The sequence below is a fragment of the Leptopilina heterotoma genome, unplaced genomic scaffold (genome assembly GCF_015476425.1).
Source record: "Leptopilina heterotoma isolate Lh14 unplaced genomic scaffold, ASM1547642v1 Lhet_93, whole genome shotgun sequence".
Classification (NCBI taxonomy): Eukaryota; Metazoa; Arthropoda; class Insecta; order Hymenoptera; family Figitidae; genus Leptopilina; species Leptopilina heterotoma.
In genome coordinates, this window is record NW_025111200.1 from 302,871 (window position 1) to 447,049 (window position 144,179).

General features: G+C 25.6%; 1 protein-coding gene across 1 annotated transcript; it reads left to right on the forward strand.

Annotated features, from left to right (window-relative positions):
- Nucleotides 1-7,984: 7,984 nt before the first annotated feature.
- Nucleotides 7,985-64,093, forward strand: LOC122512043. The gene is made up of 3 exons (XM_043627659.1): nucleotides 7,985-8,377; nucleotides 63,596-63,891; nucleotides 63,983-64,093. Exons 1-3 carry the CDS (start codon nucleotides 8,326-8,328, stop codon nucleotides 64,091-64,093), a joined length of 459 nt encoding a protein of 152 aa, XP_043483594.1. The 5' UTR covers nucleotides 7,985-8,325.
- Nucleotides 64,094-144,179: the final 80,086 nt, after the last annotated feature.

The window sequence follows — 144,179 nt, forward strand, 5'->3', positions numbered from 1 at the left end:
GCTGCGAGACTTGGGAATATTAATTATTAGTAACGTATTTAATTGATCGAATTGACTTAGCCTCAAAGTATTAATAGCGGGCCATCGAGTCTGCCTAGTCTAGTTTATTAAGAGAATGCTTCTTAAGTGGCTTTAATTGGCGGAAGATGTAATTATAAGCTTATTATTACAACTCCTTCGCTTTCTCGCTGTCTCAGTTTATTCATAGATGTTTCGCAAAATTTGATGAGATTTTCCTCTAAATTTTCTAAAAACTTTTCCCTCTCTTTCGCCTTAAAAATTTTCCTTAAAACTAAAATAATAATTATTTCCATCAAGTAAATAAGTTTATTTATTATTTAACTATTCATGTGTTTGAAATAAAAATTCTTAATTATTTGATTAAAAAACAAATTTTTTTCTCTTTTTTTCTGAAGTATTCACAAAACTGAATTTTAGTTATTTTAACAGACATTTGATATTTTATTTTTTTTTCGAGCTTTTTGCACTTCCTTCATTTTGTTTGCAGTTGTGTAGTGGAATAGAATCAGATTTCGAAAATAACATATGGAGTATCGAGTATTAAGCAAATATTGATGGGTAACAATTCGATGTGTGTTTGTGTGTATAATATGTATGTATAAGGGAGAAAAGGTATACGTCGTGACCGTAAACTAGAAATTTTATTGGAAGTCCAAAAAACCACGAAAGAAAAATTTATTAACTGTAAATCCCGCACCTATACCACTAATACAGTATATGGAAGCGGTGATTTTATTTTCGTGAAGATTTTTATTATGCGTTCGCAAAATCAGCAATAACTAAACCTTTAGCTATTGCTCGAACTCTGACACACATTCTCACGTATACACATTGAGGCAGCGTCGGGGGGTGGTTGGAAGTGTGCCGTAAAGTAAAAGGGGTACACTTTTTATGCGGCTCTCGAGAAGTGAGACGTTGTAAATTCTGCCATAAGACCGATAAGCGAGCGTAAAAAGTGAAATATCGATATTTTGTTTTACTCGGTTTACTCTACAATTTTATTAATCAGCTCCACTCTCCCTCTCTCTCTCAGCTCAACTCTCAAACATTCATAATTTATGAAACAAAAAATAATTTCAAACACATTTTAAATAATTTTTAAATATACCTAATAACTAAATTAAATACACTCTTTACTTAAATTTTTTCTATTTTTATAATTTTTTATCAAAATCAGATTTGCCACAGGTTAGAGAAGTCAGGGAATTTAGGGAAAAGTCAGGAAAATTGGAATTGGTCAGGAAAATCAGGAAAAAGTCAGGAATTTTTATTAAAAGTACTGGAAAAAATTAATGTATAAAAAAATTCTGAATTTTGGAGTCTTTTTTGTTTGCCTCATAAACTATGAAATTGCCAAGAATTATAATACAAAACCTTCAATTTTTTTCATTTCTATGACAATTATTTCTTTTTAAATAGCTTAATTAAATATTAAATAACTTAATTCTTTAACAACTATTATAATATTATTATTTATGAATTATTTAATCAATGCTTTTACTTAAAAGTTTCAAAATTAATTGGATTTCAAAAGAGTTGCGTTTACAAACTTCATAAATAGATAAACTTCAAAGTTTTCAATTTGAAATTTTAAGAACAACTGATTCCAGAAATTTAATTATTTTCAAAAGTTATAAACTACTTCGCATAAATTCAATTATGTTCAAAATTTTTTTAAAATTCTCGTCAAAATTTTAATTATCTTTATAAATAATAAAATTCTTCTCCAAAATTCAATTATTTTAAAAAAATTTAATAAAATTCTTGTCAAAATTTCAATTATTTTCAAAAATTTTCCTCATTTCAATTATTCTTAATATTTACTATTTTAATATAATTTTCCAAAAGAATTCAATTATTTTAACAAAATTTAAATAAAAATTTTATAGGAATTCAATTACATACCAATTTTTTTATAAATTTCTTTAAACTAATTCAATTATTTTTAATTTCCTAATGAACTTTCCCGATATTCAGAGAATTGAAAAAAATACTCCTGAGAAATTGAATTATTTCAAAAAATTTAAATAAAATTCTTTTTTAAATAATATTACTTAAAAAAATTTGGACAAAATTCTTTACAAGATTTAGTTCAAAAAAATTTCAATTTAATTCTTAAAAATTCAATTATTTTCACAAATAACACATTTTTAATGGGATTTAAATTATTAAAAAAATTTTGAATACAATTCTTCGTAAGAAATCAATTATTTTCATAAATAATAAAATTTTTCTCGAGAATTCAATTATCTTGATAAACAACAGAATTCTTTCCATAAAATCAATTATTTTAAGGAATTTTAATAAAATTCTTTTCCAAAATTCAAATATTTTGATTAATATCAAAATTTATCACAAGAATTAAATTCTATTGAAAAGTTATAAAATACTTTGAAGAAATAAAATTATTTTTGAAACTTTTGAAGAATTCTTGCCAAGAATTAAGTTATTTCTCTAATTAGGTAGCGAAATTCTTTTCAACAAGTATAAATTATTTTTAAAAATTTTAATAAAATTCCTCGAAAAATTCGAACTATTTAAACAATTTAATAAAATTCTTCGCATGAATGCAAATTTTTTCCTAAATTATTATTTTAATTCTTTTCATGAATTCAATTATTTTTAAAAATTCTAATAAAATTCTTCAAAAGTTTTCATATTAAAAATTGTCAGAATTTTTTAATGAAGTTTCACGAAAAAATTCAAATATATTCAGAGAATTGAAAAAAAATAGTTCCGAGAAATTCAATTATTTTAAAAAATTTTGATAAAATTCTTTATAAATTTCAAAAATTATAATAAAAATGATTATAGAATACAATTATATAACATATAATATAAATATAACATTCTTCCTTAGAATACAAATATTGTCAAAATTGTTTGTAAGAATCTTCGAAACATTTCAATTATTTTCGTAAAAAATAAAATTCTTCGAAGCAATTCAATTATTTAAGAAATTTCAATAATATTCTTTTCAAGAATTTAATTCCTTTCAAAAATAAACATTCTGACAGAAATTCAATTATTTACAAAAAAATTTAATAAAATTCTTTGTGAGATTTCAATTATTTTCAATTTTTTAATGAAATGTCTCGATAGAATTAAATTTTTTTTTTTAATTTTTTAAAAATTCTGAGAAATTTAATTATTATTTTAAAAAATTTGAATAAAATTCTTCACAAGAAATCAATTATTTTCATAAATAATTTCTCTGGAATTCAATTGTTTTCACGAATAAAATTCTTCACAGAAATTCAATTCTGGAAAAAATTTTTTAATTAAATTCGTTGCAAAAATTCAATTATTGTCATAAATAATATAATTCTTTGCAGGATTTCAATTATTTTTTATTTTTAAATAAAATAATAGAAAATTGCATTTATTCTTAAAAGTTTGTTTTAAATTAAAACATTTAAATTCGCCGAAAGAATTCAATTATTTTTAAAAATTTTGATGAAATTCTTCATAAAAATTCAATTTTAAGAAATATTCAATTATTTAATAAATTATTTATCTTTGTATTTAAATAATTGAATTCTCGAAAAATTTTCTAATAAAACTTGACTAAATAATGAATTTTACTTAAAATTTTAAATTATAATTTGAATATTAAATGATTATAGCGTGAATTTTTAGAAATAATTAAATTTTGAAAATGGTTCAAAATTAAAATCTTTAAAAATTTGAATTTATAGTTACAATATTCTTATGATATCAAAATAATGATTTTATCACTCTGTCATCTTAAATTTATCATAAGTTATTGAATTTCAGAAGATTTGTATTTGAGAAACTTAATTCCTATAGAAAAATAATAATGATTAAATATTTATTTAAAAAAGAAGTTATTGATGTTTTCAAAGAATTTTACATTTAAAGAAATTCATAAATAAATGTATAATAGAACATTTTTTTTGAGTATCCAATAATTTTTAGAGTAAATTAAAATATTCTTTTGGGTCAGGGAAAAAGTCAAAATCAGTCAGGAGAAAGTCTGGAAATCAGGGAAAAACAAAATTAAATTTTTGTGGCAACTCTGAATATACTTTTCGTTAAAAATCACTAATTGAAAATTCGTAAAAATGTTTCAAATCCCATTTTCCTTACAGTTTCCACATTGAATTCCGGTTTGATTTTTTAATTTCAACAACCAAAAAAAAATTCACAATCTTCCAGAGTAGTTATATTGTCATTGCTCGTAAAAAAGGTTCTGAGTGAAATTTTTGTCCCTAAAAGCAAAACGAAAAAAAAAATTTCCTATTTGACTTTCGATTGTATCACTCATAGAATAACAGTACAGTTAAAAATTTCCGACTGGTGTTACGATGGGGGTTTTAGATTCAAGATTGAAATTTTCGATTTCCTAGGACAGAGGGTAAAGTACAAACTCGCACTTGTAATCGGAAGGTAGCATAACCATATGGAGTTATCAAATTGATCAAGCCAAAATAATCTGTGCGCCAGTTATGTGCCATAAACGCAGTGTATGAGCAATACTCCGAAATGTATGTATATATATATATATATGTATGTGTATATAGATATATATCCATGGAGTTGCCCATCCTGAAGAACATAACATAACCCAGTGTCACGCGCAGAGCTTTACAGTTACCATCTCATTCCATCTCTTCCCTCCTCCCTCTAACCTTTCATCTATAACCCTACCCCGCATCTTTCTCTGACACTACACCCCCTTTAGCACGTATGACCTATGCAATTTATATACACGTGTGTATGTGTGTGTGTAAAATCATAAACATTAATTTTCATTACTGAAATGTAAACTAAATGTTGAACCAATAATTGAACGATTATTAGGAAAAATAATTGTAGTTGTCAAATTTTTATTTTATTTATTTACTTTAATATTTTTAGTATATTTTAATATTTAGTTAATCAGGGTTGCCACAAGTCAGGAAAAATTAGAAAAAAGGCAGGGATTTTTATTAAAAGTTCTGGAAAAAATTCAATTTTTAGAATTTATAAGAATATTCTGAATTTTGGAGTCTTTTTTGTTTGCCTCATAAACTATGAAATTGCCAAGAATTATAATACAATACCTTAAATTTTTTTTTTCTATGACAATAATTTCTTTTTAAATAACTTAATTCTTGAAGAACTACCATAAAATTATTATTTATAAATTATTTAATGAATAATTTTAGTTAAAAATTTCAAAATTAATTTCATTTCAAAAGAGTTGCGTTTACAATCTTCATGAATAGATAAACTTCAAAGGTTACAATTTGAAATTTTAAGAACAACTGATTCCAGAAATTTAATTATTTTCAAAAGTGATAAACTGCTTCGCATAAATTCAATTATGTTCAAAACTTAAAAAACATTCTCGTCAAAATTTCAATTATCTTTATAAATAAGAAAATTCTTCTCCAAAATTCAATTATTTTCAAAAAATTTAATAAAATTCTTGTCAAAAATTTCAATTATTTTCAAAAATGTTCCTCATTCCAATTATTTTTAATATCTACTATTTTAATATAATTTTCCAAATGAATTCAATTATTTAAACAAAATCTTAATAAAAGTTTCACAGGAATTCAATTATTTACGAATTTTTTGTAAATTTATTCGAACCAATTCAATTATTTTTAATTTTTTAATAAAGTTTCTCGAAATAATTAAAATATATTCAGAGAATTGAAAAAAATAGTTCTGAGAAATTCAATTATTTTGAAAAATTTAAATAACATTCTTTTAAAAATTCTATTATTTAAAAAAATGGTGACAAAATTCTTTACAAGATTTAGTTAATAAAATTGCAATTTTAATAAAATTTTCCTATACAATTCAGTTATTTTTAATACAATTCTTCTTAAGAATTCAATTATTTAAAAAATTCAAAATAAAGTGCTTCGCAAGAAATCAATTATCTTCATAAATAATAAAATTTTTCTTGAGAATTCAATTATTTAATAAAATTTTGATAATACACTTTATACACGGAGAGAGAATATATATTAAATTTTGTAAAAATATTTTCAAATTGGGGGAAAAAATGCAACAAAGCGAAATTTTGATATAGAAAATACTAAACTTTAAAAAAAGTTTTGTGAAATTTATTAAAGTTATATTAGAATTTAATTAATATTCTTGATATTTGATATAATTATACTAAATTTCACATAAGTTTTTTTAAAGTTTAGTATTTTTTATATCAAAATTTCGCTTTGTCGCACTTTTTCCCCAATTTGAAAATATTTTTACAAAATTAAATATATATTCTTTCTCCGTGTATAAATTTGAAAAATTATAATAAAGTTGATTATAGAATAGATACAATTATTTACGTAAAATATAAAATTCTTCCTAGGAATACAATTATTGTCAAAAATGTTTGTAAAATTCTTCCCAAGAATTAAATTCTTTTCAAATATAAACATTTTCAAAGGAATTTAATTATTAAAAAAATTTTTTTTAATTCTTTGTCAGATTTCTATTATTTTAAAATTTTTAATTATTATATTATTATTATTATTATTATTATTATTATTTTCAAAAAGTTTTTAAAAAAATCTGAGAAATTTAATTATTTGGAATAAAATTCTTCACAAGAAATTAATTCTTGTCTTTGATTCGGAATGATCGATTTCTTCATGTTTTATAATAATATTTCCATAAGTTATTGAATTTCAAAAGGTTTGAATTTGAAAATCTTAATTCCTATAGAAAAGTAATAATGATTATATTTTTTTTTAAAAGAAGACATTAATATTTTTGAATAATTTTACAATTAAAGAAATTCGTAAATAAATGTAATAGAACATTTTTTTCAGTATCTAATAATTTTTGGAGTGAATCAGAATTTTCTTCCGGGTCAGGAAAAAAATTAAAATTTTGTCTGAAAATCAAGGAAAAGTTAGGAACCTTGTAGATACAAAAAACATATTTTCGAAAAAATTGCGAATGGATTTTAGAACCTACCAATTTTGAAGAAAAATAAAAATCCAAAAATATTCAGAATATTTTCTGACCGATTTTACTTTCAGACCATTGATTTTTTCTACAAAAATTACTATAAAAATAATTTAATGGAAGATTTAAATCATTTTCTTGATAGAGTTAAAAATATAGTCCGATGCTTCATTTAATTTGTGAAAAATTGTGACACTCTCTAAAGCAAAGTATACTCAAGAAATAAGAAATATAATTATAATTTTTCAAATGAAAGAACATAAATGGGATCAACTCTAAATATAAACTACAGGTGTTTAAGTTTTTATTACACCTGGAATAATTAATAAAAACTGATTTTAATTTAAAAATAAACACGGAAACTTTTAACTAAGATAAAAATAACAAAAACATAACCTTAAAATTATTTGCTGTTTTGGTACCTTTTCTTAGAACGCGTCACATTTTAATTCGTAATGTTAATTATTTATTTTAAATTAGTATAATTTTTTTTTACTTTCCACTTTGTTAATTTGGAAATGTAATTTTTTTATTTACTTTTTCATATAGTAACGCCATTATTGTAGAGGCGCTGCTGTTGCTGAAATTAAAGATTTGGCGCGAATTTAAAAAAAATTAAATTAAAAATACATTGTAAAATTAGGTAAGACTATAAAAAGTTTCCTAAAAATGTGGTTTCTTTTATGTAGTCACACTTTTAACACAAATGGTGAAAAATTACAAATTTTGCGTTAATATTGCCTAGCAATTATTTTTTTTGATAAATATTTATTTGTGTATTTAAAAAAATTATCTTAATAATAAATAATCTTTATCCAAATTTTTTGATAATAAATATTTATTTTTTTGATTTCAGGTTCGCAGCCTCCGAATATAGTGATTGCCCTCGGTAGTGTCGTGTCGGTTGTGCAGTGATTAAAAGTGCTTAGCTCCGGTAGTGTTCACCTCTTTTTTTCACTAATTCCCTAATCGAATGTTAGGATTTTTTCTCACGTTTTCCGAAAAAAATTTTTTGGCAATCCTATTCGTGTCGCGCCGCGTCGGTTTTCGGAAATTAGCTCCGGGCAGGTTTCGAATTTTTTAAAAATCGCGTTCGAAGTTCTTATAGGGTAGTTCGAAACGTTTTTTCGTTCTTTGTCTTCGTTCAAATGGACAAATCGTTTCGCGCGCGTACGAGTCTCTTAAAATCGCGATCGTTTCATTTTTCAAAAAAAAAATAGTTTATTCAAAATGAGGGAAAAGGGGGAAGGGGGTTTCTTTTGAGGCTGATTAGACCTGCCTATATCCGGACATATAACCAGGAAAATCAGTTCTCTTTCCTGACTAGTGGCATAAGGACTGCACATCATTTGTGAATTTGTGACAATGGGATTCCCAAGATTCGGAAGACTGAGAGGGTTTGTTTCTACAGTAAAAGGCAAGAATTTAAATTTAAATTTTTGTTTTTATAATTTAAGGGTATTGAAAACGAACCGAAGTTCTATTTTGTATTTATTATTAGTTCAACTATCTTTTAGTAAACAAAAATAAGAAAAATTAGAAAAAATAATAAGAATTTTTAGGTTATTAGGTACATTTGGAAAATCAAAACTACCTATGATAAAAGAGCATAAATATAAATTTAATATAAATATTAAATTTGGAAAGACATTTTTTCAAATTGAGACATTCAAATCAAATTGAGACAAAAAAACAAAAAGTGTTGCGACGCAACACTTTTCGTTTTTTCGTCTCACTTTGATATCCTTAGAAAAAATATTAAATTAAAACTTGAAAAAAAAATAAATAAAAGAATAGTAAATAAATGAGAAAATAATAAAAAAATTTTTTTAAAAATAAATAATTTTATGGTAATAATAATAGTATTAATAATAATTGACAAATGTTAACGATTGTATTTGGAAAAGATTCTAATGGTTTAGATGCTCACATCAGTGCAGAAGAGACACTACATCCGCAGGGTTCTGTCAGGTTACAGTATAATGCAACTCGGGACATAAACGCGTTTATGTGTTGTCATTGCGAGACCCCAGCCTAGTGGGTTTAACTTTATCGACACCACTACCCGCAAATACTAGAAATGCCACTGTCACCAACACCATCAACATCACCCATAACACTCACCATCTTCTTCCTTTGCGCTAAGCACGAAAAATTTTACCTAAATCAAACGCGCAGCACATACACAAACACGCATATCGTAAAATTAATTATCCTTCTGCTCGAGGAAAAAAAATCACTCTCATGATGGTGAATCTCTTTCGAACTCTTCTGCGGTAAGACTCTTGGTCTTTCTCTTTTTTGTGTAGTTTTTCTTTTTTTTTTTTTTTTTTGCGGTCGAAAGAAAATAATGTCGAATTTTTTTTAATAATAATGGAAATTAATGTCTTCAGTATTTATTTGATTTTAAAGTGAATAAGAATATTCCTTCTGGAATATTCAGGGAAAAAGTGAAAGTTCTTATTTTTAGAGTAAATCTTACTATTTTTGAAATAAATTTTTGTAATTTTTATTAAAAAAATTGGCTTTGAAAATAGTAAAAATTATTCTGGAAACAACAATTTTTTATATTTTTTTTTACTATTTTTGAGGGAATTTTCTTCCAAGTCCCAAGTTAATTTTAATAATTTTTTTCTTAAATTCGTATATCGTTAAATTCATGTAATTTTAAAACAAAAATAGTGTTGTAATAAAAATTTTGATTAAAAATTACAAGACAGTCGCGAACTACAAAAATAGATGAAAAAACAATACTTATAATTAACAGAAAGAATTTAAAAAAAAATTAATATTTAATTATCTTTAGAAATAATTAACTTCTTCTCCGAAATTCAATTATTTTCAAAAATTTTCCTCAATTTAATGATTTTCATTATCTACTATTTTCATAAAATTTTCCAAAAGAATTCAATTATTTAAAAAAAAAAATTTAATAAAATTCTACACAAACTTTTAATTATTTTCAAAAAATAATAAAAATTTCACAGGAATTTCATTAATTACAATTTTTTTTTATAAATTTCTTCTCAATCATTCAATTATTTTCATAAAATATGAAAATTTTTACGGGGATTCAATTATTTTCGAAAATAATAAAAGTATTTTTAGGAATTCAATTATTTTCATAACTCATTGCAGAATTTAAATTATTTTTAATAAAATTTTAATCGTATTCCTCGAAAAAATTCTTAAAATTTTTTTTAAAATTCGTCAAAAGAATTCAGTTATTTGAAAATTTATAGATAAAATTCTTTATCAGAATTCAATTTTAAGAAACATTCAATTATATTCAATAAATTGTTATTTTTGTATTTAAAAAATTGAATTCTAGTAGAATTTTGTCATAAACATTGATTTAAAAATGGATTTCAGTTAAAATTTTAGATTATAAATGAATTTTAAAATCATTAGAGCGTATATTTTTAAAAATAATTGAATTTTAAAAAAGTTTCAGATTAAAATTTATGAAAATTTGAATTTTTCATATTTTTAACTAACAATTCTTTGGAATTATTTTTTTTTGAGAAACTTTAAATGCGAATTTCTTTTTAAATTATTTAAAGTTTTTATTTTCTAATATATAGGTATATTAAGTTGAAGAATTTACGAATAATTGAAATTTTGTAAAATTGAATTGTAAACAAATGAATTTGAAAATTCTTGAAGAACTTTTTAAAAAGTTATTAAAAATAATGGATTTATAGGGAGATATTTAGTTAAAAACATGAAAAAAAAATTCAATTTTGGAAAAGTTACAAATTATTGCAAAAATTTAATTATTTTCAAGAGTAATAATACTTTTCGCAAAAATTAAATATTGTTTAAAAAGTAATAAAATTTTTTTTAGGGATTCAATTATTTTTTACAAATAATAAAACTCATTGCAGAATTTCAATTATTTTTAAAACAATTTTAATTGAATTTCTCGAAAAATGTAATTATTCTTAAAAATTTTATTAAAATTCGATGATAGAATTCAATTATTTTCATTAATAATAAAAAGTTTACAGGAATTCAATTATTTACAAATTTTATATAAATTTCTTCGCAATAAAAAATTCAATTATTTTCATGAATAATATCATTTATACAGGGAATCAATTATTTTCACAAATAATGAAACTCATCGCAGAATTTTAATTATTTTTAATCCAATTTTAATCGAATTTCTCGAAAAATGTAATTGTTCTTAAAATTGTTATTAAAATTCGTTGATAGAATTCAATTATTTGAAAATTTTTTGATTACGATTCTTTATGGGAATTCAATTTTAAGAAGCATTCAATTATTCAATAAATTATTTATTTGCATTTTACGGCATTTTATTTGTATTTAAATAATTGAATTCTAGTAGAATTTTCTCATAAACATTGATTTAAAAATGGATTTCAGTTGAAATTTTAGATTATAATTGAATTTTAAAAGCATTAGAGCGTAAATTTTTAGAAATAATTGAATTTTGAAATTAATTTTTTTTGGAAAAGTTTAATTGAATTTTTTTATATTATTTTAAGTTTTTATTTTCTAATATTTATTTAATTGAAGAATTTACGAATAATTGAAATTTCATAAAATTGAATATTGTAAAAAAATGGATTTGAAAATTGTCAAAAAACTTTTTCGAAAATTATTGAAAAACAATTGATTTAAAGAAGAATTTTAGTTAAAAATTCTAGTAAATAGTAATTGAATTGTTCTCTTATTTGACAGACCAATTGGTCTGTGAATGGTCCGTAATTTTTCATTTTTGGTTCGTAAAGTCCGTATTTTTAAATACTTTCACTGGTTCGAACCCTGTACCAGGAATTTTTTTCAGTGTAGTATCAATAGTCGCGTGAGTCTTAGACCTGAAAATATCAATTAATAGAGACTTTCACTAATTAAGATGGGCAAAAGGCAACCCAGATAATATGAGAATAAGAATTTCCACTAATTTCGTCCCTCGAAATATATATACACTAGCTGTCGTACCCGTCTTCGACGGGTTGTAGTTTCTGATAATGCACTTAACAGTGTATCTACCAACCTAGAAAACCGAAAAATAGCCGGGAATTTGATTTGACAGGGAAAAAATAATAATTAGTTACTATTGTCTATTTCATTAGGAAAATAATACCATTTGAAACAGTGACCGACTTTTTATTATCAAATTAGTTATTTTAAACTAATTCAAATGCAGAAAACAATATTTCTCAATTTGTAGTACTTCAATCAATATAATGTAATAAAATAAATCTAAAATTTCCTCCAGTTTTTTGAGTTATAGTACAGTCTAATTCGAACTAATTGTATAGCAAGTAGATCCAGTTTTTCTCGGTTACATTAAATTCCCTGATATTTTACGTCTTTTCTGGTTGGTAAGCACCCTGTTAAATGTATTATTAAAAAAAACCCGTCCAGTAAACCAGGAAAAATTTGGACAAAGCCGGAAATTGTTTTAAACCAAAATAAACACCGTGTTTAACTTTTGTCTTTACATTGATCAAGATATCTCTAAAAGTTAAATCAGAGAGCCCACAAATACTACTGAATTAAGCTTCTTAGTAATTGGTATCAATTATAATTTTTTCAATTTTTTGATATTCAAAACATTTTTATACTTACATCTTCGTTATAAGAAAGTATTTTTGAAAAATTATGCTAAAATGTGACTAAATAACATGTAATACTCAACTATAGAAAGTTTAGAAGCAATCCATGAAAAAATATAAAATTTAGAAATTATTTGTGTTAAATAAATTCATTTATTAGAGTCAAGTATTTATTTAATTAATCCAATTAAGATTTATTTGATTCAACTAAATAAAATTATTTAAACGAAATAAATTCTTATTAGATCGAAATAAAAACTTTTTAAATAAGATATTATTTTTCAAATAATTATAATTACTTGAATCATATAACTTTTTTTAGTGTAGCTATAGTAAACTAAAAGTTATTAATGTGAACGAACATTATCTATATTAATAAAATCAGATTACTATCTGTACATTGCTTCAAACTTAAAAATTTTTATATATTTTTTCGTTTTGAGACATTAGAATTCTAAAAATGTAAAAAAAATTTCTGTCTGTCTGTCTCTGTCTGTATGCAAAACTTTGTTCGCGCATCAATTGAAAACGGTTCAACCAATTAAAGTGAAATTTGGCAGTCTATTAGGTATTAAAGTAACTTACAATCATAGCCTTATCCGATTAAAAAATATTAACTTGAACAAAAGTTATGACATTTTTCCAAAAAATTCAAAAAAAAAAATGCAAATTTTTTATCTTTTGTAAAATGAATGAAAAAACTATCCTTAGCTAACTTTTTCAGATAAATACAACCCATTTCTACGATAAAATTTTTAAAAAAGATGTATTTTGAAATTTTTTTTCGTTTTTTTAGATCAACTTTTTTCTAAGAAAATAGTGATTTTTAATCTTTAAGCAAGCTTTTCAGGAAAAGTTATTAAAGTTTTTTATTTAAAGATCAGTATGTAAAGTAAAAAATTTGCTACATTAAACAAAAATAATTAGCTAAATGCCATAAAAAAGAAGGAAAAATGTTGAATTTTAAGAAATTCGGTTTTTTGAATTTTTGATAATTTTCCATAATTTTAGATTTTTTACCGAAGGGTGGAGACTATTGAATAAGTAAAGTATTTTTTAAGAGCACAAAAATAATAAAGCTAAATGCCATAAAAAGAAGGAAAAATGTTTAATTTTAAGAAATTCATTTTTTTGCATTTTTGCTATTTTTCCATAATTTTAGATTTTTTACCAAAGGGTGGAGATAACAAATTAGGTAAAGTATTTTTGAAGAGCCCAAAAATAATGAAGCCAAAAGCCATAAAAGAGAAGAAAAAATGTTGAATTTTAATAAATTCGGTTTTATGAATTTTTGCTAATTTTCCATAATTTTAGATTTTTTACCAAAGGGTGGAGACTATTAAATATAAGTAAAGTATTTTTTAAGAGTACAAAAATAATGAAGCTTAATGATATAAAAGAGAAGAAAAAAATGTTAAATTTTAAGAAATTCGGTTTCTCGAATTTTTGATAATTTTTGATTTTTTGCTAAAGGGTGGAGACTATTCAAATAGTATAATTATACTACCGAAATAGCTAATGGTAACTAATTATTAATTAATTAATTATTAACTAATTATTAATTATTATTAATTAACTAATTATTAATTATTAATTATTAATTATTAATTATTAATTATTAATTATTAATTATTAATTATTAATTATTAATTAATTTATCCCGGGTATTTTTGATTTTCCAGATTGGTAGAAACATTGTTAAATGTATTGGTAGAAACTAAAACCCGTCGAAGACGGGTACGACATGACAGCTAGTGCTATATATTTTCAAAATTTTTAAAATTCAAAATATATCTTTTGAAATAATTATTGTCATTAATTTTACTTAAATTTTATACAGGGTTAATTTTAGTATTTTTTATTACAATTTAGTCATCAGAATGAAATTTGAGTTTTTCATTTTTTGATCATTAATTAATAAAATATAATAGCAATTTTGAATTCTGTGCAACATACTGACAAAAGTCTCATATTAATTATATGGATATTGTTAATATTCTGACCTAATAGAATTCTTTTAAGAAAGTAAACTTATGATTTCAACAACAAATTTTTATTGTTGACCTAAGAAATACAACCGTATAAAAATTAATTACAAAAAAATTTCAATTTTTAAACTTTTTAATTTTTCAATATTTAAATCTAACACTTTTTATTTGTTATTCAAAATTTTATTATTCTGACGATTAAATCTTCATAAGAAACACTAAAATTAACCCTGTACCAAGTTTAAGTACAATTCACTAAAGTATATGAAAAAACTAAAAATTTCGAATTTTCGAATTTTTGAAAAAATGGCATAACTTTCGTCCATATTAATATTTTTTAATCTACTATCTCTAGGATTTTAAGTTAGGCTAATGCCTAAAAAACTGCCAAGTTTCACTTCAAACGATCGAACCGTTTTTCCGTGATACGCGGTCGAAAATTTGCGGACATACATACACACATACACACATACACACATACACACATATACACATACACACATAATTTTCTTAATAGTATTTTCGCATTCCTTAGAGTGTAAAAAGAAGGAATATAATAGAAATTTTGAATTCTATGCAATGTACAGACAAAAGTCTGATTTTATTAATAAGGATATGGAAAAGTGTCCATAGATTGCCAACATAGAAGAGGTGTTGATCGACGTTGAATGATTGGATTTTATACTTTGAGAACCTGCAAACCATTATGCACCTCACGTTCTCTCGAAGGCTGCATAACATGTATGCCTATATACATACGGCCATAGACCAAAATGTCGTAATTTCGCTTTGAGTTCAGTTTTACTCTGGTCTTCGTACATGCTCATAGCAATATAGATATATGTTTTGAGCTTGGTAGGATGGCGAACGCTATGCTTGTGCATAGCGAGAGCAGGCCTGACCTAATTTACATACATATAAAGCGCATTCGATGTGTTTTAGGGGTCGTAAATCGACGCAGCTACGCGAATCGTTAAACCCTTCCTTGCCACAACACCCTGACGATGCGTGTGGGAGAGAAATGTCCCATAGATTTGTATATAGGTATGCATGTCCTCACTCTCATCAATGTATGAACCCGCTCTCTGTATATATATATATTTCACATTGTATAGTCTTATTCGAGGATCTCTCAATTTCTCTTTTCTCATTGGTCGTTCAGTTTCGAGAGGATAGTTATATATCCCCCTTTTCTACGTTAATAATTACAATTTTCTCAAGTATACCTTTATACCCCTTAATAGTGTGGGATATTTTATTCACATTCCTGGAATGTTCGATTCATATTTTAGGGATATTCCTCATTTTTACTCTCTAAATTTTGAATCAGTTAAAACTCACAGTCAGTGACTTAGTAATCAGTAATCCTGATTTCTAATTTTCTTTTTGAAAATAATACAATAATAATTACTGGATGCAATCACTAAGTTTTGTTAATTAATTGAATCAGTTGACGATGATGATGATCTTTCTTATCCTCAATCGGCTTCAAAGATAAGTTACAATTAAATGTTCAGACATGTTATATCTTGAGAGCAAACGAAAAAATGAAAGCAAATTCAAAAATTATCCCCCCATATAAGGTCGTCTATTTTGGCTTTTATATTTAAAGGCAATTTAAAGGCAAAGTTTTACTCCAAGAAAATGAAGTTATAGTGCAATTGGCAAATTATCTTAAGAGTTGCGTTTTAGATTTATATATATATAAGGATGTTACAAAAGTATCGTCATGAATTTTTGTGCGCGAAATCATATGAATCGTTGCAGTGAAGGCGCGAACGTTTGCCTTTAAAAGAATAAGAAAACACTGTGAATTTTGATTTGCGAGCGTCGAATTGTCGGTAATTTTCAGTAATGGCTCGAACGAACCGTAAAGAAGATACCTCTGACGCACAAAGTAACCACTTTCCAAGCCACCGCACCTTCCCAGTAACTTCATAAAAGCCCCTTTCCCTTCTTCTTCTTCTGCAGCTTCTTCGTCTTCTTCTTCGTCTTCTTCTTCCTTCCCCCTTCTGACACATTCAGAATGATTCCCTATAAAACAGTATATCTCAATTCTCCCAGGCGTTGCACTTGCTCTTAACGCAAACGGTGTTCTTCGAATATCTTACCAAAAAATTTCAATCTTGATTCTTTCGATTCATTTTTTCTTCTTCTTCTTCTTACTCTCAAATAGTTATTCAATTTACTCGATTCAATATAAATCTGTTTTTTTTTTCGTTTTACCAAGAATCGTAAAGTTTTATAGTAAGGGGTAAAAATTAGAATCAGGGGGAAGATTTCAATCGAGAAGAATGGGATAGAATTGCAATAAAATTTGTCCTTAGATGCAGAAAAAAATTGTAACTGAAAACAATTTCTGATTTAGAGATTAATATGGTTAAAACCAAATTATTTATAAATAAATATTTTTGAATATATTTTAAATAATTATCATTATTTAAAATTTACGAAATGATACTGATTACCTATACAATTCAGATTCAATTTTAAACAGTAATAAATTTGTTACAATTGTTCTAAAATCAAGTTGTAGATGATGGAAAATAGATTTTACCATTTGTCCTAATTTTAGATCGTACTAAATAGAGGGAACCATTTAAAATTTTAATAGATCATACTGACAGGATTGAATCACTTAAATTTTGATTTTGAACGACTTGTGACCTAAATACACCATCAAATCGTTGGTGATGAGTAACAGATTGTACCCAAATTGTACTTGAAATTTTAGATGATATACGAAGTAAAGTGTATCATTAATAATCGTAATTTTTTTTTTTTTGATAATACGAAACTGATTTTTATTTTTTTAAATTTTAGTTCAATTTTTAAGTGATCCAATTCTTATTGAATCAATTAATTTTTTCAAAATTTCTTGTACATTTCGAATTTTGAATAATAATAATAATAGTTTAAGACAGTAATAAATTTAAATCAACGAAAATCTCAATAAATTGTAATTTTGATATAATTTATTGGAATTGTAAAATTATTCAAATTTGGATAAATTTTAATTAAGATAGAATTGGAAATTGGAAAAATTTTATCTCGGATAGAATTCAAATTGGGATAAACTTTATTTAGGATAGAATGGAAATTTGGAAAAATTTTAACTCGGATAGAGTTGAAATTTGAATAAATTTCAATTATCGTTCAGTTCATTGTTTTTAAATTTCAATTAATTAGGATAGAATTAAAATTTGGATAAATTTTAATTCGAATAGAACTGAAATCAAATAAATATTTAAATTAAACATATTAATTAAATATATTATTTTAATTAAATATATTAAATTATTTAAATTAGGGGCCGTTCAAAAAATACGTAACGCTATTTTTCTGAAATTTGGACCCCCCCCCCCTCCCCCCATGTAACGCAATGTTGTATACATTAGCGCCATTTTTTCTGTTGACCGTAACAAATAGCTTGACCCCCCCCCTCCCCTCTAAAACGTTACGTATTTTTTTAACGGCCCCTTAAATATAATATTTAAATATAAATATTTAAAATATATTTTATTTATATTTAAATAAATATTTACTTGAATCAAATTATTTTTATTGAAAAGAATTATGTGGTATCTGGACAAATTATTTCTGTATTTGAAGCAAATACCATTTAATTCACTTAAATAAAAATCAATTGATACAAATAAATACTTATTTGATAATGGACAAGTAATAGTTCATTAGAATTAATTAAATTTTTTTCAATGCAGGTTAATTGAAGTAAAAACAAATTAGAATTGGAATAAATTAAATTTTTAACAGAGCAATTTAAATTAAAATTCATTGAAATTTGAACTGAGTAAATTTTAAATGGATAACAAATTTTGATAAATTGATTGATTGATAAAAAGTTGGATCACTTTAAACTTGAATTAAAATTAAAATAAAATAAAATTGAATTAAAACTTGAAAAAAATTGAATTGAACTGGAATTTGTTTAAATTCAAATTTTGATATAATTGAAATTCTAAAATAATTAAAATTCAAATAGGTATTTTAATTTGAATCCTAATTGAAATCTGGTCAAATTTAATTTTATGTTGACTGTAAATGAAGACTAATTAGAATTAGAATAAATTTTATTCTCCATCAAGAAAATAAAATGAAAATTCATTGCAAATTCGGACTGAGTAAATTTTAAATGATTAACAAATTTTTATTAGTTGATTCGTTAAAAATTAAATCATTTGAAAACTGAATTAAAATTTGAATAAAATTGAAATTCAGATTATATTGGAAATTCGGTGGAATTGAAATTGGAATAAATTGTAATTGAGATTGAATTGAAATTTAGATAAAATAAATGTTGGCTATTATTGAATATTGAGGACTTTTGGAAAAAGAATATTATTTTAGAATTAGAATAAATAAAATCTAAATTTTTGGTATTAATTTGTTTTGTACTTTAGTATCAACTTGATACTTTCAAGAAAACTGTGATTTTCTATTTAGTATAATTATGAATTTTTTTTAATAAAAATAAAATATTCTTAACATTTTAAATGCATAGTTTTTTTAAGGATATCAAATTTAGACAAAAACACGTATCGAAAATGTTGCGACGCAACACTTTTTATTCGTTTTTTGTCTTAATTTGATATCCTTGGAAAAACTGTGTCTAAATCAGTGGAAATTTTACTGATTTCAATTCCACTGATACGTGAAAGAGAACATGGAATTTTCACCGATTCAAATTTTGAAGTCTAGGAGGTCAGAAAAAAAATTAAAAATCCGCCTAAAAATTAGGAAAAACACAATTTTTTCTGTCAGACACATTTTTGCATTAAATTATCATAAAATTAGAAAAAAGCAAAGAAAAGAGAAAAGTAAAGAAAAGAAAGAATAGTGAAGAAGAGTTAAAGAAGAGAAAACTGTCACAACTGGAAATTTAGGAGAAAATTTTCGTTTGTAATAAAACAAATAATTTTATATATACACGAAGACTATTAAAATTGAAATAGTTGATTTGTAGTGTATCTAAAAATTTTTGGGATCATTCCTGCAAATCTTGTTGTAGTTATACGACCGGTTTGGTCAATAGTTCCCAAAGGTTATACACGATAGAATATAGGGTTCCTCTGCATTTTCGGACAATATTTCAACGCGCGTCCTGCCCGGTAGCTTCGATCATTAAACGTGCGAATATAGCCTCATAATATTGCAATCCGCGGCCATAATTTTCGTCGTTTTATAGTTCAAACTGCAACCTACGTTGCGGCAGCGGCGCTCAAGCTTTCAACTTGAACGCGCCATTCCGTTCAAGTTGTACCGGGTGATCATAAAGCTTCCTCACTTATTCAACGATAGGGGAATGTATATGCATCCTCCTCTCTCAAAATAGGCGCTGGTTTCAAACACCTCGTACTGGATCATTAACCAACTGCAATTCGCACGATAACATCTTACGATGCCTCCTAGACGATTTCAAATTATATCCCACCCTTTTGACCTTTATCTATAAATACTATTCAAATATTATATTTACTGTCACTATTCTTTTTTTCAAAATTACTACATTTAATTTTTAAAAAAAAATTATTCATTTTATAGTGTGGGATTTATAGAATTAAGCTCTAAATTTTAATTTAGTCTAAATAATTTCTAATTAGTTTACTAGGTTTAATTAGTCCACTAACACACGTTGGAAAAGTACATGGAAGTATCCTCTATAGAAATTCCATGGAATTTCCATTGAGATTTCGATGAAATTCTGCAAGGTTTAAGTTTTAATATTATTTTTAACATTTCTATTATAATTAGAGTCTAATTATTTTTGTTACAATTTATTTGCAAAACTCAAAAAACAGTTTTATTACATTTACGAATTTTTATATATTACGAATTTATTTAATTGTAAAACTATTCAATTATTTTGCCAAATAATAAAATTTTTCACAAGATTTCAATTAGAAAATTCTACGAGAATTCAATTATTTAAATACAAAAATAAATAATTTATTGAGTAATTCAATGTTTCTCAAACTTGAATTCTCATAAAGAACTTTATCAACAAATTTTTAAATAATTAAATTTTTGCGACGAATTTTAATAAAATTTTTACAATTAAATACATTTTTCGAGAAATTCGATTAAAATTGTATTAAAAATAATTAAAATTCTTCGACGAGTTTAATTATTTATAAAAATAATTAAATGTTTACGTAGAATTTTATTAAATATTTTTAAATAACTGAATTCTTTTGAAAAATTTTATTAAAATAGTAGATATGTATTGAAAAATCATTGCATTGAAGAAAATTTTTGAAAATAATTGAAATTTTACAGTTTTATTAAAATTTTTGAAAATAATTAAATTTTGGAGCAGAATCTTATAACCTTTGAAAATAATTGAAATTTTTTTTAATACAAAAATAAATAATTGTTCGAGTGATTGATTATTTCTTTTAAAACTTAATTCTTTTAAAGAATTTTATTAAAAATTATATAAATAATTGAATTCATTTGAAGAATTTTATAATAAAATTTTTCATAAGATTTTAATTAGAAAATTCTACAAGAATTCAATTATTTAAATACAAAAATAAATAATAAATCATAAATAATCATAAATAAATTTGCTCCGAAATTCAATTATTTTCAAAAATTTTAATAAAACTGTAAAATTTCAATTATTTTCAAAAAGTTTCTTCAATTCAATGATTTTTCAATACATATTTACTATTTTATTAAAAATTTCCAAAAGAATTCAGTTAATTTAAAAAATTTAATAAAATTCTACGTAAACATTTAATTATTTTTATAAATAATAAAAATTTCACGGGAATTCAATTATTTTCATAAATAATAAAACTAATCCCAGTATTTCAATTGTTTTAAAATTTTTAATACAATTTTGATAGAATTCTTCGAAAAATGTATTTATTCTTAAAATTTTTATTAAAATTCGTCGCAAAAATTTATTTATTTAGAAATTTGTTGATAAAGTTCTTTATGAGAATTCAAGTTTGAGAAACATTGAATTACTTAATAAATTATTAATTTTTGCACTTAAATAATTGAATTCTCGTAGAATTTTCTAATTCTTGCAACAAAATTTAATTAATTTTTTTTAAATAATTAAAATCCTCTGAAGAATTTCATTATTAATGAAAATAATTAAACGAATTTTTTTAATTTTTCTTTGAATAATTAAAATCCTCTGAAGAATTTTATTATTTATGATAATAATTGAATTCATGCAACGTATTTTATTATACATTTTTTTAAATAATTGAATTCTTTTGAGAGATTTTATTAAAATAGTCGATTTTCAAAGTATTTAAAATTTCAGCGAAAAATTTCTTTATGTGTGAAATTTAATTTTGAAAATAATTACATTTTCGAGAAATTTATTTAAAATTATATCACTCCAAGTCGATGACTATATATTTTCTTGTTTTCTAATAATATTCCTATAAAATATAAGATTAAATATTTATTTAAAAAAGAATTTAAGTATTGATTTTTTCGAATGATTTTACAATTATAGAATTCGTAAATAAATGTAATAGAACATTTTTTTGAGTATCTAATAATTTTTAGAGTAGAAAAAAGTTAAAAGTGGAAAAAATTAGGGAAAAAGTCAAAAATTTTTTCTGCAAATCAAGGAAAAGTCAGGGAAAAACAAAATTAATTTTTTGTGGCAACCCTGAAGTAATAAATACTAAAAAAAAGTTTTTTCGAGGAGCATTGACGGTTTTATTTCAAAGAAGGAAAGAACAAATAATGTTTTATACACAAAAGGAGAATATTTGAAAAGAATGTCATTTCTCCCTCGACGAGTCGACTGATTTGTGCTTGATGCATAATCGCTTGAAACAATAGAATTGTATAGGTTTATTTAAGTACTGGTGCACTGTTTCGACAAGGCTTATAACGATCGGGATCATAATATAATACTTTCCGCACCAGGATGCGGGAAGAATATCAAATTTCTTCCCTGCGGAGAACTTTTCTTTTTTTTCATTTTATATATGCAAACTCTTGTCATTCTGTGTAGTTGAAATTCAAATTTAACTTGTTAGTTCCGAAAAAAATACTTAGATATTTAGAAAACGTTTTTCAATTTTTAATCATTAAACGTTTATTTCAAAAAAGTTTTAAAAAAAGGTTTTATTTAAATTTATTTGGTTTAGGGTTATTATTGTAAAGTAATAAATAAAATCTCAGATGAAAGTATAAAATATTCAGAAGACGCTATCATCGCATCATTTTATCCATAAGAAAACTTTAAAATAAAATGATGAATTTAATTCTGGCAAATTAGAATGATAGAATGATTTCTTCTTGAGATTAAAATGTCAACGAAAATAAATGTCAACGAAAATACTTTAAGGAACTCCATTTATATAATTGAGTAATAATTCAAAATCAGATGTTCGGTTTATTTTTTGATACTAATGAAAAATTTACTGCTCTATCGATACTTTTACAAGTGATGTTTCTTTAACAAAATTTCGATTATGTTCAATAATTCATATGTCAGAACTTAAAATATTTCTTCCTATTCTCCTTTTGTTTTGTAAAATTAATTTCCCCTTTTTTGGTGTTTAATTTAAACTATATTGGAAATAATAAATTGATTAATTATCGAGTTTTCGAAAAACATGTTTCTGTGAATAGATTTTAAAATTATACGAAATCATTTTTAATTTCTAAATGACAAAGTAAGAAAAGGAAATAATAAAGAGAAAAAAGCTTTTGAATTAAAAATTTTGTTTCTTTGTTTAATTTTCAATATCTTCTTTTTCTACTATCTTTTCTTCTGATTAATTCACTACTATTTAGCTCTAAATTTAAAAACTTTATTCTCTATTATTTTTAAAAGTTATTTCGTTAAAAAATTCCAGAAATTCAATAATTTTCAAAAGTAATAAAATTCTTCGCAGAAATTCAATTATGTTAAAAAATTTAGAAGAATTCTCATCAAAATTTCAATTATTCTTAGAAATAATAAAATTCTTCTCCGAAATTCAATTATTTTCAAAAATTTTAATAAAATTCTTGTCAAACATTTAATTATTTTCTTAAAATAATACAAAAATTTCACAGGAATTCAATTATTTACAAATGTTATATAAATTTTTTTAGCAATAATTCAATTATTTTTATGAATAATAACATTTATACAGGGATTCAATTATTTTCATAAATAATGAAACTCGTCGCAGAATTTCAATTATTTTTAATAAAACTTTAATCAAATTTCTCGAAAAACGTAATTATTCTTAAAAATTTTATTAAAATTCGTCGAAAGAATTTAATTATTTGAAAATTTGTTGATAAAATTCTTTATGAGAATTTAATTTTAAGAAAAAATTCAATTATTGAATAAATTATTTATTTTTGTAATTAAATAATTTGAATTTCAGTTAAAATTTTAGATAATAATTGAATATTGAAAGCAATATAGCGTGAATTTTTAGAAATAATTGAATCAGAAAAGGTTTAGTTTTAAAAATTGGTTAACTTTGAACTATTTTAAAAAATTTTCCACAATTTAATGATTTTTAATATCTACTGTTTTAATAAAATTTTCTAAAAAAAAATTCAATTATTTAAAATAAATTTAATTATTTTCAATTTTTAAGAAATTTTTAAATAATTGAATAATTGAATTGCTGTGCAATTTTTTTATTTATGAAAATAATTACTTAACCCTTTAACGCCCAGTGGTACATACGCTGTACCACAAATGCATTAAAGTCATCATAACTTTGAAACTAATACATATTACTAAAAATTTTAAATTCTTAGCTCTAGTAAAACTCTTCTAGCAGATAATTTAAAAAAACAAAAGTAAAAAAATAATAATAAATAATAAAAATAATAATAAATAAAAAAAGTGTCAAGATACATTTTCTCCTATGACGGACGAAAAAATTTTAAAAAATTAATCAGATTCTTTTAAAACTTGTTAATCGGGGGTTTTTGGGGTCGCTGATTACGAATATGAAGTTAAAATTGCAAAATTCAAAATGGCGGATCCAATATGGCGGACGAAAAAATAAAAATTAATGGGATTTATATGAAACTTGTCACTTGGGGGTTTTTGGTGTCGCTGATTACGAATATGAAGTCAAAATTGCAAAATTCAAAATGGCGGATCCAATATGGAGGACAAAAAAAATAAAAAATAATGGGAGATATATGAAACTTGTCACTCGGGGGTTTTTGGGGTCGCTGATTACGAATATGAAGTCAAAATTGCATAATTCAAAATGGCGGATCCAATATGGAGGACAAAAAAATAAAAAATAATGGGAGATATATGAAACTTGTCACTCGGGGGTTTTTGGGGTCGCTGATTACGAATATGAAGTCAAAATTGCAAAATTCAAAATAGCGGATACAATATGAAAAACAAAAAAATAACAAATTAATGGGACTTACATTAAATTTGATGCTTTGGGTTTTTCGGGTTTCTGAGGTTAAAATGTTAAGAATCATAATGGTGGATTTAATAGGGCGAATTATGTTTAATAAAAGTAAGAAATTTAATCCATTTGTGAAAGGAAACCTGGAACGCTTGACTCAAACGAAAAAGAACAAATGATAATCAGCTGGCCAATCAATAAAAACAATTGACAACCCTGGAGCGCATGACTTGAATGAAAAAGAATAAATTATAGTCAGCTGGTAACAATATTCAAGTAAATCCTATTTAATTTTTAATTCTTGTCCGCCATTTTGGATCCGCCATTTTGAATTTTGCAATTTTGACTTCATATTCGCAATCAGCGACCCAAAAAACCCCCGAGTGACAAGTTTCATATAAATCCCATTATTTTTTATTTTTTTGTCCGCCATATTAGATCCGCCATTTTAAATTTTGCAATTTCGACTTCATATTCGTAATCAGCGACCCCAAAAACCCCCGAGTGACAAGTTTTATATAAATCCCATTATTTTTTATTTTTTCGTCCGCCATATTGGATCCGCCATTTTGAATTTTGCAATTTTGACTTCAGATTCGTAATCAGCGACCTCAAAAACCATTATATACCAAGTGTGGTTGAAATCGAATCGGTGGAAATAATTCGGGCTTTAAAGAGTTAAATGTTCGAGTAGAATTTAAAATTTAAAAATTTTAATTTAATTCAAAAAATTAAACTGTTTTTAAATAATTGAATTCTTTTGAAAATAGTAGATATTGAAAATCACTGAATTGAGGATAATTTTTGAAATTAATTGAAATTTCGCCAAGAATTTTAAAAGTTTTTTTTTGAAAATAATTGAATTTTTGTAATCTTTTGTAACTTTTCCAAAACTCAATTTCTTTTTTCAGTATTTTTAATTAACATTCTTCTATAAATTTATTATTTTTAATAATAAATTTAAAATATATTAAAAAATGTAACTAATTTCGGAAGAATTTGAATTATTATAATTTTTTAAAAATCTAAGTTCTGTAACATTTCTAAATTAATTTATTTAATTTTTACAAAATTTTTGAAAACAATTGAACTTCGAAAAAAATTTATTTTTTATAAAGGTAATTGAAATTTTGAAGAGAATTTAAAAAAATTTTTAAACATAATTGAATTTCTACGAAGAATTTTATTACTTTTGAAAATAATGGAATTATTGCGAAGAAATTTATACAAAGTTTGTAAATAATTGAATTCTAGTGCAATTTTTTTTAAATAATTGAATTTTTTGGGAAAATGTTATTAAAATAGTAAATAAAAATCATTGAATTGAGAAAAATTTCTGAAAATAATTGACATTTTGACAAGAATTTTATTCAAATTTTTGAAAATAATTGAATTTTAGAGAAGAATTCTATTATTCATAAAGATAATTGAAATTTTTACTAGAATCTTTTTTAATTTTTGAAATGATTTCTAACCTCTCGAAAATTCAATTATTCTTAATGTTTTTTTTAAAGTAAAATTCCTCTAAAATCGTAAACGCAACTTTTTTAAAATTCAACTAATTTTGAAATATTTAAGTAAAACTATTTACTAAATAATTTTTAAGTAAATAATTTTATGATAGTTCTTTAAGAATTAAGTTATTTAAAACGAAATTCTTGTAAAAAATAGAAACAAAATTGAAGGTTTCGTATTAGAATTCGTAGTAATTTCACAACACCGAAATTCAGAATTTTCTCATGAATTCTAAAAATTTAATTTTTTTCAGTACTTTTAATAAAAATTCCTGACTTTTCCCTAATTTCTCTGACTAATTTAACTTTCGCTGACTTTTGCCTGACTTTTCCTGACCAGTAGCAACCCTGAAATATACAGAAACAACCAAATGTTACAACTCACCCCATAAAAAAGAAATAAAAGAGAAAGAAAATAAATTCCAGGTGTACAATTTCTATCACAATGTATACGACTAATCATTATACATTTGCATTTAAAGACCAATAAAATCCACCGTAGTATTTGAAGACCCTAAAAAACCATCTAATGTCATAATTCAAGTCTCATCCTATTTTTCAAATGGGGAGAGTGAGAGAGAGAGAGAGAGAGAGAGAGAGAGAGAGGGAGAAAGATGATCCTAAAACAACGTAAACATAAAAAGAAATATAAGCGTCGCGTAAAAGTCAAAAATATGCGCCCTGCTCAGCATCGAACACACACTCTCGACTTTCGAGTTGAAAGATTAGTGGGATCGGGTAAAAGAGACTGAAAAGGCAATGGTTGCACGATTATAACTCTGGTTCGGAACGTCGCTTCTGGGCCTTGCCCCGTTTTAAGTCGCGCTTCTGCGCGGATAATAACAGACCCAGTGGTAGCATGCGTCTTTACGACCATCTTCTCAGAAGTATAAACCCAAACTCTTTCCTTCTCCCTTGAATTCTTAAACCATAATATTTGCCATCTCTTTTCATCCCATCATCATATATGTATGCGGTACCTTAAAACGTTGTTGTTCGAATTTCGCTGCTAATTAATGTGACTACACGGTTCCTACAAAGTTGTGCTGTTGCGTTGCGTGCTTCACTCAAAAATAAAAAATCAACGATATTTAGCAATTTGTCGATAATCTTTACTATATTTATCCTTTGTACTTAATTTTTTTCCATATTCTTTTCTCTTCTATCTCTTTTCTTTTTCTTTTCTGTTTTACTTTTTTCTTTCTTTCACTCTTGTTCTTTTCCTACTTATTACTTAAAATTATTTTTTTTACTAGATAAATTATGGTGCTTAAAATCTCGGTTAAAATAATAGTACTATGACATTTCCTGGCTCGAACCAAGTATTTAAAAATATGGACTTTACGGACCAAAAATAAAAAATTACGGACCATTTACGGACCAACTGACAAAAATATAACGAGTCAAATAAAAGAATATTTTACTTAAAACTATAAATTCAATTTTATCATAACTATAAAACATGAAGAAACCGAACACTTCGAGTCTTCGACTCGGAGCTATCAATTTCTTCATGTTTTATAATAAATAAAGATGAAAAATTGATAAAATTATTATTTTATATTATAAGAATATTGTAATAATTCAATTATTTTCATAAATAAAAAATGTTATTAATCTTAAAAATTTGTTAATAAAATTCTGTATAAGAATTCACTTTAAGGAACATTGAATAATTTAACAAATTATTTATTTTTGTATTTTAATAATTGATTTCTCATAGAATTTTCAAATAAAAATTGATTTAAAAATGAATTTCAGTTAAAATTTTAGATTATATTTTTCCAAAACATTTAATTACTTTCATAAATAATAAAAAATTTTAGAAATTCAATTATTTACAAATTTTTTATAAATTTCTTCTCAACAATTCAATTGTTTCCTTAAATAGTAAAATTCTTTTTAAGAATTCAATTATTTCCAATTTTCCACAAATAAAAAAATTCATCGTAGAATTTCAATTATTTTTAATACAATTCTAATCGAATTCCTCGAAAATTATTTATGAGAATTCAATTTCAATTCAAGTTGTTCAATAAATTATTTATTTTTGTATTTAAATAATTGAATTCTCGTAGAATTTTTCAACAAAAAAATTCATTTAAAATTGAATTTTGGTTAAATTTTAGATAACAATTGAATATTAAGAGCATTACAGCATGAATTTTTCGAAATAATTGAATTTTAAAAAGGTTTCAAATTAAAATCCATAAAAAATTTTATCCTTCTTAGGTATAAATAACAATTCTATAGAAATAATATTTTTTTGAAAAAGTTTAAATGAATAAAAGTTAGATTTCAATATTTCCAAACTTTATATAATTTTCGATAGTGACCAAAAATTACTGTGAGAAAAACTTTAATTATTTTAATCATTTTTAGTGTAAATCAGAATATTTTTTAGGGTGAGGAAAAAAGAATAAACTTTTTCTGGAAATCAGGAAAAAGCAAAATTAAATATTTCTGACAACTCTATTTTTATTTCAATCTTTTGCTTTTCAGCTATGATTTTTCAAATTTTCTAATTCAGTTGTGTTTCTAACATACGAATGGACAGTTCTTTTTCTTATTTTCGATTTTGTTTTTTGTCTCTGTTTAATAATTTAAGTTTCCCTGAAAAAATTTTGTGACAACTCAAAAACTTGTTCATTTTGAAGTAAATTAATTCAATTAATAAATAAATTTCTTTAAATAGCAAAGAACTGCTAAAAGATCAGAGATAAAAAAATAAAAAAAAGTAAAGAAAGAAGGAAGGCAAAGAAAGAAAAAGTAAAGAATTCCAAATAAAAATTTATCTATTAAATCTTGTCGATTAGTTCTTATTACATAATTCATATCGCAGATATTAGAGAACACGTCTTTTCATCGACTTATTTTTCCGGAAGGAAAGAGAAAGAGAGAGAGAGAGAGAGTAAAAAAATGAATTGGCCGTGAAAAGAAATCCAATGAAAATCAGTGCGTAGGATAATAGGTTAAGTGGGATCGCTAACTGTGGTAAGCAAAAAAGAAAGAAAATAAAAAAAAGAGAAGGAGAGCGAGAGAGAAGGAAAGGAAAAAAAAGTGACGGGAGTCCCGTGCGAAGGCAATCCCGAGGGGACGGAAAATTTTTACGCAGAGATTATCAGGAAGCGAAGCGAGCCGTCCATGAATACGAAGATCCTCCGATAAAAGGATAAAAAGTACCGTCGGTGCTAGAGGAAGGTGGTGTGGAGAAAGAGAGCGCTTAAGAGAAAGCGAAAGAGTTGGTAACCTAGTGTACAGTCGACCACGGATGAGGTACCAACGGATGGAGAGGCAACACTTTGTAGTTTTAATCGATCCAGTGGAATGGGGAGAAAGACGAAGAGCTTCCCTCAATAGAGTGCTTTCTCTTTCTCTCTATTGAGAAAAGTGGAGGAAGGAGAGAGAGTTCTTTTTCTCTTTCTCTCCACTGAGAAAAGAGAGATTTCTCTCTCTATTGAAAAGTAAAGGAAAGAGAGAATTTTCTCTCTCTCTATTGAAAAGTGAAGGAAAGAGAGACTTTTCTCTCTCTCTCTCTATTGAAAAGTGGAGGAAAGAGAAAGAGAGACAGATAGAGAAAAATATAGTAAAAAGAAGAGAGTGTAAGAGAGATGGGGGAGAATGTCGACGAGGGAACCACCAAGCGAACAAGTGCGATAGGAGAAAGGTTCAGAAATGAATGGGGTATGAGAGGTTTGAAATGTTGAAGGAGAAAGAGAGTGAGCTTGATTTGAGAATAACTCGGGAAAAAGTGAGAAAGAAAGATCGAAGGGAATTTCAGTATAGAGAGAGAACCATATCTAGTCGACTCCTACAACTTCAACTACCAGCTGGCTACACTCCTGCGCTCAACGAACTCGAGAGGGGTTGAGAGAGAGTTTATATGTGAGAAAGCTCATGGACCTTCGAAAGAGCAAGAAGGACAAGTGATTCCATTCATTCGTTCGTTTCTATGTTTCGAATGAAAGGCTTTTCACACCATAATCCGATCGTTTACACCCGATTTCCCACTCTTCTTTACTCTGCACTTGAACTTTCTGTTTCTGATTCTTCCTGTCAGTTTCTGATACTGCAATTCTGTTATAAGTCAACCTCTATACAGAATGTCACTATTGACTTATTGGGAATCTCGTCAGGGTCCTCTTATTCTCTTTTTTTCTAAAATTTGCTAAATCAATTTTTGTTCCTCTTTTTAAATTCAAGCATCACTTATGACTATTTCATTATTTAATTCAATTAAAAATGAATTAAATAATGAAATAATAAGTGATGCTCTTCGAAGAAAGAGTTATGTTTGTGTCACTTTTTATTTAATTGTGCATAGAACCTAAAATTGGTATTAACTATTAATTGAAGAAACTATATTTTGATCCAATGTTTTGATAATTGAATCAAGATGGCAAATGCTTTATGATTAATTTGTCGATTTCATAACATATAGATCGTATAATATGATAAAACATGAGGGAGCGGTGAAAAACAAAATTCTACAAATCGGAGAGTTACTTAAACTAACTTGGCTGGCAACGACCACCCGAAACTCAACAGGGGATGCAAAATTGTAAGGGTCGAGCTTGGCGTTAGGGAAATTGAAGGGGGTGTATTAAAACACAAAGGGTGCTGACAGTATCAATGGCGTCGCGACATGGGGATCAAGCGAAACGACTCAAATTATTCAAAGGCGCAATCTTTCTTGTCGCCAATGTATTTAATTGCTCCTGTGATTTCAAATCAAAAGACATGTTTTCAAATTTATCTTCTGCTCTCTCTCTCTTTCTCTCTATATGCTATCTTTGCTAATTCTTCGTTGAAAATTTCTGGACTCGTTTCGGAATTTATTGGGGGTAACTGTTCAGTGATTGGTGCATCTGATGATTGTTAAAGATTGTTAATCATTGACTGTTAATTAGTGATTAATTATGGACTAATTATTGACTCATTGTTCACTAATTGTTAACTAATTCTTAACTTGTTGTTAACTTGTTGTTAGCTTGTTGTTAACTAGTTGTTAACTGGTTGTTAATTAATTATTAACTACTATGGATCATTAGACATACGATAATTTAGTATGCTTAATTTTAAAGTATTAACATTATTTACTAGATTTTTTACTTGTGTGATTAATAGTAAGCAATTGCTTCTTAGTAATTCTATCTATTTGTCATAATCTCTTGTGGTGCAGAAATAAATTTACCAGCTTGATTATTTGCTTGATTTTTTGACTTGATTTATTTACAAATGGTACCCTCAACTTGGAACCAATATTTGACTTCTTTTTTCCTCATCTAGAAAACGAATTGTCAATGAAGCATCGTAATGTTTAGCAGCATAATCTTAATTCGAGATCAATTCTTAATTTCCAGGATTTTTGGTTTTTATTGTACTTGTAACTTTTGTTATTCTTGATGTTCCTGATTCTTGATTCTTTCCTGTATCGTCTAGAAAACGAATTTTTATGGTCAAAATCTTTTCTCCTTCTTGATTCTTTTTTGCAGCGCGTGGAAAATAAATTTTCAATGATTGAATTTAGCTGTTTAGCATTTTTAGCAGTTCATCTGTTTAGCAGTTTCTTAATGGTACAATACTTTAGGTAGCATTTAAAGACAAAGTGATCATGATGCTACAATCTTTTTGATACCATCATGTGCTTTGTGTTCAAAGTAATACCAACCGGCGGATTCTTCGTTATTCCTTCTTTCCAAATTTTAGAGCAGATTCAATCAAATGTGGAAGATAGGTTACAAATAGTGTACTCTGATTATCATTATCAATGGTTTTTATTTAATATCGTACAACATACTTCTGAGTAATATTTACATAAGTGGTATCTCTTTCGATATCATTTTTTTTATTTGTTTTATGATATGGTACAATCCAGTGGTATTTTCATTATTCTTCATTTCTAAATAGTAACAAACAATTAATCGAATCTTGGAAAATAGACGTCGAATAAAGTACATCGGTTATTGTTATCATCAATGCAATCTTTATTTAATGTGGTACATGATGATGGTACAATATAGGAAGCATTTATAAGCAGTATTTCGGTTAAGTTGGTTGGTTATCAATATTTATCTTTATTTAATATGGTTCAACCTGATGATGGTACAACAAAAATATTCACAAGTAGAATTTAGTTTGATTCAATTTTTCCTTTCTTAATATATGGTACAATCTGATGGTTTTCTTTAATTTTTCTTTTTAAATGCGGATGTAATAGCTACTTGACCTGTGGAGACAACAGGCCAATAACCAAAACCAACCAATTTTCTAAATGGTACACAAAAATTAACCGAATTTTGATACCATTTTTGGTTTATGTACGGTTTGGTATGGTACAATTTCGGTTTTATTTTATGATACAATCTAAAAATCTTCTTTATTCATTATTCTTGTACGATAAAACATTTAGCAGCATCTAGAAACGGACTATAAATCTAGTATAACCAGTTTATCATCATTAGAAAACTTGGTTCAAGATGGTACATCCAGAAACAATCCTAATGCACTTTTTACAATATCATCTGTTAGCTGATGTCAGTATCTTAATAATGTTTTTTGACGAGAAGGAACGTTAAATAAATAAGCTGGTTTCTTGAACCAAAATGATACAAAGTATAATGGTATCCTTCTTCTTCAGTTTTAAGCGGTTAAGAACTTTTAGCAGTATCCTGAAAGCGGACGTTACCATCTGTCCAGAATTATCAATTTGGTTTCTGCTACCATTTGAATTCCAAGGTTTCAAATAAATTTCCGGAAGGCTTTTTTTTAGAAGCTAATAATATAAGTAATTATTTCGAACTAATAGGATGATGATTCAGAGAGGTTGCTAACTTCTTCCACTTTTAATAGTATATGATGACTATGAATAATATACAATAACTATTGTTAAATCATAGAATAGCTGATATAGAATCATGTAAATAACTAATATACAATCATCTAGTGAGTAATGTACAGTCATATACAATAACTAATAATACAAAGTAAATAAAAATAATACACAGAAATGGAAAATATGGATGAAATAATTTAGAGAAAACTGGAACAAAACCATCGAAACAGAGTTCTGCCTTTTGAAGAAACTGCTCTATAGCTTATTTAGACTATTCCTACGGAGAATTTAAACAAATACCTTCTGTAAACATCTTTCTTGTTTCGTGAGTTTGTGTGTACGAGTGTAGTCATGAAAGAAGAGGAAAAAGCAACATCTCGAAGCCACATCTCTCTGAAATATTCTCCATCAATAAAATTGAATATCATCAACCAACATTGATTCTTCGGTTTTATTTCCTGAAGAAGAAGAAGGAAATACCTCAAACAAGATTCCTCGGTTCGTTTGATTCATATTTTTTGGTTTAAGAAGAAGTAGAACGGGGATGGTCTAAAGACTCTAAAGTGTACTTTCTTCATATCAGAAAAATTAGGAGGAACAAATTATAACCAATTATAATCTTAGAAGGGAACTGTTATAAAAAATCAGTTTCAACAAAAATTAGGATCAAAAATATAAGAATAATTTTTTGTATTCAAGTATCAAAAAAAGCGGTTTTCTTATATAGAACATCACTGAGGAAACTTGGAGAAAGATCTTGTTTGAAAGTGACTTTTAAAGAGTTTTTCCAAGACCCTTATAAGAATGACCTCTTTGGGAACATTTTTCCATAAGGGTATATAAAGCTCTCTCTCTCTCTCTCTCTTCTCTGCAGTTGGCGACCCAATCGCTCCTGATCCCCACCCAGTTTCTGCCTCAACCCCTATCTGATTTGCATCACGGTTACGAGCTCGTTCGGTCTCGTTGGGGGGTTGGGTAGGTATATTACAGCGGGGGTTCCCCGCGTACCACCCCCAGCACACGGAGGCAGCTCGGACACTCATAACAATCATAACAACGGGATCTCGCGACTGACTCGCGGCCCACCTCCGCGCATTGGTACCGCCCCAGTAACGCCTCTGATCCCCCACTGCGTTAACACAGGCGCGGCGTGTGTTAAATCAAAGGGTTCACCAGCTTCCCGCCGCGCAACTTTCAGCCACTACGCAGCCAGCCTGCGGATCGCGAGGTGTTCAGGACACTCAGTTTATCGCGTGCTCCATTTGGAAATAAAAAGACCCGGTACAACGTGGCATCCATGCCGGCTTTACATCATCTCGATTCAATAACAGAATAAAAATAAATCCAAAATAAATTCACAATTCTTATTCACTGGAATAGTGACAATAGTGTTGATTATTTAGTGATTCTCGATAAAGATTGAAAGTGACATTGACAAGTGAAGAGGATAACAATTTTGATCCCCAATTTTGTGTTATAATCTAAAAAGCAAACAGTGAAACAAGTGCTAGTGACAATATTCTAATTTCTAGAAGAGAATAAAAAAAATTAGAACTGAAAAAGTAGACTCGAAAATAAAAAGTTTCCCAAAGCAAATGATTGTCAGTGAAGAAAAAGAAGTTACAAGACTGGCACTAATAAACTGCTAATTATCTCTGTGGAGCGTGGTAATTGTCGAGTCGTGTGTCCACGTGATCCATAAGGGATACGTCACGAGTGCTTCAGTTAAAATTACGTTTCAACAAGACAAATAGAATAATTAAAAGTCCCGCGAATCCGTCAAGGAGGACGATTTTGCATCGTATATACAAAACAAAAGACTTGATTATCTTTCAGTGTAATAGTGTTTTAGAAAAAAAAGAAGAAGAATTTTAACTCTCTTGATATCCTCAATTTTCTTTATCAATTGCAATTAACCGTTTGCTTCTTAATCACCCTTAATTACTTGTAATTATCCCGTTGTTGTTAATTAAGTAGGCTGATGTCATTTCGCTGAGACATTTCATTTGATCTTGAGTTAACAATAAGAGAAAGAAAAAAAAATCTATAGATTCGTTTTAAAAGAAGTTGATTCTAAATATTTGAAAAAGTGAAAAAGAGACAAAAATAGATGACTGCGTGTTGAGAGTGCTGTGTTCTTTAAATAGAAACGACATTTCGCGAAAGGACGTGATTTCATTGGCAGATTTGTTTTTTCATTCCTCTAAGCTGATAAATTATTCCCAAGAGTGTTACAACGTCAGAAAAACGTCGCTCTATATACATCAATCACGGATACCCTCAGGTGAGTTTTGTCGATTATTATTCTCTCTCTCACACACACAACACACCCTCTGTATTCGTTTTGCAATTTTGAATTCCACTGTTTGATAACTTTATTGCTTATTGTGTTCGATCAACCGAATCTTATCGTTTACAACACTTTTGCAATAATCCAATATTGAGCTAAATTTAATTTCTTTATTTCAACTCGAAAAATTTCGGAATTATTCCCAAAAGAACATTTTTTGAAATTATTGAAAATAATTCGAGTTTGGAATAGTTGAAATCTGAAACATTTCAAAATTAATATACAATTCGAATTTGAAACAGTTTTGAATGTAAAAGTCAGGATTCGTAATTATTGACTGTTGAGAAAAAATATCGAATTTCAATTTCCGCAAAATGGGGGAAACATTGTAAAATACTAACGACATGGAAAGATAAATTAATTGGAGGTTCGTTTTGTTTTACAATGAAAAATTGATTTCTACATTGTCGAGAGGGGAATTCTGGAGAAGACATTGATTGTCTTTGTCCAAGAATAATTGTTATAACCAACAAACCTATATTATATGAAAATGTCACGATACTATTTTTGAATTGGGGCTAATTCCTTATCGTGTATTTTCACTTGTAACGCATATTGATCACTTTTGTATTACTTTGACTTTTAAATAGATTTCAACTTGTTCCCGAAATGAATTTTATATTCAATTTATAAGTGGGAAATTTTTTTCTAATTATTAATCGTTGTTAACTCGGTAAAAGAATATAATTAAACTTGTGCATTGTCGAATGGGATTGAAATTTTTCAGAAATATAATTAGAATTTTAGTTGTTAAGAATTACGATCAAAATTATCAAGAGGATATAATTATGATCATAATTGGCAAAGAATATTTTTAGGATCATAATTGTTAGGAATAAAATTGCAATCATAAAAATGTAATTAGAATCAAAGTTATCGAGAATAAAATTATGATTCTATTTTTCAAGAATGTAATTACAATTTTAATTTTGTGAACAAAATAATTCAGGAGAATTTTAAATTTCGGTGACATAAAAATTGTATTAATCGAAAAATTTCAGTGACTAACATTGTAGTAAACGACAAATTTCAGTGACAAAAATTGCACTAAAAGAATAATTTTAGTAAGATAAAAATTGCACTAAACGAAAAATTCCAGAGACAAAAATTGCAGTATAAACGAATAGTTTCTGTAAAGTAGAAATTTTACAAAAAAAAAAAAAAAATGTCAGTGAGATAAAAATTCCCCTAAAGTAATAACATTATCGAGATAAAAATTGCACAAAAATAAAAATATCAGTGAGATAAACATTTGCAGAAAGGGAAAAATTTTAGTGATGGTAAAAATTGAAGTAAAGGATTTTTTATTTTTTTCGAAAAAATTTGTTGAATTGATGAAGAGAATATTTTTTTTTGGGGGGTAAAAAAAAGTTCATAAATGGGGAATCGTCTCACGCGAAATCCCAGCGGCTCGATGAGACCAGGTTCACCCGGTGATTATCGCCGGCTGGGTACGATTAAGTTAATCTTGGTAATTAAGAAAGTTACTTCGTTGTGGCCATGCGGGAATAAGGAGAGAAAACGAAGCCCTCTGCGTATAGTATACAGCGCACCAAAGTCAGTGATAATTCCCTCCAGCTACTTAGCTGCGTTCTAATAATTACCGCGATAATTATGCACGCCCTCGCGAATAGTTATATATTGCGATGCAAACATGCGAAGCAAAGTCAATGTGACCTGAAAATGCTAATTGAAAAATCAGTCCAACTACCTGTATATTTATGTATACAAAAAAAATATATATATATTTTATATGCTAAAGGAAAATTGCAGTGAGGAAAAAAATTTTGTTTGGTTTGAATAATTGATTTTTGACTTGACCAATTTGTGTATTAACCAATTTTTTTTATTAAACAAATTGTTTATTAACCGATTTGTGTATTAACCAATTTTTTTATTAAACAAATTGTTTATTAATTTATTTGGGTATTAATCAATTTGTGTATTAACCGATTTGTTCATTAATCGACTTGTCAATTTTTAAATAAACATTTACTTGAATCAGGTAATTTTTGTTCAAATCAAATAAATGTTTACTAGACTCAAATATTTTTTAGGTTCTAATATTCGTTTTGTCTATTAACATTAACCGATTTGTCTATTATCAAATAAATGTTTACTTGAATTAAGCAAACTTTATTTAAGAGAAATGAATATTTACTAGAATAAAATAATTTTTTATTCGAATCGAATAATTTTTTAAAAATGATTATTTTTATTCTAATTAAAAATTTTTACTGTAATAAAATATTTATTTAATTCAAATTAGTGATTTTGTTATTTACCGACTTGTCTGTTATCAAATAAATATTTACTTGCATTAAAGAAACTTTATACAATTGAAATAAATGTCTTTTTTAATCAAATATTTTTTATTCGAATCAAATAAATTTTTACTTGAATCGAATGATTTTTATTAAAATCGAGTAAATTTACTTGAATCAAATAATTTTATTTAATAAAAATAAATATTTACTTGAATCAAATAATTTTTATTTGATAAAAATAAATATTTACTTGAATCCAAAAATTTTTATTTTGCAATAAGTAAACAGTTACTTGACTTAAATAATATTTATTCGATTAAAATTTTAAATAATATTATCTCAAATCAAATAAATTGAATTTGAATCAATAATTTCGGTATTTGAAGCAATTTTGAATTTTTTGAGAAAATATAATTTAATTGGTGTAAGTAAAAAAATATTTGGTACATGTAAATATTTCTTTCATAATAGACAAGTAATCCTTTATTTGAATCAAATAATTTTTTTTTTACTGTGTATACAAGGAAAAAATTATAAAAAAAAATTGTGCGCAGAAAAAATAATGAATAATAATAAAAATAATAATAGAGAATATAAATTTTGCAAGAAAAAAAATTGTACGTATAAGGAAATTAAACAAAAATAATTATATCGAATAATAAATTGTAGGGGAATGTAGTCAAGGTTGGTCTACTGTCTAGGTAGGCCATCGCGATTTTTTGGACAAGTTCACTAGCGCCACCTACGCGCATGCTTGTCGAAGCTTGTCTTAGTGTAACCTAACTTTTTGTTCAATTACATTTTCGGAAAATCGAAAATTGTGTTTTCTGTGACGTCGGTACAAAAAAAGCTCAAAAAAAGTTTTGTGCATAATGTGAAAAACCATTAATAAAAGATAAAAAACAAATTGAATCGTCAAGGCAAGTATGCAGAAAATTTGTGGGACTCATGGTTGAAAGAAAAACAAAGTAAAAAATCGAATCCCGAAACGTATTTCTTTATGGTTACAACAATTCGGTAATGTTACTTACTGTCAAGGTCGGCCACTATGTGTTTAAAATGCGCAAAGATGAGGACGAGCTACTTCATTTGTAAAAACTGCAATTCTGTATAACTCACAATATAATTGATCATCTTATTAATATTTTTATTTAATTTTATTAATATTTTAGTGCAAAATTTTTTTTTATTTATATTTATTTTTTTATATTGTTTATTGTTATTATTTTGTTATTTCATTAAGTTACAAGCTGTAAACAATAAAGAATCAATTTTCCGTAACTCCAAACATGTTATTTTATTTTTTAACGATTAATGCCTTTTGAATTTTAAACATGGCCGACCTTGACTGTAATGGCCAACCTGGACTACAAATTTTTTTTTTTTTAAATCTTTATAACTTTTTCATTTTTAAACCAATCAATTTACTTTGTACAGAAAAGATGTTCCTATTAAACAGGACTTTCCAACCATATACTTCAATTGTCCAAATTCATTTTTAAAAAAAAGTTATAAACAAAAGTCAAAAAAGTGGCCGACCTAGACTATGTTCCCCTACGTTAGAAAATTCTTATTTGGATCGAAGTTTCTAGTAGAAATTATCATAAATTTCCACTGTAATCAATTTTCCTTTTCATTGACAACTTTATTTGTCTCAATTTTAATTAATTAGGAAATCATTCCATTTTCGGTTAATCTTCTTTTCTGTATTTTATGCACTTTCGCATCTGTTTTAAGTGAATAGAAAATAAATCTAAATGAAAATCTGTAAAATGAAACCAATCTTTATAGTTGTGGCACTGATTCTAATCAGCATTCATTCAATGATGATTCATCATTCACAAGGTATTTTTACTAAAAATTGAGATACTCTTGTCGATGATTCACATTTAGAGTAGGAAATTTTTTTCTTTTTGGTTTTATTTTATTTCTACAATTTTTATTCTTATGTTTTTTTGTACTTATTATCTGAAAGTTCAACGAATTATAAAATTTAAAATTCAGCTAATTATATAATTTAAAATTAAGCTAATTATAGAATTTAAAATTCAGCTAATTATAGAATTTAAAATTCAGCTAATTATAGAATTTAAAATTCAACTAATTATGGAATTTAAAATTCAGCTAATTATAGAATTCAAAAGTCAGCTAATCATTGAATACAAAATTCATCTAATTACAGGGGAAAAAAGGTTTTGTCCAGAACAGCGATAAGTTTCTCTAAAATAGTGAAAGTTTTAACTAAAAGAAGTAAAAATTTCGCTCAGAAAGTAAAATTTGTAACTGTTCTAAGTGAATTATTTTTTCGTTTATTGAATACAAAATTTAACTAAATAAAAAATTCAGCTAAGCTTAGACTCTAAAATTCTTCTAATTATAGAATCAAAAATTCAGTTAAATTTAAAATAAAAAATTCAGTTAAGCATAGAAATCGAAATTTAGCTAAATAACAGTATCAAAAATTCAGTTACTTTTAGAATAAAAAATTCAGCAAAGCATATACGGAGAAAAAATATACATTAAATTTTGTAAAAGTATTTTACAATTTAGCGAAAAAGTGCAACAAACAAAAATTTTGACATAAAAAATACTAAACAGTGAAAAAAATAATATAAAATTTATTAAAGTTATATTTTAATAGTTAACTAAAATTCTTATATTTTATATAATATACTAAGTTTCACATAATTTTTTTTAAAGTTTGTAATTTTTTATATTAAAAATTTTGCTTTCTCGCATTTTTTTCCTAAATTGTGAAATACTTTTACAAAATTTAATATAATTTTTTCTCCGTGTGGAATTCAAAATTTATTTATTTAGTAACAGAATCAAAAATTTAGCCAATCATGTAATCAAAAATTCATCGAATCATAGAATTCGAAATTTAGTTAGATAACAGAATTAATAGAATCGAAAATTTAATTAATTTAAGAATGAAAAATTCAGCTAATTACTTAGTCAAAAATTTAGTTAATTACACCATCAGTAATGATTGAATAAATATTTACCGCTCTTGATTTTATTATCAAAATCGAAAAAAAAAAAAATACGGGGAAAAATAATTTTTCGCCCGTGCCATGTGACTCAGTAGATTGGAGAGGTAAACAGGAGCACGTGTTGCCGGCGTGACTGTCGAGCGTATGGACCGGGAAAGAAGGGTTGAGGAAAGAGGGGGAGGAGAAGGGTGGCCGCGGAGTAGCGATACGAGCTGGAAAATCAGTGCGAACAACCAGAGGGACCGGAGGGAGTGAAATTCTTTGCTTTGCCGCCTCGAGGGGTTGGTTTTTTTGAAGGAGCGAGAAAAAAAAGAGTGTTTGGTAGTATAGGAAAAGAGAGATGGGGAAATTGAGTGCAGAAAGAGGGGGAGAATAACGAACACGCGCGATATATAAAGAGAGAAGAAAAAGACGTCGACGACGACGACGATGACGAAGAAAAAGTTAGCAGAAAAAAAAGAATGTGCGATCGAAGGGACGACACGTCTAGTGGTGGTGTGAAGGCTTGTTCGCTTGGGGGCGAAAAAATCCCCAAAGGAGCTCTCGACTCGCGATATTGTTGGGGTAGGCACTTGCTCTTGTCACAAAAGAACAAGGCGAACATAGAGAAAGAGACATATTTCATCTTCTCTCGAGCCATATACAGCGAGAAGGTGTGAAACCTACTCACTTGCATCTTCAAAGAATATCTTAAATAACCTCCGTGTCACCCTTAACCGCCTTTTTTTTATCGGTATAGAAAAGATGAGTGGGAGGGAGTTCCCCCCTCTTGCGGAGGGGACGCAGGAAATTCATGTGCGTAACCCACTTTACGAGCTCTATATAACTTGTCTTGGAGTGTTACTTTGAACATAACTTACATAATGGGTTATTTATGTCTTGCTTTTGAAAAATTCACAGAGTTTGACAAATTGTAAATGCTAACGACAGATAGTGTAGGGTCTATAGCTATATTGTTTGTGAAAATTCGCAAAATTCTCGTAACATTGCTCATCGTAATAATGTTGAGCTTTGTTTATCCTCTATTTTATTGAACAACACTTATTCTTAGTTACTTGCGAATGTTGCTCTTACTTATTTCATACTTATCCATATACTTTATCATAATCTTGTAATATTCGGCAGAATAATAATAGTAGTTGAAATTATCGATAATATTTTTTATTAACCTGACTGGAGGTGATCGATAATTTCAACTACTGTTATTAAAATTTTGCCAAGTGATAGTTTTAATCATTAATTATTTGGCAAAATAGTTGAAAATGATTTTTTTTTAGATAAGAAAAGAATTTTATTTATTTTTATTCATTTTCATTTAGTTTTATTTACAGGATTGAAAAGGATTTTTTTAGATAAGAAAAGAATTTTATTATTTTTATTTGGTTTAATTGGTCAGGGTAATCAGGGAGTTTACAATTTTCATAAATAAATGAACTTCAAAAGGTTTTAATTTGAAATTTTAGAAAATTGCCATTTTCAATGAATTTAATAAAATAAATTTAAAGAACTTAGATTTTTGACATATTTTAATAATCCAAATACTTATGAAATTCGTTTTATTTAACTTTTTAAAATATATTTTATTAATTATTAAAAAATAACTATGAATTTATAGAAGAATTTTAGTTAAAAGCACTAAAAAAAATTTAATTTTAGAGAAGCAAAAATTTCAATTATCTTTAAAAATAGTACAATTCTTCTACAAAATTCAATTATTTTTAAAAAATTTTTATTAAATTCTAAGCAAACATTAAATTATTTTTAAAAAATAATAAAAATTTCAAAGAAATTCAATTATTTACAAATTTTTTATTAATTTCTTCGCAATATTTTAATTATTTTTATAAATAATAGATTTTATGAATAATAACAATTATTGAAATAGAATTTCAATTATTTTAAATATAAATTTAACTAAATTCCTCGAAAAATGTAATTATTCTTAAAAATTTTATTAAAATTCGTCGAAAAAATTCAATTATTTTAAAGTTTGTTAATAAAATTCTTTATGAGAATTCAATTTTGAGAAACATTCAATTATTCAATAAATTATTTATTTAAATAATCGAATTCTTCTAGGATTATTTTAATAAAACTTGAATTAAAAATGAATTTCAGTTAAAATTTTAAATAATAATTGAATTTTGAAAAGGTTTAATTCAATTTTTTTTTTAATCTCGTGAAGAATTTTATTACTTAGGAAAATAATTGAAGTCTTACAACAAATGTTTATTACATTTTTTTTATATTTTAAATCATGTGAAGAATATTATTATTTATGAAAATAATTAAATTCTTGTAACGAATTTTATTACATTTCTTTTAAATATTTGAAATCCTTTGAAGAATTTAATGATTTATGAAAATAATTGAATTTTTGCAACAAATTTTATTACATTTTTTTTTTAAATAATTGAATTCTGTTGAGAAATTTTATTAAAATAGTAGATTTTGAAAATATTTGAATTTTCGCGAAGAATTTAATTTTTTGTTCTATTTGTAATTGAATTCTTGCAAAAAATTCTTGCATTTAAAATTTCTTTATTAAAAATAATTTAAATTATACCAAAAATTTTATTATTTATGATAATAATTGAATTCTTACAATGAATTTTATTACATTTTTTTAAATAATTGGATTGATGTGAAAAATTGTATTACTTGTAAAAATAATTGAATTCTTGAGAAGGATTTTATCAAACTTTTTGAAAATAATTCAAATTTTTTTGATTATCTAATAATTTTTTGAGTGAATCAGAATATTCTTTAGGGCCAGGGAAAAAGTCAAAATTTTGTCTGGAAATCAGGAAAAAGCAAAATTAATTTTTTATGGCAACTCTAATTTAGTTTAGTATTTATTTTAAAATTTATGTAATACACGAAAAAAAATATAAAGCAAGTTTTACTAATTACAAAGTAAATCCTAAATTGTCTCGAACTTTTTCGCATTTGTATGTCAACTTTTACTATTTTCAAAGTAGAAGTTGTTACGCTTGAAGTAGTTTTTTTTTATAAAAATTAGTAAAATGTACTTCAAATGTAACAAAATTTACTCCGAAAATAGTAAAAGTTGATAGAAAATAGAAATACGCAGAAATTTCTGTCAGAAAAGAGTGAAAGAAAGAAAAAGAGAAAAAGAAAAGAAAAGAGAAAAAGAAAGAGAAAAAGAAAGAGAAAAAGAAAGAGTATAAGGAAGAGAAAGAGAGATAGTAAAGAAAAGAGAAAAAGAAAGAGAAAGAGAAAAAGGAAAGAGAAAGAGTAAAAGAAAGAAAGAGAGAAAAAGAAAAGAGAAAAAGAAGGAGAAAAGAAAAAAGAAAAATAAAAGGAAAGAGAAAGAGTAAAAGAAAGAAAATATTCTTTTTCCGTTTTCAAGAAATGTTCACTGAATCGAGAAACGGATATTGCCGAGGTCAAGAAAATGAATCGATGCCGCTATTTTCTCTCCCCCAATTCCTCACTCACTCACTCACTCACTCTCTTCTCTTTTAAATCCTATTCCCAAACCTTTCGCGTGTCCCTCCTTCTCGTTTCACTCTCTTTTTCGGCTCGTCAACCCTCGTTCTCTTGCCCATTCAATTCCCCCGTTTACTCCAATTCATCTCTTCGCTGATCCTACACCCGATAACTTTTTTTTTCTCCCTCAAAAAACAATCTCTGCCCTTATACCCTTTTCTTTCGTTTTCGCATAAATTACACTAACACACACACATACACACGTTTTTTTTATATCCATAAATGCATTGATTGAAAAATTTCACTCTTAATTAGAAATTATACCTATAATATAATCATAATGTGAAAAAGTCGTTTCGAATAAAATGGAAATTACAAATTAATGCTTTATTAAAATGAATGCTGTTCAATTTTCATGAAAGGTCGGACTATTTATTTTTGAATTTATTATTACTATTGTTATATTTAAATATAAAGGATCGTAAATATTCTTTCTGATCGGCCTAATGGCTTTTATTATTATTTAAATAGACGTTAAATTTTTTCAGTTTGACCAAAAAAATAATTTGATTTTTGACTCTTATTATTATTGTAAAAAATAATAAATATTATTGGAATTTTTCCAGAATTTTTCAAACAATTGTCAATTAATTAAATATTTTTGATTTAAAATAATTAAGCGAGGGTAAAAAATATTTTTGATTAACTTTTGAAAGATAATTAACATAGAGAGAAAATTATTTTTGATTTAATTTTTCAACATAAGCTAATTAGGCGAGGGTAAAAAAATATTTTTGATTTATTTTCTCAGGAGAGGGTAAAAAATACATATTTTATAATTAATGTATAATTAATTAATGATAGAAAACATAATTATTACAAAATTAAAAAAAATTGGGAGGAAATTTCTTTTTTTTTTTTTTTGGTGGAATCCTGCAAGGTTAGAGACAATTGGAGATTGTGACACCCCACAGGGTGAGGCTATGCGTGCGGTGTCATTAATTCTAATAATTTATAAAGAGGCACGCACGTGCGTGTCGCGCGAGAAGGGTTACGCGCGTCACGAGGGTTCTGTCACTGACGACTCTTCCACGAGTGTTTTTTTTTGTTGTACGCTCTATGCTTCTAATAGAACTAATTTGCGTATAAAAAGCTGTGTTGAGATTTTCGAAACTTCCTTCTTTGAGAGAAGAATATCCTCTTGGAGTCTTGACAAACACACGCGATATTTAAATAACGACAATTGAAACGTACATTATGGTCGCATTAATAATACATGGAGACTTTTTTTCCCTGACAAAATAGACTTTTTTTGTTGTTGTTTGACAAATTTGTTTCAAATGAATGTTTAATGTGAATTTGATCGGAAATGTGATAAATTATTTTTGTTATTTTTTCTCATTTTTTTTAATCGGGGATTTATTTTTTAATCATAATTATCATTAGTAATTAGGGCGATAAAGAAAAAATAGAAGAGTGATTTTTTTATAGCTAAAAGTATATCTAATGTTGACGGAAAATTTGAGCCAAAGATTCTGAACGTTGAGAAAGTTTACAAAATAAAAATTTGCAAACTTATACAGAGTTCCCACAAAAAATTAATTTTGTTTTTTCCTGACTTTTTGACAAAAAAAAATTGCCAAAAATAAGAAAATTTTGAATTTTCCCTGACCCTGAAGATCATTCTGATTCAATCAAAAAATTATTAGATTTTCGAAAAAAATGTTGTATTACATTTATTTACGAATTTCTTTAATTATTGTAAAATTATTCAAAAACATCACTAATTTTTTTTAACGAAATATTTAATCATTATCTATTATTTTTCTATAGGAATTCAGATTTTTAAATTCAAACCTTCTGAAATTCAATAAATTTTGAGAATAATATTATAAAACATAAAGAATTCGATCACTCCGAGTCTTCGACTCGGAGTCATCGATTCCTTCCTGTTTTATAACAAATTTATGATGACAGAGTGATAAAATCATTATTTTACATCTTTAGAATATTGTAACTATAAATTCAGATTTTCAAAGATAAAGGTTTTAATATTCATTTATAATTTGAAATTTTAAGTGAAATTCATTTTTTAATCAATTTTTATTAATAAATTATTTAAGAATTCAATTATTAAAATTCAAAAATAAACTATTTATTAAATAATTGAATTTTTATGAAGAATTTTATCAAAATTTTTTTAAAATAATTGAATTCTTTCGGCAAATTTAAAAAAAAAATTTAAGAATAAATGCAATTTTCTATCATTTTATTTCAAATTGTATAAAAAATAATTGAAATTCTGCGATAAGCTTTTATTATTTATAAAAATAATTAAATTCTTACAACGAATTTTATTAAAAAAATTTTTATTGAATTTAATTCTTGTGAAGAATTTTATTTGTGAAAATAATTGAATTCCGGAGAAAAATATTATTATTTATAAAAATAATTGGATTTTGGCGAAGAATTTTATTACATTTTTTTTAAATAATTTAATTTTGTTCAAAGATTTTATTAAAATAGATGATTTTGAAAATATTTGAATTTTAGCGAAGAATTTCATTATTTGTTAAATGTAATTGAATTCTTGCGTATATTAAAAATAATTGAAATTATACCAAAAATTTTATTATTTATGATAATAATTGAATTCTTACAACGAAATTCATTACATTTTATTTAAATAATTGAATTGATGTGAAAAATTGTATTACTTGTAAAAATAATTGATTTCTTGAGAAGAATAAATTTTATTTGTGAAAATAATTGAATTCTTACAACGTTGTCAAAAGTTTTTTTAAATAATTGAATTTCGGTGCAGTATTTCAATATTTATGAAAATAATTGAAATCTTGCAAAGAATTTTTAAACATTTTTCCAAAGAATTTAATTACAATTACATGAAAAATATAGTAATTCTTATAAACAAATTTTATTAAAATCCTTAAAAATAATTGACTTCTTTCGGAGCATTTTACAAATTTTTTTTTTTTCGAATAAGTGAATTCTTTTATAAAACCTTATTAAAATACTAGATATTAAAAATAATTGCATTCTTGAAAAAGAAAAAATTTTCTTTTTTTTTAAATAATTGAATTTTTTCAAAAGATTTTATTAAAATTTTTATTTTTAATAATTGAATTTCTGTGAGGAATTATATTATTTATGAAAATAATTGAATTCTTGTAACGAATGTTATTCACCTTTTTTTAAAATACTTAAATTTTTATGAAAAATTTTATCATTTCTGAAAATAAATGAATCCTTGCAAAGAATTTTATTAAAATTTTTTCAAGGATTCAATTACAATTACATTAAAAATAATTGACTTCTTGAGAAAAATGTGTTTCAAATTTTAGAAAGTAATCAAATTGTTTCAAAGGATTTTATTAAATTTTTTTTAAATAATTGAATTTCTCTGAAGAATTTTATTATTTGAGAAAATAATTGAACTTTTGAAAAGATTTTTATTTAATTTTCTTTTTAAATAATTGAACTCTATTGTTATATTTTAATAAAATCTGATTAAAATATAGTAGATAACGAAAATAATTGAATTGTTCAGTACAATTTCTTTCAAATATTAAAAAATATTTTTTTTTTGAATTTTCTGAATATATTTGAATTTTTTTCAGAAATTTCATTAAAAAATTAAAAATAATTGAATTTGTGCGAAGAAATTTATAAAAAATTGATATGTAATTGAATTCCTGTGGAATTTTTATTAATATTTTATTTAAATAATTGAATTCTTTTGGAAAATTTTATTAAAATAGTAGATTTTATAATAAATTGAAATGAGGAAAATTTATGAAAATAATTGAAATTTTGACAATAATTTTATTAAATTTTTTGAAAATAATTGAATTTTGGAGAAGAATTTTATTATTTATAAAGATAATTGGAATTTTGTAGAGAATTTTTTGAAAATAATTAAATTTCTGAATTTTATCATAAATTTTAAAAATTTAATTTTTTTCAGTACTTTTAATAAAAATTCCTAACTTTACCCTGACTTCCCTGACCAATTATAATTTCCCTGACTTTTCCCTGACTTGTGGCGACCCTGTTATAAAAGAAATTAAATTTTTAAAATAACTGCAATATTATTTCAATAAAATTTTAATTTAAAGAACCTGAGCGTCATCAAAAAATAGAAACGATTATAAATAAAATTTTTTGATAATTAATTTCCCTGAGACCTATTATAAAATCATTAGTTTGAAAAATTTAAACTATCAAAACAAATTGCGCTGTGAATTTTGTTTAAAAATAAATTCTTTATCTCTTTGGAAATTGTTAATTAAATTGTCCATATAGTGTGATCAATTAAATAATTTGATTTTGAAATGAAGATGAAATATAGCTACATAAATTTTCTGTAATAAAATATTTTTAGATATTCGACGATCGACGATAACGACGACGACGACGACGTTGTCGATTGGAGAATATTTCTTTAAATAATAATTTTTGTGGAGAAAAATTGTAAAATATTCTCCGAAGCTATTATTTTAAATAAAAAATTGAGGGAATAGTTTCCATCAGTCGCTTTGATCGCAAAACCTTCAATAAATTATTTGTATTTTATAACCGCTATATAAAGTAAATATAGCAGACTATCAAATTATTTCAGTCTTCGAAGTATATAAAATGTTTTTAAAACATTAATTAGAAATCGTTCAAGCACGTCATGTTTTTTTTCCACCACAATTCGCATATACTTTAATTGACATTGTCTATATTAAAATAAATTTCCCATCGTCAACTGTACACAGTTGCAATACAATTGTGATTATTTTGCGAATATAATCTCTAATTTAAAAATATTGTCGCGTTGTAGTCTTTCCGATTTTTTTCCTTTTTGATTTTTTTGTTTTTGTTTTTGCTTTTTTTTTTGCTTTGCATTATTTTGTTTTGTTTTTCGAGGGGATTATTTAAAAACATTTTATGAGTCGTTAAAAATTGAAAAGAATTTGGGTTCGAAAATTTTTTGAACAGATGTTTGAGGGCTCAGCGTGAGTCGCGAAGGCGGTTTTAGTATACTAAAATACGTCCTCAGTAGGGGGTTCCATTATGATGGTCATGTGCGGTTTAAGTTCTATTTGTGGTAATTCGGGGTTTAATGTACTCCAAAGTACGATTTGGTTCAGTGTGCGGTTTTTTTCCCGCGTGCGCAATTTCTTAAACGCTATAACGGAAGTTGTAAAAGATAAAATATTCTTCCTCCTGCCAATCCGTAAGAAATCTGTATTAAACGCAAAGGAAGTTTGATTCATGAAAAATTATTATTTATTCCAAATACATTATTCAATGTTAAAAAAAAATTACTGCTATTAGGTGTAATTCTCACATCAAAGAGATTATATCCTTAATGGCAAAGAGATTAATTCATTGCTAATAGTTCTAATAATAACCATGTGTTCAGTAATATTCAGACTATACTGATTACTAAGCACTTGAAATGCGGATTTTATATCGAAATTCATAATTAGTATGTTGTGCAATTTTTAAATAATTTGCACATAATTAGGGGAATGTAGTCAAGGTTGGCCTACTGTCTAGGTAGGCCACTCGCGTTTTTTTGTCAAGTTCACTAGCGCCACCTACGCGCATTTTTGTCGAAGCTTGTCTTAGTGAAACCTAACTTTTTGTTCAATTACATTTTCGGAAAATCGAAAATTGTGTTTTCTGTGACGTCGGTACAAAAAAAGCTCAAAAAAAGTTTTGTGCATAATGTGAAAAACCATTAATAAAAGATAAAAAACAAATTGAATCGTCAAGGCAAGTATGCAGAAAATTTGTGGGACTCATGGTTGAAAGGAAAACAAAGTAAAAAATCGAATCCCGAAACGTATTTCTTTATGGTTACAACAATTCGGTAATGTTACTTACTGTCAAGGTCGGCCACTATGTGTTTAAAATGCGCAAAGATGAGGACGAGCTACTTCATTTGCAAATACTGCAATTCTGTATAACTCATAATATAATTGATCATCTTATTAATATTTTTATTTAATTTTATTAATATTTTAGTGCAAAATTTTTTTTTATTTATATTTATTTTTTTATATTGTTTATTTTTATTATTTTGTTATTTCATTAAGTTACAAACTGTAAACAATAAAGAATCAGTTTTCCGTAACTCCAAACATGTTATTTTATTTTTTAACGATTAATGCCCTTTGAATTTTAAACATGGCCGACCTTGACTGTAATGGCCAACCTGGACTACAAATTTTTTTTTTTTTAAATCTTTATAACTTTTTCATTTTTAAACCTGTCAATTTACTTTGTACAGAAAAAATGTTCCTATTAAACAGGACTTTCCAACCATATACTTCAATTGTCCAAATTCATTTTTAAAAAAAAGTTATAAACAAAAGTCAAAAAGGTGGCCGACCTAGACTATGTTCCCCTATAATTATTTGCACATGTATTTTTTTGTAAAATACAAAGTTTATAAAGTATAAAGTTTATAAAGTATAAATTTTATAAAGTATAAAGTTTATAAAGAAGTATAAAGTTTATAAAGTATAAAGTTTATAAACAGAGTTGCCTTCGAAATAGTTAAATTATTTTCATGAAGAATAACATTTTTTACCAAAAATTCAATTATTTTCATAAATAATAAAATTCTATATAGATTTTCAATTATTTTCATAAATAATAAAGCTTATTGCAGAATTTCAGTTATTTTTAATACAATTTTAATAGAATTTATCGAAAAATATAATTATTCCTCAAAATTTTATTAAAATTCATCAAAGAAATTTAATTATTTTAAAAAACCTTTCTATAATTTCTTTATTAGAATTTAAATATTATTGTCAATACATTTTTAATTAAATTTCTTAAAAGAATCAAATTATTTTTAAAAATTTTAATAAAATTCTTAACAATTCAATTTTTTTTAAAAATAATTTTAATGAAATTCTTCATAGAAATTTAATTAATTTCAATAATTTATCAAAATTCAATTATTTTTAATATCTACTATTTCAATAAAGTTTGAGAAAAAAATGCAATCATTTAAAATGAAATGTATCATTAAAATTTGTCTCAAGAATTCAATTATTTTTAAAAGTAATAATATTCTTCCATCAAATTCAATTATAGTCAAAAGTTTAAAGAAATTCTCGTTAAAATTGCAATTATCTTTATAAATAATAAAATTCTTCTTCAAAATTTAATTATTTAAAAAAATTTTAATAAAATTCTTGTCAAACTTTCAATTATTTTCAAAAACTTTTCTCAATTCAATCAAATTTTCCACACAGATTCAATTATTTTTAATACAATTTTAATCCAATTTCTCGATAAATGAAATTATTCTTCAAGATTTTATTAAGATCATTTAGAAACTTTTATTGATAAAATTTTTTCCGAAAATATAATTATTTTTTTTAAACAATAAAATTCTTTTTAGGAATTCAATTATTTTCATAAATAATAAAACTCATCTCAAAATTTTAATTAATTTTAATAAAATTTTGTATTTTTTTGTACAAATATTATTATTCAAATAATTATGTAATTATTCTTATAATTCATAATTATTCTTAAAAATTTCAGTAAAATTCGTCAAAAGAATTTGAATTTTGAACAACATTCAATTATTCAATAAATTATTGATTTTTGTTTTTAAATCATTGAATTCTTGTAGAATTTTCTAATAAAAATTGATTTAAATATGAATTTCAGTTAAAATTTTAAATAATAATTGAATATTAAAAGCATTATAGCATGAATTTTTAGAAGTAATTGAATTTTGAAAAGTTTAATTGAATTTTTTTTTGAAATTATGTCAATTTTTTATTTTTTAAATATTTTATTGAAGAATTTCCAAATAATCAAAATTTTTTTAAATTGAATTATAAACAAATGGATTTGGAAATTCTCTAGGAAATTTTGCAAAAAATATTAAAAATAATTGATAATTGTTAATTTATTTCTTTCAAAAAATTTGTGAAATTAATTATATTTTTCGAAGAATTTATTTTAAATTGTATTGAAAATAATTAAAATCCTGTGAAGAATTTTATTATTTAGAAAAGTAATTGAAGTCTTGCAACGAATTTTTATTACCTTTTTTTATAATTGAAATCCTGTAAATAATATTATTATTTATGAAATAATTTATGAAATAATTTAAAATAATTGAAATACTGTGAAGAATTTTATTATTTATGAAAATAATTGAATTTTGCAATGAATTCTATTAAATTTTTTAAAAATAATTCAATTCTATTGAGAAATTTAATTAAAATAGTAGATTTTGAAAATATTTGAATTTTAGCGAAGAATTTCATTATTTGTATTTTTTTTAACCAAATTTAAAGGAACTTTTTTAAAATTTATTGAAGTTTTTATTTTCTGATATATATTTGATTAAAGAATTTTGATCGATTTCTTTATGTTTTATAACTATTTTTTTTAAATTGTTTAATTTCAAAAAGGTTTGAATTTGAAATTTTTGAAAATCTTAATTTTTTGGGAAAAATAATAATGATTACAAATTTTTTTAAAAAAGAAGCAATAGAATAATTTTATAAAGTTTATAAAGTATAAATTTAATGAAGTATAAAGCTTGTAAAGTATAAAGTTTATAAAGTATACAAGTTTTAAAGTCTAAAGTTCTAAAGTCTAAAGTTGATGAACTTCATGAAGGACTTGTTAAAGAATTTCAAGTTCCAACCTACTTTACATTCTAGTTAGGTATAATTCGAAATGAAGTTCATTTTTCGCAAAAAAAAGGGTAAAACACAAAGTTTTCATCATATCTCGAAAATTGGCCATTGTTTGTCACCACTGTGAGTGGAATATATAAATAAATTGAAAGTTATATAGAGGATGAATTTTAAAAAAAATTGTACAAGTCTCCAGTGACATAAAGCGCATTTTTCAGTTAAAAGTGATATTATTAATTTTTTTTCCAGTAATTAATTGCTCGTGTACTTTTATATATGAAAGTCCTGAGTTTCATACAATTACAATTTTTCGCTCTACAATTCAGTTCTGAATATTAATGGAATCTCTTTTATGTTTTTTTTTTATTGCCATTTTTAAACGGAAATAACTTTTATCAATATTGAATATTGTATATAGCATTGTGTATATTTTCAGATGGGGATAAATTTTCATTGTTATTAATTATACATTATCTTAAAATGCATCCACAACGTCTAACATGAAAATCATTTAATATATTGCTGATATAATAATTTAATATGAAAACGTTTTCCGAGCTATTTTGCAAGTTGAATAATTCAGCTTTATTATTCTATAAATGAAAGCTTATTTTGGTAATGATAATCCAGTTTCTTTGGAGGTAAATCACGTTTCTTACAAATTGGTATTAAATCTTCTATAATTAACTACAGCCAGACAATAATTAATTTTCTTTCGGGATTTACATACAAATGTCCTTGATGTTGTGGATGTGTGTGTGTGTGTGTATACAAATTTAGTAAACTGCGCAAATTGTTCTTAATTGTTTTTCGAAAAAAAGAGAGATAAAGTTTGTAAAACTTTTACAGAAAATATCCGTTTTATTATCGATTCTTTTCTTTTTTTAAAAAACTTTATGGCGAAATAATTTTTATTTGAAACTTTGTGGCAGAATAATTTTTATCTAAAACTATAGCAAAAACAATTTGTATTTAAAATTCTATAGCAAAACAATATTTAAAATTCTTTAGCAAAACAATCTTTATTTAAAGTCTTTAAAATCCTTAAAATCTTTATTTAAAAGAATATTCTGTTGGAAAGTAAGAATCGTATTAAATTAATAGGAGCGGATTTTTATTTCGGAAGCGAGAGGAGTAAAATTTATGAAAGAAGAAGCAAAAGAGTTGAAAAGTGAAAAAGACTAGTGGACCTTTATGTAATATATATTAAAAACAAGAGAAAGGTTTGGAGAGAAAAAAAATGATCGCAGCAGGGCCAGTTGGCAACCGCCTATTGGGATATTGTGTGAACGAGTTCTTTCACTATTCTGTAATCAATTGAGCGGATTAATATAGTAGACATAATCGCGCTTTTTGTCGACGAGTCATAATGCTAGTTGGAGAGAAACTGACACGGAGAGAAGGAATGAGAGAAAGAGAAACAAATAAAAGAAACTCGTCTCTAGGATGTGTGTGCGTGTGTGTATTTTAAAGAGTCATGGTTACCTTGTCCGTACGGGAATATAGATATACATATAGAAAGTCGAGTAAGTGCGAAGGTAATAGTCGTTACGTGCGATACCATTCTGTCAGAAATCCACGGGGCTTTGTCCCGAGTCACGAAACGTAAGGATTAAACTAAACGCGGGCGCGGCGCGTTAGTTTCAATGTGTATGTGTGTGTGTAAATGCCTCATATGATTTTCGTTTCGTGTATAGTGATATTTCTCATATGTGTATACTGATATTTCTCATTTATTTTCTATTTCTCTTATACAAAGTTCTTTTCTTCTCTTTCTCTTATTTTTCAGTGTATAGTCTCTAAATTTGTAATCTCTAATCAGTTAAAAATCGTATACAGTTTTTTTGAAAGCATCAAATTGATACTAAAGTGGATCAAATTAATGCCAAAAATTTGAATCATTTTTTGATTTGATTGTAGTCTTAGGTCAAAGTTTATAAACAGTATTTGACAAAAATTGAGGACCTTGAAAAATACAAAAATTAAAAGTATATAAAATAACTGAAATAAGGCTATCTTTAAGAGGAAGCAATTAAACTTGAGTAATTGAATCAGTTAAGAAAGATCTACTGAGACATCAGTTACTTTTAACTGACAATCTGTTATTTTTAACTAAATGATCAGTAAAAATATTACTATTTGAATTAGTGACTGATCCAAATTGTTGGCACCAATTTGATCCATTTTAGTATCAATTTGATGCTTTCAAAAAAACTGCGAATCATTTGTTTTTAACTGACTCAAATTTAGAGAGCATATATATTTACAGTTTTCCCAAGGATTTAAAATTGAGACAAAAAATAAATCAAAATTGTTGTCATGCAACTTCAAATTGAGACAAAAAACGTATCATAATTGTTGATACAACTTAAAATTGAGACAAAAAACGTATCATAATTGTTGTGATACAACTTCAAATTAAGACAAAAAAACGTAGCAAAATTGTTGCGTTGCAACAATTTTGATACGTTTTTTTGTCTCAATTTGAAATCCTTAGGAAAACTATTCTCGCAGTGTATATATAATATGTAGGCTTGAACATATATTTGAGTGCGTGTGAGCTCTCAACACGCACGTTCCGCATATAGAGGGTCTCCATAAATCGGAAGGGGGCTCGATTTAGCGGAAATCGTTTCCAACACGACCAACTGATAAGGGTGATACTGCCCTTCGTTGAACAACGATTAGAACATGAACACGTTTCCTCAACGCTCCTTAATATTTTATTAGCGCCATGTTTTGACATATTTTTCCTTATTGCTGATTGTGTCAGAATAATTGTAATTTATGCAACAGAGAACGGCAATTTTTTTTTCATAGAATTATTCGGTTTTTATTGAAAAGTTTTTTTTACGCGTCGCAAAGAAAAGGACGTGAGACGCAAAAGTTTGTAGGTTATGTTTGTTGTATTTTTACGTGAAGTAAAGGATTCTTTTTCAATTTATGTAAAATGAAAGGTTTTTTTATTGAATGCTTTAAATGTAATTAAGATTTAGACAATTATTTTTAATTGGGAGTTCAACCACTTTATACATTTACGCTTAAAGCGTGAAAAACATAACCTATAAAAAATTTTGCTCCTTAAGTCTTTTTTTTAGCGTCAGTCACATTTGCGTAGATTACAATTTAAAATTAGAAAAAATTTTCCAGTTGAATACAGTTTTATTATTTATCACTTACAGTAAGAATAATGTATAAATAATAATATATAAATTATTAAATAATAATACTTACTTTAAGTGATAACTACTGAAAAAAAATTTAACTACCGTTCACGGAAAAATATTTTACTTGGAACAGCGATACTTTTCTCTAGAATAGCGAAAGTCTTAACGGAAACAACTGGAAATTTCGCTAGTATAATAAAATTTTATAGTGGTTCCAGATAAAATATTTTTTGTGTATTGTATATTTAAATAAAAAGTTTATATTTAATAGTTATATTTAATAATTTTTTTTTGTTAATCTAACTCAGTTTTTGTAGTTAATTTTATTATTTTTTATGCAGTTGAGAAATAGTAATTCAATTGACTTAAATAATTTTTAAATATTATAATTATTATTATTATTATTATTGAAATTAATTTTCTTAAATATTTTTTTTTTGCAAGAAATTGCGAAACAAAAAACAAAAATATTGCAGTTCATTCAAGTATAAATTATAATTATTCTAATGCTAGAAAGAAAAAATCAGTTAAATCAAAGTGAAAATGAAAGGGAAAATAAAAATCTAACAAAGTGAAAATGAAGAAAAATTAATCCTACTATATTGAATTTAAAGTGAATGTAAAAATAATAATCTATGTAAGTGAAAATAAAAGTGAGTAAACAATTTTTTTTGTAGTAAAAATAAAAACTTAATCTGTTGAGTGGAAACGAAAGGGAAAATAAAAAAGAAAATAAATCTATAAAAATCAAAGGGAAAATAAAATTGAAAATAAAAATTTTTTATAATAAAAATTAAATGCAGAATAATATTTTACAGAAGTGAAAAAGAGTAGTGAAAGTGAAAATCTATCAAAATGAAAGTGAAAGTGAAAATAAAAAATTATAGTGAAAGTGAAAGTCAGTTCTCTAAGTTTGAATTAGTAAAAATATTTACCAACATGAATTAGGGACTGACTTTTGCTTTTGAATTAGTAAATTTTACTGATAAATAGTAAAAATTACCATTTATTAGTAAAATTTACTAGTTTTATTGATTTTCATTAAAATTTTACTTATAAATAGTAGAATTTACTATTTATTAATAAAATTTACCAATTTTATTGATTTTTATTAAAATTTTACTTATAAATAGTAGAATTTACTATTTATTAGTAAAATTTACTTATTATATTGATTTTTTAAAAATTTTACTTATAAATATAGTAGAATTTACTATTTATTAGTAAAATTTACTAATTTAAAAGCAAAAAGTCAGTCACTAATTCACATTATTAAATATTTCCATTTTTTACAATTCTAAATCAGTGAAATCAAATTCATTCATTCTAATTATTAAAAATGTTTACTAATTTTTTATATAGAATTAAACTATACTTTATTTAGTAGTTAAAAAATTTTTCAAATATATAAAAAAAACAAAAATGACTAAAATTTCAAAAACTGAAAGAAATTGTTCGGTTTTCATGACGCTTAGCCTATTTCACTTCTCTGTAATTTTTCCCCGAACCGTTTGTGTATTTAGATTCATGATCCCAAAACGGATGTATATATTAGAGGGAGAATTCTTCATCCATTCCTCATTTGATAGTTTTTTCTTTTAAGTGGGTACAATATCCAATTACATTTTAATCTATTAAATTATTATATATAGCTAATTTTTTGCTGCAAATTTTTTTGATTTGTAGATTTCATTACTTCTCAACTAGTCTAATAACTAGTTATTAATAATAATTATATAATAATTATATTTAATTTAATTTATTAAATTTTCTTTAGCTTCTAGTTAAGAAGCTTAAATTAAAAAAATTGTATTAACAACCAAACAGTTTCTAAAAAAATGTATCTATTTTAAAAAATGGAAAAAATTTTTATGTCCAAAGTAAAAATCTAGTTAACCACATGTTCCGTAGGGTCGCGAAGTTCACTTGGATTATAAACAAATCACAACCTTATGGAAAATACATTTTCTAGGTTTTTACTTTGGAGAGGAAAATTTTTTCCATTTGTAAAATATGGGTGAATTTTTTTGAACAGCAGAATTGGAGAAATGAAAAATAAAACGATTGAAATAAAAGTGAAAGTGAGCTCTCTAAGTTTGAATTAGTAAAAATAATTATGAATTAGTGACAGACTTTTGCTTTTAAATTAGTAAATTTTACTACTTTAATTTTAATTTTAATTCGGGTTTGATTAATACTTTTGAAGTATTAGATATAGATGTATAATATATTAGTAAGATAATTGAATGAGAAGTTGAAAATCTCGGGAATTAAAAATTGTTGAACGAACATATGGCGATTAAAAGGCGTGTTATTTATAGTGTTCCCCTAGTTCTGAAACGGTTTTTTGATATCAGCATATAATATGGTTCTCGCGAGGCCTAAAAAATTCTTAAAAGCGTTATTCGACTTCACTCTCAGGCTGCGAGGTATCGAGCCCATAAATCGGTGCTACCTTAGTTGTTGTATATATGTGTTATGGCGCCTCGAGCGTCCTGCAAGCCGCTCGGAGAAACTCTCGCTTTGGCCCAGAGGCATGGCTGTTTCTAAACCCACCTTATCTACTAGCCCCTATAATAAGCTGCGATCTGAGACCGTATATTCATGCGGAGAAAACGTGTGTGTGTGTGTGTATGTTCATTAATGTGTGAGCGCATTTATGCCCAGAAATCTCTCTTGTACAAGGGCGATTCTCGAGACAAACACACACACATCATATGGGTATTTGTGAAATACATCGTACATGGCAAGCCAACGTTAGGACGCTACAACGAAGCGCTTGCAATTACAAGCTGGTCAACATATAATTATCCCCAATGACCATAAATTACCAGATTTTTATGCGCAACATTCTTAATTACCCTTTGAATTAACATCAATCAACCCCCTTAATTACACGCTGCTCCCGTTGATGCCAATGCTGATGCCACTATACCTCCCGGGGTCCGAAAAGACCATCATCCTCTTAAAAAAAAAGTCAAATTGCCCACGAACATTGTTAAACTGTTGTTGAATGGAAAAGATGCTGTTTTGCTATAGTGGCTTTTTTTGCGCGGGTAAAATTTTCAAGTTTTTAATATTTTCTTTTCTATATTGCAATTCGTAACGATGCACTATGGGGGATTTTGCTAAAATTATGTCCGAAATTCAAATTAAATTTAAAATTACATGAAACTTGTAACTCGAAGTCTTCTGGGGACGCTGATCACGAATTCGATGACAGTTTTTAAAAATTCAGAATGGCTGACATTTTTTTAAAATTTACTTAAATTTTGTTACTTGAGAATTTCTAGGCTCACTGATTAAGAATCCATAGTCGGTTTTTAAAAATCCAAAATGGCGGATTTAAGATGGCGGAACATTTTATAAAAATCTATCAGATTTAAAACAATCAGAAGCACCAAAAATTTTATAGAACTATTCAAACATGAATAACTAAAAACTTGTATTATTCTTTATAAGAAATTATAAATTCCCTTCCTTTAATTTATTATTTTTTTGGTTAAATAAAAAAATGTATATAAACAACCAATTTCCAATGAGAAAAAGAATTTTAAATCTATCGAAAAATTTAAATTTTGGCTACAATTTAGAGAAAATATTCAAGGCAACCATTTAAATTTCTATATCTCAATTTTTTCATTGGATTTTTAATTTCTTTGGACTTTTTGACCAGAACAAAAGATCCAAAAAATAAGTCCAAAGTGAAACAATTTTTTTTTTTACTTTTTTGTATTTCATTTTCTGTGGATTTTTCAGTTGGGATTTTTTGTTTTGGACTTCTTGTCCGGATACCAAAAAAATATTGTTTTATTCCCATACTTTACCCACAGTTTAAAATTTTGGCGGTAAACTTCAAAACTATAAAAAAAATATTTTTTTCTTAATTTTTGTTGTCGATATTCTTTAGCCATGGAATTCTCTAATTAGGAATTCTTCGACATTCTTTGGCAAATTAAGTGTCATATTTCACCATCTTTTACTCATAGTTTCCCATAGTTTTTGCTATTTTTACCCATTTTTCCATTTCTAAAAAGTTAATAAATTTATTAATTATGTAAGTATAAATACATTAATTAATAAATTTAATTTTCCACCTCTCTGGAATTCAATTTTTTTAAATCGAAACCTCAAAAAAATTGATTTGTTTTATTATTAACCTCCAAAGAGTAAAAATACTCTAAATTAAATACTTTTGTTTCAAGGATTAATTGAAAGAATATTAGCAAAGAATAATATAAAATCATATTTCATAATTAATATAAAATCCCTTTTTTCTAGACGAATATTCAAATATTGAATTAGATTTCCCTTGGAGAAGGAATTCTATCAATAAATCAGAAATTTTTTTTTCAAACATTTTGAAATTATTCTCTAATTCATAATTTAAAGTTATGCGCGCTTGAATTCATTACTCTCCTTCTGTCATAAGTGTGAAATATTTCACTCTTTCCAATGAATTTTATATTTTGAATAATTTACAAACCTTTTTTTTAAATAATGTCTCAGATAATTCTTATTTTATTACATTATTATATACCTTTTAAAATTCGATAGAGTTAGAAAATTCACTGAATTGTAAAAAGGTGAGAAGTTTTTTTGAAAAATTAATAACCAATCAATTGAGAATTAGTTCGGAAATAATTGATTTAAGCGGTTCAAATTTTTAATTTTTTTGTAATATTATAGAGTATTTTTATTATAAATTTTATTGAATAACGGTATAATTATTATTCATGTCTATTAATAGTATTAAATGTATTAATCGATTAGTAATTAAAATTAATTAGTGTTATATCTAATTAGCATCGTTAAATTATAGATCGTTAAAATTATAAAATTAAAATTAAAAGAATTGAATTTTTTAATTCATGTAATTTAAAAGGTTATTTCACTCTATATATATACTGTTAATTATTTTTAGTCCCTGTGAAAATAATTAATATCGAATGTGGAAAAAAAATTCAATTAAAATGTTTTTAAATTCGTATTTTTTTCTATTTGATTAAATTTGTAATTTTTTATTGTTATTAAAAGAAAAAAATTTTAACGTGTTTACTTAATAAAAAAAATTGATGAGTTAAAAAAAATTCAATTAAAATATTTTGAAATTCATTCTTTTTTTTCGCTTGATTTAATTTATTGTTATCAAAAAAATAAAAAGGGGAAATATTTTTATCATGTTTACGTCATATTGTTGGGGGAATAGTGACGGGCGTAAAAGGTGCAAATTCTTCGACTTGATGTATAATAACAGGTTTCTTTCTATAAATTAGCATTATTTATTTGATCCACACAGATTTCTTACTGATAATCACTATAAGCCCTCATTAAGTCATCCTATTTCAGTTGGCAGAATTTTTTCGAAACCCATTTATTAGTTTTTTGTTTTTTTCTTTTTATAAAAAAAAAAAAAAGAAAAACGAAAAACCCTTACGAATCCGAGTGTGTGCGATGATAAAAACGACAGCCGGTGGTTATAAAGACCTAGTAATTTTCGTTCTGCAGTATTTCAGCAATTAAAATGCGTATCCTATGATGGTTCATCGAAATCGCCGTAGGAGAAAAAATATTTCTAGTCGATATTTTTTGGCTCTTTGAAAGATATTTCTTTTTAGTGAATTGTTTTTTAGAGAGCAGCGAAGGGAAAGGGGGGAGGGTAAAAAATTTTACTGAAGTCAAAAATGTAAAGTAAAAAACAGTGATCTATTTTTTATTGTTGTCTTGCAAATTTTTTTATTGAAAAAAATTGCTTCTTTTGTGAAAAAGTATTTTTGTTCATTAATAATTATTGTCCACCTACGAACGCCAAGGTCATCGCTAGATGGCAGTTTAGTTCTTTCTTGGAATTTCTCCTGCCACCTGGTGGCGACCTTGGCGTTCTCAAGTGAAGAAATTAAAACATTTTTTTCTCAAAAACAATTTTAGAATTAAAAAAGAGGAGAATAAATAATGTTTATATTTATTTGTAAAGAAATAATATGCGACTATTTGCAACTATTACAAACTTTCGATACTGTTTTTTCTAAATTTTTTTTTCTGGATAATTAAAGAAAACTATTTTTTGAATAGTCGTTGCTATCATTATTGAAATCAAATAAAGAATTGAGATCTTATCAAGATTTTTAGAGTAAATGTACATCACTATCAGTTCCCATTGATAAAAATCTGTTAATTTACATTCTCGCTAATTTATCTTTTACCAATGTACCGCTAAAGTGATTGAATCTTTCTATTGAAACAGAAATTTTTGTTCGGTACGATTAGAATCAGCGTCGATCAGCAATTACTTAAAAATCTATTCACTAATACTAAACTTAATATTTAGAATTTATAAAATGTTTCGATTTCACAAAATGATTTCAAAAAATTGGTTACAAAAAAAGTTTTTTAATTTTTTTGGTTTCAAATTTAATTCAGCAGCTCTAAATAGCCTCGCAGCATCTCTGTATATTAAAAGAGAGAAAATTGATTGAAATTTTGCAAACTAAAAAATGACTCTTTTTTTCTCGCGTAAAAGGAGGATTCATCCAGACGTTCGTCATAGATGCGTGTTTTAAAAAGTAAAAGCATTGGACTTGGGCCAACGCAAAAATAGAAGCAGATGTTGTTAGTGGCGTTTCCAAGACGATGGTTTAAGAGGGAAAGCACAAGGAACTTCGAAATCTTTTACTACATGAGGGAGAGAAAAAGAGAGAGAGAGAGAGAGAGAGAGAGAGAGAGAGAGAGAGAGAGAATGAAGCAGATGAGCAGACATGAACCGCAACGTGATTTCATTGCCCTTGAATAATTCTCACTAACAGAGCGCTTAGATAAAAATAATTAAACGGATAAGTTTCGCGAATGCTTGTAAGTACAGACTGTGTGTTTCTGCGAGCAATTTCGTCTGCACGCACTCATTCACCCCAACGCTTATTACAACCGCGAGAGAGGTGTGTCTAGCGAGGAGCTTTGAAGTTTTTTTTCAAAAAATTAACTTTATTTTGTTTGTCTGCATTCTTTAAGAAGAAAGATATATACCAGATTTTTGGTGGATTTCTTTCCTTCAATTAGTCATGATATGTGGAGTTGATTTTTAGTTGCGCTCGATTAATACGTATCCGTTAGGAGCTTCTTCTAATTAGAAGATTATTAGAAGATTATCAGATTAATTATAGAAGATTATTATTTAATCTTTATACATTATTATTTATCCTTTAGAATCGGTTGTCCTTTTTAGGATTAAGTATTCCGAATTTAGTATTGAATATTCCGTATTGGGGTACAACGGTTTATGGGATTTTTAACAAAATTTTAAGGAAGAAATCTTCTTGAGTAAGAAATCTTATTTGTTCTCTTAGATTCTTTTTTCGTGATTGGTTTTTCTTATCAAAAGTGTTTTTTTTGATTGCAGATTGTGAATCATCGGGATGCGAGGCTGACATGGCGGAGGGCTCGGCAGAGGAGGAACAGAGCAGTACCGCTGCACCAGCTTCACCCCCAGCTGACCTCCGAATTCTGAACACTCAGCTCTCACCACCTTATCAGCATCAACCTTGTCTTCAGTCGCATCTTCAGCATCGACAGCATTCCAACATGTTGGCCACTGCAGTACCGCCAAGGCACAGTCACAGCATGCTCTCGCATCAGGTGAAAACGGAAATGGACATGGACAACCCCTGCGATCTGCCTCTCAACTTAAAGAGCGAGGTGAGTCTTTGAACCGTTTCATTTCGATTTAAATCTTTGCTGCTCTGTTTTGAAAAAAATCAAACCAGAAATTAAAGAATTTCAACTACAGGGTGAACATCAAAAAAACTGTTCCATAACTGTTACAGATTTGGTTCTTATCTGTCATCCTAAACTTGGAACAGAGGATGTTTCTTTGGAACATCCTCTGTTAGAAGTTTAGGATGACACAAATATGGAACAAATCTGTAACAGTTATGCAACAGTTAGGGAACAGTTCACTGATTACTGTAACAGAGGATGTTACAAGTTTAGGATGGTACAAATATGGAACAAATCTGTAACAGTTATGCAACAGTTGGGGAACAGTAGGAGAACAGTTGACTGATTACTGCAACAGAGGATGTTACAAGTTTATGATGTCACAAATCTGTAACAGTTATGCAACAGTTAGGGAACAGTTCACTGATTACCGTAACAGAGGATATTACAAGTTTAGGATGGTACAAATATGGAACAAATCTGTAACAGTTATGCAACAGTTGGGGAACAGTAGGAGAACAGTTGACTGATTACTGCAACAGAGGATGTTACAAGTTTATGATGTCACAAATCTGTAACAGTTATGCAACAGTTAGGGAACAGTTCACTGATTACCGTAACAGAGGATATTACAAGTTTAGGATGGTACAAATATGGAACAAATCTGTAACAGTTATGCAACAGTTAGGAAACAGTTGGGGAACAGTTCACTAATTACTGCAACATAGGATGTTACAAGTTTATGATGACACAAATCTGTAACAGTTATGCAACAGTTATGGAACAATTTAATGTTTACTGTAACAGAGGATGTTACAAGTTTAGGATGACACAAATATGAAACAAATCTGTAACAGTCATGCAACAGTTAGGGAACAGTTCACTGATTAGTGTAACAGAGGGTGTTACAAGTTTAGGATGACACAAATCTGTAACAGTTATGGAACAGTTTTGGAACAGTTAGGGAACAGTTCACTGGATAGGAATTTAAAGCTTCAACCTAAATGTTTAAAAATCCAAACTAAATGTTCAAAAATTCGGTTTAAAAATTCAAAAATGACAACAAGGGATAAGCACAAGTACCAAGACTCGGATAATGCTGCGGTGAAAAATTTTCTGTCACTATTAAGAATATAAATGACAGTCTCGTTATCTTATTACCGATTGTTGTCATGCTGGCTCATTGTAAACCAACAATGCGAAAGTAAATTAGCCTTAACGATTTAACACCCGCCACAAAGTATAATGACAAGAAAGTGCAACGTCCCTATCATAATCAGACGGGTCGTTATAGTTGGGATTGGTTTTGTGTGCCAATGATAATCAATTGCCTACTTAAGTTATTGCTACACTGTGCTCAATCTCAACCCTTTTTCTCCGCTCGTGAGTAAATAGTAAATTTATTTTTCTACTCAAGAAAAAAACGGCGTTGGTAATAGCGAATAATGACAAGCCATAATAGTACAGTAATAACATTATAGTAATAAAATATTTTCGGAATAAATTTAAAACTATGGTAGCAATAGATAAACAATGTTAGGAATAAAATAAAAGGAACAATAGACATAGTTTTCAATTTTTGAGAATGAAGCGATTGGAATTTTTTTTTCTTTCGTTTGTTTAAAGTAGGATTGAAATCGGTTTTTTCCGTCGGTGAGAGAGAGACGCTTTGGGGCATGTGTGCAATTTAAATTAATCATGTCCGCAGTCCAGATCCGGGAATAGAATGAGAGCATACGCGCTTTCGAGACTTGAGACAAGGTTTGACTAAGAAGGGAGAATCCCCGCGTCACATTAGTGATGACTTCAAGCGAGAAGTATTTTTGTACTGCTTCTTTACAAACTGACTTTCTTCTTCCGTTTAATTAAATTGAGTCACTTGTACTTTTCCAAAGCGATTCGCCACGTTTCTCGAATATGTTCTTCAAAATAATTCGCGTTGCTTCCCGATTTTTTCATTCTCCTCAAAAATTAATTTTGAAGTCTACTTAAAACTTTTAACAAATGTCTAAAAGAATTAAAAATATATTTAAAAGAATAAAAATATTTACAAAAATTAAAATAGATTTAAAAGAATAAAAATATATTTAAAAAAACTTATTTAAAAAAATTTGAAAATTTCATGGAATTTTTCCTTTTGTGAGAAGAAAAATCTGTGGTGAAAAGTTTTGATCCTGTAAAGAGCAACGATAGAGGAGACATTGAATGAAAGCTGTTTGCACGCAGCTTATGCAGCCTCCTCCACCTTCAGTGGACCACTGTCAGTTTCAGTTTCCTTTTCCGAGGATTGCTTGCACATCGGACTAGCTCTGAAGCAAACTTGAAGCGCCCATCCTCTTTTTTGATTGCGATTTTCCGAGTAGAGTGCTCGAGTTTACACCGTGGAAAAATTAATTTTCCAAAGCCACATCAAGTCTCTTTAGCTTATATTAATTATCATTTTACAATTAATTACGCAAGCTTTTTGAGTTTACCGCGATGTTTAATCATTAGCTATATATGATGAGAATTAATAATCTCCGAGTGAAAGAAAAGAAGAAAAATTAACTAATTCATGATTTTTTATACTGAGAAATTTTCTATGATGAAAACTTTCTGTAGATAAATTTTTCTGTGAAGAATATTTTCTACAGGAAAATTCTCTCTATAGAAAATTTTCTTAAGGAAAATTCTGTAAAAAAGTAGAATTGGTCAGGAAATTCGGGGAAAAGTCAGGGATTTTTATTAAAAGTACTGGAAAAAATTAAATTTTGAGAATTATTTATTTTTTTAAATTTATTTTTGATAGGAAAATGGTGAATTTAGTATCTTTTTCGTTTGTCATGTAATCTATAAAATTATCACGAATTCTAAAACAGAATCTTCAATTTTTTCCATTTCTGACAATAATTTCTTTTAAATAACTTAATTCTTGAAGAAATTTCAAAAATTATTAAATGTTCAAATTATTACTTATAAATTAATTAATTAATTTTTTCACTTAAATATTTCAAAATAAATTCAATTTCAAAAAAAGTAGCGTTTACAATTTTCATAAGTAAATGAACTTCAAACGGTTTCAATTTGAAATTTTGTGAAATTTTAATTTTGAATGAATTCGATTATAAATTTTAAAGAACTTAGATTTTTGAAAAAATCTAATAATTCGAATTCTTCTAAAATTAGTGAAATTTTTTAATATATATGCAATTAATTGTATTATTGAAAATAATGGATTTATAGAAAAATTTTACTTAAAAAAAACATTAAGAAAAATTGAATTTTTAAAAAGTTATAAATGATTGCAAAAATTCAATTATTTACAAAAGTAATAAAATTCTTCTCTAACATTCAATTATTTTACAAAATTAGAATAAAATTCTTGTTAAAATGTCAATTATTTTCAGAAATTTTCCTCAATTTAATGATTTTTAATATTTACTATTTTAATAAAAATTTCCGAAAGAATTTAATTATTTAAAAAAATTTTCGATGAAACTACGCAAATATTTAATTATTTTCATAAATAATAATAATAATTTCACTGGAATTCAATTATTTACAAATTTTCTATTAATTTTGTTCTCAATAATTCCATAGTTTAATGTAATAAAAATAATAAAATTCTTCAGAGAAATTCAATTATTTTTAAAATTAATAAAATTCTTCCCAAAAATTCAATTATTTAAAAAAAATTTTAAAGATCATGTCAAAAATTCGATTATCTTTATAAGTAAAAAAATTCTTCTTAGGAATTAAATTATTTTTAAAAAGGTTAATAACATTCTTTGTAAAATTTCAATTATTTTCCAAAATTTTCCTCAATTCAATGATTTACAATATTTACTATTTTAATACAATTTAATTATTAAATAAATTTAAAATTTTTAATAAAATTATTTAAAAAACAATCAATAAATTGTACGTAAACATTTAATTATTTTTGTAAATAATACAATTCTTTTTTGTGAATTCAATTATTCTCATAAATAATAAAATTTTAATTATTTTTAATATATAATTTTAATCGAATTCCTAAAAAAATATCATTATTCTTAATATTTTTATTAAAATTCATCGAAAGAATTCAATTATTTAAAAATTTGTTGAATTCTCTTAGAATTTTTTAATAAAAATTGATTTAAAAATAAATTTTAGTTAAAATTTTAAATAATAATTGAATATTGAGAATAATTAAATTCTTATATAGAATTTTATTCAAATTTTTTTAAAAATAATTGAATTCTTAAATAGAATTTTATTTAAATTTGTTAAAAATAATTGAATTCTTTCGAGAAATTTTATTAATATTTTAAAATTGAATTGAAAATATTTCAATTCAATTGCTAAGAATTAATTTTTTTTGAAAAAGTTTAATTGAATTTTTTTCAAATTCAATTTTAATTCCTAAAGTTATGACTTAATTGAAAGTCTAAAATTTAAAAATAGGCTTTTCAATTATTTTATACCTTTAAGATGTAAACGGATTAAAAATTTGTTTTTTCTGAGTATTTTCTTTTCTTCTCTCTAGTTTGTAAATTTTTCAAACCAAAAAAATAATCTAAAAATGCGAGAAAATTAATTCCGCGGGCATTTTCTCTCACATTCGTCTATTCTACAATTATCCCTTCAACAAACAGCGGAGGATACATCGAAATACTGCACGTGTATAGATTTTTTTGCTTCGGGCCACGAAAGAGGAGTATGTAATTTACACGGTAAAGTGGAAGGCCTTTTAATATTCGCTTTGCTTTACAGACAAACTATCGCGAAGATTTGCTAAGAAAATAAAAACAAAAGAAGAAAAAAAAACAATACGAGAATTTAAGATACCAAATATAACTGCAAGAAAAACGGTTCTTCACACTCGAGGCTTTTAAAACCTATATATAAGCAAAAAGAGATGAATTTAATTTTTGTTCTGGCAAAAAAAAAATTCCAAAAAGCTTTTAAAATAATTTCCACATATTCAATGCTTGACTGCAATATATAAATTTTATTAGCAGATAATTTGCTTTTTTTTCAAGTCCCGCACATTTTTCTTATTACTGAAAATATATATTACACTTCCGCTTTAAAAATTTTTTCTTCAGTCTCATTTCATTAAATCGTATTTTATAACACAAGATAATTGGCACAAGACTGATTGGCTAGTGTTCATTAATTGGCGTATTTATCCGTTTTAGGAAAATCTTGTCTCTCTATGTGTGTATATATATATATATATATATATGAAACTTTCGAATAATAATAATAACAGTAGTTGGTTTTAATGAATTTTAAAATTATAATTTTCAACGATTGAGATAAACGCGATCGCTTATCAAATGGACCATTTTGGTCAGAGAGATAAATTAACAGTGTATATGGCGCGTAATCGAATGAAATATTGAACAAATGTCCTCATACAATAAATATGTATATGTTGTATGGAGAAATTGCCTCGATATACCGGCGAGTATAAATTCTAATATACATATATATATTTATATATCAAACATTCAATCGTGGAATTCTCAAGTAGGCTTTTTGATATATTCGAAGGGGAATTCTTTCTAATTATCGGTATAATAAATATCTATATGGAAAAACTGATAATTTACCGGAGAATCACAAAGGTGCGACCGCACAGCGATTTCGCAATTCACTTTTATTACAACTCTAACAGCCTTTTCCTCGTGATCTCACGAGATGCGCCTGATGACAACTGTAATTATACATTTTTTATAACCATCGTAAAGTTAATTAATCTTCTTAAAAAACATTATCTCCTCCAATTATAATTCCAATTAAAATTTATTTGCCTTTTTTATTTTTTCCACGTTTTTTAGTTAAATTTTTAATTTTTGTTTTTCGAATTATAATAATGTTAATTATGTGTAATAATAATGTCAATTATCTAGTTGTACAAGGTTGCCATCAATGACAAACTAAGAATTATTCCGAGAGTTTTTTTTTCATTATTTTATCGTATTCTTGTTTGAATTTCGCGCCAAAATTTTTTGTGAATTGACGATAGATGGCAAGTAGACTCGTTACTCACAAGCGGTATTTTTTATTACTCTTTTTATACTGATAGCACGTCAGATGTAATTAATTATATGCATTACTAATAATAATACATTAATAATGTAAATAATTATTAGTAATAGTAAATTAATAATGTAAATCATTATTATTAATAATAATAATCATTATTATTAATAATAATATATTAATAATGTAAATAATTATTAATAACCATCAACAATTCGCGCGCGGCTAATTTTTTACTGACTTTTTTGAATAAAATTTTAAATATAGAATTAGCAATTTTAAAAATAATACAAAGTAAAAATTTTTAATTCAAATTTCTTTTTATAAAAATGAAATATGAATTGAAATATAGTTCCAATATTATAATAACTATAATAATCATATATTCTGACATAAAGAAATTCAGGGAAAAGTCAGAGATTTTTATTAAAAGTACAGAAAAAAATTTAATTTTTAGAATTCATAACAAAAATCTGAATGTTTGTGTCTTTTTTGTTTGACTCATAAACTATGAAATTACCACAAATTATAATACAAAATTGAAAAAAAATCTCGTTAAAATCTCAATTATCATTATAAATAATAAAAATCTTCTTCAAAATTCAATTATTTTCAAAAATTTTCCTCATTTCAATAATTTTCAATATATCCACTTTTTTAATAAAACTATCCAAAAGAAGTCAATTATTAAAAAAAATTTCAATAAAATTGTAGACAAACATTTAATTATTTTCATAAATAATAAAAATTTTACAGGAATTCAATTATTTAAACATTTTTTATAAATTTCTTCTAAATAATTCAATTGTTTACATAAATAATATGTAACTATATAAAATTTTATTAAAATTTGTCATTAGAATTCAATTATTTAAAAAAATATTAATAAAATTTATTTATAATTATTAAATTTTGAAAAACATTCAATTATTCAATAAATAATTTACTTTTGTATTTAAATAATTGAATTTTCGTAGAATTTTCTAATAAAAATTGATTTTTCAGGAATTTTGATAAAATTCATCACAAGAATTTGATTATTTTTAAAAGTAATAAAATTCAATTATTTTCAAAAAACTTCTTGTCAACATTTCAATTATCTTTATAAATAGCAAAATTCTTCGCCATAATTCAATTATATTCAGGAATTTTTAAAAAATTCATTGCAAAATCCAATTATTTTCATAAAGAACAATATTCATCACAAGAATTCAATTATTTTCAAAATTAATAATATTCATCGGAGAAATTTAATTATTTTTAAAAATTTCTCTAAATTCATTGATTTTCGATATTCTACTATTTTATTAAAATTCCCCAAAAGAATTCAATTGTTAAACAAAAATTTTGATAAAATTCTACACCAATATTCAATTATATTCAGGAATTTATATAAATTTCATTGCAAAATTCAATTATTTTCATAAATAAAAATATTCCTCACAAGAATTCAATTATTTTCAAAATTAATAATATTCATCGGAGAAATTGAATTATTTTCAAAAAATCTAACAAAAATTATTGCCAACATTTCAATTATCTTTATAAATGAATAGCAAAATACTTGGACAAAATACAATTACATTCAGGAATTTGAATAAAATTCATCACAAGAATTCAATTATTTTTAAATGCAATAAAATTCAATTATTTGCAAAAAATTTAATAAAATTCATGGCAAAATTTCAATTATTTTCAAAAATTTCTCTAAATTTATTGATTTCTAATATTCTACTATTTTAATAAAATTTCCCAAAAGAATTTAATTATTAAACAAAAATTTTGATAAAATTCTACACCAATATTCATTTCTTTTTCAAAAAAAAAAAAATGTTTCAAAGGATTTCAATTATTAAAAATGGAATTTGCCTACATTTTTAAAAAAAAATCAATTGTTTAAAACTTTTTTTATAAAATTCTTCGCAATAATTCAATTATTTTTAAAAATAATAAAACTCTTTGCAGAATTTCAATTATTTTTTATAAAATTTTTATCGATTTCCTGAAAAAACGTTTAAAAATTTTATTAAAATTAGTCGAAAGAATTTAATTATTTGAAAATTTGTTGATTTAGTCCCTTATGAGAATGCAATTTCAGGAAACATTCAATTATTCAATAAATTATTAATTTTTGTATTTGAAAAATTGAATTCTCGTAGAGTTTTCTAATAAAAATTTATTTAAAAATTAATTTCAGTTAAAGTTTTAGATTTTATTGAATTTTTGAGAATTTACTAATAATTGCAATTTTTAGAAATAATTGAATTTTGTAAAGGTTTCAAATTAAAGTCTTTGAAAATTTGAAGTTTTTATACTTTAAATTAAAAATTCGATGCAACTAATTTTCTTCAAAAAAAGCTTTATCAAAATTTGTTAAAATGTATTTCATTTTTTTAATTTCTAATTTATATTTAATTGAAGAATTCCCGAATAATCGAAATTTTACGTAAAATTGAATTTGTAAACAAATGGATTAGAAAATTCTCAAAAAGAACTTTGTAGGAAATTATTAAAAATAATGGATTTCAAGCAGAATTTTATTTAAAATATATAATATAAAATAATTATTTTATCTTCCGAACATTTTTAATTATTATAAAAAATGAAGAAATTAATCACTTCGAGTGTTTAATTTCAAAAAGGTTTGAATTTGAATTTTTTGAAAATCTTAATTCCTATGGAAACATTTTTTTGAGTAAATTTTTTTTCTTTATTTCCTAAAAATTCAAAAATTTTTATTTTCAATTCAAATTTATAATTGACAAGTAACAATTGTAATTAAAATATAGAAATTCTGTAAATTATTTCTTTATGAAAATTGAAAATTTTCTACAAAAATATTAAAAAATGGGAGTAGGTTAGTCTATAGTATGTAATATGTTTTTTCCTAAAATACGAAGAAAGAAAGAATACGAAGATTAATATAGTTAATAATGAATTAATTAAATTAAATAATAAATAAGAGAATAAAGATTAAAAAATGATTTAAAATAATGAAAAAAACGATGAATTTTGTGGAAAAAAATGTGAAAACAAGAAGAAGGTTTAAAAATAGAATTCCTGCATTTTGTAAAATTAGATGATGTTTCACTTTTCGAGTATATAGAGAAAACGAAGATTTTCGAGGGAGTGTAAATTAGGACATATTCCGTTTATCAATGTCAGTCAAAGAGTTGGCGCGAAACAAAATCGACCAACCGCGATGGCCGAAGTCAGAGCCCGAAGGCGCATTCCAACTTGATGGGCCGTAGTCCCACCTAAGTGCATCTGTCAAGAAGTGATTGAAGGCAAACGATCGAGGCGTGCAAACCAGCTCTCTAACGCTGCGGAATCTCATTACCTCGAAGGCTCATTTCAGCTTCTAAATTGCGTCTCGATCGGATTTCACAATTGCGATTATTATTATTGGTTGTTCGGTCGGTAGCAATGAATGCATTGTTCCCCTCGGGGCATTATCACCACATAAGGAATTCGATTATCTCATTTTAGAAAATTTTTGTTTACATTCGAACGCCGACTGTCAATCGTGTATATTATATCTTACAATGGAGAGAAAAATTCAGTTGATTCGAATAAAACGATTGCTTTAGATTAATAACTGATGTTATCTAATAAATATTTATAGTTGAATCAAATAATTTTTTGTTAAATCAATTAAATGGTTCAATTCATATTTGCTTCAAATAGTAGTGTTAGTAGTACTAGTATTTTTTTAATAGTTAATACTGATTTCCATTTTTGTAATAGTGATAATATTGGTAGTTTTAACAGTACTAGTAATAAATGTTGCAGTAGTACTACTAGTAGTAATTTGTACAGAAAATCTCTTGTCAAGTTTTTTGTTAAATATTGTCCTTGTTGTCTGATTACAAAAGTAAATTATCAATTTAATGTACACATTGAATCCGTGGTAGCTTATCGTGAAGGTAATAAGCTTTTGATTGCGAGCAGCAAACATCCTGCTTCGGACAATGGCGTCGTACACAAGGATATTCAAGCGAATCGCAATTATGCTCCAGTGTCGCTTAACGTTTCTAGGCGCAAAACGAACGACGCCTCAAATCAGCCACGATAATGTTATCTAACGCCCTCCAAAGACTAAATTCTCTCCCCCTTCTCCAAAATTAATTCCCAAATTTCATTTTTCCTCATCTTTCACATTTTCAAATATTATTTTCGATTTTCCGTCCCTCCGAATATTTTTTATCGATTTTTCCTTTAAATATTTCTTTAATAATTTCCCTCTAAATATTTTTTTCGATTTCCCATCCGAATATTTTTTCCCCTCCTCCAAAACAGACAAAAATCAGAATACCTCGAAATTTCAATATGATAACCACGAACAAAATGATTCAACATAAAAATTACGCTTAAAGAGTATACAAAACATTGGCAGCCAGGTGATTAATTGCTGAGAAAAAAAACGACGAAGCAAAATAAAAAAAAAATGAAGGAAAATAAAAAGCGAAGTAAACGTCGTCCAAGCGGACGTCATCAAAGCGAAGGGTTATCTAGATGAGTTGTCAAGCAGCAAGGTTCTGCATCGTTGCTAACCACGTATATGTTTAACATCAATATATATACATTTCTAGCCGACGCTTTTTTCTAAATTGACAGATTTTCAATTTAATCAAGTTCCAATCTAATGGAAAAAAATACTCGATCTATTGATATATGAATCGCGATGAATATAAGCGAAAAAAAGCGGCTGCCCACACACATACATACAGAGAGAGTGAGAGAGAGAGAGAGAGAAAGAAAAAAAGAAGACTAGAGCCTGAAAAAAAGGTGTGCGAGTGGGACGAGAGAACATTTTTTTTCAGTGGAAGGGGACACACCGAATGTAGATTGAAATAATTCTTTTATGTTTAATCGTACAAAGAGACGGTCGACGAGATTGTACATGAACAGTACGTCGAACTCAGGAATTAATCTATTGATATAAACATTTCATCAATCGCAAATATCAATCACACTCCCTGCTTTACTTTTTTTCCAACCCCCCACCCCACACTATTTTTCCTATAGAATTCGCAAAAAAAAAGAAAGGAAAAAAAAACAAATTCAATGTAACGTATTCTCTTTTTTCTTCATAAATATATTTCCAATCTGTGTTAATGTCGAATAAAACAGATATTTTATAATTAAAAAAATGTTTTTTAATCTCTAAAATTTTTTTATTTTTATTATTTAGTATTTTGTATTTATTATGTAGTGTTTTATTTATTATTTAGTATTTCGTATTTATTATTTAGTATTTATTACCCAATATTTATTATTCAGTATTAGTGACGCGCTCCAATAAAATTATTATCAGCAAATAAATATTTCCTTAGATCAAATAAATTACATTTCAATTAATACACAGTCAGGAAAAAACAAAATTAAATTTTCGTAACAATTACTACTGCTTGACGGGGAAAAAGAACTATCAAATAGTCAGGAAAAGTCAGGAGATTCTTCTTTGAATTCTTGTTGGCTAAAGTTCTGTAAATTTGCTTGAATTTGGAGAATTTTAGAGAAATTAGGTACAGATTTCAGAAATTCAATTGTTTTCAAAAATAATAAAATTCTTCGCAGAAATTCAATACGTTCAAAAATTTTTTAAAAATTTAGTAAAACTTTCAATTATTTTCAATAATTATAGAATTCTTCTCCGAAATTATATTATTTTCAAAAATTTTAATAAAATTCTAGGCAAGATTTCAATTATTTTCAAAAATTTTCCTCAATTCAATGATTTTTAATATCACTATTTTAATAAAACTTTCCAAAAGAATTAAATTGTTAAAAAAAAAATTTAATAAAATTCTACGCAATCCTTTAATTATTTTCATAAAATAATAAAAATTTTACAGGAATTTAATTATTTACAAATTTTTTTTATAAATTTCTTTACAATCATTGAATTATTTTCATAAATAATAAAACTCATTGCAGAATTTCAATTTTATTACTTTTGAACAATATTTAATTTTTGCGAATAATATTATTACTCTTGAAAATAATTAAATTTTTGCAAAAATTTGTAACATTTACAAAATTGAATTTTTTTTTCGTCTTTTTAACTAAAAATCTTCTATAAATCAATTATTTTTAATAATTTTTGATAAAGTTCTTTAAGAGTTTTCAAATTCATTTATTTGCAATTCAATTTTACAAAATTTCAATTTTTCGTAAATTCTTCAATTCAATATAAATTAAAAAATAAAAACTTTAAATAATTTAAAAAAAAAAAAAATCCGCAATTAAAGTTTCAACAAAAAAAAATTAATTCCACAGAATTGTTAGTTAAAAATATGAAAAATTCAAATTGTCAAAGATTTCAATCTGAAACATTTTTAAAATTCAATTATTTCTAAAAATGTAAGCTCTAATATTTTTAAAATTCAATTATAATATAAAATTTTAACTGAAATCCATTTTTAATCAATTCCTAAAAAGAATTTTATTATTTACGTAAATAATTGAATCCTCGTAAAAATTTTATTATTTATAAAAATAATTGAATGATTGCGAAGAAATTTATAAAAAAAATTTGTAAATAATGAAATTCCTATAAAATTTTTATTATTTTTTTGTAAATAATTAAAGGTTTGTGTAGAATTTTATTAATTTTTTTTTAAATAATTGAATTGTTTTGACAAATTTTAATAAAATTTTTAAGAATAATTATATTTTTCTAGGAATTTGATTAAAATTGTATTAAAGATAATACTTCTTAGAGTTAGGGATTCAATTATTTTCACAAATAATAAAACTTATTGCAGAATTTCAATTATTTATTGATTTTTAATACAATTTTAATTAAATTTCTTGAAAAATGTAATTATTCTTCAAAATTTCAATAAAATTCGTTGATAGAATTCAATTATTTAGAAATTTGTTGATAACGATTCTTTATGGGGATTGAATTTTAAAAAACATTCAATTATTCAATAAATTATTTATTTGCATTTTATTTGTATTTAAATAATTGAATTCTAGTAGAATTTTCTAATTAATTTAATTTAATTTTAAAAATTGATTTAAAAATTAATTTCAGTTAAAATTTTAGTTAACAATTGAATATTAAAAGCAATATAGCGTGAATTTTTAAAAATAATTGAATTTTGAAATTAATTTTGTTAAAAAAAAATTATTATTGATTTTTTTTAATATTATTTTAAGTTTTTATTTTTTAATATTTATTTAATTGAAGAATTTACGAATAATTGAAATTTCGTAAAATTGAATATTGTAAATAAATGGATTTGAAAATTGTTAAAGAAGTTTTTTGAAAATTATTTAAAATTAATATAGATAATCGATTTAGAGAAGAATTTTAGTTAAAAATTCTTGTAAATAATAATTGAATTGTGAATGATTTTATCACTCGGTCATCTTTAATTATTTAAAAAACATTAAGACATCGATCACTCCGAGTCGAATCACTCCGAACTCGGAGTTATCGATATCTTCATGTTTTATAGTTATGAAAAATTTAATTAATAGTTTTAAGTAAAATGTTCTCTTATTTGACTCGGACTGGTTATATTTTTGTCAGTAAATGGTCCGTAATTTTTCTTTTTTGGTCCGTAAAGTAATTATTTTTAAATACTTTCACTGGTTCGAGTGTTGGACATTCTGCTTAATAGAATAAAATCCGTTTCCTTGAAAATTAGTGTTCACACCGTCTTTAAGTACAAACAGTCCAAAGATATAATTTTTATCTTTAAGATAAAGATAAAATTCCGAAAAAGCAATTTAGTTCTTTAGATGAAACAACAACAGGAAAGATGGTATTCTAATTATCGAATGTTGAACCCAGAATCATCTAATTTACAGCATCAAGAGCAGGTCTAGCATTAAGTTTTGACCATGACGTGGCATTACCGGTTGGTGTGAGATATACGTCTGTGCCTGGCGACGAGGCCTTTTAAAGTAGGAAACTCAGTGAAACAAGTCGGTCCACACAGAGAGAGGTTTTGGAGAAGGAAGACAACGAGTGAGAGAAAGAGAGAGAGAGAGAGAGAGAGAGAGACAACTCCCTAACGGTGCCAAATAACAATGTTGAATCTCATAAACAAGGAGACAAGACAAATACCCGCCAGCCGACGTTGGCCCTCCGAGTGGACAGAGTCCGTTCCACTGCCCACCCTAACCTCACGGGGATGAGAGAGACTCTGCTGGTAATTTCACGGTGTCTTGCATCTCTGAGCCACCCCAACCCACCCGTTATACTATACTCGGCCCTCGCAACAATCACCTTCTACATCTCTCGCTCCTTTCCTAAACTACTCCCCCTTCAGTTTTAACCTTGTCTCCATTTCTCCCCAACACCTTATATACACTTCCACTTTTCTTAATTACTAAAAAAATTTTGTTCCCTCAGTGTTTTCGAATCCTTTCTTATTCTTTCTTTATTTCTTCTTGAATTTTTCAATCCCTTTGCTTTTCAATTCTTCAATTTCTTGATTCTTCCTTTTCAATAATCAATACCTTTCGTTTTCAATTCTTCAATTCTTTCCCTTTCAATTTTTCAATCCCTTCGGTTTTTATTTTTCACTTTCTTCCCCTTTAATTCGAAGAAAACGAGATGCAGATGAAAGAACTTGAACTTAATCGTCGACTGTTGGGTTCACTGATTTTATACGAATTCGAAGACTCTTTTTAAAAATTCAAAATGGCGGATCCAATATGGCTGCAATTTGAGAGTTGTCAAAAGCCAGGGAAATTAAAAAATTCAAGGAAGAGTCAGGAAAAAAAGAATTGGTCAGGGAAATCAGGAAAAAGTGAGGGATTTTTATTAAAAGTACTAGAAAAAATTAAATGTTTAGAATTTAAAAGAAAATTTTGAATTTTTGTTTTTTTAGCATCATTAACTAAGAAATTACAACAAATTATTAATTTATTAACTTATTTCTATTGAAGAACTGCCATAAAGTTATTACTTATAAATCATTTGATGAAGTATTTTTTTTAATTTTAATTTTAATTCTTCGCCGAAATTCAAATATATTCAAGAATTTTTATAAAATTCATTGCAAAATTCAATTAATTTCATAAATAACAATATTAATCACAAGAATTGAATTATTTTCAAAATTAATAAAATTCATCTCAGCAATTCAATTATTATCAAAAAATCAACATTATCGTCAATATTTTAATTATCTTTATAAATGAATAGCAAAATTCTTCGACAAAATTCAATTATTTCCAGGAATTTTAATAAAATTCATCGCAAGAATTCAATTATTTTCAAAAATTTAAATAAAATTCATTACAAAATTTCAATTATTTTCAAAAATTTCTCTAAAATCAATGATTTTTAATGTTCTACAATTTTAATAAAATTTCCCAGAAGAATTCAGTTATTAAACAAAAATTTTGATAAAATTCGACACCAATATTCAATTATAATCAAGAATTTATATAAAATTCATTGCAAAATTCAATTATTTTCATAAATAAAAATATTCCTTACAAGAATTCAATTATTTTCAAAATTAATAATATTCATCGGAGAAATTCAATTTTTTTCAAAAAATTTAAAAAAAAAAATTATTTTCAACATTTCAATTATCTTTATAAATGAATAGCAAAATACTTCGTGAAAATTCAATTACTTTCAGGAATTTAAATAAAATTCATCAGAAGAATTCATAATTTTCAAAAATAATAAAATTCAGCCATTTTCAAAAATGTTAATAAAATTCGTGGCAAAGTTTCAATTATTTTCAAAAATTTCTCTAAATTCAATGATTTTTAATATTCTACTATTTTAATAAAATTTTCCAATAGAATTCAATTATTAAACAAAAATTTTGATAAAATTCGACACCAATATTCAATTATAATCAAGAAATTATATAAAATTCATTGCAAAATTCAATTATTTTCATAAATAAAAATATTCCTTACAAGAATTCAATTATTTTTAAAATTAATAATATTCATCGGAGAAATTCAATTTTTTTCAAAAAATTTAAAAAAAAATTATTTTCAACATTTCAATTATCTTTATAAATGAATAGCAAAACACTTCGAGAAAATTCAATTACTTTCAGGAATTTAAATAAAATTCATCAGAAGAATTCAATTATTTTCAAAAATAATAAAATTCAGCCATTTTCAAAAATGTTAATAAAATTCGTGGCAAAGTTTCAATTATTTTCAAAAATTTCTCTAAATTCAATGATTTTTAATATTCTACTATTTTAATAAAATTTTCCAATAGAATTCAATTATTAAACAAAAGTTTTGATAAAATTCTACACGAATATTCAACTCTTTTTCAAAAAAAAAATAAATATTTCACAGGATTTCAATTATTAAAAATAGAATTTGCATAAATTTTCTCAAAAAAATTATTTGAAATAACATTTTTATGAAATTCTTTGCAATAATTGAATTATTTTTATAAATAATAAAACTGTTTGTTGAATTTCAATTTTTTTAATACAATTTTAATCGAATTCCTTAAAAAGTGTTTTAAAGTTTTATTAAAATTCGTCGAATGAATTTAATTATTTAAAAATTTGTTGATTTAATTCCTTATGAGAATGCAATTTCAGAAACATTCAATTATTCCATAAATTATTTATTTTTGTATTTAAAAAATTGAATTCTCGTAAAATTTTCTAATAAAAATTGATTTAAAAGTTAATTTTATTTAAAGTTGCAATTTAATTGCAATTTTTAGAAATAATTTAATTTTGTAATGGTTTCAAATTAAAATCTTTGAAATTAAAATCTTAAAAATTCTATGCAACTAATTTTCTTTAAAAAGCTTAATCGAAATTTTTTAAAATTATTTAATTTTTTATTTTCTTTAATGTATATTTAATTGAATAACTCCTGAATAATCGAAATTTCACGTAAAATTGAATTGTAAACAAATTGATTAGAAAATTCTCAAAAAGAACTTTTTAAAAAATTATTAAAAATAATGGATTTAAATATGATTTTTATTTAAAATTTGTAGAACATAATAATTGAATTAATATCTTCTGTTATTATAAGTTTTTGAATTTTAATGTTTTGAAGAATTTTAATTCCTATGGAAAAATAATAATTAAAAATTTATTTAGAAATGAAGTTATTGGTGTTTTTGAATAATTTTACAGTTAAGGAAATTCGTAAATAAATGTAATAGAATATTTTTTTGAGTATCTAATAATTTTTAGTGTCAGAGTATTTTTTAGGGTCCAGGGAAAAAGTCAAAATTTTGTCTGGAAATCATGGAAAAGTTAGGGAAAAACAAAATTAAATTTTGGTAACAACCTTGAACTTTTTTAAACCTTTAAGATTCAAATATGTACTTAGAAGTCGTTTTAGGGACGTTAGTTACGATTTTGAGGTTTGTTTTTCAAAATTCAAAATGGCTAACTTTTTTTATTCAATGAATTAGCTATATTGAAACTTGATATAATCGGAGGATTTCGTGGTCATCGATTACTAATCTGGGGGTGTACAACTTTTTCCCCCTGAAGTATAAAAAAAAATTAAAAGCACATCGAAAAATTTGAATTTTAGTTTACAGTATTTTGGAATAGAACTCCCCAAATGAAATGAGGGATGAGGGTGTATGAAATGTAACTTGCCCCGAAACAGAAAAAAGGGAAACTCGACGCAAATGAAAATTGATAACTAATCCATAGTGTTTTTCATCAATTGAAATGAAATATTGAGCCGCGAGACATAAATTAAATTATCCGGAGAGATTAGATTTCTGTTTGGCTAGGTCGGAGTTGGAGGAGACACAGATTCGTTGAGGGTAAGGGCGTTGCGGCTTTCGAGGATGGAGGCTCGCTTCTCTAGTTTTCCTTTCTCCTCACTCCGCTTTACTCCAATCCTCCGCAGTGGTGGTGGTGGTAGTGGTGGTGGTGCACTGCAAGGTCCAACATTAGTTAACGATTAATCAAGGCGCTTGTAGCTCAACATATATCATTAAACTAGTTAGCGAAGTAGGGTCGGCCAAGTGTGCTGACCACTGGTTCTGCTCTCCCCAATCCCTGAACTCACCCCATTCTCCTCCTCATCCTAAACCACCCACTTTTGCTCTCCCCGTGTGTCTCGATTCCTCCACCCTTTCCCCCCCCCTCTCCCTGGGCGACGTGCTCACGTACCAGACTAAACTCTTCGAGGTCCCAGGAACCGAATTGCAACTCGTCCTTCAACATCTGAGTTTCTACGAATTGCTCGTTAAGGGTTCTGCTTTAAGGGGTTGACCTCTCGAAAATGTTTCTCTATAACTTTAAGGTTATTCACTGATGAATCGCCAAGATTCGGTTCCTAAGTGTTGATACTTGAATTAAACAAGTTGGGATTGATTTTTCATTTTTTGGGTTCATAGCTTTTCTAAGGATATCAAATTGAGACAAAATTGGTATCAAAACGTTGCTTCGCAACTATTTTGATACCATTTTTGTCTCAATTTGATATCCTTAGAAAAAGTGTGATTTTAAGTGTAAGGTTTGAAGTTTTTGATGCGAAAAAGGATTTTTACTATAGAAGGTACTCAGGTACAGGACTACTCAGACTCACTCACAGAAAAAACGATAATCTAATTTTAAGAAGCTCCTATTTAAATAGGAGCCAAGAATATTTCCTACTTAAATTAAGTGGCCCCACTTAAATTAAGTGAGAAATATTTTTAAAATAAGATTGATATTCTTATTGTAAGAATCTTTCTTACTTAATTTAAGTGGGGCTACTTAATTTAAGTAGGAAATATTTTTGGCTCCTATTTAAGTAGGTGCTTCTTAAAATTAGTTTATCGATTTCCCGGACTGTAAAAAATAAATCTTACTTTCAGTTCACTATTAATAAACTAAAAGCCTTTACATTGAAATCATTTTTGACTCAATTATAGCATTGAGAGTATCACAGAAAAAACGCTATTTTAAATTTAAGAATATAATCTTGTCACCTATTTATATTTTCCATGTATTTTATTCTCAAAGTTTGAATATGATATTACATATTATATAAAATAGGCAAAAGTTTCTTAAAATAAGAATATTTCTGAATTTAAGAACTGTTTCTTATTTAAGGAATATTATATTCTAAGTTTAAGAATAGAATACATGGATAATATACGTAAAAAGAAGCCAAGATTATATTCTGAAATTCGTAATTATACAACATTTTGCTAAATTACAAAATTAGAGATTATTAAAGAAAATAATTAGAGACTTATTTTTGGATATAGTAAATGACAATAATAATTAATAGTTATTTTAAAAATTGTTTTAACCAAAATTTAATTTCTAATTTTATCAGCGACCTTCTGAAAAAAATGTATTTAATTGAAATAGACAATTATTTGCTTATTACCGAATGAATATTAATTTTGTATCAAAATAATTTTTATTTTTTAAGTCAATTAGGAAGTTTGAACACTAAAAATAAATCAATAAAAATTAAAAAGTAGAAAAATAAATATAATAAAAATTTGTTTCTTCAAATACTGAAATTATTGGTACCAATTCAATTTACTTCATTTAAACAAAAATTATTTAATTTAGTTAAATCTTTACTTAATAACAAGTGATCGTTTATTACTCATCCACTAAATTTCTTCTTTTAAATTTAAGTCCTTTTGAAAAGTAAATTTTACCAATTTTAACTAAAATTTACTTTAAAAATAGTAAAAATTACTTATCCGGGAAAAATATAGAGTAAATTTTACTGCTTAAAAACTAATAATTGAAAGACAAAAACTAAATTTCTTCTTTCAAATTGAAATATTTTTAAAATGTAAATTTTGATAAATTTTAGAGTAAATTTTACCAATTTTTACTAATATTTACTTCAAAAATAGTAAAAATTACTTATCCGGGGAAAATATAGAGTGAATTTCACTACTTAAAAACTAATAACTAAATTTCTTCTTTATACAAAATAAGAATTTTTGGAAAATAAATTTTACTAATTTTTTTTTAAATTTACTTCAAAATAAATAAAAATTACTCCTCCAGGAAAAATATAGAGTAAGTTTTACTACTTGAAAACTAAAAATTGAAGGACAAGAACTTAATTTCTTCTTTTAAATTTAAGTATTTTTGAAAAGTAGATTTTACCAATTTTTACTGAAATTTACTTCAAAAATAGCCAAAATTACTTATCCGGGAAACATATAGAGTAAATTTTACTACTTAAAAACTAATAACTGAACGACATGAACTATAGTTCTTCTTTTAAACATTATTTTTGAAAAATTTTATTTAAACCACATATAATTTATTTAAGTATATTTTTTTGAGTATAATTTATTTTGAGTGTATAATATTACACTGTAAAAACAGTGTCTCAATGTAAGAAGTTTTTGTCCCCACTTTTGAAACATTTGAGGTATTTTACCTCAATAATTTTGAGGTAAAACACCTCAAATGTTTCAAAAGTAGGGACAAAACGTTTTACAATGAGATACTTGTTTTTACAGTGTATTTTTGGCCTCAGAGCCTACTAAATTATTCATTTGTTTTAAATAAAAATTTTATTCGACATTAATTTTTATTTAAACCAAATAAAATTTTAGTTGAACCAAATACAAATTGTTTTGAACCAAATACAATTTTTTTGAACCAAATAAAATTTATTCAACACAAATTTTCATTTGAATCAACTGAAACTCTTTTAAAACTTATAAAACTTATTTGTAACAAATGAAAAGTTTGGTTTGCGTTGAGTCAAATATACCATTTTTGTGTATAAATTGAAATTGAGTGAATTAATTTAAAATTAAATTAATTGCATTAAAACTTAATTATTTTTATTAAAATTAAATTAAAATTAGTGCTTATATTGTTCATTAACTCAAAGTATGTTTAGAATGTTATTAAACAACTGATATTGCAAAATTTTTATCGGTTCTCCTTGAGTAACCTTCGATAGCGTGAAGTTTGACGAAACAATGAATTTTCTCTTTCTTCAAGTTTAGTCGGTACTTGCAGAATATATTTCAATTTTATATCAATAAATTTTAAAAATTTAACTTTTCTCGTAAAATTATTCGAACACAAGTGAATCGAAAATTGAAGCAAATTCATCCTGACTCGTTAAATTCGCCTCCTCAGCCATAAGTGTAATTAATGTAAGACAAGTAGGAAGGAGTACATATCGAAAACATATTCGTATTTGGTTAATAACTAAGCGCGAAATACTTAATCCCGTGGTGCCTGAAGGTATATCTGTTTGCAGTTGTGAACGCAAACATTAATAGTGGATACTGTCGGGAGTATGTTCACGGATTATCCTTATTCTTGGTCAGTACTATGGTCACTGGCTTTACAAGCACAGAGTCCATTGGGAGTTGATCTTCCTTCTTGTCCAAATAGAGTTGAAGTGAAGCTAGAAATTTTCCACCATCAGATGTTTATTGTCTCTCCAAATCTCTTTAGAGTCCATTTTTACTATTTTTCAATTTTGCCCTTGTGAGTTTATTCCAACTCAAGTCATTTCCATTTTTTCTCCTATTTTTGAATGTCATCTAGACATGATTTCATTCCAACTCAAGTCACTTTTGTTTTTACTTCTGTTTTTAAAGTTTAGCTACAAGACATCATTCTAACTCAAATCACTTCCAGGCTTCGCACTCATCTACTAAAACCTACTATTTACTACTTTTTTTACGTTATGCTACGATTTGGGTACTTTTTTTAGATTTCAGCCAATAAAAGCTACTATTTCTGTTTTATTTTAAAATTTCCACTACTTTAAAGTCGCTAATACTGAAAAACAAAAAACTATTCTCAAAAAATAAAATCAAATTCTTCAAAACGATTCAATTATTTTTAAAAAATGTTCGAAATTCAATTATTTTAAAAAAATATTCGAAATTCAATTATTTTAAAAAACCATTCGAAATTCAATTAGAATTAAATTCTTTAGAACGATTCGCAAAAGAATTCAATTGTTTAAATAAAGAATTGACAAAATTCCTCCGAAATTCAATTATTTCCATAAATATTAAAATTTCCACTGAATCTCAATTAATTTAGAATAAAATTTTTAAAACAAATTCGAAACAATCAATTATTTAACAAAATTTTTATACAATTCTTTACAATAATTCAATTACTTTCACTAATAATAATATTTTTCGTAGAAATAAAATTGTTTACAAAAATTTTTGATGAAATTCTAAGCAAGAATTCAATTATTTTTATAAATAATAAAACTCATCGAAGTATTTCAATTATTTTTCATACTATTTTAAATTAATAATCAAAAAATTCAATTATTTTCAAAAATTAAGTTTTTCACATGAATTTAATTATTTTAAGAAAATTGGCATAATATTTATTATACTTCGGAAAAATTAAATATTTAAATTAACGTTTATAAAATTTTTATGAAGAATCCAATTATTTTTAAAAATAACAAAATTTTTCGCAAAAATTCAATTCTTTTTTAAGCATTTTAATAAAATTTTTCTTTGCAACTATTCAATTATTTTCATAAATAATCAAATTCATCCCAGGATTTTAATTATTTTTTTCAATTATTTAAAAAAATGTTTTTTTTAAATTTTTTTGTAAGAATTTAATTATTTACAAAAACATTAGAATTTTCCACAGGAATTCAATTATTTTCACAAATAAAGTTTTCCACAAGAATTCAATTATTTAAATTAAAAATTTTCTATTATTTATTATATTTGGAAAAAATTAATTATTTAAATCTATGTTAATAAAATTTTTATGAAAAATTCAATTATTTTTAAAATTAACTAATGCATTCACAGAAATTCAATTCGTTTTAAACATTTCAATAAATTTTTTGCAATAATTCAATTATTTTCATTAATAATAAAAGTTCTCATTAGGAATTGAATTATTTTTGAAAATTTTAATAAAATTCTTAGCAGCTATTTAATTATTTTCATAAATAAATCAAATTGATCACAGGATTTCAATTATTTTCAATACAATTTTACAGAAATTGCTCGAAAAATGTATAATTTTTCTTAAAAATTTAATTTCAATACCTCAAAAAAATCTATTAGCGAATAAAATGATTTTTTAAATTCTTTGGAGGAATTCAATTATTTACAAAAATATTAGATTTTTTACAGAAATTCAATTATTTATAAATATTGTAATAAAATTGTTCGAAATAAATTTATTATTTTAAATACAATTTTAATTAAATTTTCTTGAAATAATTCAATTATTCTTTTAGATTTTAAAAAAATTCTTCTCAAGAATTCAATTATTTACATGAATAATTTTTCGAAAGAATTCAATTATGTCGATAAATAACAAAATTATGCTCCAAAATTCAATTATTTTGAGGCATTTTAATAAAATTCTTTGCAAAATTCAATTATTTTTAGAATTAATAAATTTTTCCTTGGAATTTCAATTATTTTAAAGAATTCTAATAAAATCGTTATTAAAAATGTAAAATTATTCTTGAAATCTAATTTCAATTTCTCGAAAAAATCAATTAGTGAATAATATGGTTTTAAATTCTTTAGAAGAATTCAATTATTTACAAAAATATTAGAATTTTTCTCATGAATTCAATTACTTTCACATATTTCAATATAATTTTTGAATAGAAATCAATTATTTTAAATACAAATATTTTTTAGATAATTCAATTATTCTTTTAGATTCTAATAAAATTCTTCCCAAATAAATAAATTATTTACATAAATAATTCAATTATGTCGATGAATAACAAAATTATTCTCAAAAAATCAATTATTTTGAAGCATTTTAATAAATGCAAAATTTAATTATTTTTAAAAGTAATAAATTTATTTTTGGAATTTCAATTACTTTGAAAAATTCTGATAAAATCGTTCGCCAGAATTCAATTATTTTCATTCATAAATAATAAAATATTTTTGAGGAATTCAATTATACTTTAAAAAAAATTTTATAAAATACCACACAGACATTTAATTATTGTCAAAAATTTTAATATAATTCTTTGTAAAAGTTGAATTATTTTTAAAAACTTTTCGCAATTCAATAATTCTCAATACCTACTCTTCTCATAAAATTTCCAAACAGAATTCAATTATTTAAAAAATATTCTTTTGAAAAAATCTTTGTAAGAATTTAATTTTTTTCATGAATAATAAAAATTTCTCAACAATTCAATTATTTAAATTAGAATTTCGATTTTTCTCCTATTTTTAAATTTTACCTACACTGTAAAAAAAGGGAGTTAAATTTTAACTCCCCAGGGGAGTCTATAAAAGTCGCACCCATTGGAGAGTTAATGCCAGGGGAGTTTAATAAAGAGAGTTAAAATTTAACACCCAAATGCTAACTCCCCATGGAAAAAATAACTCGCGCGGGTGTTGAATGAAGGGAGTTAGAAATTAACTCTCTTTTGGAGTTGATTTTTAACTCGAAAAGTTTAACTCCCGAGTCCGTTAACTCCCTAAATTTTTTACAGTGTACAATACTTAATTCTAAGTGAACTAACTTCGAAACAAAGTTCATGTTGGAATGGAACACAACTTTTCTAAGGATAGAAAATTGAGACAAAAAACGAAGCGAATGTGTTGCATCGCAACACTTTTGATTCGTTTTTTGTCTCAATTTGCTATCCTTAGAAAAACTGAATGGATTCACTATTGGGAATGAAGTCACTTAATATTTATTAATATTTAATCAAAAGTATTGCGACGCAATATTTTTGCTTCGTTTTTTGCCTCAATTTGCTATCCTTAGAAAAATTTAGTGGAATCATTTTATATTTAGAATTCACAATTCGGAATAAAGTCACTTAATATTTGGAATGGAGTTATTTTATTTCAGGGAGAGACCTTCTGAAGTGTTGTTTGAAGGATATGAGAAGTGGAACTAATTTGGGGGGGTTGTGTGCGTGGACCGAATAGTATCATCCCTTCCTGTTTTGTACTTAGGGTGATCTTGCCATTTATATAGTAAAACAGACTCTCTCTCTCTCCCTCTCTCTCTCATAGTAAAGCGAAACAGGTTGGATAACTAGGATAGGTAGTTGAGTTTGTTTGTCGAGCAAACGTTTGCCAACGACACCGCCGGACACTGGTGCCTAGTTCGCTCTGTTCTTTGGCTCGTACAAGTCTGTCCGAACTAGTGGAGAGACCTGTGGTAGGGCAAGGGATTTAATACCATCTCCCAGGATGAACAGTGGTGGTCAAATAACTTCACCAAGTAACTCTGCACGGCGATATTAACACCGCCCGTTTTGGTCCCTTTAGATTTCCACCAGAATCTACGACTACGAAATTGCTATCCACGATAGTTTGTGCACATCTCATGTTTGTGTGAGACTTTAAGTTAAGCTGACATCTAATTCCTCAAATTCCGCTTCTCTCTCTCTCTCACTCTCGACTTTGTCTTATGGGCGCCAAAATTATTTGACAAAATATGTATTTATATTGACTATGAAAAAGGATATTTCTTCATTTAATTTTCCCCATGGAGAATGTGTTCCGCATATGCAGAACACACAACTTGATGAAGTGTAATAAAATCTAATTGGAATTTTTTTAATTCGAAGAGGTGTACCTGCTTTTTTTACGAGGACGTAAATTCTTTCACGCTTCGCATGTTGATATGAATTCTAAAAAGAGAAAAATGAGAGAGAGAGAGAGAGAGAGAGAGAGAGAGAGAGAGAGGGGAGACATGGAAATATTGTGAAATATTTTCGAAAGTTTTTCAAACTCGTAAATTCATCTCTCTGTCGACTTTCTGGCGGTGAGAGAACATTTGCTCACGGGATAAGAAGGACCAGTGTAGTGACACAAGTGTCCACATACAACATAGGTGTTTGTGTGTGCATATGGTATGTATAGAGGGAAGATGTGAGAGTCGTGGGGCAAGTGAGAAATGGCTGGGTCTAGCAAGCCTTTAGCCCAGCTTAGCATGAACCAGCAACACTATCCCCTATCCAACGTGTTGGGGCCAAGTTATACCCGCAAACAGTCGTACATTAGTGCCCGCTGGAGTCCTGCAGGATTTATAAGGGACGCTTGAAGGCATGAGACTATAGAGCCTTCGTCTCCTGATGGTTAAAACTGGAAGACAGGACAACTGGAGCAGAAATCTAAAAGACATGTTGTGTCCTCCTTCTATGAGAGGTATAGTCTAAACGATCTCCTTGTCGTAAATTAGGAAATATTCTCCTAAATTGAGGATACTGTCCCAAAATTAAAAATTGTGTTCCAAATTAAAAAATACTGTCACAAATTAAAAATACTGTGCTAAATTCTCCTAAATTGAGGATACTATCCCAAAATTAAAAAAATGCCCCAAATTAAAAAATATACTGTCACAAATTAAAAATACTGTGCTAAATTCTCCTAAACTGAATATAATGTCTCAAAATTAAAAATAATGTCCCAAATTAAAAAATACTGTCCTAAATTAAAAATACTTTCCGAAATTAAGAATACTGTCCTGAGTTAAGAATACTGTCCTAAATTAAAAATACCGCCCTACATTAAGAATACTGTCCCAAATTCAAAATACTGTCCCAAATTAAGAATACTGTCCTAAATTAAGAACATTCTTTTAGATTAGGATATTCTTTTAAATTAGAGCTCTTCTTTAAAAAATAAAAGCGAATACTCTTGATAACAAGAGTGATATCAAAAGCGAACAGTTGGTAATTAACTGTTGTGATTATCTCTTATTTCTTAAAAAATGTATAGATCTTTGTCTCTAATCAAGATCTCTATATTCACATTTAATTAGATTGCTTCGAATAAGGAGAATTTTATTATTTAGGAAAATAATTGAATTGTTAGAAGATATTTATAAAAAAAATTAAATAATTGAATTCCTGTGAAATTTTTATTTTTTTGAAAAAGAATTGAATATTCGTGTAGAATATTATCAATTTTTTTTTTAATAATTGAATTCTTTTGGAAAATTTTATTAAAATAGTAGATATTGAGAATCATTGAATAGAGGAAAATTTTTTAAAATAATCATTTCCGCAAGAATTAAATTAATTTAGAATAGCATTTTGGAATTTTTTTTTTTTAAATCAATTATTTAACAAAATTTTTATACAATTATTTGCAATAATTCAATTACTTTCACTAATAATAATATTTTTCGTGGAAATTCAATTGTTTACAAAAATTTTTGATGAAATTCTAAGCAAGAATTCAATTATTTTTATAAATAATAAAACTCATCGAAGTATTTCAATTATTTTTCATACTATTTTAAAGTTAATAATCGAAAAATTCAATTATTTTCAAAAATAAAGTTTTCCATATGAATTTAATTATTTTAAAAAAATTGGCATAATATTTATTATACTTCGGAAAAATTTAATATTTAAAATAACGTTTATAAAATTCTTATGAAGAATCCAATTATTTTTAAAAATAACAAAATTTTTCGAAGAAATTCAATTCTTTTTTAAACATTTTAATAAAATTTTTCTTAATAATTCAATTTGTTTCTTATAATAAAATTCTTCTGAGGAATTCAATTATTTTTGAATAATTTAATAAAATTCTTTGCAACTATTGAATTATTTTCATAAATAATCAAATTCATCGCAGGATTTCAATTATTTTTTTCAATTATTTAAAAAAATGTTTTTTTTAAATTTTTTTGGAAGAATTTAATTATTTACAAAAACATTAGAATTTTTCACAGGAATTCAATTATTTTCACAAATAAAGTTTTCCACAAGAATTCAATTATTTAAATTAAAAATTTTCTATTATTTATTATATTTGGAAAAAATTAATTATTTAAATCTATGTTAATAAAATTTTTATGAAAAATTCAATTATTTTTAAAAATAACTAATGTATTCACAGAAATTCAATTCGTTTTAAACATTTTAATACATTTTTCGCAATAATTCAATTATTTTCATAAATAATAAAATTCTTCTCAGGAATTGAATTATTTTTGAAAATTTTAATAAAATTCTTAGCTATTCACTTGTTTTCATAAATAATCAAATTCATCGCATGATTTCAATTCCTCGAAAAAGTCAATTAGTGAGTAAAATGTTTTTTTAATTCTTTGAAAGAATTCAATTATTTACAATAATATTAGAATTCTTCTCATGAATTCAATTATTTTCCCATATTTTAATAAATTTGTTCGTAATACAATCTTAATTCAATTTTTTTGAAATAATTCAATTATTCGTTTAGATTTAAATTATATTCTTCCCAAGAATTTAATTATTTCCCTACGAGGTATTTCTGTTTTTTTTTAAATTTTCAATATAAAGTACACAGTAAAAAGAAAATCTTGTTTTAAGGCACGAAAGCTGCCTTAAATTAAGATGCATTCATTTTTAAGACAGTCAATGTTGAATTTACGCACGTTTTTCGTATCCTTTAACATTATAGCAGACAGTGTTGAATTTAAGGCAGCTCTTAAATTAAGATTTACTTTTTACTGTGTAGTGGAATATATAGTAATTTTACTATATTAATAATGTAGTAATATAATATAAATATAATATAAAAAAATACAATATAAAAAATTAAAAAATATAAGAAAAAGAAGGAAAAGACGAGAAAACGAGAGAAAAATGAAGTGTTTTTGAAAAAGAATGAAAAACTTAAGTGATTGTGCCCTAACCCCCTGGCATACTATCAAATTGGCTGGTCGCCAAAAAAAGACACCTAGTTAAACAAGAAACAAAAGGGGTGGAGTAGGAGGAGAAGGAGGAGGAGGAGGGAAAAAAAGAGTGAGTCCAGAGTAAGTCGAACTCGAACGAAGCGTGAAAGCTACTATAAAGGCGTTCGACCGCACGGAATTTCCTACGCTTGATGCCGGACACGAGGCTTAATTGCACCGGCGCGCAATGTAAATATGCCGCGTCAGTTAACCGTGCTGTCCACACACAACACGCATACGGCGGCACGCAGGGCATATACACTTTCACGTCGATGAAACACTCTAGTCTCTCTCTCTCTCTCTGTCACTCATGGTAATGCCTATGTGTCATCGCTCACTACCACATCAACTGTATTACCACAAAGAATCCTTGCTTTCCTCTCATCAAAAATACATTCACAAGCCTGCAGTAACAGTTCATATTAATGGAACGGATGTGTGAATAAAAAATGCTTTCGCATAAAATGCTTGTCTATTCATTTAGGTCCTTTACGATATATACTGCCCAACATTATGGAATATTCTATTCATATTCCTGGAATAAATCATTTTTAATGGGAAATTCTATTGCAAAATTGGGAATATTCCCTTAAAGCATTCGGAATATTCGAAACATTCGGAATATTCCATTGGAACATTGGGAATATTCTATTGGTATAATAGAAATGTTCTATTGGAATATTAGGAATATTTTATTATTGATGAAAATAATTGAATTTTGGGATGAATTTGAACCCCTTGATGCAAGAACCAGACATAGACCATTGAAATTAAATGTACTGCGTCTGGTTCTTGCATCAAGAGGTTCATTTTTATCAATACTTTTGCGAAATTTTATGAAAATACTAGATATTAAAAATAATTGAATTTCGAATATTTTTTGAAAATAATAATTGAATCGGTTTAAAGAATTTGATTATAATTGAGGGTTCAATCAAAGAACTATAACGGTTATAACTTTTTTAAGCTCAAAATCATTGCCTTGTAAGTCAAAAATTACAAGAAATAAAAGCAATTCCTTTGTTACAATTTTTTTCACTAAGTGAATAAAATTATTTTTTAGAAAGTGGATGCATCTTATTTCTCACACACCAAGTGGGTATTTTTTCCACAACAAGTGTATCTCCTTTTTCGTACAAAATGGATCCAATATTTATTTTTTTTTTTGCATTTTTCGAAATAGTTTTCGAATTCCTATCTAATTTGATTTTGTTATTGTTTCTCTTGGGATGTGTTCAGGGAAGATCATAACTGTTTCTATTGCTTCCGAGGGAATTTCACGCTCCCAAGAGAGGTGAGTGAGCGAGAGTGAGTTAGAGAGAGGGAGGGAGGGGGAGAGGAGGAAACGAGGAAACGTTTCTGGAGGAACGTTATCATAGTTTCGAGACGAGTGCGGCTTGAGGATAATCGTCCTAAGCTCGTACGAAGTAGAACAATCTTCCGTGAGAAAGGCGTCTTTATTAGTATCTCGCGAGTATACATGTCTAACCGAAACGACTTATCGATCACTTGCGAATTTGCTCCCAGGAACATTATTCAGTTTTATGACAATCGCAAATCTCCGATATACCGCAATGTCATTTGGGTAGAGAGAGAGAGAGAGAGAGAGAACAGCTTTTTGGTTTCGTCTATTTTTTTTTATTTTTTCGTCTGATTTATCTATTTTTTGGTCTTCTTCCAAAAAATTTATCTACAAATATTTATTCACAGCTTTTCTAAGAATATCAAATTGAGATAAAAAAACAAATCAAAACGGCAACGTTTTGATTCTTTTTTAAACATTTTAATAAAATGTTTCTTAATAATTCAATTTGTTTCTTAAATAATAAAATTCTTCTCCGAAATTCAATTATTTTTAAAAATAATAAATTTCTTTTTGGAAATTCAATTTTTTTCATTAATAATAAAATTCATCTCTAGATTTAAATTATTATTGATACAATTTTACAGGAATTGCTTAAAAAAATATGTAATTATTCTTGAACATTTTTTATTTAAATTCTTCGAAAAAATCAATTATTTAAAAAAATGTTTTCTTAAAATTCTTTGGAAGAATTCAATTATTTACAAAAATATTAGAATTTTTCACAGGAATTTAATTATTTTAAAATATTTTTATTAAATTGTTCGAAAGAAATCAATTATTTTAAATAATTAATTTAAAATTTTTTTTAAACATTTTAATAAAATTTTTCGCAATAATTCAATTATTTTTGAAAATTTTAATAAAATTTTTATCAGCTATTTAATTATTTTTATATATAATCAAATTGATCGCAGGATTTCAATTATTTTTAATAGAATTTTACAGAAATTGCTCGAAAAATGTATAATTATTCTTAAAAATTTGATTTCAATTCCTCGAAAAAATCAATTATGTAATAAAATGTTTTTTTTAAATTCTTAGGAAGAATTCAATTATTTACAAAAATATTAGAATTTTTCACAGGAATTCAATCATTTTCAAATATTTTAATAAAATTGTTCGAAAGAAATCAATTATTTTAAATACAATTTTACAGAAACTGATCAAAAAATGTAATTAGGTATTCTTACAAATGTAATTTAAATTCCTAGAAAAAATCAATTATTTAAAAAAATGTGTTTTTTTTTAATTCTTTGGAAGAATTCAATTATTTAGAAAAATATTAGAAACTTTTACAGGAATTAAATTATTTTCAAATATTTTAATAATAAGAAAGAAAAACTTAAAATATATTTTTGTCTGAATGTCTTCATTTTTGTTACTTATTATTAATAAAATTGTTTGAAAGAAATCAATTGTTTTAAATTCAATTATTTTCATAAATAATAAAATTCTTCTCAGGAATTCAATTATTTTTAAAAGTAATAAATTTCTTCTTGGAAATTTAGTTATTTAAAAAAATTCTAATAAAATCGTTCGCAAGAATTCAATAATTATTTTCATTCATATAAATAATAAAATACTTTTTGGGAATTCAATGATTTTCAAAAAAATTTAATAAAATACTACACTGACATTTAATTATTGTTAAAAATTTTGATTACATTCTTTGTAAAATTTAATTATTTTTAAGAACTTTTCGCATTTCAATGATTTTCAATATCTACTCTTTTCATAAAATTTCCAAACAGAATTGAATTATATTTAAAAAATTTGTTCGATTTATTCTCCTATTTTTAAATTTTACCTACAAGACTTTATTTCAACTATTTTGGTGTATTTTTATTTATTTATACTTATTTTTATTTATTTATTGTACTTGTTGGAAGAAATTTAGTTTTTGTCGTTTAAATACTTAAATTTATAAAAAAGAAATTTATTTTTTGTTCTTTAGTTTTTAGTTTTGAAAATGTAAAATTTATTCTGTTTCTTCTGGATGAGTAATTTTTACTATTTTTACGGTAAATGTTTATATGTTTATATTTATTTTTATTTATTGTACCTACTTGGTATTTTTTTGTATTTTTTTTCTGGTATTCATTTTCTTTTGTATCTACTTTTTGTGCTTATTTTTTTTTCTATTTTTGGAGATTGATAATTTTTTCTAGTATTTTTTTTTCTCTGGAAAAGAATTTAAAAAATAGAAAAATGGTAAATATTGGGCAAATTTTACGGATGTTGGATTTAGTGGAAGTGAGTTATAAAGTAGAAATTAATATGAGGGGTTGTAAATATTTTGGAGTGTATACGGCGGATACGAAATGGATGGGAAATGTATCGATAAAGTTTTGGTGGAAAGTAGACAAGAGAGAGTGAGAGAGAGAGAGAGAGAGAGTGTGTATGGATGAAAACTTTTGGGGGATTATTGAATGCATGTACTCGCACGTAAAACATGTCGTTAAGGAATATTATTAATCTAAGCAAGAGTGTGCCAAAGCAATATTAGTGACCATGGCTTCCTGTTTATATTCCGCGTTGGTTTATAAGCAAACGGGCGTCGATTCACAAAACAATGGAAAGGCGAACTAGGTGAGAGAGGCTGATGTTCCTATCTCGCTTGGGGTCTATCTCTCTGAGGCTCTATCTTTTATTAGCATCCCGTAGAAGCTATTTCGTACTATAACCCCCCCCCCCCCCTTTCCTCCTCCCCCATCATCCTCCTTTTCTCTATCGTCTAACCTATCCCGAGTAGTTTCACTCCGAGTCCTGAGCGTTCCATACTCTTGAGTATATAGGAGTACCAGAAGTGCGTATTTACGAGCGTTCCCGTCCATAAAGCAACCTCGCGCCTGATTTTGATACATTCCCCTAGTCGGAGCACTATCTCACGCGCGAATACTATATACCTACATAGTAGGGGGATTTATGGAGATATTACCAAGCGAGCATGCGGTAGTAGTCACTCTTTCCTCTTGGTTTTTGTAAACCGAAAAAAATAATAATCGTTTTCGAGTGTTGAGGCACCTGCTCTGCAATAAAACTTTGCAATCAGGCGAAAGAAAGACATTAGAGCGCTGTCATTTTTTTATTGAAGATTTTTGTAAAATTTCAAATTCATGTCGAACCTGTCGGAAATCACTTCTAAACTTATTACTATACTTAAATCTATAAAGTAGAAATTTACTTTTTGTCGTTTAGTTTTTACTTTCCAAAAAGTAAAATTTACTCTGTTTCTTCTGGATGAGTAATTTTTACTATTTTTAAGGCAAATTTTAGTAAAAATTATTAAAATATACTCCGATACGTTTCAAATTTACTTTTCAAAAAATACTTAAATTTATAAAGAAGAGATTCAGTTTTTAAATTTCCTAGTAGTAATTTTTACTCTATATTTTTTTCTATAGAGGAATTTTTAATATTTTCGAAGTAACTTCTAGTAGAAATAGTAAAATTTACTCTGACACTTATTAAATTTACTTTTCTAAAATATTTAAATTGATAAGGAAGAAATTTAGTTTTTGTCGTTTAGTTTTAAGCTTCCTGGTACTAAAATTAACTCTATATTTTTCTGGATGAGTAATTTTGACTATTTTTGAAGTAAATCTTGGTAGAAATTAGTAATATTGACTCTGAAACTTATCAAAATTAATTTTCCAACCAACTTCAATTTATAAAGAAAAATTTCAGTTTTAGTCGTTTTCAGTTTCCAAAAAGTAAAATTTTCTCTGTTTTTTCTGGATAAGGAATTTTTACTATTTTTGAAGTAAATTTTAGTAGAAATTAGTAAAATTTTCTCTGAAACTTATCAAAATTTATTTTTCAAAAATACTTAAATTGAAAAGAAGAAATTTAGTTCTTGACCTTCAGTTTTTAGTTTTTGAGTAGTAAAAATTATTCTATATTTTTCCCAGATGAGTAATTTTTACTTTTTTTTTACTTTTTTTTTAATTTTTAAAAAAATTAGTAAAATTTACTTTCCAAAAGTACTTATATTTATAAAGAAGAAATTTAGTTCTTGTTATTTAATTATTAGTTTCCAAATAGTTAAATTTACAGTATATTATTTTCGGATGAGTAATAATTATTACATTTTTGAGGTAAATTTTAGGAAAATTTATTTTCCAAAAATATTTCAAATTATAAAGAAAAAATTTAATTTTTGTAAAATTTACTTTGAAACTTATCAAAATTTACTTTCCAAGAAATAAAATTTACTCTGTTTCTTCTGGATGAGTAATATTTACTATTTTTAAAGTAAATTTTAGTAAAAATTATTTAAATTTACTATGAATCTTATCAAAATCTTTTTTCCAAAAATACTTCAAAATATAAAAAAGAAATTTAATTTTTGTAAAATTTACTTTGAAACTTATCAAAATTTACTTTCCAAGAAATAAAATTTACTCTGTTTCTTCTGGATGAGTAATATTTACTATTTTTGAAGTAAATTCTTGTAAAATCATTAAAATTTACTCTGATACATTTCAAATTTACTTTTCAAAAATACTTAAATTTATAAAAAAAGAATTTAGTTTTTTTTGTTTAGTTTCAAGTATTTCGTAGTAGTAATATTTACTCTATATTTTTTCCGGGTGAAGAATTTCTACTATTTTTAAAATAAATTTTTGTAGAAATTAGTAAAATTTACTCTGAAAATTATCAAAATTTACTTTTCAAAAATACTTAAATCTATAAAGAAAAAATTTAGTTCTTATCGTTTAGTTTTGAGTTTTGAAGTAGTAAAATTTACTCCATATTTATTTCGGATGAGTAAGTTTTACATTTTTCGAAGGAAATTTCCTTTAAAAATTAGTAAAATTGACATAAAATCTATTAAAATTTACTCATTCCGAAATAGTAAAAATCGCAAAGTAGAAATGTGGGAAAATTCCAGACAGTTTTGTTTTGAGTTTCTTAGTAGTAAAATTTACTCTACATTTTTTCCGAACGAGTAAATTTTACTATTTTCAAAGTAAATTTTAGTAAATATTTAACAAAATTCTCGAAGTTTTGAATAAATAATGAATTTAAAAATTATTAAAAGGTGAGAAAAATACAAAATTAAATTTTTGTGACAATACTGAATAAAATAAAGAACTTTTTTTGTAACTTTAATCGACTTTTTTTGTTCCTTAAAGTTGATTTGATGCCTGTACTTATACACGAATGAAGGGCATGAAATTTCAAATACAATGCAAGGTACTTGGATAATTTATGGGTTTATTAATACCGAGTGTGCATTACACCTCTCCAAAGAAATTAATAAACTAAGGTTTTGATTTACAATTAAATGGTCAATTCCAAATGATTTCAATTCATACCAATTAATTCCAAACGGCTGAAAAATGCAGCGCGAGAAAATATTTAAAACCGTCAATTTTTATGAATCTTCATTCCCTTCTTCTTTTCTCTCTCTCTCTCTTCACTATAATTAGAATTATTTTCCTCTATATTTCAAAAAATTTCTTCTTTATTTATCCGTAAAGTGAAATTTTTTTTGCCTTCCCGTTTTTTTTGAACTGTATTGATTTTTGACGTTGATATTAGCAATGCGAAAACATTATTAAAATATACATTAGATCTAGGGAAAATATTCACGACCGTGCTTACTTATGCAGGAATAAATGTATGGGCGAAGTCGAGAAAGGGCGATTCTGATATATGTACAGTGGGCAAGGGGCACTACTCGTTGGCAACCCAACGGTTATAATATCCAGCGGAGAGTGGCTATATATATCGTAATCACAATATTATGCCGAAATTGGAAGGGCTGGATTTCCCATTTCTATTTTAATGGCTTCTGGGATTTCAACAGAGATACATCAGAAATCAAGTCATATGCATAAGGGTATTCTATCATAAATGCAAACTTTATTATAACACTTTAAAATAAATAGTGCACCTTTCATTTTATGTATTTTGTATAACAATGTATATTTGTATCCAGTGGGGATATTGTCGAGGCTCACTATTAGTTATGTATATATAATCATTGCCAATATTGACCCATGGTTGCGAATGGAATAACAAACTTATAGCTTTAAATAAAATAATAATTTCTGGCTATATATGCGGGTGATTCTTCTGAAAGTGACATTGATATTTTCAAAAATCTACTCTCGAATAATTATTATTCATTTTCATAGTCAAAATTTGATCCCTATTTATCATTATTAAAAAAAAATTGAAAGTATTTTATTCAACTGAATTTATGGATTAGTTAAAATAATTGAATGCACATTAAACAGACCGGAAGAAGATTGCGAACATCAAAAGTAAAAAATAACTCTTAAACTAAAATTACGATCGAAATATTTAAATTAAAAACTTGGCATTTATCACCAACATTGGCCCAAACTTGGCTCTTAAAAATTGTCCCAATTTCACTTCGAAATGTTATATTCCACACATTGTGGAATATAACTTAAATTAAACTTTTTATTGAACTCAATCTGCAGTAATTAATTTCAACTGCTTAGTAATTGTTTTAATTCACTGCTTAATAATTGTTGTAATTTAGACAATGAATGGGCAAAAATTCTTTATAGTACAAATGAGTGAGAGAAATGATTATATAGTTGTAATGAAAGAAAGAATTTTAAATAATCGAACCTTTATACTCGCGCAATATATAGAAGAATAATATTCGATAACTACTTGAAGCGACCCCAAAAGTGGATGCTACTTTTCGAGGGAGGACGAATAAAGGGAACCAATTATCTACAGTCGATGGGGGTCTTTCAAAACTTGCCAAATAAAGGCCTCTCTCTCTCTCTCTCTTCTCAAAGCCGTAGTCGCGAGCCTGAAATAAATGAACGCGCCTTGCATTAGCATAATGTATGTCGCAATTATCTTCATAATTGCCCAAGTTGTTGCTAACTTATTTCAATTTAGTCACCCTTCCCAAAAGAGGGAAAGCATTAAGGCCGCGCTCCACTGTTACATTCTTTTGGTGAACTGTATATGTATACGTGTTTGTGAATGTTATGTTTCCTTAAACTTGATGACAAATAATTTATTTTGTTAGTGGAAAAGATGGTTTCTCATTTTATCGAAAGTTCCTATTTAAATCGCTATTTTAATCTATTTAAATTTTTATAAAATTTATATAATTTATTTAATCATTTTTCCTTTTTTCATTTTCTTGTTTTTTTCTTGTTTTTATTCTTCCTTTTTTTCTATCTATTTTCTCTTTTTTTTCTCTTTTTCCTTCTTTCCTTTTTCTTTTCGTCTTTCTTTTTTCTTTGGTTCCTTCCTTCTATCTTCGTCTCCTTCTTTTTGCACTCATTTCTTATTTTTTCTTTACCTCCTTTTTACTTTCTTTTTTCTTTGATTCCTTCCTTCTTTCTTCAAATCGATCTTTTTTCTTTCTTCCCTTATTTTTTTTCTCTCTTTCTGTTTTCATTCTTTCCTTCTTTTGTCTTTATTTTTCTTTCTCTTTTCTTCTATTTTTAATTCTTTCCTTCTTACTTTCCTTTTATTAAGATTACTGCCTTCTTTCTCTCTTTCCTTCTTTTTTCTTTTATTCCTTGATTCTTTCACACCTTTTTTTAATTTCTTTCTTTACTTCTTTACTTTCTTTATTTCTTAATTCCTTCTTTCTTTATTCTATTTTTCCTTCTTTTTTCTTCTATTCATTCTTCCCTACTTTTTTTATTTTTTCTTTCTCTACTTATTTCTTTGTTATTTTCATTCCTTTTTTTCTTCTTTTATTTATTTTGTTCCTTCTTACTTTCTTCATTCTTGGATCACTGCCTTCTCTCTTTCTTCTTTTTCTTTGTTTCTTTCCCTCCTACTTTCTTTTTTCATTCTTTCCCATTTAATTTATTTCTTTATTAATTTCTTCTTTCTGCTTCTTTTCTTTCTTTCCTTATTAATTTTTTTTCTTAAATTTCCTTTTTTGATTCTTTTCTTCTTACTTTCCTTCTTCTTTGATTCTTTCCTTTTTTCTTTCTTTCTTTCTTTCTTTCTTCCTTCCCTTTTTTTCCTTATTTATCTTCTTTTTTTCTTCTTTTCTATATTTCGATTCTTCTTACTTTCTTTATTCTTGGATCACTGCCTTCTATCTTTCTTCTTTTCTTCATTATTTTCTTTCTTACTTTTTTTATTATTGGATCCTTGACTTCTTCCTTTCTTTCTTTCTTTTAATTTTTTCCTCAATTCTTTCTTTTTTATTCTTTTCTTTTTCTTTACTTTCCTTCTTTTTTAATTTATTTTTTCTTCTCTTCTTTATTTCTTTCCTTTTTACTTTGTTTTTAATTTGATCACTGCCTTCTTTTTTGTTTTCTTCTTTTCTTTGTTTCTTTGACACATTTTTTAAAATTATTTCTTTACTTATTACTTTCATTTCTTCTTAATTCCTTCTTTTCATTCTTCTCTTCTTTTTACTTTCTTTTCTTATTTTTTCTTTGTTTCCTACTTTTTTTGATTTTCTTTCTTTCCTTCTTACATTATTTTTTCTTTCCTTCTTTCTTTTTTCTTTATTAATTAATTTCGTCATATTAAATAATTTAATTAATTGCGTTCCTTCTTATTTTCTTTATTCTTGGATCACTGCCTTCTATCTTTCTTCTTTTCTTGGTTTTTTTTCCATTTAATTTCTTTCTTCATTAATTCCTCCTTTCTGTTTCTCTTCTTTTCTTCTTAATTTCCCTTCTTTTCTTTATTTCTTTTCTTCTTAATTTATTTTTTTCTTTAATTTCTTCCTTCTTTCTCCCTTCCTTCCTTTCCTTCACTTTTCTTTATTTTTCATTATTCTCTTCTTCAATTTTTTCTTTCTTTCCTACTATATTAATTTATTTTTTCTTCTCGTCTTTTTTTCTAACCTTCTTACTTCCTTTTCTCTTCACTCTTTTCTTCTTTTTTCATTTTCCTTTTTTTCTTTCTTTTTTCTTTATTTCTTTCCTTTTTACTTTCTTTTTAATTCGATCCCTGCTTTCTTTCTTTTTTCTTTGTTTATTTCCCCCGTTTTTTAAATTTATTTCTTTACTTCTTACTTTCTTTTTATCTTAATTCCTTCTTTTTGTCTTTTTTTCATTCTTTTCTTTTTTTTACTTTTTTTTCTTATTTTTTTTGTCTTCTACTTTCTTTGATTTTCTTTCTTTACTTATTACATTATTTTTTCTTTCCTTCTTTCTTTTTTCTTTATTAATTAATTTCGTCGTATTAAATACTTTAATTAATTTCGTTCCTTCTTACTTTCTTTATTCTTGGATCACTGTCTTCTTTCTTTGTTCTTTTATCTGTTTCTTTTCTTCTTACTTGCTTTTGTTCATTCTTTCCTATTTTATTTCTTTTTCCTTCATTCCTTCTTCTTTCTTTCCTTCTTACTTTTTTTCCTTTCCGTCTTGTTTACTTCTTTTCTTTATTTCTTTCCTTCTTATTTTCTTTTTTTGTTATTTTTCCTTTCTTTTCCTTAACTTTTTTATTTATTTCTTTCTTATTTCTTTATTTTTTCTTTGTTTCTTTCCTTTTTACTTTCTTTCTTTCTTTCTTTGCTTCCTTTTTTCTTTTCTTTCTCCTTTTTATTTATTTCTTTCTTACTTCTTTATTTTTTCTTTATTTCTTTTCTTCTTATTTTCTTTCTTTCTTTCCTTCATATTTTCTTTTTTTCTTCTCTCTTCTATTTTTCTTTTTCCCTTCTTTCTTTCCTTTTTGTACTTTCTTTCCATTTTTTCCTTATCTTTTTTTTCATTTTGTTTTTCTTCGCAAAAAATTCAAATTTGTGAAATCAGAAAAAAATGATGGATTGGAGGGGGAGGGGGGATTTTTTTCTGTCCTCTTTGTGAGTCATATGCAGTAATGAAAATGCGGTTGATCGTGGATGGAGTGAATAATTGGAAATTAAGGTTATTAGGTGTCGACAATCTGTGAGACGGGCGTGAAGGTGGTAACGCTGCCAGCTGTTTTACCGCCAAGAAAGTTGGGAGTTTCTGTAGGGTCAAAAGTTTATTCTGCCATGAAAGTGTGCATGTGTATTTGTGTGAGTGTGTGTGTGGGTGCAGGCGGGTGTATGCGACTGGTGGGAATGACGTAGGAAAAGTTAAGATCCACAAGGTGGGGAATCTACAAAGTTGGCAAAAACTTTTTACCACAAATTAATCGTTCAAAAGACTATGGTGACTGGTACTTATTAAATTGCCTTAAAATTATTTCTTTCAATAATAACCGCGTGTTTATAAATTAACAAAAAAAAATTTTTTTTTGCAAAAATTAATTATTCTAATTTTTTTCTATTCTATTATTCATCTGTCTGGTTTGTTTTTCATCGAAATAATTAATTAAATTTGAAAAAAAAGAAGAAATTCTTTTTGCAAAATTTGAAGTGTCGTTGAACAACAAAAATTAATTAGAAATGAGAAAAGTCTATCCATATGACCTCGGGGTCAGATTATATTTGAACTTACTTGTGATCGTCTAACTCTAGCGTGACCGCTATTATGTATGTGCAAGGTATGAATCCTTGATGGATTACAGATACCTCATTACATCGCTATTGACCTGAATCTTTTATTATTCTACATTAAAAGTGCAGATATCGATGCTGATGATAGTTTAAGTCTACTCGCGGAAAATATTCATTATTATTCATTCCACCATGTATTATATTCATAATTTATTTTATTCTTGCGAAAGTATTTTTTTATTAACCCTTCAATCACTATAATAGCTGAAAGATTACTATACTCAATATTTACCTAAGGATTTTTTTTTCTAATTCATTTTTTCTATTTTTATTATTTGAGAATTTAGATTATTAAAATAATGTAGAATTAATATTGTAAATGAAATATTTTTTTTTTTAGTAATTTTAAATATTTTTGTCATATAGATTGAAATTTGTGTATATATTTTTTTCTTCATTTGAAATTTGTAATCAAAAGTTCTAAACAAAAAATTAAATTGCAACTAACTTTCATCTCTCAATTCTTTAAAGATAGAATCTAATCCGACCGCTTTCGTTGAGTTCGGAACTTGGATTACATTGGAAAAGTGATTGAAATTTAAATTGAACAGCAATTGGAGAGCAGTAAAAATAGAGTGAGAGGGAACATTTCTAATTTTATTCCTTCGACATTGATCAAAGAGAAAACAATTTTTCAAATTTCATTTACAAAACGTCCTTTTGACTATGTATCATAATAACAGTAGCAGTAAAAATAGAAAAAATAGAAACAACAACAACAATAGTTCACTTAGAGAAATATTTTTCTGAAACAACCAAATTTTGATTGAATCAACTATATAGATGCATTGCTATCAAATATTTGTTTGGATCAACTGAAATTTATCTCAAATAACCAAATTCATTCCTTGAAATTGATTAAAAATTGATATTTTAATTTTAAAAAATACAATATTTTAAATTTTAAATTCTATACGTAATGTTTATCACAGTTTTTCTGAGGATAACAAATTGAGATAAAAAACGAATCAAAAATGTTGCTTCGCAACACTTTCGATTCGTTTTTTATCTCAATTTGGTATCATTAGAAAAACTGGTTATTTAATTCAATTTGGAATTTATTTGGCTTAAACAAATAAAAAATATAAATAATATAAAATATTGTAAAATAATAATAATAGTAATAGGAATAGTAATAATAGGAATAATAATAGAAATAGTAATAGGAATTAATACTGCTAATAATAAAACCAATAAAAATAAAAAATAATTTCGATAAACTCTCGAAACTGTTTTGAAAAGTAACGGGAATTGTTGAAAGATTACAATTTAACATGCGGATGTTTTAAACCCATTATAAATCACGAGAAGGAAGATTGTATTTGGGATGGAATTTTCTGTGGCAGAAAGTTGAGGCGAAAACGAGGTGGAAAACGCAATAATCAGTCTCTCCCTGTGCCTTGGTGCGACCTCGACTCTCTGCACTAGATGTTAGTATGATGGTGGGTGAATGGGGGGGATTTAAAAAAAAAGGAAAAAGCAAAAAAAAAGAGGGACAGAAAAGAAGAGGTAAAATGGACCGTCGGACCGACAGGAATTTACATCCTATCCTCTCTGTCTCTCTCTCACTCTCTCTCTCCGTGTGCGCAATCTGCGTGAGTGAATTGTGACGTGTTACCGCGGTCCGGAGAATTAGATCCGGAAAATCCGTAACAATTACTCGAGCAATGGTTACCGAAGTTACCTCTTTCCCGTTCTTTTCGTCCCACTTTCATCCCTCTTTCCATATATATAGATATATATATAGCCCCTACGAACCATTATACTTCTATCGGATTCTCCCTCTTTATTTCTTCTTTCCGTTCTTCATATAGTGAAACTCAAACTGGCACTTTTCCCCGGCTCGAATGAAATTGAATGATTTACAATTTTAAGCGATGTATTTCAGTTTTTTTTTCTTCTTCTTCTTTTTATCACGGTTAATTCCTTTGTTTGACTTGCGATAGAATTTTCATTTTTTTTCTTCTGTCTTTTTTAATTAATATCATTACTATTATGGAATTATTATGGAATTAATTATTACATTGGCTTATTATAGTCACTTTAGTTTCACAATTGTGGGATTATGAGCTTTATTGTTTTTTTCTCTCTTTCGGTTTGATTTGTTTGAAATTTCAGATGTTTTTTTTATTTACTCTCTCTTAAGAGAGAGAGTAAAAAAAAATTTTTTTGAGTTTGTAAAAATGATTAGGTACTAATTTGAATTAGTGACTGACTTTTTGTTTTTGACTTAGTAAATTTTACTAATAAATAGTTATTTCTCACTTTTTGCTTTTGACTTAGTAAATTTTACTAATAAATAGTAATTTCTGACTTTTTGCTTTTGAAAGTAACTTTTGATTTTGAATTAGTTAATTTTTCTAATAAATTAGCAGAAATTTCTATTTATTAGTAAAAATAAAAAAAAATAAAATTTACTAATTGCAAAGCAGAAAGTCAGTCACTAATTCAAGTTTGGAAATTTTTTTAAATTTAACTAATAAATAGTAATATCTACAAATTTATTAGTAAAATTTACTAATTCGAAATCAAAAAGTCAATCATTAATTGAAATAGCTAAACATTTTTACTAATTCAAATTTAGAACGTATAAATATAAAAATTTAGTTTAGATAAGCAATTAGTTTACATAAAAAATTAGTTTATAGAAACAATTAGTTCTCTCTAAATCTGAAATAGTTAATAAAAAATAATTGTTAGAAAAATGTTGACTAAGTTTCTACTTCTGCAATTAGTAGAAAATAACTAATTTTTTAGTAAAAAATAAATAATTATCAGTAGATAAATAGCTATACTAAAATAGACAAAGTTCACTAATTGAATTAGTAAAAATTGTTTACAAATTCTCTCTAAATTTGAATTCGTAAAAATGTTTACTAATTAGAAAATTAATTGGTAAATTTTACCAATAAATAGTCATTTCTACTAATTTAGTAGTAAATTAATTAATAAGTTTCACTATTAAATAGTAATTTCTACTAATTTAATAGTAAATTAATTAGTAAATTTTACTAATAAATAGTAATTTCTGACTATTTGCTTTTGAATTAGTAAATTTTACTACTAAATTAGCGGAAATTTCTATTTATTAGTAAAATTTATTAATTGCAAAGCAAAAAGTCAGTCTCTAATTCAAATAACTAAACATTTTTACAAATTTAAATTCAGAAAGTATAGAGAGAAAAATATAGTTTACATAAAGAATTTGTTTATATAAGCAATTAGTTCTCTCTAAATTTTTATTTAGTAAAAATGTTTACTAATTCTTTCTAAATTTGAATCAGTAAAAATTTTTACTAATTCAAATTTAGAGAGAATTAGTAATTAGTAAATATTTTTACTAATTTTTTCTACTATTGAATTAGTGACTTACTTTTTGCTTTTGAATTAGTAAATTAATTAATAAATTTAACTAATTTTATATTATAAGCCCGTACAGTTTTTAAAATAAATAAATAAATATATAGTAACTTTTACTAATTTATTAGTAAATTAATTAATTAATTTTATTAATAAATAGTAATTTTTACTAATATTTTTTTAAATTAATTAACAAATTTGACTAATAAATAGTAATTTCTACCAACTTACTAGTAAATGAATTCATAAATTTTACTAATAAATAGTAATTTCTAATAATTTATTAGTAAAATTTACTAATTGAAAAGCAAAAAGTCAGTCACTAACTTAAAACAGTAAATTTTACTAATAAAATTTAGTTGAAAAAGCGATTTATTAATAAAATTAGTTCAGAAGCAAAAATTCAGTCACTAATTCCAATTTTAAATTTTTCTAATAAATTAGTAGGAAATTTTATTTATTTGTAAAATTTAAACAATTAGTTCACAATAAATTGTATTTCTTGTAATAAAAAAATAAACATTCTTTGTAAGGAATTCTTTTTATTACCAAAAAAACTAACTAAACATTAGTATTTTTCTTGACGACTTTTTCACTTTGTTATTAGTAAATTATTACTTATTATTAGTAAAAATTTACTAATTTTAGTCAATTATTAAGTTATTTGTTAGAATAATTCTTAGCTAAAATGTACCAATTACATAAAGAAAGTTACTAAATCATCTGCTAAGACTACAATATCATTTAAGAAACATGAAAACGTCATTAATTGAAATAGTAAATAAAAATTGTAATACTAAATAAATTGAAATAGTAACAAAAAATCTAGTAGTTTTCTTTTCTAAATTAGTAGTTTTGTACTGAGAACTAGTCAAAATGCTTACTAATTCAGTTTTAGTAAATTATATGTAGCAATATTTAACAAAATAATATAAATATTAGTAAAATTGACAAAATATTATTTCGGAATTTTTTTTATTGAAAGAGAACATTTAATTACTAATTATTTTATTTAAGTACTAATTCATATTTTCCTTTTTTTATTTCTCAACTTTCTTTTGTTTCTCTTTCTTCTTTCATTCAGATTTAGGAAGTAATTTATTTATTTCACAAAAAGTAATTATTTTCTAGTGTAATTTATTTTATTTAAATTTCTTTTTTTTGTGTCTAATGAATAATTAATTTTGCAATTATAGTTATAATAAAAAATAGAATCAAAAAGTTAGAAGAGAAAAAAAAACAATTTCTAAATGTTAAGACATAGAAAAAGTTTGAAAATATTATTCGTGTATGTAATCTAGTTGCAAATCCAGTTTAGCCAGTTGTTAATGTAGCTGTTTAGAGACACTTGAAATGAGTTTGCCTAATGCTTAATGATTTATACACGGTGTATCGCGCGATTTAGGTTAAATTCTGAAGCACATGCACTGTGTATACTCGGATGTTATACGCGTATGTAATTTTGTCTTATCTCAAAATGCTCTTGTTGTCACGTGAGTGTCTGCTTATTCAATTACGGAAAGATCGTGTGAAACCACTTAGAGAAAATAACGCCAAGGTTGCTTTATATTTTCACTTATACATTAAAAACATACAAAAATATTAATTAAACTTACAATGAAATTTATGAGGAATTAAATTTTAATTTTTACTTTACTTTTTTTATTTTTACTTTTATTTTTACTATTTTTATTTTTGCTTATTCAAATAAATTAAAAAATTTTATTTTAAAAACATGCTTTTTTATTAACAATTTATTCTAAAGTGTTCAAATTGAAACATATTCTAGTTTTTCTTATTTAAAATTTGTTACCAAAATTGATTTTTTATTAAAATTTTTGTTTACTATTTCAATTTGTAACGTTTAGTTAATGAAGAATAGAAAAATTGAAAATTTTCTGCTCGTTATATGTAGAAAATAGAATCTTTATAAATAGAAATTCAAGAATAAAATTAAAACAGATCGAAAAATCAATTTTTTCGGAAATACGCGACATTCTTGAAAATAAGGTAATGATGCTTATGAGTTGTTAATTAATAAATGCAATTAAAATTTAATGGTTACATATTTTTCCGCTTTTCCCCGAATGAGAGTAATTCATTCACGAGTGGTGTGCGGCATAATAATGCATCGAATGAATAAAAAATGAATTTTTTTTTTTCGTCGAGAGGGTTGATTCGTTAAAAATTAAAACTGGTCAGCATAAAAATAATGAAAATTTAGACATTCATTAAATGAGAAGAGCTTTGTGTATAGTGTATGTTTACTTAGTTTTTTTAACCCACAGCTATTTTTTCTCTCCTCTTTTTTTTTGCTGGAGAATATTGGAAAACAATTGCCACCCACGAGTTGAGTATCATAATTCCAAATCAGTTTCTTTATTCTTTTTCTTCTGCCTTTTCAACCCTCCCCCCCCTCTCAAAACCACAATTCTCCAACCGCAGAATCTCGAATTCGATACACACATACAAACCACCCCCTATTACGCAAATTTTACTTCATCAACGTGAATTTCGACTCACGTGATAATCACTTTCTCTGCTCTCTGTGTATGTGTAAAATTGTGCACTAATACTCGTATATATATTTGCCGATTACTCTCTTTTCGCTTTTTCTATATATATATGTATTCACGATGAGAAAGAATGCGTGAACATTATATTATGCAGGAATGTTTCTGACATGTCTGTCCAGAGCAGAGAATTTATAATATGAAAAACCGTTGCTTTTAAAGTCGTTAGTTTCCGACAAATGACAAAAATTATTGCTTGCCTTCAATTAATATTAATAATGATTCGGTCAATAATAAAAAAAAATAATAATAAAAATAAAAATAATAAAAATAATAAAAAAAATAAAAATAGAAACAAAAAATAATAATAAAATTTCCAGATTTTGCATCTTGTCAAGAAAAAATTATTCGTACAGAAAATAAATATTTTTTTAATAAATAATTTGCGACTGCTTGAAACTATTTTAAAGTTTTTAGACTTTTGATATTTTTCATTTCGGAATATTTAGTCCTAGGCTTTGAATATTTTACGCATTTTGTAGTTAATAGTATAACTATTCGTTAAATTCACTTTTAGTTTATGTAAAAATAACATAAATTTTTGGAAAATAATTCAATTAGTGAAATTTGACTATATTTGTAGTTCTTCACTTACTAATTTCAAATATTTAATTTAAAATACTATTTAAAATACTAAATTAAAAAATTTTTAATAACTAATTTAAAATCTACTAATAATTTATTTTTTACTAATTACTGAAGCAAAAATTTAGCAACGATTTTACAAATAATTTGATTATTTTTAACTAATTCAGATTTGGAGCTAATCTTTATTTAAATTTGTTTCGAGACAACTTTTTCTCTAAAGAAAACTTGAAATTTGTCCCTCGGTTATATAATGTATGCAAAACTGAGAAATATTCATATTTGAAACTATGCGAATTCGCCCCTCGCTTTCGTTTCAAATAGATAACCGAAAATCAAGAATCGAATCGTTATACTCAGAATGATAGAGAGTCCATCAGACAAATACCCTAGACGAGGTTCTGTAGGAATCTGTTAAGGTAGTTTCAAAATCATCGCGGATTCTCTCTCACAACCTCTAATTGGCGCATTCACACTAACACTTGCCTCTCACTATATATATATATATATATATCGACTTGCACTTGCAGCGTACGCTAATTCCGACACTCAACAATTTACGAACCCTAACTTCTTGCAATTTGCAAAACATCCAAAATTTCAAACGTTATTAAGATTTGGAAAACTCAGCAAAATACTTTTAATTTTAATTATTGTACCTATATGTGTAATCGAGTTGGGAAAATTTGACTTTGAAGGGAAATTTTGAAAGGAAACAATTTTTCCAAGGATATCAAATTGAGACAAAAAAAAAACGAATCAAAAACGTTGCTTCGCAATATTTTTTATTTGTTTTTTTTGTTTCAATTTGATATCCTTGGAAAAATTTAGTTTTTTGAAAAATTGGAAGAAAAATAAAAATTACACGCTTATGGAAAATGTTCGGATATTTTTTAAGTAGAAAAAGTAATTTTAGTCAGACAATCCTTTATTTCTAGTAATTGAAAATTTAGATGTTTGGTTTAAATAGAAATTAACTACCTTTTTTACTTAAAAATTATTTTCTAGCACAAGACTTTTCGTGTTATTTATTAAGTGTTTAATAATTGAATTGAAATTTTGAGTACAAAGTAAAAAAATTAAATTTAATTAAAATTAATTTTAATGGGCAGGAATAAAGATTGTCTGACCAAAATTTAGTTGTTCTATTAAAAAAACTTTTCTGTAAAAATTGCTTTTTTTACTCAAAATTATTTGATTTTACAAGTTTTCATTTCTAAAAGAGTTTTTGACTGCCTGAACATAATTTTTCTAACTGTTAATTAAAAAAATAATAATTCATAACCAGTTTTCAATGGAACAAATGCGATATTATTTATTTTTTTTTATATGAAAATAAAGGTTTTTTCTTTAAAAACAAAACTTGGTTGACTAAAAATGGTGATTTCTACTTAAAAGTAATTTTTGTCTGACTAAAACTGCTTTTATCACTTAGATATACTTTTTGATGAAAACCTATTTGCTTTACTTGTAAATTTTTATTTAGCCTGTCAATGATAATTTTCCATCCAAGAATACTAGTTTGTCTGACTAACACTACTTTTTCTACTTAAGAATTGTTTTGTTATTTTTATTATGACGCACTTTTTCTTTTCTAATTAATTGGTAATTTTAGATTTTACAGACAGAAATAAAATGTGTCTGAATAAAACTACATTTTCTACTTAAAAAATAACCAAATGTTTGTCTGACTAATACTACTTTTTCTACTTAAAACTTGTTTTGTCATTTTTATTATGAGGCACTTTTTCTTTTCTAATTAATTGGTGATTTTCGATTTTAAAGATAGAAATAAAATTTGTCTGTCCAATTCTACCTTTTCGACTTAAAAAATAACTAAATGTTTGTCTGACTAATACTACTTTTTCTACTTACACAAAACTTGATTGGTCAACATTTGTTTGACTATAGAAAATTTCCTAATAATTTTTAAGTAGAAAAAGTAGTTTTAGTCAGACAGACTTTATTTTAAGTATTTGAAAAGTTAGGTAATAGATTTTTCCAAAAAATAAAACTTGTCTGACTATAACTACTTTTATCAAATTTGCCTCAGCGATATTAGATTTTGACAGAAATAAAATTTGTCTGACTAAGACTACTTTTTCTACTTAAAAATTATTTTGTTTTTTTATATGACGAAAATTTTTTTAATCTATTCACTAAGTGTTTCTTTAAAAAGATTAATTGCATTTAGAAATAAAGTTATAAATATAAAGAAATTTAATTTCTAATAAAGAAGTAAAGTTTGTCGAATTGAAACTACTTTTTCTACTTAAAAATTGTTTTATTTTCTACGAAGAGGCTTTTTGCTTTGACTCACTTCGATTTTACGTATTAATAAAATTCGTCTGACTAAAACTACTTTTTCTACTAAAATCGTTTTTTTTATTTTTTATTGAGTGAGATTTTCTTATGTAACTAATAGGTGTTGCCAATGGTGATTTTAGATTTTTCAGACAAAAATAAAGTTTGCTTGGCCAAAAACTGCCTGTTCTACTTAAGAATTAAATGAATGAATGATTGACAGACAAAAACTATTTTTTCTACTCAAACAATACTTGATAGACCGTAGCTTGTTTGCTTGTAGAAAATGTCCTAATAATTCTTAAGTAGAAAAAGTGTCTTTTGTCAGACAAACTTTATTTCTATTATTTAAAAAAGTTGGATAGTAAATTTTACCAAAAAATAACATTTTTCTGCACATAACTACTTTATTAAAAATTTTCTTCTGCGACGTTCTATTTTTCCCATAAATAAAATTTGTCTGACTAAAACTACTTTTCTACTTAAAAATTATTTGATTATTTTATACGATGACTGACGAGACTTTTTTAAATCTATTTACTGAGTATTTGTTGAATAACATTAGCTTCGTTGACAACAAAGCTTTTAATATAAAAAAACTTAATCTTTAATAAATTGGCAAAGTTTGTCTGACCTTTAACTACATTTTCTACTTAAAAATTGTTTTTTTATGATGGGTTTTTTGTTAACTAATTAATTATTATTAATTAATTATTTTATAGCGGGAAATAATGTTTGTCTAGACGAAATTACCTTTTCTACTTAAGAAAAAAAATTTTTGTCTGACAAAAGCTACTTTTTCTACTTAAACAATACTTGATTCACTCTAACTTGTTTTCTTTTGGAAAATGTCCAAATAGTTTCTAAGTAGAAAATGTGGTTTTGGCCAGACAAACTTTATTTCTAGTATATTAAAGGTAAATAATAGATTTTTCAAAAAAAAAAATTGTCTGCCTGTTACTACTTTTATAAACTTTTCCTCGGCGATATTAAATTTTCTACAAATAAAATTTGTCTGACTAAAACTACTTTTTCTACTTAACAATTATTTTGGTCTTTTATATGACGATTTTTTTAAAATTTACTCACAGAGTGTTTCCTTAATAATATTAATTTCATTGAGGAATAAAGTTGTAGATTTTATTGGCAAAAATAAAGTTTGTCTGATCAAAAACTACCTTTTCTACTTATAAAGTAAAATTTTGTCTGACAAAAACTACTTTTTCTACTCAAACAATTCTTGATTGACTGTAACATGTTTGCTTACAGAAAATATCCAAACATATTTTCAAGTAGAAAATGTGTCTTTGGTCAGACGAACCTCATTTAATTAAAAAGTTTCTTGCTCAAACTGAAAAAAAAAAAAAAAATTTTACTAAACTGAACAATTTACCCATAAGATTTAAATGCGATTGTATTAAGTTATTTGAGGAGAATGACGATTCTCGTTAAATTACTCGTGCGATGAAAGTCTAGTGTTCAGAGGTTAGATATAGTCGTGTAGTTTAAATGAACGCGTGTCACCGCAGAACGATGCTCAGGAAGCCAAGAGAGAGAGAGAGAGAGAGAGAGAGAGAGGGGGATCTCTCTCTCTCTTAGTTTAGTTAAAGAGAGTAGAGAGAGAGAGAGAGAGTTAGAGAGATATAGTGAGACAGAGAGAGAAAGAGAGGGAAATAGAGCGAGAGAGATAGTGAGAAAGGGGGAGAGAGATGAAGACATGCAGAGGTGACTATATGGATGGTTAGTGAAAGGGGTTTGTGGAAGGATAGAGGGGGGGGGCAAAGGGGAGGCATAGATGTACCTCGTCAGCGTTAGAGACAAGAGATGAGGCGACAGGAAAGGAACAAGGTACGAGGTAAAGTGGGAGTGCGAGGGGGAGGGTAACGTATTAAGGGCGTATAGGCACACTGCGTACATTGCCGCGCGTTCACCCTCTCATTGTGCAAACAATGCTCCGTATCGTCGTTGATAATGAACGTGGCGTACGTGCGCCTAGGTACACATTCTATACCGTCCCCCTAACATTTCTAGTAATAATGAGCACGTAGATTATGCGTAGTGATCGGTACTCGATACATTCAACCCTCTCCGGAAGAGAGAAGAAAAATAGTCGAGCTTTTACAGCAAAAAGTCCTCATTGCGCTACAAACACCAATTGCGCAAAAGGGGAGAATATGTATTAGAAGCAAATGTTAAAACCTTCATTCACAAAATGAGAGAATTCCTCTTCAATGTTTTTCATGAATTCAGAATAAGAAAAAATAATTACGGTTTGAGGAAGTAAGAAATAGGTACAATTTGGGGGAATTAACAATATTTATATTTGTGAAAAATAAAAAATGTTTGTAGTTTGAAAAAGTGAGAAATAATCACAATTTGGAAGAAAATTAAAATATTTGCACTTTACAATATTATTAGATTTTAAAGGCTGAAAATTAGAAGAAATTATTGATAAACTTAACTACTTTTATAAATTTTTCCTCTGTGACATTATATTTTTCCTATAAGTAAGATTCGTCTGACTAAAACTATTTTTTTTTACTTAAAAATTAATTTTTTATATGTCGACTTTTTTTAATACTTTTTCTACTTAAAAAATACTTTATTGATTGTAGAAAATGTCCTAATTATTTTTAACTAGAAAAAGTGTCTTTGGTCAGACAAACTTTATTTCTAGTATTTAAAAAGTAAAATAATTGATTTTACCAAAACACTTGTCTGACAATAACTATTTATTTACAATTTGCCTCGGCGACATTACATTTTTCCTAGAAATAAAATGTGTCTGACTAAAAATATTTTTTCTACTTAAAAATTATTTTTTATACCTCGACTTTTTTTTAGTCTATTTACTGAGTGTTTTTTTTAATAATAGTAGTTTTATTTAGAAATAAAGTTTTAATATAAAAAAAGTAATCTTTAATAAAGAAGTAAAGTTTGTCTGACTGGAACTACATTTTCTACTTAAATAATGATTTTCGATTGTCTTATATTTTTTTTATCCAAATATTAGGTGTCGCCTTGGTGATTTTAAATTTTATAGTCAGAAATAATGTTTGTCTGATCAAAAACTACCTTTTCTACTTAAAAAATATTTTTATTGATAGTCGTTTGTTTGCTTGTAGAAAATGTCCTAATAATTCTTAATTAGAAAAAGTGTCTTTTGTCAGACAAACTTTATTTTTAGTATTTAAAAAGTTAAATAATAGATTTTTCCAAAAAATAAAAATTTCCCTCTTGTCTGACTAAAACTAAATTTTTACTTAAAATTTTTTTAATGATTTTTTATTATGATGAATTTTTCTTAATTAATTATTAGGTATCTTCTTAATGATTTTAGATTTTTATTTAAAAAATTTGCCTCAGCGACAATAGATTTTTTCCAGGAATAAAATTTGTCTTACTAAAACTACTTTTCCTACTTAAAAATTATTTTATTTTTTACTATTTTACGTGACTAAATTTTTCTTAAACTATTTATTTAGTGTTTCTTTAAGATTACTAGTTTCGTTTAAAAATAAAGTGTAAATACAAAAAAAATTAGTCTTTAAAAATGAAGTAAAGGTTGTCTGACTGAAACTTCTTTTTCTACTTTAAAAATATTTTATTTTATACTAGGACTATTTTCAATAGATTTTTTTTAGAGCTTCTTTAATAATATTACTTTCATCTAAGAATAAAGTTTTAATATAAAAAAGTAAATTTTAAATAAAGAAATAACGTTTGTCTGACCAAAACTGACTTTTTTACTTAGACAATAACCACTTCTTCAAAAAGTCCTCTAAAGAGAAAAAATTTAGATCTAAACTTTGATTTAAAAAAAAACTATTTAATTATTGAATACTGTGTTGACGTTTACAAAATAATGCTTGTCTGACCAACACTACTTTTCTCTATTTAAAAATAATTTCGTCATTTTTAATCTTGTCAAGTTTCTCTAATTTTATTATTTAAAAAATATATTATTTAAATTTATATAATATAATTTCATCCTAAAATTGGCTAAGAAATATTAGTTTGATTCAAAAATAAAGACAGTCTGACTGAAACTGTACTTTTTCTACTTAAAAATTGTTTTTTCTTACATTATCACGATTATTTTGTTTATTAGGTATTATTTTTTCAAAAATTATTTTCTGTTTGTATATTAACTGTCGCCTTGGTGGTATTAAATTTTACGGAAGAATAACACTTCTCAGAATAAATGAAAAAAGTATAAGAGTAGTAGAAAAATTTTAGGTTAAATTTTCATTTAAAACAATTTATTAATTAATAAAATAATTAGAGCAAAATAAATACAATAAATTAAATAAAAATGATAAAATTTTGACTCAAAAGGAATTTTTTCCCTGAAATATCTGTAGTTTCGAATTATTCCTCGAATTTTTAATTTATTGTAAATTTTTCTAAGGATATAAAATTGAGACAAAAAACGAATCAAAAACAGGAGAAAAATCATTCTGCAATTTCTCCTTCATTCCACTTAAACTCTAATTTCTTAAAATACAAATATCATTGAGAAGAACATCTGTGTGAATTGTAATCTCGATATAATCTTAGAACAACTGATCGGAATCTCGCACGCCACTCTGAATTCATTTAATAAATAATCAGCGATTTCTCTCTCTCTCTCTCTCTCTCCAGTTCTAAAGGTTTCTAGGTTTTCTCAAGTTATTCTTGATGCAGGCCGTAATACAGGAATAAAAAATGAAAATAAAAATATGGCATTCATTTTCATACGTTAAAGAGTAAAAAGGAGGAAAAAAACAAACAAACTCATCAGTACATGATTGTGCAATCAAGCAGTGCAATTATCAGTGCTTTTGTTCATGAATAATTACAAAACAAGAAGAAGAGAGGGAGAAAGGGATCGAGAGAGGGAGAGGGAACGTTGGTTGCACTCAACGATTCACTTCACCCTCTATTTATCCCGACTCTTCTTCATCGTGCTTTTTATTATACCCTTTATAAGATGCAAAATAAGGGCGAAAATCACTGAACTTGATCATGAATCGCTGAATGGATTTCTATATCAAACTTTGATTATTAATGTCTTTTAATTTCTATGTAGATTATAATTTTTTTTGTTGCTTTCTCATTGGATTGAAAGGAGGAGGGAGGGGATTTTTTTATATTCGTTCTATAACATTATAGAAAAATAATATATATTTATATATTTATTATTTATTATTTAATACCGAATAATAGAAGTAGATAGAATTAATTTTTTAATGATTATTATTTGTCTTGTTTTTTATTTTTTATACCACTAGTATAATAATTTACATGTAATTTATAGAAATAATACAACGTTTTTTCTTTGTCTTTTGTTTCAGGTGAGTTAAACAACACATTTTTCCTGCCGAAATTATTTCGTAAGTGAACATATATAAATATTTTTTTTCCTAAGAAATTATTTTCTCATTAATTGGGTAAGAAAAAAGTTTTCTTTGAGAAAGTTTTCGATTAGAAAAATCAATTTTTTCTATTCAAAAATATTTTACTTTTAAGTTTTCTTTTAAGAGAGTCATTTTATGATTGAAATTAATTTTTCTAGTTAAAATAATTGTTAATTTAAAAAAAAACAATCCAAAACTAGTTTGGAGTAAAAGAAATGCAATAATATTTATTTTTCTACCTAAAAATAAATGTTTCTTCTTTAGAAACAAAACTTGTCTGACTAAATGATAGTTTCTACTTAAAAGTAATTTTTGTCTGACCAAAACGGCTTTTATCACTTAAATATACTTTTTCATAAAAATCAATTTGCTTTACTTATAAATTTTTATTTAGCCTGACAATGAAAATTATAAACAAATAAAAATAATTTTAAATAGTACTACATTTTTTACTAAAACAATATTAGATTGATTATAACTTGTTTGGTTATAGAAAATATTCAAAGAATTTTTAAGTAGAAAAAGTGGTGTTAGTGAGACAAACTTTATTTTAAGTAATTAAAAAGTTGGATAAAAGATTTTACTAAAAAATAATTTAGAAATAAAGTCTTAATATAAAAAAATTAGTCTTTAATAACAAAGTGAAGATTGTCTGACTAAAAGTACTTTTTCCACTTAAATTTTTTTTCTGATTTTTTATTATGATGGAATTTTTCTTATACAATTATTAGACGTTTTTGGTGATTTTAGATTTTATAGTCAGAAATAAAGTTTGTCTGGACTAAACTACCGTTTCTACTTAAGAAGTAACGAAATGTTTGTCAGATAAAAATTACTATTTCTACTCAAACAATACAATAATTTTTAAGTAGAAAAAATAGTTTTGGTCAGACAAACTTAATTTCTAGTATTTAGAAAGTTAGATAATAAATTTAACCAAAATATAAAACAAAGTTTGTTTGACCAAAACTTCCTTTTCAACTTAAGAAAGTAATCAAATGTTTGTCTGACTGAAACTACTTTATCTACTTAAAAATTATTTTGTTATTTTTATTATGAAGGACTTTTTCTTTTCTAATTAAAATGGTGATTTTAGGTTTTATAGGGAAACATAAAGTTTGTCTGTCAAAAACTACTTTTTCAACTTAAGAAGTAACTTCAAAATAACTTGATTGATTAAAATTTGTTCGGTTATAAAATATTTTCGAATAAATTTTAAGTAGAAAAAGTGTTTTTTGTCAGACAAACTTTATTTCTTGTACTTGAAAAGAAAAATAACAGATTTTACCGAAAAATAATTTAGAAATAGGGTTTTAATATAAAAAAAATTTAGTCTTTAATAACGAAGTAAAGTTTGTCTGACTAAAACTATATTTTCTACTAAAAAATATGTTTTGGGATTTTTTAATACGATGGTTTTTTTCTTATTTAATTTTTAGATGTCACGTGGGTGATTTTAGATTTTATAGTTAGAAATAAAGTTTGTTTAGTCAAAAATTACATTTTCTACTTAAGACGTAACCAAATGTTTGTCTGACTGAAACTACTTTTTCTACTTGAAAATTATTTTCTTATTTTAAAAGAAATTATTGTCAATCTATCTAGTAAGTGCTTTTATTAAGAGCTTCTTTAGTAATATTAGTTCAATTTAGAAATAAATTTTAAATATAAAAAACTTGATTCTTAATAAAGAAGCAAATGTTTGTCTGACTGAAACTAGTTTATCTACTTAAAAATTATTTATTTATTTTATTTTTTTGTTCTAAGTTTTATAGATTATTCCCCGTACTGATGGGTTTAGAATTTAAAAACTAATTTGTTTACGTGTAAGAAAAAATAGTTGGTTATTAATTTTTTTTCTCTAGAACAATAATCAGAAGTGAAAGAACGATCGTTGTAGGCTAATATGTTGGACGTTTAATCTGAGCGTAGGGCAATATTTTCTCAACGTAGATTGAAAGCGACTAATGTAGAAAAAAGAAGAAGTGAAGGTGAATATGGAAGTGTTGAAAGGATGAAAGATAACGAAGCGTTTGACGAGGGAGAAAAAGAGAGAGTGAGAGAGAGAGTAAAGAAAAAAGGGAAAGAGAGTGTGAAGAAGTGAGAAAGAGAGAGAGAGAGAGAGACATGAAGAAAGAGTGAAAGAAATAGAGATATTTTTTTACAATTTTTTTATAGTAGAGAAAAAACAGTGGGAAAGAAAGAAACAGAAAGAGAAAAAAACAGAGAAAGAGAATAAAATAGAGAAAGAGAGAAGAAGACAGAAAGAGAGAAGGACACATAGAGAAAGAGAGAGAAAGAAGAAGAGAGAGAGAGAGAGAAAAGGAGAGAAGAAAACAAAAGGAGAGAGAATGAAACAGAGAGTGAAAGAGAAAAAGAGAGAAGGAAACAAAGAGAAAGGAACAGAGAAAGAAATAGAGAGAGAAAGAAATAGTAAAAGAGAGAGAAAGAGAGAGAGTGTATATTCTCGCGTGATGCGCTATTCCGCTCGAGAAGTGGATGGACATTGGCGCATCGATCGTGCGCGCTAATTGCAGCGCAAATTTCGTTGTCATATAGGATGTACGTGTAACTATATGCAACGTACACACTTTACGAATTTGCAGTGGCAAATGCGGGTAGAATCGCCAACTATACGACGACGCTACTAGGTAACTGCTACGGACAATAATGAACGACCCCGACTGTATCGCGACGCAATCTGCACATACTTAACGGAGCAAAATGCATATTCATGCCGAATTCTGCTAAACAAAACGAGGCGCGAGTGACGCTTATTTTTTTTTCCTCTTTTTTTTCGCAACGTCCCCTACTTTTACCCCTACGTCGTTCTTTATTACCAAATCGTTTACGCTTCTCTCGTTAAGCTATGTCTTTCATGAAATTTAATTCACAAATAAGAAGCAAAAAAAAGAAACAGAAGTAAAATGAATGTACATTTTTTATTAAGGTATTTTTTTAAATGTAAAATTGTAGAATTTGAAAAATTTTAATAAATATCGTGATGGATTATAAAAGAAGTATTGTCTGACCGAAACTACTCTTTCTACTTAAACGTTATTTTCAGTTTTCACGACTTTTTGATACTATTCTCTGTTTAAATGTAAACTGTTCCCTTGGTGATATTAGATTTTATCAAAGAATAAAATTTGTCTGACCAAAAGTACTTTTTCTACTTAAAAACTATTTAACAAAAAAAGTACTTCTACTATTTTGTTACCAAGCATTTTTTTTCCTAATCAATTATAAAGAAATTAATAATTTGACAAGAGAAATTTTTTATTGTAGAAAATCTCTAAACAGTTTGTCCCCTGTCAAGAACTACTTTTTATACTTTCTGGAAATGAAGTTTGTCTGACCAAAAACTACTTTTTCTACTTAAAAATGTTTTAAACATTTTCTATAAATTAAATTTTTCCCTAATAAAATATCATTTTGTTCATAATTAAGTAGGGAAAAACTTTGATTGTAGAAAATGTTTAAATAATTTTTAAGTAGAAAAAGTAATTTTGGACAGACAAAGTTCATTTCCAAAAAGTATAAAAAGTAGTTTTTTAAACAACAAACATTATTCTTAGTAAGTTAAAAGTTAGATGTTATATTTTACTAAAAAATATTTGTCTGACTAAAACTAATTTTTCTACTTAAAAAATGTTTATATTATAGCGCTTTCTACAACGAAAGTTTTTTCCTACATAATTATGAAGTTATGCCTGACCAAAACTACTTTCTCTACTTAAAAATTATTTTGAAAATTATCTATGACAATACTTCTTTTTTTGAGTGTTTAATTATTGAATTAAATTATTAAATGCAAAATATTAAATTTTTTAGACAGAAGTAAAATTTGTCAGCAGATTCTGTCTGTCTAAAAACAATATTTCTACTAAAATATAATTGTGTTGGGCAAAATTAGTTTTCAATTTAAAAATTAAATAAAGCTCTGCGTAATATTTTTTTCTACCTGAAAAGAAATGTTTTTTCTGCAAAAATAAAACTTGTCTGACAAAATGATGGTTGCTACTTAAAGCAAATCATTGTCTGATTAAAACTGTTTTTTCTACTTAAATATATTTTGTGTAATAAAATTAATTGTTCCACTTTCAAATTTAATTTTGAATTTCACAATTTTGATTTTTAAAAAAACAAATTTATCCGACTTACTTCCTGTTCTACTTAAACAAAACTTGATTGACTAAAACACCATTGTCGCACTTTGAATGAAAAAGAAAGAATCTAATTTTAATTCCAAATTTAATTATTGCTTCTCCAAAGCATTACAAAAATGACTTCTATAAATTATTATCCACATTGTGACATATATATCTAAATTATTTAAATGAACAAAAAAAAAGAGCAGTGAGAAGAGATTGAAATGTTATGTAAAAATATCAAACACATAAAATCCACTATTTTATTAAAAATCTCTTTAATTGAACATTCGTAACAAGGTTTTTTCTCCCTGAATAAAATTGACATGTCGTTTTTTTTTTTTTTTAATTTATTCTGGGCTTACATAACATTCTTTTATATTTGAATATATCAAAAAATTTCAAATACTTTTATTTATAAGGTGGAATTTTTTACATTTTGCCAATGAACTGTAATAATTAAATTAATTCGTGGTTCGATAAAGAAAAAAGAAAAATAATAATCTTCTTATTTTTTGAAATGAATCGTTAATGAACACGTAATGAAAAGGAAAGAAATGTGTCGTTTTGTTATTGGGTTTTCTAGAGAAAGAGTGAGTACAAAAGTAAAATGTCAAGAGTCTCAGTGAGTCTGATATAATTCGAGATTTTGTTACACAGAGGATCATTATTCCGTGTGAACGGGTCGATCTCGGTACGTTTAACCCACTGACTCGACAAAAGCAAGGTCCGGGACGCGCGTCAACTTGTGGAAGAAACGGGCGCCGCGGCGCTAGAAATAGACGCAAGCAAAAGCTTTCGCTTTCTTCCTCTCTCTCTCCCTCTCTTTCTCTCTTAAATATATATGTATATATATATTTGCAACGTCGTCGTCGTCGTCGTAGTCGTAGTCGTTTCTCAACCCAACAAGAAAACTCCAAACTTCGCGGCCAAGTTCAAGTTGTTCAATGGCAATTCATAGCTGTCTCTCCAAGGAGAATAAAATCTTCAGGGACAATCGTGTTTTACTATTTTTATTTTCGATTTTTTTATTGCAATTTTCCATTTTACACTCTTCATTTGTTTTAAAAGGAACTATTTGTAATTTCTTTCTGAAATTTAATATACTGTGTGAGTAGAAAAAGTAGTTTTTGTCAGACAAACAATTTACTTCTTAAGTAGAAAGGGCAATTTTGTCCAGAAAAACATTATTTCTGCCTGTAAAATCTAAAATAACGAATGCAACACCTAATAATAAGTTAAAAAAACATCCAACGTAATAAAAAATCACAAAACAATTTTTAAGTAGAAAAAGTTGTTTTTGTCAGACAAACATTTTACTTCTTAAGTAAAAAAGGTAATTTTTTCCAGACAAACATTATTTCTGCCTATAAAATCTAAAATCACCCACGTGAAATCTAATAATTAGTTAAGAAAAAATACCCATCATAAAAAAATTCAAAACAATTTTTAAGTAGAAAATGTGGTTAAAGGTCAGACAAACTTTGCCAATTTATTAAAGATTAAGTTTTTATAAATTAAAAGCTTTGTTGTCAACGAAGCTAATGTTATTCAACAAATACTCAGTAAATAGATTAAAAAAAGTCTCGTCAGTCGTCGTATAAAATAATCAAATAATTTTTAAGTAGAAAAGTAGTTTTAGTCAGACGAATTTATTTTTGGGAAAAATCGAACATCGTAAATGCAAATTTTATAAAAGTAGTTATGTGCAGAAAAATGTTATTTCTTGGTAAAATCTATTATCCAACTTTTTAAATAATAGAAATAAAGTTTGTCTGACCAAAGACACATTTTCTACTTAAGAATTATTAGGACATTTTCTACAAGCAAACAAACGACTATCAATAAAAATATTTTTTAAGTAGAAAATGTTGTTTTTGGTCAGACAAACATTATTTCTGACTATAAAATTTAAAATCACCAAGGCGACACCTAATATTTGAATAAGAAAAAATATACGGCAATAAAAAATCGAAAATCATTATTTAAGTAGAAAATGCAGTTTCAGTCAGACAAACTTTAAATCTTTATTAGAGATTACTTTTTTATATTAAAACTGTATTTCTAAATGAAACAACTATTATCGAAAAAACACTCAGTATATTGATTTAAAAAAGTGGTCGTATAAAATAAAATAATTTTTAAGTAGATAAAATAGTTTTAGTCAGACAAACTTTACTTCTTTATTAAAAATTGATTATTTTTTCATTAAAACTTGATTTCTAAATGAGACTAATATTATGAATGAAACACTCAGTAAATAGATTAAAAAATGTATCGTCGTATAAAATAATAAAATAATTTGTAAGTAGAAAAAGTAGTTTTTGTCAGACAAACATTTGGTTACTTTTTAAGTAGAAAAGACAGTTTTCGTCAGACAATCTTTATTATTATCTAACTTTTAAAATAATAAAATAAAGTTTGTCTGGTCAAATACACTTTTTCTACTTGAAAATTATTAGTACATTTTCTACAAGGAGACAATCTACCGTCAATCAATTATTGTTTGAGTAGAAAATATAGTTTTTGTCTGTCAAACATTTGGGTACTTTTTAAGTAGAAAAAGTAATTTTCGTCAGACATGCTTTATTTTTACGGTAAAATCTTATTGTCACCAAGGAAAATTCTAATTATAGTAATCTTGGTCGAGTTTTACTTAAGTAGGGAAAGAAGCATTTGTCAGGCAAACATGTATTTTTCATTGAAAAATTTTTAATTTGAGGCTAGAAAAAAATATTACGTAAAGCATTTTCTATAACAAAAAATTTTTTCAATTTAATAATTTTCCTTTATTAAATTTTAATTTTTTCTATAATTTAATAGGAAAAAAAGTAAAAAAAAAGTTGTTATGATTAGACCAATTTTTTTAGTAGAAAAATTATTTTCAACAAGGCAATTCTCAATTGTTAGACTGGAAAGAAAATAGAAGTAGAATATTTAATCTTAGTCAGACTAATTTTTTTAGTGACATCTAATATCTAACTTTTTTAATTAGTAGAAATGAAGTTTGTCTGGTAAATACTACTTTTTCTACTTGATAATTATTTACACTTTTCCAATATGGGAACAAAATTGCCTTTTCTACTTAAAAATGATTCAGACATTTTCTCTAATAAAAATGTTCTCTTATTAAACTATTTTTTCTCTATAATAATAATTAAATTGGAAATATAATTTGGTGATGGAAAAGCGCCAAAAATAGTTTTTAAGTAGAAACAGTAGTTTTAGTCAGACAAGTTTTATTCTTCGAAAAAATGTAATATCAACAAGGAAACAGCTAGTGTTGAAATGGATAAAAATGTAAAAAAACAATGATTATCTTAACGATAATTATAATATTTTTTTAAGTAGAAAAAGTAGTTTTCGTCAGACGAGGATTATTTTTAAGTATAGAAGCTGTCGTATTTTCAGACAAGTTTTTTGCACTTATTACTATTCAGGATTATTTTCCATTTGGAAGAGTTTTGACGTTTCGATTAGTAGAGGATATTCCTTAAAAATTCCTGGAATTTTTGTTCGGAATATTAAAATAATATTAAAATATAGAATAATAAGAATATTAAAATTCCATCCTTTTGGGAATATTAAATGTTTGAATTTTCCTTATGTTTCAATCGAATATTTTCGGAAGTTGAGTGGATATTCCATTTTATTAGGAATAGAATAAAGTGAATTTTAATTTTAACCGTGTGAATGGAATAAAGTGAATTTAACCTGGAAATAAAGTTAATTTTCACTAATTCAAATTTTAAAAGCAATTTTTTTGTTTTTAAGCGTTGATGTCTTTTAGTCTATTACTTTGAAATGAACCGCGAACATTTAAAGACTTACACTTCTAATGTTTACCGCTTTTTCTTCTCATTTGGATTTTTGTAACTTTGGACCCTCGTTTCACCTCCCCCTTCTCTCTCTCTCTCTCTCTCTCTCTCTCTCTCTCTCTCTCTCTCTCTCTCCTTTACGTTCTCTCAATGTTGTTCTCCAGCCACTACTAATCAGCGTCCTTCCCACCCCCAGCCCATTGATTCTGCCTGTCTGCTACTCCCACCCTTACCAATTTATACCACTTCCAATCCAGCTAAACAAAAAAAAACCCCCTTTTTTACCAATAGAACGCGTAAGCGAGTGAATAAATGAAAATGAAAAGGGCCGTGAGTGCGTCAGGCGCTCGTGAACGTTTATGCCCAGTGAATGTAGATGAGAATGTGTGGGTGATGTCTGTGGTGTGTAGGTACACTGACATTTCGGTTTAGTGCAAGGGTGTTTTGTCGTGTCGGTAGGATTTTTTTTTCTTTTTTCTTTTTTTTTTTTATTTCCTACCCCAGGAGAGTATTGGTATGCGTATACTTGTGTATTCCACAAGCCATCGTTTTTGGTAGCAGGACTACTGGCCATTGCCAACCAGCCGCACGGTCCAAAGAGTGAGAGAGGTACAATTCTTTTGTCTAATTTGGAAAGAGGGGGTTGAGCTCATTTTTTTTTCCTTTTTTTTCTAAATGAGTAGCAGTGAACGCCGTTCGGAAATCAGTTAGCTGAAGAACAAAACAAAGTTGACGGACCGAATGGCTATTGGGTATTATTATTATTTTCGCACCGGTTTTGTCTTTTGAAAAATAGTCAAGAAATATCATTTTCATTTAATTTGGATTCTTTTCTGTTTTGAGTAAAGAGTTTTTTCTTCTTTAAAATAATTTAATTCAATTCAATTATATTCAAAAATTTAAAAAAATTCTGGTCATTTCAATTATTTTTAAAAATAATTAAATTCTTCTGCCAAATTCAATTATGTTCAAAAATAAAAAAAAAAATTCTCGTAAAAATTCAAATTATCTTTATAAATAATACAATTCTTCTTCGAAATTCAATTATTTTTAAAAACTTTAATAAAATTCTTGCGGCAAAATTTCACAGGAATTCAATAATTTACCAAATTTTTAATAAATTTCTGCGAAATAAATCAATTATTTTCATAAATAATAAAATTTTCACAGGAATTCAATTATTTAATATAAAAAATTTCAAAAATTTTTTCGAAAAATATCAATTATTTAAAAAGAATTTTATAAAATTCGTCGCAGGAATTGAATTATTTTAAAAAAATTTTACAAAGTTCTTTTCAAGAATTCAATTATTTTTAGAAAACAGTAAAATTATTCACTGAAATTCAATTATTTTTATAAACTTGAATAAAATTCGTTGAAAGAATTAAATTATTGTCAAAAGTAATAAAATTATTTGCAGAAATTAAATTATGTTTAAAAATTTTTTTAAAATTCTTGTCAAAATTTCAGTTATCTTTATAAATAATAAAATTCTTCACCGAAATTCAATTATTTTAGAAAAATTTTAATAACATTTTTGGGAAAATTTTAAATTATTTTCATAAATAATAAAACTCATCGCAGGTTTTTAATTAATTTTTTATACAATATTTTAATCAAATTCCTCGAAAAATGTAATTATTCTTAAAAATTTCATTAAAATTTGTCAAAATAATTGAATTATTTAAAAATTTGTTGATAAAATTCTTTATGAGAATTCAAATTTAACAAACATTTAATTATTTATTTTTTAATTTAAATAATTAAATTCTTCTAGAATTTTCAAATAAAAATTTATTAAAAAATGAATTACCATTCGGTAATTCATTTTATTTTTTTTGTTTTTAAATAATTGATTTATTGCAACGAATTTTATTACAATTTCTTCAAATTATTGAATTTTTTTGAGAAAATTTACTTCTTTTAAAAATAATTGAATTTTAGCGAAGGATTTTATTAGGATTTTTGTAAATAATTAAATTTTTTTTGAAAAATTTCATGGTAATTTAAATTATAACAAAACAAAACACTCCTAGTCTTCGACTCGGAGTGATCGCCTTCTTTATGTTTTGTAATAATATTCTTATAAATTGTTGAATTTCAAAAAGGTTTGAATTTGAATCAATGTATTGAAGAATTTTAATTCCTACGGAAAAATAATAATGATTAAATATTTATTTAAAAAATAAATTATTGATATTTTTGAATAATTTTACAATTAATGAAATTTGTAAATAAATGTAATAGAACATTTTTTTGAGTATCTAATAATTTTTAGAGTGAATCAGAATATTTTTTAGGGTCAGGGAAAAAGTGAGAATTTTGTCTGGAAATCAGGGAAAAGTCAGGGAAAAATAAAATTAAATATTTGTGGCAACCTTAAAATTTTATTAAATATTTAATTTTCTTATATTATAACTTTTTTCTAAATGAAATTAATATTATAAAACAGTCACTCAATAAATAGATTGAGAAAATTCTTGTCGTATAAAAAAGAAAATATTTTTTAAGTAGAAAAATTAGTTTTAGTAATAATCAATTTTTAATAAAGAAGTAATTACTTCTTTATTAAAAATTGATTATTTTTTTATTAAAACTTTATTTCTAAATGAGACTAATATTATTAAAGAAACACTCAGTAAATAGATTAAAAAATGTATCGTCGTATAAAACATAATTTTTAAGTAGAAAAAATAGTTTTAGTCAGACAAACATTTGGTTACTTCTTTTAAGTAGAAAAGACTTTTTTGGTCAGACAAACTTTATTTTTTCCTATAAAATTTAAAATTTCCAAGGCGACACAATATTTAGATAAGAAAAAAGTCCCTCAGGATTAGAAGATAACAAAATAATTTTCAAGTAGAAAAAGTAGTTTTTGACAGACATGTTTTATTTTTGGGTAAAATTAAATTGTCTCCAAGGAAAATATTATAAAAAGTAGTCTTGATAAGACAAATTTTTATTTTTTGGTAAAATCCAACATACAACTTTTCAAATACTAGAAATAAATTTTGTCTGACAAGAAACAACTTTTTCTACTTAAAAATTATTCTACTTGTGGCTAACGTATTTTGTTTTCACGAAAGAAATCAAGAAATATACCCTGTTCATTCAATTTGAAATCTCCCTTCTTTTCCACACTGCAAGCAAAGTAGATGAAAAAAATATTTTTTTTCCCTTTTGTAAATTTGAAACTGGAAACTTTTTAGTTTCCAATTTTCATTGAATTTTTATTTTACATATAGTTGATGCATCTGCATTGAAATCGCGATTTATATTCGTTGAACTCGTGAAAAATAATGATAGGATTCTCTTTTTTAAAATTGTCTACCCCTGTCCCCCTCCACCCTCCAGCTCTGTTTCTCTCTGTGTGTGATCGTTGCGAGAATCTAATTGAAAATCGCCTCTACCTCTAACTGTCTGTCGATGCACCCAGTGTACGCACACAAGAATTGACACCCGTAGGATCGTAGAACAACTACCTATGCGTATATATATATATACATATATATATTTTCGCGAGAGTGTATATATATATGAAAGCAGGCTCGGGGAATTTCTCGTACGAGGGAACGAATCGTTTCCGAGGTACGAACGAGTGAACGAACTGTTCGATTCGATCGTGCCGCGTATAAATCAGCTATGCTTATCGGTCTTTCATCGTGCCGGAGGTGAACTCTCTCTCTAAATACGAACTTTTTTCGGCGCAAAAACCTATTTCGATTAAAATTGCGCTCGTTCGCTGGCGCGCTTTTCACATTTGGTTGGATTATAAAAGGTTGCATGAACGAGTTGGTATATTCCCTTCTCGCTTTCCCCCCTCGCGCTTTCCTTTTTCTTCCTGACTTCATTCTGGGGGGATAAAAAAGGAAAAGAAAAATCAACATTTTTCGCACTTCTACAATAGCAAATTTTTGAGTTTTGTTAATCAACATAGAATTTTTTTTTTTAACAAAGAAATATAAATTTTTATCAAGATGAAATTTTTTTAATTGAATTTTTTTTAATATTATTTTCAATAAATTTTTTAATTTAAATATTTTTATCAAAATATAAATTCGTTTAACAAAAAGATTTTAAAATAATTATCAAAAAAAAATTTCTTTAAGGGCATTTGAACCTTGATGACGTTACAGATTGTGCAAAGCATGTGTGACGTCATCAAGGTTCAAATGCCCTTAATAAAATTTTTTATACATTATTTTTAATAAATTTTTATATTTAGACACTTTTATTAATTTGTTTAACAAAAAAATTTAAATATTTTTATTAAAATTGAATTTTTAATAGAAAAATATTTAGAAATGTTTATAGAAATAAGAATATTTTATCAAAAATTTAAAAAAAAATTGTTTAAATAAATTTTAAAATATAGAAATCTGTATAAAAATAAAATTTTATTTAATAAAAAAGTTTTATAATTATTAATCGCAATAAATTTTTTATAAAAAAAGATAAACAAAATTTTATCAAAATAGATTATTTTTTTAATAAAATAGGTAATAATTTTTTAAATAAATTTTTAAAATTAGAAATTTTTAGAAAAATAAATTTTTTAATAGAATTTTTTTAATTCAATTATTTTAAATACAATTTATAAAACAAATTTTAAATTTATGCTTTTTCATGAAAATTTAATTTAGTTTAATAAAAAAATTTATAATTGTTAATCAAAATAGAATTTTTTTATACAAAAAGATTTAGAAATTTTGATCAAAATAGAATTTTATTAAAAAAAAAATTTAGAATTGTTAATCAAAATAGGTTTTTTTATAGAAAAAGATTTGAAAATGTTTATCAAATTATAATTTTTTTTAATTTTAAATGTTTAAAAAAAGTTTTTTTAATTTAGAAATTTTTATCAAAATAGAATTTTGTTTATTAAAAAAATTTATAATTGTTAATCAAAATAGAATTTTTTTATACACAAAGATTTAGAAATTTTAATTAAAATAAAACATTTTTTTCAATAGAATTCGAAATATATCTTAAAAAATTTTAAAATTTAGAATTTTTGATCAAAATAGAATTTTGTTTAAAAAAAAAATTTAGAATTGTTAATCAAAATAGATTTTTTTTATAAAAAAAGATTTGGAAATGTTTATCAAATTATAATATTTAAAAAAAAAAATTTTAATGTTTTCAAAAAACTTTTTAATTTAGAAATATTTATCAAAGTAGATTTTTGTTTAATAGAAAAATTTAGAATTGTGAATGAAAATTAAATTTTTTAATAGAAAGGGTTAGAAATGTTCGTCAGAATAGAACTTTTTTGAATAGAAAAATTAGAATTGTTAACCAAAATAAATATTTTTTGAAATTTTAATAATTTGGAAAAAAATATTTTGCAAAGTAAAATTTAAATTTCAAGAAATAAAAAAAATGCCATCATTAATTTTAAAGTTATGACTTCGAAGCTTTAGGAACATATTATGAATACATTTTTAAAAATCCTTCTGGAATTTTTTGTCTTTTTCGATCGTTTCTCTTTCACTACAAATTTTCTAAATCTGATAAAATCCTTTCCTACATTCACCATATTTTATTTCCATAATTTGAAAATATAAAATGTTTTATTAATAAAAAAGAATAACGTAAAAATAAACAGATCTGGGTTTTTTTTCAAATATAAATTAAAATTGTCATTTTTTTTCAATTTATTTTTTTTTCTCCCCGGATACAATATGTATTGAACAATGCAGATAATGAACACTCGACTACATATATATGTATATATATATAGTATTGTCTTGAAAAGTATATTTATATTGTTAGTTGTCGAATCTCTTTGAAATTAAATTTTTATTTCGGAGATAATTTCTTTTATTTTTTTTTCCTGTTTCGGATAAAAGGAATTATTGATGTGGAATTAATTTATGAATATGGGAAAAAAGAAGGGGAAAAAAAATTTCTAGAGAGACAGACATTAGGAAAATCAGATGTCATTAACTATTCTTGCTATATATGTACGATTAATTGGAAGCTTCGTTTACTTGGATATAGACAAGGGCGCGCCTATGTTGTTTGTCGAAAGCATCAATCTCGATGAATTCCCCTCATGTTTTTCCTACCCTCCATTCAAACGCGAAAGAATTGTCTGTGGGTCAATGCTCTACAATTTGTGATTTTTTTTCTTCCCTTTTTTTGCGAAATAATAATGTATGTATTAAAATTTAAAATAATGCATTTTGGTTTTCTGTCAAAGTTCCTTGAAAGAAAACTTAAAAACATTTATTATTTCAACTCAATGTTTTATTTTTTAACTTTTAATGTTAACAAAGACGACCGAGTGATAAATTTCCATATTTGTTAATATTTATTAAAATTAATTAATATTTAATAAAAAAAAGGTTTATTTTAAAAAATTTACTTTTATATTCTTAAAAATTAAAAAAAATCATTATTTATTTTCTTTTTCGAGAAAAGGAAATTTCTTTATATTTTTTTTACTAAATGGAAAGTCTGTCTTTATTACACTCTTTAGTCGATACGCTTAACAACGTGTAGTCTTTATTTTATTTTTTAGTCGATGAACTTAATTTTTAGTTTGAAAAAAAATTCTTCGAACTAGACTATTTAAAATTATAATTTATATTTGCAATATTTTGTCATTAGTGACATTTTTTTTAAATTATAACAGAAACAATTGTATTTTTCGAGATTATCGTTAATTGAAAAAAAATAGAATCACACAAGAAGAATTTTAACAGCGGGCATTTTAAGAGAATCCTTATTTATTCCATTCGACAATCAATCGATAAATGTTGGAAACTAATTTATTTCCGATCTCCATCATTATAATAATATAGAAAAGAATAAGTTTTAAATTCTAGATAATTTGCAGAAAAAGAAATCTAATTCGATATTTTTGAAATTAAAAGTAACAAGATATTGCATCGAAAAAAATGTAGGTATTTAAATTTAAAAATTTGGCATTAAAATACAAGATGAATATAAATCTTATAAAAAATCGATAAATAGATCAAAAGAATAGTAATAATTTATTGATTTATTGATCAATAGTAATAGTATATCTAGAAAAAAAGAAAAATTCAACTATTTATGGATTTAAAAAAAAATCCATAAATAGTTGAATTTTTCTTTTTTTTGGTTCTTTTATTCCAATATATATATTTGTTACTCCTTTTTTTTCGTTCACGAAGGTAAAAAAGCTCTGAAGTTCATGAGACCAGACTGTGAACAAAATAGGTTATTTCGAGTGGTTGATTTTCTCGAGCTACACGGTTTCACGCGCTCCGACGAACGAAATGTGAGGCAGAGAATATCATTATAAAACGCCAAGTCACGAAACCGGCCATTCCGTCGTCCTATTAAAATATTAAAACACCTCGCGTCCAGCCCCCGTGGGTCATGGCGGGTGGTGTGAAAAAAAATAAATCTACCATGTCATGCACAGCCCTCCACCCTCTGCCTCTCGTTGTCTCTCTCCCTGTCCTTGCCTCCAGCGATGGCTCCAAACTCTCCTGTAATTAGAGCAATTTTTCATTTCAAGTACGTTACATCGTTCTTTAATTTTACTCTGTTTATATATATATATATATATATATATACTTTTTTTCAATGTGTATTTTTTTCGATGTATATATTGTACAGTTGCCTATGCCACCCCCCCACTCCATGCCAAATAGAGTGGGGGGTGGCACTTTTCTTTTGTATACATATAATGCACTCGTATACAAACACACGTGAATTTTTTCACTTTTAAATTCTCATAAGCATTATATTTGTGTTTGAAATTTTAAAATCAACATTTTCGTGAATGGTAATTAACAATCTCTCACATTATCAATTAATCAATTTCAAAAAATTTCATTTTCGTTCAAAGAGAGAGAGAGAGAAGATTTTTTGCTAATGGATAAATTAATTATTTTCAGCTGTAAATAATTTGCCATATGAATTTATTATTCAGATTTCTAATTATTCTCTCTAAATATGTATTAGTTGAAAATAATTAATAGGCTGATTGTTTGCTTCATTAATTAATTATTTAATTATTCAATTATTTTATTATTTAGTTATTTAATTATTTAATTATTTACTTTCTGCTAATAAATAGTTTAGCAGAAAGTAAATAGTCACTTGTAGAAAATAACTAATTTTAATTAACTAATTGACTAGCTAATAATTAATTAGCTAATAAGTTTATTAAAAAAAAATATAGTTTAAAAAAAATTAAGAAAAATGTACGTCTTAAATGTTTCTTTTCTTTTTTTTGTTTTATGGAATTTTTCTCTTATAGCTTTCGCCACTTTGGTGCTATTTCGACCTGACTGGAGTTGTCCGGTCGCTCATCAGTCAGAGTCATTACTGGGATAATTAATTACATTTCCCTCCTCGCCCCCCATTTCTCCGGCGACCTCGCCTCTTTCCTCTTGCCACTCTTCTACAGCGGCCTTGATACGAACAGTGGACGAATCAATGGAAAAATATAGGATTATGTCGCTATAGAAGCTAACACTGTTGGGCTTTGTAATTCCCTCTTCGACCCCCTCCCCCCTTTCTCCCTCCCGAAAAATTCATAACTCGTTACATGAATTTAATTTAATACCCCAATTTTTTTTTTATTTCAATTTAATTTCATAGCCTAAATTGTTTTTTTTATCAATTTCGGGCCTCGAACTCTATTGATAGTTTTTGACACTTTTTTCACTTCATAAAACTATTCAGGTACTATTTTTATAAAGCTACTGTTTTTACTATTTTTATTCAGATACTAATGACTATTTACTATTTCTTAAACGGAAATTTTTGAATGGCAATTTATTTAGTGAACTATTTTATTATTAATTAAACCGAGATTTTAAATATCAATTTTAGGTGAAGAAATTACTTCTAAGAGTCTTGAAAAATTGGAGAGGATAAAAATATCGAAAAAGAAAGTAAATTAAGAATTGAAATCCGTTTATTAACAATTGAAAAACATTCTAAATTTGATTGTAAATAATTATAGAATTACGATTATTTACGAACATCTTGAGATTCAATATGGAGATGATATTCTCCACTTGAGAACGCCAAGGTCACCGCAAGATGGCAGTTCAGTTCCTTCTTGGAATTTTTACTGACCTCTGCTGGTGACCTTGGCGTTCTCAAGTGGAGAAATTCATTTTTTTCCTTAAATACTTTTTTATAATTAATAAATTAATTAATTTATAATTTAATTCAATACACTGAATTTCTTTTTACACACTGAGAAAAAATTTTTTTTTTAAACACAAAAAATGACCAACCAAAAAATATGTTTGAATTAAACATCAGGGCTCGAACTAGATCTCGATTTTGATAAATTACAAATGATTTCAGAAATTCAATTATTTTCAAAAAATAATAAAAATGTCACATGAATTTCATTATTTACAATTTTTTTTATAAATTTCTTGGCAATCATTGAATTAATTTCATAAGTAATAAAATTCTTTTTTGGAATTTAGTTATTTTCGTAAATAATATAATTCTTTTTTGGAATTCAATTATTTTCATAAATAATGAAGCTCATTGCAGAATTTCAATTATTTTTAATACAATTTTAATCAAATGTCTCGAAAAATTTAATTATTCTTAAAAATTTTATTAAAATTCGTTGAATATGTCATCAAGAATTCAATTATCTTTATAGATAGCAAAATTTCTCGCTAAAAATTAAATTATTTTCAAAAAATTTTCGTAATTCAATGATTTTCAATATTTACTGTTTTCATAAGATTTATCAAAAAATTTAATTATAGAAAAAAAATTTTTTGATACAATTCTACGAAAGCGTTCAATTATTTAAATAAATAATAAAATTTCATTTAGGAATTCAATTATTTTCACGACAGAATTTTTAATATTTTTAATACCTACAATTTAAAATTAATTCCTCGAAAAATGCAATTATATTTAAAAATTTTATTAAAACTTGACGATAGAATTCAAATTTAAGAAAGATTCAATTATTTAATAAATAATATAATTCGTTGCAATGATTCAATTATTTTCATAAATAACTTTTAATTCGTCGCAGGAAATCAATTATTTTCAAAAATTTGTAAGTAATTCTGCAAAAGAATTCAATTATCTTGATAAGCAACCAAATTCTCCCCATAAAATAAATTATTTTAAGAAATTTTAATATAATTCTTTTCCAAAATTCAATTATTTTTATAAGTATTGAAATTCATCACAAGAATTCAATTCTTTTGAAAAGTAATAAAATACTTTGCAGAAATTAAATTATTTGCAAAATCCTTTTTAAATTCTCGTCAAGAATTAAATTATCTTTATAAATAGATATAGCGAAATTCTTCTCAAGAATTTAATTATTGTCAAGAATGGTAATAAACTTCTTGTCAAAATTTCAATTATTTAAACAAAATTTAATGAAATTCTTCCCATGAATTCAATTATTTTCATAAATTATTATTTAAATTCTTCTCAGGAATTCAAGTATTTTTTTAAAATTTTAATAAAATTCTTCGAAAAGTTTTCAATTATTTTTAAAAAATGTTATAAATTTTTTTAATTTTATAAATTTCAGTAAAATTTTAATTAAATTCCTTTAAAGAAATTATTGAATAAATTACTTATTTGCATTTTATTTGTATAAAAATAATTGAATTCCCGTAGAATTTTCCAATAAAAATTTATTTAAAAATGAATTTGAGTTAAAATTTTAGATATGAATTTAATTTATAGTTCTAAGTAAAATTTTATTGAATTAAAATTATTACGTATAGAATAGAAACTATTATGTTATAAATACACTAAATTTCTTGTTAAGAGATTTAATTTAATTCCCCCTTAAATTTTTGGCTACGGACAAAAATACTCGAATTGAGTAAAAAATTATAGGAAACGGGGGTTAAAGTTTTTTTTAACAACTTCGCTTTTATAACAAAAGCGAAAGAAATTCTTTTAAGATCCCCCTCTCCAACGGCGGTACTTCTTTAATTAATTATGCAAATAGCCCTCGAGCTACCGAGTTGAACTTTTTTTTTCTTTTTTTTTTTTAATTCAAGTCTTCCCAAATCGAAACTCCTCTTTCCTTCTTTTGTATTTTTTCTGATAATTCTTAAACAAATACAACGTTATATATAGAGAAATAAGAAGAGAAAATAATAATAATAACAAAAACAAAACAAAAAAAAGAAGAAAATATTATCATTATTCTATAAAGACGCGGGAGGAGCATTTTATTACAAGAAGTTTTGTTGAAAGACGAATAAGAAAAGTTTATTTCCCTTTTTCTCAACACAATTACGAAAATCAGGTATCCTGTCTGCATTTTTCTAAATGAAATGGGATATTTCTGCCACGTAAGAGTAATCCAGTTCTTGTTAAACTGTAGGAAATCTCAGAGAACAATTATACATTTAAAATGAAACTCGCCAAAAGTCTTACCGACCGTGCTCATTTCCTTTCTCATTAGGGGCCACGGGTAGAAAAAGCAGTACGGATCTCGTTACTAATTAGTAAATGAAACGGGGCGAGAAAATGTAGTGCCGTCATTATAAAAATATTTTGTAATGCATATTTGTTTTTTGTTTTTTTTGCATTTTTTTCGCCTCCTTTTTTTATTTTGAAATGTATTTATATAAATGACGTTTGTTGCCAAGAAGTCGTTTCTCAATAATAAATCTTCATTCGGGGTCCGAAATACCGGAAGCATCAGAAATTCAACTTTCGCTCATTTTCAAAAAGCACTCATCAATCTTGAAAACCGTCATTAATTAAAATGTGTAAAGGTACTAAGTAATTGTTGCAAAAAATAAAATTTGCTGTCTTGTTAGAGAATTTTTATTTTTTTTAAGTTTCAAACTTGTTTGTTTGGAAAAACGATATTTTTATTTTTAAAGTTTAAAATATTTAAAAAAATTAATTTCTGAAATTCTAAATTAAAAATTTAAAGATTAAAAATTAAAAATACGAAAATAAAAAAGAATTTTGTTTAATACAAAATTAGATTTAATTTTGAACAGTAAAAAATTAAAAGAATTAAAAATCCCACAATAATAAAGAATCTTATATAATACAAATTTAAATTTTAAAAATGAAACTTTGGTTGAATTAAAAATTCAAAAATAATAAAGAATCTTGTGTAATACAAAATTAGCCCGAAATTTAAAAAATTTTTAATTTAAAGAACTAAAAATAACCAAAAATAACAAAGAAATCTTGTGTAATACAAATTTTTTTTTGGCCATCAAAAAAAAAAAATAATACAATCATAAAAAAAAGAGTAAATGTGAGTGTGTAAAATGAGAAAATTTGATTATCAGTCATCAATATCATTTTTCCAAACGAATGAGTACGAATAGGAATATATCGGACTAGACAACCAGACATTTTTGTCAAAAACGACAATGACTTCATTTATTCCATGTCAAATATTTACCCTAAAAATTTTCGGGGCATCGTGAATAATTTTGTACCTCGTTTTCAGGAACTCGAGAACAGCCCCTAAACCCAACATACGCCCACTTGCCCCCCTGGCTTCCTCTCCACACAACCCCCCTACCACCCCTCTTTTAACCTTTTTTTTTCATTATATCGCGAGTTCCGCGTTTGGGAAAATAACTACGCGCTTGGATTCGTTGACCGCAAGCCGATTCTCTGCGGGCGATTGGCACCAAATTTGGCACGAAATCGCATTCCGCGTAAACGTTTGTGTGGTTGAATTTCATGCCGTTTAAAATTTCACGGCCAAATCATTTTATTCTCGCGTAATCGATATTATTTCTTTTCCTGGGAGAAATTATGAATTTTTTAAATTTGAAAAAAAATTGATGATGATGATGATGATGATGATGATGATGACACAGTTTACAAATTTATTAACTTTGGAGTTTTTAAACTGTTTTTTTTGCTTTTCTCTTTTCACTATTTTTTTTATTTATTAATTTCTTGGTTACTTTCTACTACTAGAAATAATTTTTTAAAACAAAGATTTTTTTAAACTGTTTTTTTTCCTTTAATTATTTTTATTTTTCACTTTTATTTTCTACTTATTCATTTCAACTACTAGAAATGATTTTTTATAGTAAGGATTTTTTAAACCTTTTTTTTCTTTTTGCTCTTCATTATTTTTATTATTTATTAATTTCTACTAGTAGAAATAATTTTTTAAAACAAAAATTTTTTTAAACTGTTTTTTTTCTTTTCATCATTTTAATTTTTTTAATTATTAATTTCTTCTACTAGAAATAATTTTTTATAAAAATAATTTTTTAAACCTTTTTTTTTCTTCTTTCTTTCTCACTATTTTTATTTTTTATTATTTATTAGTTTCTACTATTAATTTCTACTACTGTAAATAATTTTTCATAATTTAAATAAAAATAATTAGAATAATAAATTGAATAAGAAATAAATCTATCTTGGACCAATTTATTAGCTCCAGTTCTCTTTAAAAATGTTTCAAAAATTTTAAACTTTCAAATTAACGATTATATTTTTCTTTAATCATTTAATAACTAGCAACAATTCGCGCCCTAAAGCGCGCAGCTAACTTCTTACTATCTATTTTAAATAAAATAAGCAATTTTAAAAATAATAGAATTTAAAAATTTTCTAATTTAAATTTTTGTTGAAAAAACAAAATAAAATTCAATTTTGGAGAAATTACAAATAATTGCAGAAATTCAATTATTTTTAAAATAAAATAAATTTCTTCTCATAAAATTCAACTATGTTTAAAAGTTGAGAAATATTCTTGTAAAAATCCTAATTATCTTTATGAATAAACAAAATTCTTCTCCAAAGTTCAATTATGTTCATAATTGTCAAAAAAAATTCTTGTCCTAATTTCAATTATTTTCAAAAATAAAATGCATTTTTCTAATTTCAATTATTTTCAATATCTACTATTTTAATAAAATTCCCCAAAAAGATTTCAATTATTTAAAAAAAATTTTAATAAAATTACATTTAATTATTTTCATAAGTAATAAGAATTTCACAGAAATTCAATTATTTTCATATATAATAAAAATTTTTTAAGGAATTCAATTATTTTCATAAGAAATTATTTAAGATTCTAGAAAATAATAATTGAATTAAAATGATGAAAATAATTTTGATGAAGTTACAGTAACAATATTCTTATAATATAAAATAATGATTTTATTACTTGGTCATCTTTAATTATTATAAATTGTTTAATTTAAAAATATACAATCTATCTAAAGTTAACAAAATACAAAAATTGACCAAAAGACAACTTCAGAGTGTGAGAGACAGAAAAAGTGAATGAATAAAAGAACATTCAAATTATTATAGTTACTTATAGCTAATAGCTAATTAATAATTAATTAATTTCATTTAATTAAATAATTATTCACTATTTTGAAAAAATTGATTCTTAACGAAGTTAAAATAGTTAAATTACATTACTTTCCATTTCATTTAGTAATTTTTTTTTAAATATTCCAAAGAAAATATAATTTTCCTTTGTTTGGAAACTTCGAACTTTACAAAAATCTCCAAAACATAATTTTGATATTCATTTCTTGAATATTTATTTTGTTTTCAAAATTAAAATTTACCTGCGTCGGCAATAAGACTTTGTCATATGTAAATTTTCTCTTAAAAAAGAGAAAGAGAGAGAGAGAGAGAGAGGGACATTTTATTTGCGGATTTAGTATAAAAATAATAGTCGACAAAATCAAACACGAGATCAAGTTGTAAAGTCACCCTCCTCTTGACAACAATTCGAGATAAACACGATTGAAAATTCAACTTTAATTTGCGCTAACTACCCCTTCTCTCTCTCTCTCTCTTTCTCTCTTACCCTCAACATTACTCTTCGGAAGTGAGATTTCTGGGGAAAGTACGTTTCCGACGAATTTGTTTCGAAACAATTTTCGATGCATGGTGGTAACAAAACGTTTGAACGCGAGGAATAATGTACGTTGGAGGGGTTTTTTTTTTTTTTTTTTTTTTTTTTTTTTTGAAAGAGAGAGAAAGGGTGGGAGAGGTTTGTAACGATGTGGATACCATTGAGGGGGTAGGGGGTGGTTCCTAGGGGTGGTAGTTGTATAGGTTGATGGCGATACTTTTTCGGATGTAATTTTTTATCAGCACTGGCACCAAGCGCTTTGACCAATCCCTCAACCCCTTCCTGATGCTTGCATTCTACCCTCTCGCCTCCCTCCCGCCTCTCTCGCTCTCTTTTTTTTCTCTTTCTCTCTCTTGCACTCTTTTTTTCTCTCCTCTCTTTCTCTCTCTTGCATTTTTTCTCTCTCGCTGTTTTTCTCTCTCTCTCACTCTCTCTCTATTTTTCTCTCTCGCTCTCTTTTTTTCTCTCTCTGGCTCTCATTTTTTTCTCTCTCTCTTTCTCTCTCTCGATTGTATTTCTCTCTCTTGTGCACAACCCGATTTTCGCCTCCGAAACATAGACATATACATACATAGGAACACACATATACACATATTCGACCAATCTCGTCGGTAGCGAGTATCGGTGCTCAATCACATTTGCGATGCATTTTTTTCATAAAGCTGGATTATAATTGCATCGCGATTGCGAGGACGCGGTGACCGGGCTTGGAAAAAAAATGGAAACCGGGTGGGAAGAACGACTGATGGTGGAGGTGGTGGTGGTTGCGAGGGAAAGAGGTGAAAAAACTGATGAGGTTTCGAGCCGCTTGATTGGTAGGTACGTACCTACTCTATCACGAATCTATACTCCTCTTTATATTTCTTCTATCTACATTCAACTTGCTTTTTTTCTCAGATTTTTTTTCGATAGTTTTTCTCTATTTTCAATTTTTTTTTTTTTTTTTTTTTTTTTTTTTTTTTGAAAAAAAAGCAACTAATTTTGTATTCTTTGGCATACAAATAAGCGTCGCGTCGTCATGTGAACGAGATAAATAGATTATATTTATGTGTCTGTTTACAAGTTGTGGCTAAATTTGGTTTATGTCTGAAATTCTAGTGGTGGAAATATTGTATTTTTTTGTTTGAAATTTACTGAGGTGATGGTGGAACAGGAAATTATTTTTAAAGAAATTATCACTTTTAGTGATGATTATTTATAGCAGGGGAATTAATAGTCAGCAGATGGGTTGTGATTTATTCTTTTGGAATTTTATTGTCATTGTTGCTGTTTTTGATTTTGTTTAGAATCTTCAGTTCCTTCTGGTTTTTATCCGTATTTTTTAAACTTCTGCCCACTTGGAAAAATTCTAGGGGAATTAGATTAAAAATACTTTGGTGATTGTAGAAAAAATTCTCCACAAAAAAAATAAAATTAATTTAATATTTTTATTGTAAAGTTAACAAAAAATTGTGTTAGTAATTACTAAATTAACTTTTTATTATAAGTTGTCAAACTTTTTACTATAAATTAATTAATTAACTTATGCCTAACACAATTTTGTAGAAAATTCTCAAATTGATAAAAAATTAACAGTGTTAAAGTTATGATCCACAATTTCTGAACGTTCAAATCCAGAAAATATTTTTTATTAAAAATATTTTCAGAAATTTTGAAACATTTTCCAATTGAAATTAAGAATTGAAAATTTACATTTAGAAACTTTATAATTAATTTTTTTTAATAGTGAAAATTTACCCAATTTAAAAAATTTAATCATTTTTTTTATAGAAATAAAAATTTAATTTGAAGAAGAAATAAATAAATTTCGTTCAGAACTTTAGGATAATTTAAAGTTAACGGCATTAATAGTGATTCTGAATAAAATTAAAAATTAAGGAAAATTTTCTCTCTCTGTGTATAAAATAACTAAAAAATTAAAATTACCAATTTTTGTTAAGAAGCTTTAGTTTTACTTGCATTAAATTTTTACCGTCAATCCTTTGATGGAAATTATTTAGAATTTTATATCTAAATTGCAATTTGAATGTCAATCGAGAGAGAGAGAAAAAGGGAAAAAAATGGAAAAAAGTTATAATTAATGAGAATGCAGGAAACATTGAATTCATAAATGTCAGTTGATTGACGAGCATGATCATTGCTACTATTAAAAAAGGGACCCTCGTTTAAATGACACAAATCTGAAAATTTCACAATTTCGTATAATTTAATCATTTGCAAATCCTCCCTTGTCATCAATTCACCTGCAATGGAGAAATGTTATCCACGATTTTTTGTTTCTTCGATAATAAATCATTTTTTCGTTGGTAAATTTTTTTGTTTTATGCTCTTCAAATCTTTGTATTAGTTGAAAGTTTTAACTAATTCGAATCAGTGACTGACAATTTTCGACTTGAAATCAGTCAAAATTTAAGTTATTCGAATCAGTGATTGACCTTTTTTCGAATTAGGAAAAATTTTAACTGGTGTGCGATTTTTTAATTTTACTTTGATTTTTTTTCGATTTTGACTTTGAAATTGAAATTGAGTTTGAAAACTTTGACTTTGATTTTAATTATGACTTTAACTCTATCATTGAGTTTAATTTTGACTTTGAATTTAATTTTGACTTTAAATTTTACTTTGACTTTCACTTTGGCTTTGACATTAACTTTTATTTTCACTCTTATTCTGACTTTGACTTTGGCGTTTACTTTCATTTTGACAATGAATTTAAATATTTAAATGAAAATTCGACTTTCATTTTCACTCTGATTTTTAATTTCACTTTAACTTTAATTTTGACTATGAATTT

What these genes read in the sequence shown, in the direction of transcription:
- LOC122512043 (XM_043627659.1), top strand. Translation starts at nt 8,326, where the DNA reads ATGGGATTCCCAAGATTCGGAAGACTGAGAGGGTTTGTTTCTACAGTA. An exon ending in GTTTGTTTCTACAGTAAAAG is followed by an intron (nt 8,378 to 63,595) that starts GCAAGAATTTAA and finishes TTTTGATTGCAG; the next exon opens with ATTGTGAATCATCGGGATGC. An exon ending in CTCTCAACTTAAAGAGCGAG is followed by an intron (nt 63,892 to 63,982) that starts GTGAGTCTTTGA and finishes TTTCAACTACAG; the next exon opens with GGTGAACATCAAAAAAACTG.